This window comes from Carassius auratus, chromosome 31 (assembly GCF_003368295.1).
Source record: "Carassius auratus strain Wakin chromosome 31, ASM336829v1, whole genome shotgun sequence".
Taxonomy (NCBI): Eukaryota; Metazoa; Chordata; class Actinopteri; order Cypriniformes; family Cyprinidae; genus Carassius; species Carassius auratus.
Window position 1 is genome coordinate 20211378 of NC_039273.1, and position 121896 is coordinate 20333273.

At 37.9% G+C, this 121896-nt stretch overlaps 2 protein-coding genes and 2 long non-coding RNA genes across 19 annotated transcripts; 3 read left to right on the top strand and 1 right to left on the bottom strand.

The window, feature by feature from the left end:
- Positions 1-8981: 8981 nt before the first annotated feature.
- Positions 8982-50440, bottom strand: LOC113050767 (uncharacterized). Its single transcript, XR_003276817.1, has 4 exons — positions 50398-50440; positions 47121-47249; positions 10148-10276; positions 8982-10000 (listed from the first exon to the last, which is right to left on the bottom strand). It is a non-coding gene; the product is annotated as an uncharacterized LOC113050767 (long non-coding RNA).
- Positions 25902-29561, top strand: LOC113050766 (uncharacterized). Of its 3 annotated transcripts, none has more exons than XR_003276815.1 (6): positions 25902-26283; positions 26459-26529; positions 26600-27166; positions 27240-27302; positions 27385-27537; positions 29435-29561. It is a non-coding gene; the product is annotated as an uncharacterized LOC113050766 (long non-coding RNA). The 3 variants fall into 3 exon arrangements; XR_003276816.1 differs by lacking the exon at positions 25902-26283 and having other exon boundaries at positions 26381-26529; positions 26600-26779; positions 26954-27166; XR_003276814.1 differs by lacking the exon at positions 25902-26283 and having other exon boundaries at positions 26381-26529.
- Positions 50441-50449: 9 nt separating the features above from the next.
- Positions 50450-94704, top strand: LOC113050763 (type I inositol 3,4-bisphosphate 4-phosphatase-like). Of its 11 annotated transcripts, none has more exons than XM_026214046.1 (24): positions 50450-50592; positions 67989-68174; positions 68272-68316; positions 68757-68875; positions 70807-70923; positions 71020-71099; positions 71237-71348; positions 71457-71547; positions 74383-74530; positions 74639-74769; positions 76076-76180; positions 77075-77183; positions 77744-77761; positions 79167-79356; positions 79479-79694; positions 81931-82231; positions 83238-83273; positions 84097-84269; positions 84925-85048; positions 85247-85514; positions 85679-85776; positions 85892-86004; positions 87117-87271; positions 93301-94704. In XM_026214046.1, the coding sequence occupies exons 2-24, from the start codon at positions 68090-68092 to the stop codon at positions 93431-93433; spliced, it is 2967 nt and encodes a 988-aa protein (XP_026069831.1). In that variant the 5' UTR covers positions 50450-50592; positions 67989-68089; the 3' UTR covers positions 93434-94704. The 11 variants fall into 11 exon arrangements, with proteins under 11 accessions (XP_026069831.1, XP_026069836.1, XP_026069824.1 ...); XM_026214051.1 differs by having other exon boundaries at positions 79170-79356; XM_026214039.1 differs by lacking the exon at positions 93301-94704 and adding an exon at positions 89258-89947.
- A 2279-nt stretch (positions 94705-96983) lies between these two features.
- On the top strand, positions 96984-121266 carry LOC113050765 (voltage-dependent L-type calcium channel subunit beta-4). Of its 4 annotated transcripts, XM_026214052.1 has the most exons (14): positions 96984-97258; positions 101518-101601; positions 108715-108846; positions 109389-109511; positions 109659-109786; positions 112635-112684; positions 112947-112966; positions 113150-113230; positions 116042-116100; positions 116465-116574; positions 117499-117650; positions 117755-117850; positions 117986-118174; positions 119256-121266. In XM_026214052.1, the coding sequence occupies exons 1-14, from the start codon at positions 97196-97198 to the stop codon at positions 119538-119540; spliced, it is 1572 nt and encodes a 523-aa protein (XP_026069837.1). In that variant the 5' UTR covers positions 96984-97195; the 3' UTR covers positions 119541-121266. The 4 variants fall into 4 exon arrangements, with proteins under 4 accessions (XP_026069837.1, XP_026069838.1, XP_026069839.1 ...); XM_026214053.1 differs by lacking the exon at positions 112635-112684 and having other exon boundaries at positions 96986-97258; positions 112948-112966; XM_026214054.1 differs by lacking the exons at positions 96984-97258; positions 101518-101601 and adding an exon at positions 104625-105152.
- The last annotated feature ends 630 nt before the right edge of the window (positions 121267-121896 follow it).

Here is a 121896-nt window from a genome sequence, read left to right on the forward strand (position 1 = left end):
TAACAACAACATGCAACACAACTTGCACTAATGACCACCAGTTGTTTACAATGAGTGTATGATAAAATAACTTTTAAAACACTGCAAAAACACCAAGACTATGCACTTTGTAAAATACACTTTGACTTTGATTCATAAACACAATCTAATCAGATGGACTTTCAGATGTGCCTTTTGTGCTAAACAATACAGTGGGTTTATAGGTGAGTTAATATTGTAATATATTACATACTTAATAACCACACAATTTTTCCATTGCACTACGCTTTTAAACATTTAAAGTATTTTATAGAATATACTTTAAATTAACATGTTAACACTGATTGAGATTATGTATATCTAAAAGCCAAAAACACCATACATGCAAACATTGACACTTTGATCTCTCCAAACGATATCTCCAGCATATTTGAGTCACCCAGGGCACCTACATAGAGGAGACTCTAATAGATGTGTAGATGAGTGACAGCAGACAGTCACTGCATGCTAGACCAGACTGTAGTGTCAAAAGCACCTGTCAAAAATCACTCAACTGCCTTCATCAAACAAACACCTCACCACATCGTATCACTAGCAAAGTGCCAAAGATGCCCAGAGTGCAACAACACAGGATTTTCCTCTGTCTCCAAACTCTTCCTGACAGTCTCCATGCCAGGCTGCAAATTTTTACATAGAAAAGGTCACAAATAGCCTTTTTTTTTTTAAAGAAAGAGAAAATGACAATGACAAAAAAAGAGAAAATAAGCAGTTATATAAGACTACATTTCATATGCAGCTGATGAAGAACTATGGTTTTCTATGGAGGGAGAACGTGTCGTTCTTCAGAGGGGGTGGTAAGGCGCTGAACAGAATGGCAGGGTTTGGGCGAGTGTGTGACGTTAACACAAGGCCAAGTCAGCCTGTGAAACATCCCCAGATTTTACAGATTTTTTCTGTTGTTTTTGAGGGTGGGTGGGGGGTTCATTTCACAGCGTCTGTTCAACAGCGCCTTCTGCGATGCTCAAGCATCTCTGAAGGGTCTTTTGATGCACTCTTAGCTCTCACAGGAAGATGCTGACCGTGCAATCTGATCTGGCTTAGTCAGATAAGCGAATCAACCTTTATAATTCAATGTGAAAAGCTGACAAGAAAAATGATTGTAAAATGTTATACTTTTAGGAATTTTTGTGTCAGGTTGCCGTCTGTGCACTTGTCTACAGCCGAGGGCTTCTTTGTGCCTAGTTCAAGCACACTTCGTTTCCAGGCCTTCAAACAGATAGCCCTTCGTCCTTGCTGATTAATTTTGGATGCTCCCCTTAATTAGCAACCGAAAGAAAGAGTGTGTTTCTTTACCCGTGTTCCATGGAAAAAAAGTTAGTCTTAGGAAGAATGACCCCGAGGAGACAGACGTGCTGCTGTCCGAAATTACCTTACAGGAGCCACTTCTCACCTTCGCTCGCTCTCGCTCTCTCCAAGGACATGTAGACCTGGATCAAGGCAATGCCCGAGGAACTCCTAGGCCTTTTAATCAGCCTCCTATTAGTCTAATTTCATTCTTGTTCCCGCTGACAAAGACCAAGCCACACAAGATGCCACCCGATGCCTGAAACATGCTGCGCTTGTGCCAGATCTATTGCCGTTGGGTAGTAATTGGTGGCACTTTAACTTCCAGGGATATTGGAAGATGAAGGATGTGGGTGGAGTAAAAATGTGATTTGTTTTAGAAATCAGATCGAATTTTGCTAATTGGGTTTGTAAAGCCACCATCACTTCCTCTGACAGCCAACTCAACTACACACTGGGCTCCAGGCAAGGTCTTCAGCCTCATGCCAACTTTAAAGACAATGACCGTTAAAAAAAAAGAAAAAAAGATAGATAGAGACGGAACGAAATCAAAAGAACTGACCGACCAACCGCTGCACCTATTGAACTAAGACTGACATAGTCAATGTTGCTCAGGCGCTGCACTCACATTGACTTCACAGAAACACTAGTGAGTGTAGAGACTCATCAACAAGATACTATTTTTATGTTGATACTTTCATTTAATTTACTTTAATAGCTTCTTAAACACATTAACTTCCAAGTAAAACAACAAATAAAATACAGTCCGGTGATCATGCTAAGTTGGCAGTCTGTTTGAATCTCATAACACATATGCAACCAACGTAACAATGTTGTTCATATGAGTTTAAATGGGACCCAAGATAGAGGTGTAAGGAGGCAGCTGTAAAAATGAAAGTTTACATAACTCCGGGCCTATTACAGGACCCTACTGGGGGCCATTGAAAGCTTTGGGCAATTATCCACACATGCGTTCTGCAGACTTCCTGTAAAACAGAGACAGGTACAATCAGCCCCTTTGTGGTACAGAAGAGAAAGTAAGATAAATCCTGTTACAAAAGGACATGAGGTGCTGGTGTAATTGGGATATTTGGGAGCATCCTGTTTCAGGGCAAAGGTAAGCGCTCCTGAAATGAAGCCGGTAAGCTCGCCTGGGTTGCTCGCCCTGGTCGTGCACCCCACCAAGCAACCCATCACTTTGTCATCACAGTGACATGGCGGGACCATCCGTGACGGGGCCGCGGTGATAACGGTCTGATCAGGAGGTATAAGTAACAAATGAGATCAATTAAAGACTCTGAGAGGGGCACCTGCCTAAAGCTCCGGTTGCATTAAAACGATCCCACCATCTTTGTTTCCTCCAGTAGGATTCATTTGCAGTCTCATCACTTCCACGGTTAACAATGCCGGTGATTGTTCCCTAATGGAGAGGGAGCTACAGAAGGATAGCCTCTTCTCCAGACCTCAGGGTATCGCTAGCATCGGGGCCCCTGGTCAGGGATGAGGGGCAAGCTCAGCTACACTCATCCAAACTACTTTTCAGGATCTCAACAAGCTTAATTTGTAACAAATTTGTAACTTCAACTCTCTTTAACTGAGTCAAAGAGGCCCAAACAAGGGACTGATTGAGATGGATAATGGTGCCACAGGGGATAAAAGAGAAGCGCAGGAAAAAGATCCTGGCCAACTGTCTGACCTGTCCCTCTCTTAACAACAACACCCAGACATCCTTTACGCCACGGATGCATGGTACAAAAGAAAGGCTCGAATCTGCTTTCGGCTTTAACTCCTAACCTTAAATCCTGGGTCCTGGATGGTTTGGAAAGATTTGACTCAAAAGTAGAGAGAGGAAAGTATTTCTTGAGCAATAATAATTGTCATAAAAATAATATTAAGAGGGTTGTGTCTGTCGCGCAACATTCGGTCCAATGAAGGGTCAAGATAAACAGCACAGTTGTGTTACTCTAGAATTACACTGCTCGTAATGTCAGACAGAGAAACACAATGTGCGGGGGCCCCACAAAATCACTGAAGTTGAGAACACAATTATGAGGGATCACCGTAACCTCACAGCACTGAGTGCGGCTGTCTGAACCGCCGGGTGATTGTGATGGCCTGTCTGTTCTTCTCCTCAATTCATCCAGTGCCGTCTGACTGCTCTGTTTACCATAACCTTCCAATCAGCCCACCTGACAGTCTACCATTACCCATAGTAACAAGCCTGGGGTAATTTTAGGCACAAAGTAGGCCTCGCCGGAGACCGAGCTGATGGCGTATTGATGGTGCACGGCTCTGTTATCTTTCCCCTTAATTTGTTTTCAAGAACTGTGATTTACATTTCAGTTGGATTAAACCTTTTAATGTATCGCCAGCGTGAAGAGGGCTTCTCTGAACATCGCCTCTCCCCCTCCATCTTCCGTACAGATTTCAAACGGCACATTTCCAGCCCTCAAGTGGAGAGGATTACAATTACAATTAAAAATCAAAAGCCCGAGTGTCCACCTAACGACTGCCCATCACCCTTTGTGCAGCTCTAAACAGCGTGCGGCGGGAGAAGAGAGGCAGGCAGATGTACCTCCACACTGAAGAATCAGTAGGTATTTCTGACACAGTTCATCTTGTTATTACGCAATGAGTGTTATTTTAGATGAAAGTAGGGGCGGTCAATGACATGCAAATGTAAGTCATTTGGCAGAACATTCAGACAGGCCTTTTAAAACAATAGTGTGCAGTTTAATACAGAGTTCAATTATCTGCCTTGATGTTCTTCTGTGTTCTGTATATCCTGCCTGTCGTCAACATTTGGAGATAAATTCAGCATGTGTTACCTAAGTCTTCAACTTTTTCTTGGGATTTTATAATTCATTATTTATAGTAATAAAAAAATAATGTCTGTGGTGTTAAAATTGTGATTATTGCTTACTGTCACCCACATTGGCTTTTAAAACAGCTAAAAGGTGTGTGATTTCTGATTTCTTTCTGTATTTATATTTATTTTGTAATGTGGATTAAGAAAGTATAATATCCAAATACATGACTGAAATATTTCTATTAAAATCAATTCTAGTGTTACTGAATTTAGTTCATTGAAATTCACCCTTTTTTAGGGTAATCTCACATAAAACTGCCATATGATGTGATAACCCAAAATGTAAATTATGATATTTAGGCATTTCTTATCTTTTTGGTTATTCATTAACATTTTGCATTTTTTATTAAGATTTTTGAAAAACAAAATGTCAGTGGAAGATAACGGGCAATATCATTTGCACATAATATTATTCAGATAAATTCATCGTCTCTAAGGCAAATGATATCAATGTATTTTTCTTTCTGTGACACTTATTGTTCATTTCTCCAATTATTTATGCTCAGATGTTGATAGATATTGTTGTATTATTAAACCTATTGCTGTTCTTTTCATTAATTATGATTTTGGAATTTTACAATGCATAATCACACACTGTGTGCCTTATTAACTGCAGCCTAAAATTAGACTGGCATATTTAATATCTTTGTAGCATTGCAGTGCGTTACATTTTTTTATTTTTTTATGATGATTCTGTCCCTATAAAATAGCCTATATTATTCATATTGTTTAAATAGGTTAAACTTCTTTTTTTATTATTATTATTATTATTTTTACTGCAATTAATATCCTTTAGTCAACGATGAAAGTGGTCTTTTGTTTCTCATTTAATAAAAACAAGAAAAATTATAATTTAGGCTATACTTTGAAAAAATGTTTCATATGTTAGAAATTGGTTGTTACTGATATGAGAATACACGTGCAACAACAGAAGAAATAGCAGATTAATTAACATACGGTCGTGTAGGCCTAAGCAGAACCTGATTTTACCAAGTGAGACATGTTCCTGGGACAACATCGTTGTTGACCCTGGAACAACATTGTGATTAACCAATCAGATTTGAAGAACCAGTTTATAGATTTTGTGAAGTTTATGCTTAAAATCAGTGTTTGGTGCTTTTACATCAGTGTCATTCATCTATATTTTCTGGTTTGTTAGATGTCCGTCTGTCGCAGACTCCTAACGCAGAATGCTGAGAGGATTTCTGTACTTTCAGTTCACCAGGGGGCGCCGTGTTGATTTTGCAGACCTGGCCGTGCCCAATATTTTCCTGATCCCCAATTTCTTAACGACTTCGCTGTTTCCTGGCCTGAAGGCGATTAACTGCTCAAAAACTTTTATTACTGGTCAGATTAGTTGTTTAAATGTTCTTATAGCTGAATATGTATTCTTCTGTGTTTAGTTCTGCCCGAACAGAAGTCTTACAGAGATCAGATAATTCAGTGTTTGCCTGCAGATTTCCAGAAGGTAAACACCAACCAACTCAGTTCAGTTATTAAATGCTTTAGCGACATCTAGTGGACAAGGGTGAAACTGCAGTTCTTTGCATCATTATATTACACTCAAACGAAAATTAAACTAATTGAATGTAACAGATGTTTCTGCATCATCAAAGTGCACTTATACAGTTTATTTCCGTTTGTTTTAAACCTCTGTGTGGCAAAATAATGTAATTTACTTCGGTGCGTGAATAACTTTTTAATCTCGATCGAGGGACACCTGAAATCTTCTGGTCCATCGCGGCCGTTAATTTATTTAATTTTTAGTAGCCACAAACAATAACGAGATGGGGACAGTTCCGCATGGTTTGGTGTTTATTCATCGAGCCTTTGTTACAAGGCTGCCTAGGCGTACTAGATGAGGTTCAAAGACATCGTTTCATTAGGAGGAGCAGCGCTTTTGATGTCCTCCACTTGAGCAGCACCTGTAGCTTTGATAGTGAAGCTCTGGACCACACTGAAGAGACCACACTGACGTATAAGGGGCATTTTAGAGTAGTTTAGCGCAAGCTCAAATTCTACATTCTTCATCCACGCATGGGGACCTCCTCGTGTTAGTGACCCGCAGAAGATGACACTAATGCAATGTGCAGTTTTGTTTACATCTGTTAAAACGCATCTGACGATTAATTAACGGCCCACATTTTTCAGAACTAAGAAGAAACAGGAAACAAAACTGAAGGAGGGTGGAGTTTATGTAGCTAGCCTATCAACTGAATGTCTTGGATTTTTTTTTTCAACGTACTTCAACTCTTTCCTCAATATGGTCAGTCAGCTATGTAAGATACAAAAATAAGCGGTCACAAACTTAAAGGGTTAGTTCACCCAATAATCAAAATTACGTAATTAATAACTCACCCTCATGTCCTTCCAAACCCGTAAAGACCTCCGTTTATCTTCGGAGCACACATATTTTAGATTTAGTCAGAGAGCTCTCAGTCCCTCCATTGAAACTGAAATTTAAATTTAAATTGTGTGTGGTCTACTGTCCATGTCCAGAAAGGTAAGAAAAACATCTTCAAAGTAGTCCATGTGACATCAGAGGGTCAGTTAGAATTTTTTGAAGCATCGAAAATACATTTTGGTCCAAAAATTGCAAAAACTATGACTTTATTCAGCATTGTCTTCTCTTCCGTGTCTGTTGTGAGATGTCAAAACACAACAGTTTAGTGAAATCCGGTTCACGAATGAATCACTCGATGTAACCGGATCTTCTTGAACCAGTTCACCAAATCGAACTGAATCGTTTAAAACGGTTCGCATCTCCAATACGCATTAATCCACAAATGACTTAAGCTGTTAACTTTTTTAATGTGGCGGAAACTCCCTCTGAGTTAAAACAAACAAATATCCCGGAGTATGTACTCAAACAGTACACTGACTGAACTGCTGTGAAGAGAGAACTGAAGATGAACACCGAGCCGAGCCAGATAATATGTGTTTAAAAATCAAATCATGTTTATTGAAAAAAAAAAATGTATATATATATTTTATATATATTTTTTCATATAAATTGATACAAATTATAAAGACATTTATAATGTTACAAAAGATATCTATTTCAGATAAAGAGTATTCTTATGAACTCATAAGATGAATTCTTATTCATCAAAGAAACCTGAATAAAATCTACTCTGCTGTTTTCAACATATTGATTAATGATCAATTAGAATGATTTTTGAAGGATCATGTGACTGGAGTAATGATGCTAAAAGTACGGCTTTGAAATCACAGGAATAAATCAGAATTAAAATGTAAAGAATTTAAAATATTTTCAAAAAGAAATCAGTTATTTTAAACAGTAAAAATACTTCAAAGTGTTACTGTTTTTGCTGTATTTTGGATCATATAAATGCAGGCTTGGTGAGCAGAAGAGAAATCTTTAAAAACATGAAAAATCTTACTGTTCAAAAACATTTGACTGGTTCTGTATGTTTGCTTATAGTTGAAGTTAAAGATATTACTATTAATTAGGTGAATCTGATATGATTATTTGACAATAATTTCACATTTCTTGTTTGTAAGAAGGCTAAATTCAAATAAAAGGTGAACATTAATTTTGTTTTGTTTTTTCTAAATATTATAAGCTAATTTTTATATTTCTTTCATAAGTCTGTATGCACATACATCTGGGAGTTGTGGGAGTTCTTGGTAGTTTTTATGAGGCTTTTTTTAAATAGTGTTCATATCGATATTGGAATTATATTGTATCAACCGAAATTAAGAAATATACCGTGATATAAAATTTGGCCATATAGTCCAGCCCTAGGTTTAGGTATTTTTAGTAGAAAGAAAAGAAAAAAAAACAGCTACAAGTTGTTGTGTGACTTTAATATTTTCAAATAAAGCCAAAGCAGCAGTTTATCCACCAACAAGCTTAAAGGAACAAGTAATTCAGTGACGAGATGCCTGTGGAATCACATTTAAATGCGCACATCTGCAGCAGACCTTATTTTGTTGATTTAATTACAGGTAAAATAAATATAACTTAATTTAGTCTGATGGAATTGTTTTCCCTCACACCAGAATGTTGAAGATTACATCTGTATGATTTTAAAGACAATGTAATATCAATATAGAACATATTGATCACTATAATGATCACCGTCAGTGAACTATTTCCACAGGTAAACTATAATATAATGATTTTTATTACATAAAAGATTAGAGAATAATATACACACAATATGAAATTTGAAATAGAGTTAAACATTCTGCTGCATGTCTGGGAAAACTAATTAATATTATATAGTAATAAACTTATTTATTATTTATTCATTCGTTGCTGGGCACATTACCTATTGAAACTCTCAGCTGCTATTTACTACAGCGACGGATACTTTTATTTATAAATAATAGATTTAGTGAGAGGGGCTAGTTGTAATGCTCATATTGTAATGATGAGACAGAGAGGTTCGGATCCATGTGCAGAAATTTTAATGAGAATGGTCAGACAGGCAATGATCAGCAACGGCGTCAGGTATATAGGGATAACCAGAATCGAAAACAGGAACAAGCAGATGTCGGGGGCAGGCAGCAGAGAATCAGAGTCGGTATAAACAATCCAAAGGTCAGGTACAGAGAGATCAAACACAAGGGAAACGCTCGGAAATGACAGACACAGCAAATCAAGACTTTGCAGAGAGTGAGAGTGAGTGTGCTGATTATATGTGTGTGTAAATGAGGTGCAGGTGTGGCAAGGAGATTGATTGAGGAATGATGTGCAGGTGTGGCAGGGTGATTGTGATGCAGAGACTCATGGGAAATGTAGTTAGGGTGTGGTGCAACAGATGAGAGGTGCTAGAGTCCGGGTGACATCTGGTGGTTAATGTGGAATTGTCCTGATTGGAAAGCCCTCTACAAAAGTTCATGGGCGCTCCATGTAATGATCGTGACACATATTTAGGGTGGGTTTAGGGGTTGTTATTATTTCTCATCAACTTTCTCGACCCTAACCAGTCACAGCGCTTTCTGCGGAATTCAAAAACATGTTCTTAAAAGTTAGTTTGGTAAGAAAATTGACACATAAAAGTAGTCTGAATAATCATTCATTAATAATTTAACAGGCGAAAGAATGTGGGACTGGATGTGATGAATAAAATAATGACGAATAAAAAATTTAAAGCTATTTTGGCTGACTAGCAAACAAAACATAAATAACTGCTTTTCAAACAACCTTTTATTTAATTAAGTTTAAATGATTAAGACTTAATAATTTAAGACTTAAATTGTTTAATTTTATAATACTGAAGTGTAGTGGATCTTTAGTTTTGCTTTGTTAAGGATCTCGACCCACAGAGAGTCGCTGCTGAACCAAAGACTTGATAATAGTCAGCATTAAATAATTTGTGTCAAAACTCATAGGCAAATAAAGAAATTCTTCAGAAGTCAAAATCCTTTACTTCCCATTGAAATGACTGGATTTTACCAAAAAAATGTTACCGGGCAACAGTAAATATGACCACATTGCAGTTCAAAAGTTGTGATTCCTAATGCCTGAGTTTTACTTTTTGCATGTGCGTGTAGACAATGATTGCATTACGTTGCCGTTATGCTCCAGCATGTGATATTGCAAGAGGAAAGGTGTTTGGTATAATTAGGAATATATCAGCGATATCGCCTTTCTCTCCTTTTTCTGCGATGATGAGCCATACTGCCGGGTCTGTTGTTGTCTAATTCCTGCTAACAGCAGCCGGTGTAATCACACACCCCAATTAGCCACCCCTGTGCCCCACTTCCCCCAACCACTTCCTCTGCATGCCTCTCCTCACCACGCTGCGTAATGAGCTTTCATCTATCGCTGCAGTCCTTATAGGAAAAGAGCACAAAAGAGCACAGTATAATCAGAGATCAGAGATTGCTATAATGTTGTAATATATTACTATAATGTGTTGAATTACTGTCTCTCTAAATCTTGGATTCCTAGGTTTATTTTGAAAGAAGTCTTGTTTTTACATGTATGGTAACGATGTGCTCATATTGGAGTGTAAAATGAGCGAAGGAGAGTGAACCCAAGAGTGTTGAGATCTGTATTCCAGCACCTCCTCTCTTTTCACTGTAAGGTGGCCGATAGAGCTCAACGCTCTGCAAAAAAAAAAAAAAAATAATAAAAACACATTAAATTAGACAAAAACACTTTCACCTGCAAATGCTCACAACACAAACAAATAAAGAAACACGCTGAAAAAAAAAACAGAAACATGCTGCAAATACTCACAAACAAATAAAAGAAACGTGCTGCAAATGCTCACAACATAAACAAATAAAAAGTTGGACAACATGTGCTGCAGTACTCACAACACACAAAAAAAAGAAATGCACTGCAAAAACAGAAACGTGCTGCAAATATACACAATGCAAACAAATAAAGAAAAGCGCTGCAGAAACAGAATCATGCTGCAAATACATCTCAAACAAATAAAGAAACAAGCTACAAATAGAGGCACAGACTACATCGGAAATATTTTAATGGACTATCGGATGCAAAATTCACTTTTGATGTTGTTTGAACATACATGTGTGTTGGAAGTGTGTGTAAACATCCATCCTGTGTTTTTTCACTATTTTAAAATCTTTCTCAAATCAGGTTCTGAGATTCTGGTCAGAATGACGTAGATCTGTAGAGGCCCCTCCCACAATAGTTGATTGACCGCAGGGGGAGACCCGAACATCTCCGATTAAGCAATTGAGTTGTTTTGTTGTTGGATGTAATAATGAACATAGCAGTCGTCATTTACTCCTGATTAACGGTACTTTCATTTTGAAGGGAATGCGTCGATCCATGATCTGCCTAAATGTGTCTATGTTCATGCAAATCATTCGTGATCAAGCTTCATGTACAGGAGAATTGAGTGTAAGGGTTTTTTATGAATCTTTGCAAATCGCCTTTCATTAATATGTGCTAGTAAGCAAGTTTCGTGTCAACTCATGGAAGAGGGGCTGGGTTCATCAGAGCTCATTAGCATTTAAAGCAACATAGACTAGAATGACTTGCTAAAAACAGAACTAATTTTGACAGGGAAAAAAGTATGTTATAGACTTTTCATTAAGACCCTAAAAAATCATAGCAACTTATATTAAATGAGCATCTGATGACCCCTTTAAGGGATCTATAAAGTGAAGAACATGGCTGGGACATATTTATCAACGTTTGCACTGAAAAGATTTTTGTTTATTTTAACATTCTGATCTTAGGTTTGTTTTTTTGTTTTTTTTTATGGATAAGCCTTAATAAGCTGACCAAATACACTATTACTATTACTGTTACTATTACTGTGAAAGCTTGCTAACTTACTTTAACAACTTTGCTTACAAAAACTAACCATTAGCCTATGGTTTTACTTTTGAAATTTATTCATAAATTTATTATATAAAAAATTAAAACAAAAACTGGTTACTGAAATCATGTGCAAATTAACCATGGATTTACTACTCTAACCATAGTTTAACCATGGTAGGCCTATTTGTACAACTGCCGTTATACAAATGGTAATCATTATGCAAAAAAACTTCAAAAACCTATGCAAAACCTTGGTTAATTTTCGTTTTGTTGGGGTAATTTTGTTGTGATCTGTGCTACGTGTGCGTTTCTGTATTTGTTTGTGTTGTGAGCATTTGCAGCATATTTTTGTATTTGGTTGTGTTGCAACATGTGCTGTCAAACTGAGGAAGATGTTTTTACATTTTCTGGTGCTTTTTCTTTTTCTTTTTTTTTTTTTTTTTTTCGTTGAGCTCTCTCGGCCGCCATGATTTGTCCTCAACAAATCAATGAGCCAGTCATTAGTACTGGTTGGTCTACAGAGCCTGCCTATTTAGCACAGAGAAATGTCCCATGTTAGTACAAGCCCCAAAAAATCTTTATGATTGTATGCTGTGTTTTCGGCTGATGGATGGTGGGAAGGCATAACAGACAGTATCTGAATTCATTCAGAAACACCTCTCTGATCTTTATCTTTTGGTGTATAAACATCTGCCCACTAACAGTATTATTTTCTAAATAAAAAATAAAAAAAATGCAATACATATACAGTGGGAATCTATACAGTGAAAACCTACAAGTCTGCATTAATTATTTTTCTGTTTTATATTTCATTTCTAATGTGTAATTCCTATGTATGTCTGCACTATCATGTATATGTTTGCACTATGCTGTACTTTCCCCTGAATTGGAAGCTTTTGTCACCAAGACAAATTCTTTTTCTGTACAGCTCCCACTATATGTATTTGTTCATGTTGGCATAAGTGTTGCCACATCTAGCATCTTTTTCACTTTTTATCGCCAGTCCTGTGCTGTAAAATGGGATATTTGATGTGACTGTGTCTTCACACTTTATGAAACATGAGCTACTGGCAGGTCATGAAACTCCACAGAACAAAAACGCACTAGTTCTTTTGAACAGTGATAAACTGAATTTGATCTGATACATGGCACCGCCGCTGTGGTATTCTGCTCAAACGGAGATGGAGGTCTTCACACATAACATCTTAAAGTCTTGAGGCGCAACAAATGGTCATATTTAAATGATATGCAAATATTAGATGCTGAGGGTTGGGTTTTGTCATTTGTGTGAAGATTGAGTGAAATGATGCAGGAACAATTTTTCTTTGATTTGTTGCATGAATATGTATTTTCTGAAAACATTATTAATGACTCCTTGTTTACATATTCACGCTCATATAAATGCCATTTCACTAATAATGTGTGAAAAAAGTTTGTCTGTTAAGTTTGAGACCATGTTGTCCATCAGGGGTAATGACGGTTAACGGAAATGGATGAAGAAAAACAGCATTAATCTTTGAGAACATTCATGGCTATTTCCACAGACACTGCAGTGCTTCTAAAAAAATTGGTTGTTTGAACTAAACATCTCTTTTTTTCTTCTTATTCTTCTTCTTTTTCTTAATCTTCTTTTTGAATAAATTCACAAAAAGTGAGAAAATAACACCACCATGTGCTTGCCTCAATAAAATCTGAACAAAAAGTTGGCTTTCATTGTGTGCTATCGTGTGCAAATCACTCCAGCTATGAAATTCTGGTCACATGTTTAGACCACTTCCTGTTTGTTTTTCTTCCTTGTTTACTTTCTGTGTGCGCACTGAACACAGGGCGTAAGTAGCCTACTCAGCCGAGCTTTCCCGTGTCTTGTGTTGGAATGCTTAAAACTCTTTTGAATGTTTAAATTGGCAAGGTTTAAAATCATGTGAAAATTATAAGCTTTTGTGACGAAAGCTTATCCGGCAACAGTGGCCCATCAACTGTCCTGAGCAGGGCCACTGCTGGCCAAATAGGTGCCCTAAGCAGGATTGTATTGTTGTGCCCCCCTTCCTCAAATATGATGATGGAAAAAAAAGAGAAAAGAGCGTGAAAAGAGAACTTTAATCGAATAAAAAATTAAATTAATAAATTGTATTGTTTACAAATTACAATTGTCATGTCAAGTCAAGTCAACTTTATTTATATAGCACTTTAAACAAAATACATTGCGTCAAAGCAACTGAACAACATTCATTAGGAAAACAAGTGTGTCAATAATGCAAAATGAGTTAAAGTCAGTTCATCATTGAATTCAGTTATGTCATCATCTCAGTTCAGTTGAAATAGTGTCTGTGCATTTATTTGCAATCAAGTCAATGATAACGCTGTAGATGAAGTGACCCCAAGCAAGCCAGAGGCGATGGCGGCAAGGAACCGAAACTCCATCGATGACTGAATGGAGAAAAAAACCTTGGGAGAAAAAAAAAAAACCCTCAACCATGGTCCCCTATAATCTTCACCACATTTTACCCCACTAATGAAGGCCCTGGGCTTAAGACTACGACCAAACCATTTTTTCTGCGGTGCGACTATTGTTTTGTGAGCGGTCGCACTGGTGTGACCACCGCATTGTCCAACTCATAAGGCCATTTCTGTTGCATTTGAGACACATCAAACAACAAACGAAACGAAAGCTAAACTAAATTGCTACGTTTCAGCTGTGCAACTCGGGCCGCGACACAAACAAACTTGTCCAAGCTCAGAACAGCTTTACTCTGGAGTTGATTTTGCAACACTGTTACTGCACATGATGCAACAGTGCTGCCAGATCCATTGAGACACATTTGAATTCGCTGCACAATTATAAGGTTACCGCGAGATCTAGTGAGAAGAATCATTCAAATTCTGCACCGAAATCTCTGTTATAAACAGTGCTGACATACGTCAGGAAACCAGAAGTGGTAACGCTATCTGTAACCATGGTGTTTGTCGTAGAAATAGTTGAATGCATTATATCATTCATTTCAGGGTCTGTACAACCTTTTGAGTGAGAAATGTAAGCACTTTTCAAAGACTTTCAAGCATTTCACACAACTTTTTCCAGCACTTTAAAGCTCTGAAAGACGATACAGTTTGAATGTTGTTTTTTTAAAACACTTATGTAAAAATTCAAAAATACAGAAAATCACAATTATAACGAGTAGAGAGCAGCAGAGGAGCACATTTCTACTTTTTCTCTATATTTTGAAATTGTGAAATCAAATCACTATTATAAAATATCAAATCAAGAAATCAGATTTTGTCAGAATTTTAAACTTTTTTGTGTATGAAGTAAGAAAAGTCACCAATGTATCTTAAATTTGCTACTAAATCACACATAACCACTAAAGTTGGTCGGTTCCAAGGTCCAGGAAAGTATGAAAAGCATCATCAGAATAGGCCATCTGCCATCAGTGATTCAACCGTAACGTTATGAAGTGATACTTTTTGTACATGAAGAAAACTAAAATAACGACTTTATTCAACCATTCCTTTCCTCTGTCTCTCCAAATCAGCGTAGCACCATTTTGGAGAATAAGAGCTGCATACAGATGGCGTACGCTCTTCTGTATCAGCCAATAGGATACAAGGATACATTATTTACGTGTATCAATGCTTTGGTTTGAAACAAGAATTGAACATGAAATATTATTAGTAACTGCACTTATAAGTGCAAAACAATAGCAATTTTATGATTTAGATTATCTTTACTTTGAATACCCCCACACACCATCCCCAGGGCTACCAAATCTGCTCCTGGTGCCAGATCTGTAGAACTTAGTGGCGCTGGTGCCTCTGATCTAAAATGTTAGTCCGGAGCCCTGTAATGGTACTTTTACTTGAGTAGAATAATTTTGTACTCTTTCCACCTCTGTCTGCCATATTGTTCTAGTATATTCACCTTTAAGACTAAATCTTCCCAACTTTTTACAACACACAACTTTTATTTTGCACTTTGTTGCAGGTTACACAAGCCCCCATCCACCAACAACGCAGTACCTAGACCATGCACACACACAGGCTCACACACACACAATGCACCCTCATCTCCCAGCCCTCTGCTGAGCTGTTTGTTTAGGAATCTTGGCCTTAAAATTGTATTCCATCGACCATGCTCGCTATCAACACACAATTATCTGGGTTAATCATGTGGAACAGTGGCAAATTCACCTGGGGCTTAGAAACTAATGACATTCGCGTCTGGCCTGCTTTAGTGAAATAGCCCCACACCTGCAGCAGGAGAGACGAGATTGGCAAAGAAAATTTGGCTTCATTTTGCCCCCTCCCATCCACCACTGCACCCTCACCCCCCTTTTTTACAACACTCTTTCCCTGCTCTCTTTTTAAATTTCCATTTTTTTTTTGTGCTTACTCTCCCATTTCTTCACCGGTTTCCATTCATACCTTCTCTTTCCTTCTGTACATTTATCTGTTTTCATTTTTTTTTTTTTTTGCATTTTCTTGTCATTCTTTCAATCTCCTTCTCCTACATACCTATTGCTTTCCTTCAGGTGTCACCTTCTTTGTATCCATTTTTAAACAGTGAGTCTGTCAGAATACATCAGCAAAGGCATCAGAGTTGTCATTGTCAATAGGGCGAAGAATAGCACTCTGATCAACGTATCAGGACTCATGAGATGGGAAATATATAAAACACCAGAGCATCATTTGAAAGCCGAGATGCTCAAATGCACGCTGGACAGCGAGATGTGCTCACACTGCATAATCATGGTGTGATTGTGAGCCAGCAGAAAGACACTGTCACAACATCAACTCTCCCACATTCCCCTGGCTTTATGAAGTCATTTTAGCCAACTTCCAATACAGGAAGAGAGTCTCATCGCTCATAATTATTTATCAATACTGTGACATACTTTTCTCATCACAGACCGCATCCATGTGTGAAATAACAGCATGCAACTGGGAGATTATTACCTGTGTGATTGTGATAGGCTCCCTGTGTGCTTGGGATAATCAGCAAGGCACTGCCACAGACAAGGCTGCCAATCAATGCAACAATGAATCAACTCAACTCCTTCACCCAATCACATGGGTGTTGCATCTAGATCCGAGTAAGCTGGCATACCGTCTTACATGCAAACTGCATTGCCAGCACTCATTGCTTTCACAATAGAAGATGTGCATTTACGTTAATTACTATGTCAGCAAACAAGTAAGAATGTAAAGCTATTGCATGGCTATTCAGTTCTAGAATGCAGAGCCCAGACACCATCGAGCACTCTTGTACATGCTGTCTATATGCACACAAAAGCACCTCTAACATAAAGACCTTTGCAAGTCAACTCCTCCACACTGGGCCAAGATGCTCTAAGTTAATTGAAAACTAAAATAAATAATCAAATTTAAGGCTTAAAGGTGCATTTTAGCACATGCAAAGGAATCGTGCACATAGAACCGTGGTGGTGTTATCCTCCAAAGTCCATGACATGGTTTAACAGCCTCATAGAATTTATAAAACGCCCCTGAAGGCCCACATAATCTTTCCTTTTTTCCGCTTAACGGGAGATAATACAGGAGCATACCCTGATGAATCAACACGCAACAGCAGCTTTAGTTTGATAATTAATACCGACATTGGAAATAGATTTGTGATTTGGCAGGGAAGGTCTCTTAGTCTGATACGGCACAAGCCAAGCCTCCTGTTCCAGCCGGATCTGCATCAATTCAACTAATCTCATTTTTTCAATAGTGTTAATTCTTTGACTAAAGCCTGTTATCTCATTAAGAGCCCTGCCATGGGATCCGATGGCACCCTGACATCTGTATTCATTTGCCTCAAAATTAGTCCTGACACAAATTTAATGAAAAAAATTTCTCCAAACACAGGAGATTAGAAGACGGGCCAGGAATAACAGAAAAAAAAAAAATTCTATAGAAAGCGTTGTTTTTCTATTTTTTTTTTTTTCTTCAGAGGTGGTTTAATAACATTTCCATGCTGCCTCTGTATTCGGATGTTTCATTAAAACCTTGTGTGAATTAAGGTCAAACGTAAATCCCTCCTTCTAAGATCCTTAAATCTTGAAGCTGAACTGGTCTTTTCTACTGCGAGGTCGGGATTCTTCATGTCAGTCTCCGATTTGGTGATCAATGACATATTTGATTATACTGTTGCATCACTTTCTTTATTAATCTCGAGACCAAAACAATTCCAAACAAAAATGGCAGATGCTAAGTAAAATCTCTCTTGATCAGGCACCTTACTTCCTCATTCTTCACACCTCCGTCTCCCATCAGTCCTTGTTGCACGAGCACCAGCACTGATAATTCTCTGCTTGAAAAAAGTCATGAAAGCACTCATGGATGAAAGAAACTTGGATTTAATCTTTCTCTCTCTAACACTTCCAGTACACTGTGTTGATCATTTTTCTCAGGAAGAGTGTGGAGGGGCTGGGATGCGAAAGGGGGAGGACAGAAGAAAAGAGGGAATGGGTGCAAAATCATTCTGATCATTTGTGGGAAGGAAAACGTTTTCTATCCCTAATGTGTATGGTGACAAATAAGAGTGTCTATGATAATGAAAGGAAAAACTTATTGAAAGGGGTCATGAACTGAGAAATCAAAATTCCCTTGATCTTTTTACTTCCAAATCTACAAGGCCCAGTGCCAAAGATGGACAAGGTTTGTTCAACACCTCAGCGTGTGTGACATGTCTAACAGCGGCATGCTGATCTCTCTGATCCTCATTAACCTGCCGCAGAGCAGAGAGGGGAAGCACGGGGCACAGGGGCGCACAGCAATCACAGAACTCATTATGGACCCTAAAAGAGTTGGTCAGAGCGAGTGCGCAAAAGAGAGAGAGAAACAGAGAATAGCCAAAGGAATGAGAGTGCTGGCTGGCATCTTTGGAAAATTAAAGAACATCCTTTTGCTGAAGAGTTCTCTGTAAAAGTGGGAATCACACAATGCAGAAGACATTCACAGCACTGCCGAATGTGGCCCCTAAATTTGATTCAAATCAACTGCCTGTTTTCCTCCCATATATTATAAAAGCAGTCATCCAATGCCCTCTCCAGGGACAACATGCCAGGCCCTGGGCCCTTTAAGCAAAAGCCCAGAAAACGCATCATCTCAGAATATGACCTCCAGAGGGCCCACTCATAAACAGACAGTGCTCAAAGGAAGAAGGGAGCATAATTGTGGAGGGGACAGTGGTCCAACACCAGGTCCCCTGGTTGAGAGGTCTTGAATCCAGAAACAGTCATTTTCTCCTCATGGCATGAGTAGGAGCTAATTGTGCCCCCCGGGTGTGTCCTCTAGATGAATAGCATGATCCAAAAAATGAGAGCCATGTATATAAGCAGTCTTTTGACTTTGGCTTGCATTAAATAAAATTATATAATAATAATAATAATAATATATTTATTTTGTATAGCGCCTTTAAAAGTAGCTTTCTCAAAGCACTTTACATACAAGCATAACTCCAAATGAATAAACACAATGTAAGTACAAGAAAATAAACGCATAAAATCAAGTTCATGTAAAAGCAATCCTAAAATAAAATGTTTTAAGAAGAGATTTAAAAGTCACTAATGAATGTGCTTCCCTGATGTCGGCCGGGAGAGAATTCCAGAGCTTAGGAGCATAGACAGAGAATGCTCGGTCACCCCACGTATGAAGCCGTGTCTTCGGAACAACCAATAGACCACTCTGAGAGGAGCGCAGATTGCGACGTGGTGTGTAGGGGATTAATAAGTCAGTCAAATACTCAGGTGCCAGATTGTGCAGAGATTTATAGGCCAGCATAAGGATTTTAAAATCAATACGGTACCTAACAGGTAGCCAGTGCAGGGACTCCAAGACTGGAGTTATATGGTCCCTGGTCTTGACCCCAGATAGTACTCTAGCAGCTGAATTTTGAAGATATTGCAATTTATCCAGTGATGATTTAGATACCCCAGCTAGAAGACCATTGCAGTAGTCAATGCGCGAAAAGACAAAAGAGTTAATCAACTTCTCAGCTACCGAAAAGGATAACATAGGACGTAGCCGGGCTATATTTCTGAGGTGATAAAACGATGTCTTAACTGTATTCTGGACAAAAGGCTCAAATGACAGTGTGGCGTCAAATATGACACCCAAATTCTTTAATTTGGACTTAAACTCCAGTGCAACGCCATCAACAGACAGAGTAGGAGACCCAACCTTTCGCAGTTGATGTGGAGATCCAAGGAGCATGACTTCTGTTTTTGAGCCGTTTAGAGACAGAAAATTATTGGACATCCAAATCTTTATCTCAGCAATACAGTTAGAAAGATGCCCAACGTTCACTTGCTGACCCGGTCTAGTATGGATATAAATCTGTGTATCATCAGCATAAAAGTGATAGTTAAGGTTTAGAGATTGTAGTAATTGACCAAGTGGAAAGATGTACATACTAAAGAGTAGAGGACCCAAGACTGAACCTTGTGGAACACCCGTATGAACAGAACCAACCTTGGACCTATAACCACCCATAAAAACAAATTGGCTACGGTCAGTGAAATAGGACTTGAACCAGTCAAGAACAGTCTCTGACAAGCCAAATACATGTTCGAGGCGATTAAGTAGTAGGGCATGGTCAATAGTGTCGAAGGCTGAACTGGAGAGCAATAGTGTCGAAGGCTATATGGAGAGCAGTCTAAAGTTAAAGGGTTAGTTCACCCAAAAATGAAAATTAGCCTGTATTTTACTCACCCTCGAAGAATCCTATGTGCATATGACTTTCTTCTTTCAGACAAATCCAGTCAGAGTTATATAAAACATTGTCCTTGCACTTCTAAGCTCTATCATTGCAGTCAGCGGCCGTTTCTATTCAACTGTCCACAAGTTGTCAAATAAAATGTACACATCCATAATAAAACATGCCTCACAGGCCTTCATGTAGCGAATCCATGCATTTTAGTAAAAAACGAATCCATATTTCAACGTTTGTTTTATGGATGCACTTGCTTTATTTGACATCTTGTGGGCTGTTCAACAGAAACACCCACTTTACTGCAATGACAGAGCTTTGAGGTGCAAGGACAATTTTTTATACAACTCCAACTGGATTCGTCTGAAAGAAGAAAGTCATATACACATATGCCTCGAGGGTGAGTAAAACATTTTTGGGTGAAATAACCATTTTTATTGTCACAATAAAATAGAATAACATAATGACACATTTTCTTACACCTTGAATACATGTGAATGTATTTTTACAAATATTTTGAATTATTAATACATTACAAAAAAACAAAAAAAAACCTTTAAGATATTTATTGACCTTGATAGACAGTCTTCAGGAGCCCTTTCTACAATACAATTTACTTCTTCCTTTTTTTCTTTTTTTTTAGGTTGCATTAAATAAAATTGTATGGAATTCAGTTTCAAGTAGATTGTCACAATAAAAGGTCACAATCTTTGTTGCAATTTTTTATAATTTTTTAATTTTTTAAATATTCTATTTTATATATATTTTTGTAAAACAAATGTAGCTGATTTTAATTTGACATTTTAGTTGAACATTAAACATTTCTGATAGACATGTTCTGTATTCACAAAAATGAGACTGATGCCAACCTTTTTTTTTTTTTTTTTTTTTTTTGCTGGCTTTTTAAACTTTGGCATATAGGCTTGTTTTATGTATTTTATTTGTGTATGTATTTATTTATTTATCTAGTTATCTATCTATATGTGTGCGATTTTACATTGTCATGTATTTGCGTCTCGTCGCCTCTTTTAACCATATCTCCAAGAGAAAGTGAGAAGTGATTAAACTGCTTCAACGCTTGTCGTTAAAGCTCCTGAGGTAATTGTTTTGGACAGTTCTATCACACTGGGACAAAGACCCTAGGTGATGAGGAGGACGAACAACTGCGCGAGCCGCGGGAAAATATTGTGCGGGGGGGGAGGGTATGGGCACCGGTAATGAATCTGCCAACAGACGCCGTGGAAGAAAAAAAAATGATTCTGAGGTGATAAGACCGAATCCGACTCCCCCTTACTCATTAAAACGTACCTTAAAACATCAATTCATCGCGGAGGTTTGACGAGGGTCGGGACTGACAGAGATGTTTAAATTGGTTACGGCGGCGGAAGTGGATATGACAGGTTCAGGTGTAAATACGGCTAGCTCGCGATTCAGATTAACAGTGCGGCGCGTTGCGTCAAACATTAAAGACAGGTCCGCGCTGATGAGGCGCTTCACTTCATCGAAGTCAAACTTAACCATCTCTCTGAGCATCTCAGGGGTCTGTTTGCCTGTTCCAATTATAAAGGTGTGACAATAGACCGAACGAATGCATTGTAATTCTTTCATGCAAAAATGACTGCAGAGGAAAACGGAGAACACCGAGGTTTGATCAAAATGTGCCAATTTGATTCAAGTCATGTTTATTTCAAATGTACAGATATTATCTGAGCTCCCGTGTCTTTTTCATAAAACAGTGATTTATTTTTCAATCTCAGCAATGTTGTTTCAGCTATCTGGGATAAGCTTTTGGATAAGACCCACAGTTCCCTGTGGTGAGCGCTTCTTTCACAGTGTGACCGCTTTCAAGAACTGAAGCAACACTGCTCTCTGGCGGTAGCTTTTAAAATGTATGCATTAACCCAATTACCGTAAATACATAACCCTCTTGTAAATATATGTTTACCTTTTGCACAAATGTAGCCTATATTTAATTACAACATTCTTATTCTCTGAACAATATATATATAACCAAGTATGGTGACCCAAACTCAGAATTCGATCTCTGCATTTAACCCATCCGAAGTGCACACACAAACACACAGAGCAGTGAACAAACACACTGTGAACACACACCCAGGGCAGTGGGTAGCCATTTATGCAGCGGCGTCCGGGGAGCAGTTGGGGGTTCGATGCCTTGCTCAAGAGCACCTAAGTCGTGGTATTGAAGGTGTCTTCACATCTATATCTATATCTATCTATCTCTCTCTCTCTCTCTCTCTCTCTATATATATATATATATATATATATATATATATATATAGATATAGATAGATATATCCCAAATTCAATATATTATGCTGAACATGTTACAATTAGTTGGGGGGGGGGGGGGATCTGTGAACCCTCTAGCACCACCTTGTGGCCCCCGTGTACATTTAATTAGAGTTTTGTTCAACTTTTGATTATACTTTCTTATGTCAAATATGTAAAATACCCTCAATAATCTCCTTTTGTGGTATATGGAGGGCAGAAAACTATATACATGCAGAATAAGGGGGAGCAAATGATGAGAGAAAACAGAAAACATAGAATCATTGTCATGTAAACATAACTCTACACACATTCCTCTCGCAGTGAGAATGGCTGATTTTCTGTGTCCCTGGCTAATGCTCTGCTGACCAGAGATGTATAAAGTACTAGAGACCCATCCTTGAGTAAAAATACAAGTGCTCTATCAAAAAAGTGACTTGAGTAGAAGTTGAAGTGCTCTTTAAGCACCACACTTAAGTAGAAGTATTAAAGTATTCAACATTTTTTGTACTTAAGTATTGCAAGTAGTCTATTTTAAAATTTACTACTCAAGTACTGAAAGTAAAAGTACAAGTATTGTGTTATGTAGTTATTAAAGAAAGTAGTCAAAAGTTTAAACATATTGTTTTTACTATTTCAAATTATTAACCTAAAGGACAATCACAATTCCTATGACTAACTTTTTGTAAAAAAAAAAAAAAAAAAAAAAAACAGATTAAAGGGTTATTTCGCCCAATTAGCTAAATTATGTCATTAATAACTTACCCTCATGTTGTTTCAAACATGTAAGACCTCCATTTATCTTTGGAACACAGTTTAAGATATTTTAGATTTAGTCTGAGAGCTCTCAGTCCCTCCATTGAAGGTGTGTGTATGGTATACTGTCCATGTCCAGAAAGGTAAGAAAAACATCTTCAAAGTAGTCCATGTGAGATCAGAGGGTCAGTTAAATATAAAAAATAACAAAAACTATGACTTTATTCAGCATTGTCTTCTCTTCCGTGTCTGTTGTTAGACAGTTCAAAACAAAGCAGTTCGTGATATCCGTTTCATGAACGAATCATTAGATGTAACCGGATCGTTTTGAAACAGTTCACCAAATCGAACTGAATCGTTTTAAACAGTTCGCGTCTCCAATACACATTAATCCACAAATGACTTAAGCTGTTAACTTTTTTAATGTGGCTGACACTCCCTCTGAGTTAAAACAAGCCAATATCCCGGAGTAATTCATTTACTCAAACAGTAGACTGACTGAACTGATATGAAGAGAGAACTGAAGATGAACACCGAGCCAAGCCAGATAATGAACAAAAGACTGACTCGTTCACGAGTCAAAAACCGTTTACGAATTCGTGTCCGATTCGAGAACCGAGGAGCTGATGATGCTGCGCATGTGTGATTCAGCGTGAAGCAAACCGACACACAGCGCTGGACCGAGCGGATTCTTTTGGTGATTGATTCTGAACTGATTATGTGCTAATGTTATGAGCGGGGGTAAACCGAAGGCTTGCAATCATCGCCAATGACGTCATTACGTCAAGCGCAAAAGAACCGGTGAACTGTTTTCTTCAACCGGTTTATTGAATCGAACTGTCAGAAAGAACTACTGATGATCCGGAAACCGATGCAACCGGTTCTTGACTCGTGAACGAGTCATTATCTGGCTCGGCTCTGTGTTCATCTCTCTCTTCACAGCAGTTCAGTCAGCACACGCAGTCTTCTTAATCGCTTGATTCGCTCAATGATGTGCCAGCTTCAACAAACCTGCCATCTACAGTTCTGGCTGTGGTAATGTGGGTAACGAGTAACGATGCAGCACATAACAAAAATAACGGAGTAAAAGTATTAGACTCATCGAAAATATGTACTGAAGTAAAAGTGGAAGTAGGGGAAAAAAATAATACTCTAGTAAAGTACAGATACCGCCTTTTAGTACTTAATAACAGTAGTGAAGTAGTTCTACTTCGTTACTATACATCTCTGCTGCTGACTGATGGAATGAGCAGGAGGAGCAGGCCAGTGAGCAGGCAGAGGAAGACACCAGTGGCAGCCAGTATAAAAGACAGACCATAGTGCACACTGAGCTGCAGACTGGGGCACATTAAGCATCTGCACTTGAGGCCGTATCGCTCTAAAGAGTCTAAGACCTGCACCCACACAGCAAACAACAGCACTACAGACATGAGTAAGATACCTGTGTGGAAAAGCCAATGGTCCGTGGGTGTAACGTCTGAGGCTGAGACTAGGAAGTAGCTAGTGTAACGGGTACTTATGCCCATTTTAATAGGGGTTAATAATCCTGTGGCTCTGGATGAATGGTGACAAAAGGATCTTTGTCCTTGCTCCCAAATTCAATACGCTCGGTACTATTCTGATCAATATCAAGGCTAAAGTGAGGAGGGCTCCAGGCTTTATATCCTGTCACGGGCCTAACCTGGAATTTACAGCACATATGAAGCCCTAAATCATCAAATATCTCCCCTGAAAGGAATGCCCCTGAACCAACAATGACCTAAAGTCAAATTACCAACAGTAACAAGCAGATGAGTATTCACAAAGTAAAATTGACTGGTTCAGAATTAACAATTTAATTTCTGGAAATCACAAAATAAAAGAAAGTTATCTTAACCTGAAATATAGAAAATTAGTCAGAGAAAATAAACTCTGAATAAATCAACAAAAACTGGGAAAATAATGACAGGTATATCAAAGATACAACCTTTGGCCCCTTTTTAAGTCAACACAATTCAAGCATATACACAATTGGGGCTAATTTAGCTTTTCACAGTTTGAAAAAACTCATGAAAACTCAAAACTCAACCTTTTAGAAAACATTCAAACAACGAAAACAAACCTAATCTCTATAACACAATTATATGGTGAATTTCACCCTTTTCAAATTAACATTCCTGTCTTTCCAAAAGTAAAAACTTAACAACCTCCCAGGCTGTATTTTTAATTCTCTTAAGTCCTATGGAGTCCAATTGTAGAACAGTTTAAATGCGTAACAAGTGTGGGACCCGCCCCTTTTCTTTGGTTACAATCCCTCAATAAACCCTGCCATACTGACATTGCAAAAACAAAAACAAATGATAGTTAAACATAATTTGTAGTCAAATAAATACATAAATCAATTAACACCGAATTTTTCTTAGTCAGGATATAATCATTGTTAAAACCTCAGAGGCAGTCTACCCTTTGTCTCTCTTGTGGAACGTCTAGGCTCCATATCTGACCCTGCAGTATAAATACCAAGCCCACCATTTTCAGGCAACACATTATCTCTGTGTCTGTCAAGCCTGACACTTTTACGATTAGGGTGTCTCACCATGGTTTCATAGGTAGAGGGTTTCGTTTGGTTTCTGTGTTCAACATTGGTATCCCCACAACGTTCAGACCTAAATGTATACACAGGGCCACCGGGGGGGTATTCCAGAAAGCTTGGTTAACTTACCATTTGATAAACTATAACCTCTGGGTTGATTTACCCCAAACAGGCATACCATGAGTATGTCGGTTCCAAAACACCTGAGAAGAGTTAGCTTAATCAACCTCTGACTGGTTACCCAGAGTTAATGCGCGTGCACGGTGCATGTATAAAGACATTTTCAATGGATCGCCGATTTCACGAGTCACCATGGAAACTCAAAGCGAAAAAAAGAGAGCCGCGTATTTCACAGAGGCGGAGTTGGAAGTTTTAATGCATGCTTATGAGGAGTTTAAGCCAATAATATTAAAAAGAAGCAATACAGCTGCATCGGCTAAAGCAAGAGAGTTGGCTTGGCAAAAAATAACGGACAGAGTAAATGCGTGAGTGTATTAAATTACAAATTTGTTATTGGCTCCCGTTTTATTGAAATGCAAAATAATGAAGTATGACTTATACATACTTTTGAATATGTTAAATCACTATGAAAGCATTTACTTTTCCTGCCATTTTATTTCTTTAGCTTGAAATAATAATGTATATTTCTTATTTAATAAGGTGTAATCCTTCTGGAGCCACAAGAACTTTAAGCCAAGTCAAAATGAAACACAAAAACATTCTGCAAAAAGGTAATATTTGATTACACAATTACTGAACTATTATTATAACAGGATTTAGTATATTCATTCTGTCATGCAGCTAACAGAAAAAAGACTGAAGCCCGTCTAACTGGCGGGGGGCCACCACCACCTCCCCTCACCCCATCTGAGGACCTGGCTCTGTCCCTTAATAAAGGGCGACCAGTGGTTGCTGGCATTCCAGGGGGCAGTTCATCACACATACTATGCACCACAAGTGATGGTGAAAAAAGGGTGAAATGTAAGTTTACCTCTATGATTTGTTTTCATTTTTTATCCTGATAAATTACTATCTCTGTCACTTAAAGGCTTTTTGAACAAGATTAATTTATGTAGGCTTATTTTATTTAACTGCATATGATGTATTATTTTCTTTGATAATATTGAGAATTTAACGGGTTGTGTGTTCTTATAGATACTGATGGACGGATTGTATTATTGGACTCTCCAGAAAGAACACAGTCTGTCACAGTTGTAAGTGATTTGTTGTCAGGTACTTTTAGGTTTTTTTTTTTTTTGCCAAATAATGTATACTTGAATATTTGTCTTGTAGGGTGAAGATGATGATGACGATGAAGAGACCACATCTGCTGTGACAGAAGTGGACAATGCTGGTAGATCCACTGAGGTATGATGCATACCATTATGATGTATGGCCCCTTTTTGCATTAGAGTAACAAACTGTCATTGTCCTTTCATAGTACATACCTAGGGATTTGCCCACAGATGAGGGTCCTTCAGCCTCAGCACACAATCTAAGCAGGGTAAGAATTTGTGTCCATGTGTCCATATTTTAATTTTATTGTCTGACCAAACAATCTCATTTATTACATTTTTCCACCTTAGTTGCCAGCAAAGGAGCTGTATAAGGTCCATCTTCAAAAACAAATAAGAAAAAGTGACATGGAGATGGACCTTATACAGCTTCAAATGGAAGAGAAAAGGCTCCTCATTAAAAAAGCAGCACTTGAAATAGAATTACTTGAGAATCGCCTTAAGGTGAGAACTTGTCTGAATATTAATCTGTTGCATGTTAAAAGTGGTCTGTCTGTCTCTATCTATCTATCTATCTATTGTGACGAGTCAGCTGCCTCCTCCCTGATTGTCACCGGCACCCCGTCCTAAATCGCCGCCCTTCACCAGGCTCCCGACTGGAGTGGGTGTGTGAGAGGAGGGGCGCTGGACGAGTCAGGGCTGGCGGCGTGTGATGGGGCACACCTGAAGGAAGTGGAGCCTCATTACCGCCGCTGTTTAAAAGCCCAACGCGCCTCTCCTCAGGAGACCGGTCTCTTCCCCGTGCATGCACACTGGTGTCCTCGTGGGTCCAGGAAGGGTGCGTTGAGGGACTCCCGCGCCACAAGAGACGTGAGCAGCCGGACCCGCGATCCGGAGGAGAACCGCACCCGTTTACACGGCCGACGGGCCAGGATGCCGGGCCGTCCATCCCCTACCAGCGCTGCGGCTGACGAGAGAGATGCGGCCGCTAGAGGAAGCCGCCGCCCCTCGCGCCCCGGACCAAGGAGGGGAGCGCGTGCGGCCGCCGGACTCCGCCCCTTACCTGGACCCTTCCTCCATGAACACTGCCTGACCCACACGAACCCCGCAGCACGACGAGGACACCAGATTCCCTGTTATTTTGGACACTTTTCCCCTTTTGCCACTTTTATTCCCTGTTTGTTTTATGATTTCTGTTAATAAAAGCCTCTCCGAGGCCTGACGCCACGCCCACTGTGTCTGTCTTGTGCTCCTCCCGTGACACTGGTGGAGAATGCGGGCAGGCGGAGCCTAGACAGCGCAGTGGGGAAACGTCTGGTGACGTCACTCCCTCTCGCTTGCAAACGTTCGTGAGAACCCAGACTGGGACGGAGGAAAACTGGGGACAGCCTCCCAGCCACACAAGGGGTAAGTGACTTTTCCATTGTCATTTTACCCTGTGGTTGGTTGAGGCTGTCACTAAAACCCGGTTTCTCTGTCCCTGTTCTGGTGCGCTGCGAGAGGGAGGACCGCCCGGAGAGGAAGCCCCGCCCACTCCGACCGTTTGGAGCCTGGTTGAGGATGGTAGCACTCCCGTGTGGGTGGCGCCCTGGGGACGGGGATGTCGCTTGGGAGGGGGAATGTGACGAGTCAGCTGCCTCCTCCCTGATTGTCACCGGCACCCCGTCCTAAATCGCCGCCCTTCACCAGGCTCCCGACTGGAGTGGGTGTGTGAGAGGAGGGGCGCTGGACGAGTCAGGGCTGGCGGCGTGTGATGGGGCACACCTGAAGGAAGTGGAGCCTCATTACCGCCGCTGTTTAAAAGCCCAACGCGCCTCTCCTCAGGAGACCGGTCTCTTCCCCGTGCATGCACACTGGTGTCCTCGTGGGTCCAGGAAGGGTGCGTTGAGGGACTCCCGCGCCACAAGAGACGTGAGCAGCCGGACCCGCGATCCGGAGGAGAACCGCACCCGTTTACACGGCCGACGGGCCAGGATGCCGGGCCGTCCATCCCCTACCAGCGCTGCGGCTGACGAGAGAGATGCGGCCGCTAGAGGAAGCCGCCGCCCCTCGCGCCCCGGACCAAGGAGGGGAGCGCGTGCGGCCGCCGGACTCCGCCCCTTACCTGGACCCTTCCTCCATGAACACTGCCTGACCCACACGAACCCCGCAGCACGACGAGGACACCAGATTCCCTGTTATTTTGGACACTTTTCCCCTTTTGCCACTTTTATTCCCTGTTTGTTTTATGATTTCTGTTAATAAAAGCCTCTCCGAGGCCTGACGCCACGCCCACTGTGTCTGTCTTGTGCTCCTCCCGTGACACTATCTATCTAGCTATCTATCTATCTGTATGTATGTATGTGTAAAGCAATATAAAAAAAAAAACATTTTAATGAATTTTACTTTTATTGTTTTTCAGGAAATGAAGAAATAAACTGCCTGGCAGACCAGTGCAAAAAAAACTAATAAAAGTAATTTTGACAAATCCTGTCTCTCAAAAGTCTTCCGTCTCTGTTGGCCTCTAAAATCTGTCGGTGTTCCTCTGGGCCATCTTCCTCAATACAAGGAGGGTGGCTCTCTCCTCTTATAGTGGCAATATTGTGAAGCACAACACAAGCCACAATAATGTCGCATGCCCTCTCTGGACTAACCCGGAGCCCACGCAGACACTGAAACCGAGATTTGAGGATCCCTATAGTCATCTCCACCTTGGCCCGTGTTCGGCTGTGAGCCAGGTTAAACCGTGTCTGTGGTCCAGGCTCAGGTTCAGGGTAGGGTGTCATTAAATAGGGCAGACAAGGGTATCCTCTGTCCCCCAGCAAGTAACCATTGTACTGTCCTGTAATGATTGAAGTGTACAACACAAATATAGTAAAAACGAAAAAACAAAAATTGTATAAAGCAAATCATACCCTGCTGAAATGTCTGGCATAATGATGACTCGTGGAAAATTCTGGCATCATGCACAGATCCTGGCCATTTTGCCTCGACATTGGTGATGATTTGGGTTGCCTCACATATTACCTATAGTTAGTGGAAAAAGTAATGACTTTGATGATTTTAAGAAGGGGAAAAAATTAAGTTGTTACCTGCACATTGATACTATGAATAGATTTCCTATTAACATAGTCTCCCTCATTTATTGATGGAGCTTTAATAGGAATGTGAGTGCCATCAATGCACCCAATTACATTTGGAAACCCTGAAACAGAAAGTTTTGGAAGTATGAAGTGTGTGCATAAGGAATACATGTATAGATATTAATAATATGACTAAATATTAAATATGCGTCATATATTTTACTACAAAGGACAAACCTGCCACTCTGTGGAATTCGTCTTTAATAACAAGCAGAGGTTTATGGCCAGGGAACTGTACAAACGTGGGTAACAACTGTTTAAGTGCCAGACACACTGTACGAACGGCTCTACACACAGTTGCCTTTCCCACATGCTCTGAATCGCCCACACTGTACAAAAAATGGCCAGACGCAAAAAACCTAAGTGCTATGCACAGAATGTTTTCTGTGCTAAGCGCAGAGCCGCGGTTTGTCACATTTGCGATATGCGGTTTTAAAAGACGTGTTAAATAAACTAATGAATCTTTTGAAAAACGATAAAGCTCTTTTAAATATTCATTAGGGTAAGCAAACACATCAATACGCGGTCTTATAACCCTCTCCCGATGAAAAAAACCTCGTATAATTTGTGCTTCAACGTCCACAGGATCCTCGTCAAAAGGGCACGCCATGCTCACCAACCTTCTGAAACGAAGTTACACTGAAACATAACCTGCTCTCGAGCAGGTTATCTTCAGAGAGTCAGTTGCTATGGTTACATACATACCCAGAAAGTTACCTCTGTTTTTGGAACCGAACGTTGAGGTTATCCACGAACTTACCCTTATACATACCCAGGTATGTCACATAACCTGCTTTTTGGAATACCCCCCTGCACTATTTCTTTTAATCACAAAATATGGGCGATCCTCCCACTTGTCCTGAATTTTGTTCCGACCGCGATGCCTATGACTGTTAAGTTCATTTAGGAATTGAGTGAGATGTATTCCTCATTAAGTAAGGAAGAGTCCATCTGATTAAATTAACCTTGATTAAAAGCAGTAGATCTATTGGTTGTGAACCCGCAGTATAACCTGGAGGAGTTCCGGAAGCTGATTGGCCATCAAAACTTCACATGTTAAATAGAACCAGGTGTGCTTTGGTGATTAGTAGTGAGCAGAGGGATCTCTGTAGGCAAGGTTAATGTGCTTCTCCTACCCAAGTTGGTGGTGCTACTGATACTGGAGAAAGATTGCTAAAGCATGTTTGGAGTAAACCAAATGCTGAGACGGCGGTGAAAAGCCACAATGTGTTCATCAACTTTATAGAAGCTACTGGTAGGATAAAGACTCTTTTATTGACTGTTAAAGAGATCAATTGTGAATGTCTTGCAAGTTGTTTATTAATGCTAGCAGGTTTAGCATTTAACATGCTATCTGGACATGTGCAGTAAATGCATTTGATTTAGTGTTGTTAAACCAGTTTGCACTGTATTTCTGATTTGTGCGTATTCTAGTAACATTGGTTGTAATTTAAATAAGTTAAAACCTCTTTAAATGACTGTATTACTGTGTGTAGTGACTCATATCTATATATTCTCTGTATAGGTTATTAAGCTAAGCATCTGAATTGAACTCTGAAAATAAGCAGAAGAAGACCAAGTTGCTGTTAAAAGATTTTAATAAAGTGCTTCAATGAAGAATCCGAATCAGATGTTTTGAGTTATTCCATGCATCCTATGAAGTTAACTGGAGCCTTGTTCAAGTTGGGGCAGACATTGAGGCTGAGAATCTCTAGATAACTTGACAATGACTGCGTAGCAAGACCCTATCTCCAGGTCGAATCAATGCACCTGAAGCAGTTCTATCATAGATTCTCTTTCTGAGTCTAGCTGATTGTACCGACACAGCTTGAGCATATCTTTAGCTGTACTCAATCGTTCATGATGCGCTCGCACCTAATCATCCAGGTTGTCTGCCAAGTCTTCGCTAGGGTTCTCTCCAGCCAGAATATCATAAGGTAGACGTGCATCACTTCCGAACTTAAGGTAAAATGCAGAATAAACCATGGAAGAATGAGTCTGATTATTGTACACCATAACCAATTCTGAAAGATTATCTTTCCATTTGCGTTTCTTCTCCACAGGCAACGCTCATAACATCTCGTGCATAGTGCGATTAAATTGCTCGCACTGTCCATTGCCCTGTGGATGATATGGGCTAGTATGACTTTTAGTCATGCCATAGAGCTCACATAGCTCTTTAATGACATTAGCCTCAAATCAACAACCTTGGTCAGAATGCAACCTGGCAGGACAGCCATAGTACTTGATCCAATGGTTCAACAACACCTGTGCTTTTGAGTGAGCTTTCTTGTTCCTTATTGGAACAGTGATGGTAAATCTTGTAAACATATCTGTCAATACAAGGACATTTTCAAACCCATCACATGATTTTTCCAGCACAGTGTAGCCCATAGCTACTTCTTCCCGTGGAGCTGCATCGTCAGTGCATGTCATGGGGGCCCTCTGTGTTGGAAAGACATCCCTAGCCATCCCTGTTTACATTGCTTTATCCATCCCTGAACATCCTTGGCCATCCCTGGACAATGGTAGCATTTCTGCATTGAATTAATGGTACTTTTGCCATTAAAGTGCTCCCTATGATCATGCTTGGCTTCATAATCTTGTCTGCACAATGACTCTGGCACCACTAGCTGCCATACCTCCTCACTATCCCAGGGGTCTCTAATCTTTCTAAAGAGTACCCCTTGGTATATCGTAAGGCGATCACACTGACAGGCTAACTTTTTGGCCGTGGAATTCATAGCCCCCAATTGGGTTCAGTTCGGCCTTACACCCATTTGGATAGCTGTGTGTACTACCCCAACAGTAATGTCCTTTTTCTGATATTTTTGCACCTCTTCCCAGTCATTACCAGCAACCTCCCCCCAACATCACGTACTGACTGACCATTACTTCATCACACTTCTTGTTACTCTTTGACTGGGACCCAAGACTAATTCTAACTTGCTCTTCATTTATCAACAAAAAGTCTATGTTTGTTCAGGCTCTCTCTTATCTGGAATCCTGGACAAAACATCTGCATTGACCTTTTTTCTGCTCCCGATGAGCTGGATGGCACCTTGAATGGCTGACACCGCAGTCGGTGTATGAATGAGTGTGTGAATGGGTGAATGTGAAGCAACTTGTAAAGCGCTATGGATGGCCATGTGGTCTGTTGACAGCACTATATAAATGCAGTCCATTTACCATTTACCATTCTGCCCGGTTTATACAGGATATCAAAATGAAACTCAGCCAACTGAGCAACCCAGCGCTGCTCTACTGCCCCGAGATTCGCAGAGCTGAGGTATCTCAGGGGATTGTGATCAGTGACAACTGTAAACTTGCTAAACCGCAAGTATTCACAGAATTTCTCTGTGATTGCCCATTTAAGTGCTAAGAGCTCCAATTTAAAAGCACTATAGTTCCGCTCATTATTTTCAGAGCCTCTGAGCCCACGGCTTGCATATGCTATGAAATGTTTTACACAATCTCGTTTCTGAGTCAAGATGGCTCCGAGCCCTCGAAGACTACCGTCGGTTGTCAAGGTAAAGGGAATGCTAAAGTCTGGAAATACCAAGACTGGAGGAGACAGTAAAGCTTTCCGTAAGGTGTCGAAAGCCTCCTGGCACTGCTTTCAAAGACCATTCAAAGGACAGAGCTCTGGATGACTCTAGAGCTTTGTGGGATTTACCTATCAACTCATGCAAGGGCCTTGCAATTTGAGCAAATTGGGCTATAACAGCTCATGAACCCCAATACCTGCCGTACATCTCTAGGGCACTTTGGGACAGGCCATGTCTCCAACATCTGTACTTTTTCCTGGTCTACCTGAATGCCTTCATTAGATATAACATGACCCAAGAACTTGACTCTTTCCTTGAAAAGGAAGCATTTACTGGGCTTCAATTTCAAATTCTTTACTCCTCAAACGAGTGAAGACTAGATCCAGTTTCTCAATGTGCTCATCAAAGTCTTTTGAGAAGACTATAATGTGATCCAAATATACTAAAAGAGTGTCAAATGTCAAATCTCCAAGGACTACACCCATTAGGCATTGAAATGTTGCCGGGGCATTGCATAACCCAAAGGGCATGCGAGTCCACTCGAAAAACCTGAAAGGTGTAGTCACCGCTGTCTTTATTTGGTCTTGACTGTCCATGGCAACCTGGAAGTAGCCAGATGTCAGATCAAGGGTTGAAAAATACGGGCATTTCCTAGAGTATCAATTGACTCCTCCACTCGAGGAAGTGGGTACGCATCTCTACAGGTTAATTGATTTAGTCTCCTGTAATCAGAGCAAAACCAAATTCCCCCATCCTTCTTAACAACAATTGCAGCGGGGGAAGCCCATGGACTGCAACTTTCCTTTAGGATGCCCTGAGACACAAGCTCTTATACATGTCGTTTGGCCCCTTGAAAGACTTGTGGTGGGATGCGTATGTGACGTTGCTTGATGGGCTGAGCATCCCCTGTAGGGATGCAGTGTGTAACTGCAGTGGTGTGACCATAGTCACTGTCAGACTTAGAAAACACATCTGTTCAGCTTGCAAAGGTTCCATATTAACCTCTATTGAGATTGGCAATGGGTCCAATAATTGACCATGACAAGTAACCTCCTCACTTTTAACCCATACACAGAGCACATCTTTTTGCTCCTCAAAAAGCGTTTTTTTTTTTTTTTTTTTTTTGCCTGTGTGGTGTTGTCTCTGTGTACTGGAAGCTTATGTCACTAAAATAAATTCTTTGTATGCGCAATCATACTTGGCAATAAAGCACTTTCTGATTCTGAAAATAATTGGGTCTTTCAGGTAGATCTTTGCCGGTTTATGAACCTCAGCAAGAATAGCTCTAGGTGGCAGCCTTACTAGCTTGCTAGTAATATTTAATATCCAAACTGGCACCTTTACTTCTTTTGCCTGGGTCAAGACATTAGCCACAAGAACCCCACTGGTCAGACTTACACCTGTTGTACCCTCCACTAAGACTTGTCATTGGCTCTTTACCGGGGTTCGGCAATGCCCTTGTACAATTACCTCAGAGTATGACCCATACACCCATCCTCACTTTTAACCCATACACAGAGCACATCTTGGTGCCCTTCAAAAAGCGTTTTTTTTTTTTTTTTTTTGTCTTGTCTGTGTGTTGTTGTCTCTGTGTACTGGAAGCTTATGTCACTAAAATAAATTTCTTGTATGCACAAGCATACTTGGCAATAAAGCACTTTCTGATTCTGATTCTGAAAATAATTGGGTCTTTCAGGTAGATCTTTGCCGGTTTATAAACCTCAGTAAGCCTAGCTCTAGGTGGCAGCCTCACTAGCTTGCTAGTGCTATTTAATATCCAAACTGGCACCTTTACTTCTCTTGCCTGGGTCAAGACATTAGCCACAAGAACCCAACTTGCCAGACTTACACCTGTTGTAGCAATGCCCTTGTACAATTACCTCAGTGTATGGCGGAATGGTAACTTTCTTTCTGCCTGCTACCTTGACGTAACCTATTCTACCTGATGGGGCAATGTAGTTTGTTTCCTTCTCAATTGTTGCCAGTACTCTCTTGACACAGGCATTCTCTCTCAACCCCCTCTCAACCCCCTGTGGCGGTCTAGCTTGGTCACCTCTTGGTGTGTCCCAATCAGTCCCTTAAGTTCCCCCAATATATTCATGCCAACAATGCCAGGAACCTCCACCTCTTCTGACTGTTCAGGATCCTTTAATACAAACACACACTTGTTACATAAGGTCTGTTCCATGCACTCCACATCAGTCTCCAGACACCCAACTACTGGGATCTCCAATCCATTCGGCGCCGTGAGGCGCACCCATCTGGCACTTGATAGCTCTGATCCCACAAAATGTTTTTTAAAATAAGACTCTGTAATGGTTGTAACCTCCGAGCCTGTGTCCAAAAAACGGGGTTATAACCCCAGCTATTTTTACCTCAATAACCAGACAATTACTAGATGCCTGACTACTAACATGGTAGCCTTGGACCTCGGATGAGGCAGACTGAACACAAATTGAAGCTGACAAATCTACACCCGTACTATCACCATGCTGACTGGACACAGTAGTAGTCCTGTCCACTGGCAGCCCTGGTTGTTTTTCACGATTTTGATGACAATAACGACTCGTGTGTCCAGGCTGGTTACAGGAATAGCAAATGTATCTACCATCACTATCCTTCAGCGGGGCCCGGGAGCTGCATTTGTAACTTTCCCTTGGCTCTACCCTCATATTTTTAACAAGGCAAACCTCTTTAAACAGCTCTTCTTGACAGGCCGCGAGTTTCTGAATAGCCCCATGCAGGATTTCTAGGCTAAGTGAAGGTGATTCTGTCACAGCAGTAGTAGCACTCACAGTGGCTCTGGACTTGCCACTACTTAAAGCTGCGGCTGACACATTAACAGGTGATCGCAGCTTCTATAACATCCTTGAAAGACATACCCCTCTGTTCCTTAACTGTCCTTTTAATTTCCTGGCGAAGACCGGCATCAAACAAACCCAGAACAAAAATCCTTCAGAACAACTTCTGGTAGGGGTACACGATCACGGCCTTTTTAAGACCTTCTCCAACTTTTTCTGAAGAGCATAAGCAAATATGCTCCTAGCCGTCTCTCCTTGTATCTAAGTGTTTTTTTGTAAAATTCCCTCAGAAAGAGTCCCAACTGGTGTTCTGTCACCATAAGTGTCAATGAGCACCTCAAATATCTTTTCTGGATCGTTTTCAGTTTCACCCAGCATCAACTTTACAGTCAACTTAGCTTCACCTTTAAGGTGATGTTTAAAAAGTTCAACTTGACCATCCTCAGGTATGCGGGACAATCGGAAGATGGATCTCACTTGATCAATCCATTCCTCCATGTCTTGTTCCACAGACATTCCACTGAAATCAGAACGTTTTCTTTCCCGAGGGATATAAATGGCTGGAGTTACACTCTGTTTTTCGGTGTCAGCTTTTGCTAATGCCAAGGCCTCACATTGACCTTCTCTGGCCAGTAGCAAAGCTTAACCTTGTTTACGCGATTTTCTGTTCAGTAAATCCATTTCTTTCTGTAAATCTTCCATTTCTCAACGTATGCTACTGTTTCCCACTTCTATAACAGGCAAATAAACGAATACCCGATAATCCTTTAGATTTCAGAAGGAAACATCCTGCTTGAGTCAAATCCCGCTATGTCATTAGATGGCAGGGTATGATTTCCCCCGGAATGTGCTGATGAAGAGAGTTTTCCCGGTAAACAATCCAGCCTGATGACGTAGCACACTCACAATCTCCAAGCAGCCTCTTTTCCTTTCCCCACGACTCACTCCGAATCCCGACAAAAATCATGCAAGTTGTTCTAACTCCAGTCTTCACATTTGCTCAACAGCACCATTCAGTAGCTCGTTAATATCACTGTTACGGTTAACAGCTGTTCAGTCATCCCCAACTAACATCTGTCTCTGCTTCTTCTGTCCTTTTTTTCCTCTGGACCCACCAAAATGCTGGAACCCGCCCCTTTGCTTTGGTTAGCAAAACTACTAAAGTAACCATAGACAGTAAAAGAAATGGAGACAGCGACCTCATTGGATTCAATGGAGACAAGTGAAGTAAATAAGAAGCACACACTTCCTGGGGGTTGAGCGTACTGTGCAAACTCAAACTGAACTTGATGACATCGAGGTCAGGTGAGCAACCTGTATGACAATTGTAAGTCTTCTAATCGCTGTGCCAAGAGAAATCTGAATCACCCACCGAATCTTGCAGACGTTGTTGAACAATTTTGTCCCGTTGCTTTTATGGACTCTCTATGGGCTTCTCCCTTGACTTTATGCCTCCACGTCCCCCCGATTGCCTCATAGACATTAAAAAATTGGACTCCTCCTGTCCATACGGTAATTTCTCTACTGTGCAACAGAGAGTTATGATGCAATCGTTAGCCTATTTTTTACAAAAATTGCTTCTACGGGGCCATAACGTAAGGTGCATGGTAATGGGGCCTTTTATACATTTTTGTGTTTCTTTAGAAATAATTAATAGACAAATGGAGTCTTTAAACACCCAAGATGTAAAGTTATTCGCTGTCAAAGTGATGCCAAAATGAATGGGAGTCAATGGAATGCTAAAAGCAAGTGGAGGTCCGCTAACCAATGGCACCCAGAGATGCCACAATAAATATGAAACCCTGCCCCCTGAAAGTAACTACATTTGTCAGTAGCTTGACAGTAGCTCAGCTACTTTTAAAATAATGTAGCATTTCCAGTAGCTAACTACTGTGACTAGCGTACCGTAGCTTCATCAGCGTCACCCTGGAAACAAGCGAGGAACACCTGCCCATCCTCATTACAGGCTGATCGTGACAGCTGCACATCATCAGGTGGCGGATACATAAGCTACACAAGCCCTGCCACCAGAGAGAAACTTCTCCATGAGACTGAGAATTAATTTTCCCACTCATTTATCCCACAGACAGCAGCGTGTGACCAACCAGCCCCACAGGAGCGCAGCACGGACTAGAGCTGTAATCGGGCCTTAAAAGTTAGGCCCGACAGGACCCGAGCCCGACAAGTACATTTTGACTGACAGCTTTTTTAAAGCCCGAACTCGTTTACAGCCCGACATTATTCAAATGTGCGCACACACACAGCTCTTTTGCCTTTTGCCAACAATGAGCAATTTATTCTTGTTTTAACATAATTTACTCATAACTAACGTAGACTAGACCACTCGGAAGTTGGAATAAAGAAATAAAATAAGTCCTCTGTGACATCGTAACATCTCAGCATTCTAGACGGCTCATTTAACCTATAAATAGACCAACGCACGAGTCATTTAACAAAAATTTAATTAAGATAAATTTTAAATTAAGAAGGGTATTTGGCAATAACGAAATTAAGATAAAGGCTCCGCCGGATTTGCTTTATTTAATCAAAGAATAATGCCAACATTAGCGTAAATACTCTGTCAACATTATGCATTTAAGACTCAATGAATATTTAGTTATCATTTGAAAAACCTTTACTCACAGAGATAAGGCTAGGTCTACATGTTTTTGTGGAGGAAAATGATTGAATCCACTGTAGATGTCTTCACCGCGTTCCTGCGCTCACTGATGGTGCGTCATTATTCACTCATTATTCTCATTATAAACATGGTCAAAACTTTTCCACACCTCGCTCACAGTTTGCTAATCACCAGAGGCAAGCCTCCGTTACACCTGCTCAGCATTCATTTTCGCATCTTTCTCGCGCTAATCGAAACACATCACATGACCGCTCGTTTACCTCGCAAACCGGAGCGCAAGCCCGAGCCCGGCCCGAGCCCGCGTAAGATGATAGAAATTAAGCCCGAACCCGACCGAACCCGGGCAAAGATCTTCAGCTCTAGCACGGACCCAATGCACTGGGATGAAGGAAGAGCACTCATGACACCGGATCATCCACCTGGATCATTCTCTTTCACCCTCCCTCTTGTAAATAAATTCAATCTCCAGGGCATTTATTAATCAATCCTTGTCGTGTGATTCTTTACCCCTTGACACTACTTTTATGCAAACAGCAGTGTCTTAAACGATCACATTCTAAAGTAGTGCTTTACCACCATCCATGGTACTGTTTTTATATGCGGGTGCATTTAAGACTTACAAGTAAACGTCATCTGCTATGATTGGCTCACAGTTTCACTTATTAAAAGAACAGCTGGATGCTGCTGTGACATACTCTGAAAATAACGTGAGTCGTTTGGGTTAAAAAAAACTTATAAATAATCATTATCAACTGGTCTGTAACAGACAATGCAATAGTAGTAAAAAAGTGTATACTGGCATTTCGGTACTTTTTAATCAATCTGCCAAGTATCACAAATCTGGATGTTGATTTGTCATGAAGGGGTATGAAGGGTGGGGTTGGGGTATACTTTTCTGAATGCACTCTACTGTATATACTGTATAAGGGAAAATATATACTGAGAAAACAAAACTGAGTATAGTGGGATTCAGAAAATAATTAAAAGAAATATTTAAGAATATAACAGTCTGTTTTTTTGTTGTTGTTGTTGTTGTTGTTGTTGTTTTTGTTTTTTCTCAAATTAAAGCAATATCAACAATAGTGCTACTAAGTTGCAAGATGCATGCCTCAAAGTCTTTTGAGAAGACTATAATGTGATCCAAATATACTAAAAGAGTGTCAAATGTCAAATCTCCAAGGACTACACCCATTAGGCATTGAAATGTTGCCGGGGCATTGCATAACCCAAAGGGCATGCGAGTCCACTCGAAAAACCTGAAAGGTGTAGTCACCGCTGTCTTTATTTGGTCTTGACTGTCCATGGCAACCTGGAAGTAGCCAGATGTCAGATCAAGGGTTGAAAAATACGGGCATTTCCTAGAGTATCAATTGACTCCTCCACTCGAGGAAGTGGGTACGCATCTCTACAGGTTAATTGATTTAGTCTCCTGTAATCAGAGCAAAACCAAATTCCCCCATCCTTCTTAACAACAATTGCAGCGGGGGAAGCCCATGGACTGCAACTTTCCTTTAGGATGCCCTGAGACACAAGCTCTTATACATGTCGTTTGGCCCCTTGAAAGACTTGTGGTGGGATGCGTATGTGACGTTGCTTGATGGGCTGAGCATCCCCTGTAGGGATGCAGTGTGTAACTGCAGTGGTGTGACCATAGTCACTGTCAGACTTAGAAAACACATCTGTTCAGCTTGCAAAGGTTCCATATTAACCTCTATTGAGATTGGCAATGGGTCCAATAATTGACCATGACAAGTAACCTCCTCACTTTTAACCCATACACAGAGCACATCTTTTTGCTCCTCAAAAAGCGTTTTTTTTTTTTTTTTTTTTTTTGCCTGTGTGGTGTTGTCTCTGTGTACTGGAAGCTTATGTCACTAAAATAAATTCTTTGTATGCGCAATCATACTTGGCAATAAAGCACTTTCTGATTCTGAAAATAATTGGGTCTTTCAGGTAGATCTTTGCCGGTTTATGAACCTCAGCAAGAATAGCTCTAGGTGGCAGCCTTACTAGCTTGCTAGTAATATTTAATATCCAAACTGGCACCTTTACTTCTTTTGCCTGGGTCAAGACATTAGCCACAAGAACCCCACTGGTCAGACTTACACCTGTTGTACCCTCCACTAAGACTTGTCATTGGCTCTTTACCGGGGTTCGGCAATGCCCTTGTACAATTACCTCAGAGTATGACCCATACACCCATCCTCACTTTTAACCCATACACAGAGCACATCTTGGTGCCCTTCAAAAAGCGTTTTTTTTTTTTTTTTTTTTGTCTTGTCTGTGTGTTGTTGTCTCTGTGTACTGGAAGCTTATGTCACTAAAATAAATTTCTTGTATGCACAAGCATACTTGGCAATAAAGCACTTTCTGATTCTGATTCTGAAAATAATTGGGTCTTTCAGGTAGATCTTTGCCGGTTTATAAACCTCAGTAAGCCTAGCTCTAGGTGGCAGCCTCACTAGCTTGCTAGTGCTATTTAATATCCAAACTGGCACCTTTACTTCTCTTGCCTGGGTCAAGACATTAGCCACAAGAACCCAACTTGCCAGACTTACACCTGTTGTAGCAATGCCCTTGTACAATTACCTCAGTGTATGGCGGAATGGTAACTTTCTTTCTGCCTGCTACCTTGACGTAACCTATTCTACCTGATGGGGCAATGTAGTTTGTTTCCTTCTCAATTGTTGCCAGTACTCTCTTGACACAGGCATTCTCTCTCAACCCCCTCTCAACCCCCTGTGGCGGTCTAGCTTGGTCACCTCTTGGTGTGTCCCAATCAGTCCCTTAAGTTCCCCCAATATATTCATGCCAACAATGCCAGGAACCTCCACCTCTTCTGACTGTTCAGGATCCTTTAATACAAACACACACTTGTTACATAAGGTCTGTTCCATGCACTCCACATCAGTCTCCAGACACCCAACTACTGGGATCTCCAATCCATTCGGCGCCGTGAGGCGCACCCATCTGGCACTTGATAGCTCTGATCCCACAAAATGTTTTTTAAAATAAGACTCTGTAATGGTTGTAACCTCCGAGCCTGTGTCCAAAAAACGGGGTTATAACCCCAGCTATTTTTACCTCAATAACCAGACAATTACTAGATGCCTGACTACTAACATGGTAGCCTTGGACCTCGGATGAGGCAGACTGAACACAAATTGAAGCTGACAAATCTACACCCGTACTATCACCATGCTGACTGGACACAGTAGTAGTCCTGTCCACTGGCAGCCCTGGTTGTTTTTCACGATTTTGATGACAATAACGACTCGTGTGTCCAGGCTGGTTACAGGAATAGCAAATGTATCTACCATCACTATCCTTCAGCGGGGCCCGGGAGCTGCATTTGTAACTTTCCCTTGGCTCTACCCTCATATTTTTAACAAGGCAAACCTCTTTAAACAGCTCTTCTTGACAGGCCGCGAGTTTCTGAATAGCCCCATGCAGGATTTCTAGGCTAAGTGAAGGTGATTCTGTCACAGCAGTAGTAGCACTCACAGTGGCTCTGGACTTGCCACTACTTAAAGCTGCGGCTGACACATTAACAGGTGATCGCAGCTTCTATAACATCCTTGAAAGACATACCCCTCTGTTCCTTAACTGTCCTTTTAATTTCCTGGCGAAGACCGGCATCAAACAAACCCAGAACAAAAATCCTTCAGAACAACTTCTGGTAGGGGTACACGATCACGGCCTTTTTAAGACCTTCTCCAACTTTTTCTGAAGAGCATAAGCAAATATGCTCCTAGCCGTCTCTCCTTGTATCTAAGTGTTTTTTTGTAAAATTCCCTCAGAAAGAGTCCCAACTGGTGTTCTGTCACCATAAGTGTCAATGAGCACCTCAAATATCTTTTCTGGATCGTTTTCAGTTTCACCCAGCATCAACTTTACAGTCAACTTAGCTTCACCTTTAAGGTGATGTTTAAAAAGTTCAACTTGACCATCCTCAGGTATGCGGGACAATCGGAAGATGGATCTCACTTGATCAATCCATTCCTCCATGTCTTGTTCCACAGACATTCCACTGAAATCAGAACGTTTTCTTTCCCGAGGGATATAAATGGCTGGAGTTACACTCTGTTTTTCGGTGTCAGCTTTTGCTAATGCCAAGGCCTCACATTGACCTTCTCTGGCCAGTAGCAAAGCTTAACCTTGTTTACGCGATTTTCTGTTCAGTAAATCCATTTCTTTCTGTAAATCTTCCATTTCTCAACGTATGCTACTGTTTCCCACTTCTATAACAGGCAAATAAACGAATACCCGATAATCCTTTAGATTTCAGAAGGAAACATCCTGCTTGAGTCAAATCCCGCTATGTCATTAGATGGCAGGGTATGATTTCCCCCGGAATGTGCTGATGAAGAGAGTTTTCCCGGTAAACAATCCAGCCTGATGACGTAGCACACTCACAATCTCCAAGCAGCCTCTTTTCCTTTCCCCACGACTCACTCCGAATCCCGACAAAAATCATGCAAGTTGTTCTAACTCCAGTCTTCACATTTGCTCAACAGCACCATTCAGTAGCTCGTTAATATCACTGTTACGGTTAACAGCTGTTCAGTCATCCCCAACTAACATCTGTCTCTGCTTCTTCTGTCCTTTTTTTCCTCTGGACCCACCAAAATGCTGGAACCCGCCCCTTTGCTTTGGTTAGCAAAACTACTAAAGTAACCATAGACAGTAAAAGAAATGGAGACAGCGACCTCATTGGATTCAATGGAGACAAGTGAAGTAAATAAGAAGCACACACTTCCTGGGGGTTGAGCGTACTGTGCAAACTCAAACTGAACTTGATGACATCGAGGTCAGGTGAGCAACCTGTATGACAATTGTAAGTCTTCTAATCGCTGTGCCAAGAGAAATCTGAATCACCCACCGAATCTTGCAGACGTTGTTGAACAATTTTGTCCCGTTGCTTTTATGGACTCTCTATGGGCTTCTCCCTTGACTTTATGCCTCCACGTCCCCCCGATTGCCTCATAGACATTAAAAAATTGGACTCCTCCTGTCCATACGGTAATTTCTCTACTGTGCAACAGAGAGTTATGATGCAATCGTTAGCCTATTTTTTACAAAAATTGCTTCTACGGGGCCATAACGTAAGGTGCATGGTAATGGGGCCTTTTATACATTTTTGTGTTTCTTTAGAAATAATTAATAGACAAATGGAGTCTTTAAACACCCAAGATGTAAAGTTATTCGCTGTCAAAGTGATGCCAAAATGAATGGGAGTCAATGGAATGCTAAAAGCAAGTGGAGGTCCGCTAACCAATGGCACCCAGAGATGCCACAATAAATATGAAACCCTGCCCCCTGAAAGTAACTACATTTGTCAGTAGCTTGACAGTAGCTCAGCTACTTTTAAAATAATGTAGCATTTCCAGTAGCTAACTACTGTGACTAGCGTACCGTAGCTTCATCAGCGTCACCCTGGAAACAAGCGAGGAACACCTGCCCATCCTCATTACAGGCTGATCGTGACAGCTGCACATCATCAGGTGGCGGATACATAAGCTACACAAGCCCTGCCACCAGAGAGAAACTTCTCCATGAGACTGAGAATTAATTTTCCCACTCATTTATCCCACAGACAGCAGCGTGTGACCAACCAGCCCCACAGGAGCGCAGCACGGACTAGAGCTGTAATCGGGCCTTAAAAGTTAGGCCCGACAGGACCCGAGCCCGACAAGTACATTTTGACTGACAGCTTTTTTAAAGCCCGAACTCGTTTACAGCCCGACATTATTCAAATGTGCGCACACACACAGCTCTTTTGCCTTTTGCCAACAATGAGCAATTTATTCTTGTTTTAACATAATTTACTCATAACTAACGTAGACTAGACCACTCGGAAGTTGGAATAAAGAAATAAAATAAGTCCTCTGTGACATCGTAACATCTCAGCATTCTAGACGGCTCATTTAACCTATAAATAGACCAACGCACGAGTCATTTAACAAAAATTTAATTAAGATAAATTTTAAATTAAGAAGGGTATTTGGCAATAACGAAATTAAGATAAAGGCTCCGCCGGATTTGCTTTATTTAATCAAAGAATAATGCCAACATTAGCGTAAATACTCTGTCAACATTATGCATTTAAGACTCAATGAATATTTAGTTATCATTTGAAAAACCTTTACTCACAGAGATAAGGCTAGGTCTACATGTTTTTGTGGAGGAAAATGATTGAATCCACTGTAGATGTCTTCACCGCGTTCCTGCGCTCACTGATGGTGCGTCATTATTCACTCATTATTCTCATTATAAACATGGTCAAAACTTTTCCACACCTCGCTCACAGTTTGCTAATCACCAGAGGCAAGCCTCCGTTACACCTGCTCAGCATTCATTTTCGCATCTTTCTCGCGCTAATCGAAACACATCACATGACCGCTCGTTTACCTCGCAAACCGGAGCGCAAGCCCGAGCCCGGCCCGAGCCCGCGTAAGATGATAGAAATTAAGCCCGAACCCGACCGAACCCGGGCAAAGATCTTCAGCTCTAGCACGGACCCAATGCACTGGGATGAAGGAAGAGCACTCATGACACCGGATCATCCACCTGGATCATTCTCTTTCACCCTCCCTCTTGTAAATAAATTCAATCTCCAGGGCATTTATTAATCAATCCTTGTCGTGTGATTCTTTACCCCTTGACACTACTTTTATGCAAACAGCAGTGTCTTAAACGATCACATTCTAAAGTAGTGCTTTACCACCATCCATGGTACTGTTTTTATATGCGGGTGCATTTAAGACTTACAAGTAAACGTCATCTGCTATGATTGGCTCACAGTTTCACTTATTAAAAGAACAGCTGGATGCTGCTGTGACATACTCTGAAAATAACGTGAGTCGTTTGGGTTAAAAAAAACTTATAAATAATCATTATCAACTGGTCTGTAACAGACAATGCAATAGTAGTAAAAAAGTGTATACTGGCATTTCGGTACTTTTTAATCAATCTGCCAAGTATCACAAATCTGGATGTTGATTTGTCATGAAGGGGTATGAAGGGTGGGGTTGGGGTATACTTTTCTGAATGCACTCTACTGTATATACTGTATAAGGGAAAATATATACTGAGAAAACAAAACTGAGTATAGTGGGATTCAGAAAATAATTAAAAGAAATATTTAAGAATATAACAGTCTGTTTTTTTGTTGTTGTTGTTGTTGTTGTTGTTGTTTTTGTTTTTTCTCAAATTAAAGCAATATCAACAATAGTGCTACTAAGTTGCAAGATGCATGCCAAGTACAAAAGACTGAATTGACCTACTGATCAAAAAAGCCTGTATGTTGTACTGCTCTCCATCTGAACCCCAATGGTAGGAACATCTCCAAAAAAGACCCTCGTGGAAGAACAGAAGAGTGTTTTCAGCCTGATTACTACTGCCTGGTTGTGCTTAAGAGTTATCCCAATGAAACAATAAGAATAAATGTTTCTTCTCTATTGATATTATTCCAAATATATTATATCCCCTTTCAGTTCAGTTAGCTGCTGGTTATTAGTCATGTATGCTGCCTGTCTTTTGTATGAATCTTTATCATATTGGATTACTATTAAATGTTATTTGGATTACCTACGTCTTTGTGCACCTCCCTTCGGAATGTACTTTAGTCAAAGAAAAAAATATTTAAGAGCTTTTTACAAAAAAAAGTTATTTGGGGAACCCAACATGTTTCTTCCATAGCATCGCTGCTAAAACATTTTCTTAGAACCTTTATTTTTAAGAGTGTAGAGTCTACACTGTAGACTGTTATTTTATTCAGAGAAGTCAAACATGTTATTGTATTATACAATGCTGGATTATGATTTTGGTCTCAGATAGATTAATTAATTATTTGTCTGAAATGTCAGATATATCTATTGGTGAATTCTCTCATAAAGCAATTAATGCATGTTTTAAGTCTAATCAAACACATGGATAAACATTTTTAAAACATAGCAAAAATGTCCAATCCTACCTTGGTGACTCTATATAGTTTGAAAAGAGCATCATCTCCACAATATTCAGATGCCAGAAGCCAGTAATCAGACCCAAGAGATCCCAGGAGGAATACTGAGCTTAGAGCTCAAATAAATCCAGCCAGGAACTGTAACCAGACGCATAGCTGCTGAACAACAATTTTCTCTCGATCAATTTTAAAAGCTCACATTACAAGTTGGTTTGAGTAAACAAAAAATTGTACAGCTGGTTTCTTAACCAGTTTACATTATTTATTGTCCTTCAAGCTAAATGTAGTGTGACCACTGTGCAATGACCAATGACATAAAAAGGACCAGACACCATTATTTTTAGAGTATAGCTGTAGGGAGTTGTTTAAACATAGAAGTCTGATCCAGTTCAACAAAATAAAATAACATCTAATAAAAATAATCTTTCTATGTGACTCAAGAGACAGACTGGATGTAACCAATCAATGATTGTAGCATTACTGATATCAAGTTGCACTGTGCAATCGGAGCAAATTAGATTTTCTATAACGAATCTATACTGGTTAGGTAATGGTAGCATAATGCGCAGCTAGAGTCAGTATTTAGTTACCTTCTTTACAGTTTTTCTCAGTCACTCAGCCCATTTCTCAAATCAGAAATGAAATTCTCAAAACTACTTGTATAACCTCCACATCATCTAGTCATTTATACACATCATAAAACCAGTTTCTCATTCTTCTGAACAAGTTGCGATTCATTTTGGACATTCATGCAATTGATTACGCACATTTATCTGCGGTTTCCTACATTATCAGTTGCTAATGTCATGTTGCTCAAAATGTATTACATAGTTTCCTGTGCAATAGTCTTACCCCTCAAAACATCTAGTCTTTAGCTTATCGTATATGTTATTAAGTGCAAAATGGTTAATCTAGTTGTCAAACTGCCAAGCACACTTTTTATTTTTATTTTTACACATTATTATTAGAATTTTTGTAAATTTTGCATGAATTGTGCAAGTGAATATTTACTAATGAAGAGAATGTAGATGATAAACCATTTCTCTAAAATAGCTCAAAGGTCCATCTCATGAATCTTCAGTTGGAAAGATTATACTGTATAGCCAAAAGAGTTACAAATTCTGAAAATTGAATTATTTTCATCTTTGTGCCCATATTTCTTTTTCAATTTCTTAATCACAATGACATTGTAAAGTTTTTTTTTATTATTTTTGGGGAGGGGTCAGACCACTAGTAAAAGTGTAACTGGGAATTCTATCCAGTCTCTTTCAATCAATATCCCGCACACGGTAATGTGTAAATGTGTACTTTTGAAATGGATATATGGATATATACTGTAAGCATATGGCATACTGTTCAATACAGTAACTGTCATCTAAAATGTTGCCATAGTTTACATCAGAACTTCCCTCCAGAGTACACTGTTATATTGACAACATGACTAAGTGATTTGACTGTCTTATCCATAAACTATGACACAAGGACTTGTCATTCTGATGGCACTGACATGTTCATTGACACAGATATTTATTTTTGAGAGATGAACTAAGGATTTTGAGCAGGAGACTGGCTTTTGCAGGTAATCCATTATGTTTTGCTATTTGTACGAGTTGTTTCGAGAAATGCACTTACAGTTTTGCAAATGTCAAGGATGATTCGAGAAATGTACCAAAGCGACTGAGAAAAACTGTAATAAAAATAGCTGTGCGACAGTGAAAAGTTGATTTTACTGTGAAATAGATCGACACATCTCAAGACACCAATGTTTTAAATGCATTAATGTTCTTGTGAAATAGCTATACTGAAACATGAACTAATATTGGTGTAATGTTTTAAATTCTGAAAAAAACTCATAAGTGCACTTGTAGCACTTTTTCTCCTGTCATCTCAGAGCAGAGACTTTCACTGTAAATATTGATAAAACTGATTTTTTGAGTGCACTTTAGAGGAAAATACTTTCTCAGTCTTCATACTTTTATGTTTAATTCAGTGTGTTACTTGCTGTCATTGTACTTATTACTTTAAAAAAAAGAAAGACTAGAAATTTCTGAGTGACAAATGTTTTTTCAGTGCTGATCTTTGCCAAAGAAAGAAAATATTTTCTGGACAGATATAATTCTGAGTTGACAACCCGTGACATTTTCACTTGGATATGTTCACTTCACACCCTTGAACTTGGAACTATCACACTATCAATGCCTAAACACAGCACCTAATAAATATGAGGTGGTCATGGTACAAGTTGTAGCTCTCACAAATTATAATTACGAGGTCTATTTTTACAAGTTCGTATCACGTAATGACAGTAACAATATGGCGTGAACAAACCTTTATTATAGATGCATCTGTTATCTAAAGTGAGATCATTAATCAACTTTTTTGGTTGTCTGATGTCCAAAATGCATCAGCTTTATTAGATTTCTTTATAGATTTAACAATTCATATGTCATGTATATATTTGTAGTCAGATTTAGTATAAATAATTTGGTGGCCAAAACAACATATCTATTTTGGTTACCTTAACATTTTTGTTTTTTCCATAGTTTCACGCTTTACATTTTTGCTAAATGTCATATGGTTTCTTTTTTGGCTATTTACCTTGTATATTACCACTAATGAATCTGTAAATTGTATTATTCTAAACTATAATGGTCAAAAATAAACTTCATTTCAGAAATATTTACTTTGGTAAAAAAGTGTGACAACTAGCCCTAGTCTCTCTTATTTGTTTCACTCATATTGTCTTATTATTGTCATAAAAAAGAGATTTTGATTTTAAAAAATTTATTTTATAATGAAGAATATGATCACACAATGCCATACAACGCAAAACAAACACACCAAACAGAAAGTGAAATAAAATGGAATGAAAAATTTGTTTTACAACAATCCACAAGATGGCAATATAGGCCTTGGTACCATGATCTCACATATTTTGTTAGAAATAGATTTTTGATTGCATTACAAAACACCAAGGATCAAATCGTACTGGTATAAGGTACATGTATTTATAATCGTATGTAGACATACCAGAAGGTTATTTTTTCCTAGCTCAAATACACCCATGAATTAAATTACCGTCCAACTCAAATAAATGCCTCGCACATTTTCGGTGAAGAATGTTATCGTTTAGCTTCATACGCAGATAAACAAATAACACAATTAAAAGTATTATACCTCTGTCACATTCACAATTACATTGATTGCAAGCAAACCAGTATATTAAACTATTACATTGTTTCAATCTTTTTTCAGTGTGTCGCATTTAAACATTTTGTGTTTGTACCTGCACGTGTAGTTTGCGGTGAGAGCGCGTGGGAAAGGCGGTGCCGAGAAGGGTGGCGTCACGCATCAAGGCGGGGCCACACTATGCAGCAGCTCAAAGAAGAGCAAGAGGCACCGGGCTGGAATTTGGCAACAGATATTCGCATGCATCACAACTCCTCCGATTGCAATATGGATTGACAGCGCCCACTGAGATGTGAGTACATCTGATTTGTCAAACATTCGGAGCAGTCAGTCTCGAGGCTCTTTTTTGGTTTCACAACCAGAGAAATGACCATACAGTAATCTGTACTGTTTGTATGCTGTTTAGTGTTAAGGGAGGGGGCGAACTGGAGATAAGTTACATTTGGAAGCTGTGTGTATGAATTTGGTATGATGCCATTTTATTATCGCGTTCTTAATTTTGTGAAATAAACGCCTGACACTGCCTGCAAAGTCGAAAGCTACTAATGTTTCTTTGGGGAAACAACTGAAACATCTTTCATAGGCAGAGGAGGGTGAAAGTAAGTATGCATGCATGCAAGCAAGCGGTGTGACCTGAAAGGCCAGTGTTCGCTTAAATTACTCTAACAGTGAAACTGTTTAATGTCTTAACCGTTTAACTTTAATGATTTTTTATGAAGATATGAAAAATGACAATGTATTGTATTTACACTCTTAATGCATTCTTAAAAGTGGTGGTGTGTGGTTAAATGAGTTATGATATTATTATAGTTATTTTCCATGGGGTTTTAGTTAGTTCTAATTATATTTTTAATATTTATTTCACTGGTACATCATCCAAACAAAGAAATATTTCTGTAAGCAGTGAGTGATTACTTGGCCAAACATGTCCTTGAATTGCTCTTTGCAGGGTTTCGAACCTACAACATTTTGGTGACCAACTCAGTTTTTTCACAGTGTTGCAATTACCCACAACAAAAAAATGTATGACAATAACGCCAAAGAAAAATGTTTATGCAGTGTCTGATATCTGTTTGATATCAAATTGCTTTTTTCTGTTTGGTAGCATGTTCTGCATATTTGCAAGTATGAAAGTGAGACTTGTTTTTAAAAAGCGAGACTTATATTTAAAGTTCACCTAATAATAGGCTCTTTAGAATAAGCGGGTCAGTTTTGCCTGATAACCAAACATTCCTTCCATTAAAAAAGTCCTAATAGGGTTGGACTGGTTTGCTCCTGGTTGGAGTTTGATATTTCATGAAGCTGGCAGGCTGTTGCATAAGTACGGTTCAAAGGCAGTGCGCTTGATCACACTTCGTTTGGGGATTTGTTGTAGTTTCACTCAGCTGAGAGGAAAACATAGGCCATGTGTTGGCACCACTCAGCAGTGTCAAGTGGTGTTCATTACTGCATTAACACATAATGACTGTACAGGGCAGGCTAGGCCCTTTAAAAGCAAGAACAAGATGCATTTTTTGGTTTTACGGTTATATAATACATGCATTGTTTTTCAGCAAAAATTCCCCTTCAATAAATGAGACAAAGAAAGATGTTTTTGTCTAGGGTTTGGTTGTGTTTTAGGGCATGATCATTACACTTGGCAGGCTTGCGGTTCAACTGAAATATGAACGTAGCATGGACCTAAGACATCTAAATGAACTAAAAACAGGATGTGATGTCACAGGATGCGACCATAAAAAGGCTCTTCTCATCTTGGAAGCTATTTTGGCCATTACAGTATAGTTCAGTGCAGGCATCAGAACAGCTGTTTTCTTACAGTAGATTTCCATATGTGCAACTCAGTTATTCTTTATAAGCACTTTGAGTTATCAGCGGGTAAAAATACGACCATTTATACACTTATACAATCAAGTTATGACTATATCCTTATGCTTTTTTGTTCTGTATTTGTATATTCTGTGACCTTTTGAATGCTAAGCAAACCCAAACCAAGAGAACCAAACTACTTTTGTAAACACACACTTAGATGGCTTCATCAGCATTGCCTCAACCCAGGTCACGTGTTTCAGGCTCATCACAGTCTGTTACGATCAGATCAGTCATGTCTGTGAGTCAGATATAACACTTTCCTCTGGCAGTGTGAGCTGTAATTTTTTTTTATTCCCCTTGACTACCTGAAAAGGCACCTTCAAGAGATTTACGGCCTGAGAATTTCAATCACAGAGACGTTGTTATCTTAAAGGCTGGCAGTGTTCTCAAGAGATTTTGCACCCCTGTGCAAGATTGTCATGGTATACTTTTTTTCCTATGGCTCCTAGAAACCTTTAGGCCTATACTGGGAAGCACATTGCCACACAAAAAAAAAATCATAAAAGTCAGTTACATTCATAATTTGTTTTTTGTTTTTTTTCTTCACATTTTTATTTTGAGGAGAGTTTTCTTTTTGTTTATCTTTAAACTATAACATTTTATTCTAATTGTTGCATGGTGACAACACGAAGGAGCTCATGCCGAGCTGAGATGCATGATGGGATACATGCTGTGGTTCACATGGAATGGGATCTGTCTCAATGTTTTATCTATAATGACTCAGCTTCTTCAACACTGCCTGCTGGCTGGGAGCAGATCAGAACCGATCTGTGGAGCATTTGTTGTTGAACTTATGCCGTGGTGCTTCTCAAGACTTGCCTACTAGTTATGCAACACAGGCCTGAATTATTGATATTTCTTTGGATATAGGATATTGTGGAACTAAAAGGTCTGTCTGCTTCTATTTCTGCCCTGGAAAAGCACTTATATGGTTGTAAACGTGACGTGTGTAAAGGTCCTCAACCGTATGCTATGGCTAGGTTAGGATGTTACATAATTTCTGTCCTGATGCAGACCATTTCCGCAATATGTTCCTTCTTCAGTCATGTGAATGATTGAGTCTTGAGAGCAATCTGGCATGAATAATAAATGTGCAACTCTTACCAGAAACAGCTGCTCTGTTTTTCTGTGACCACTAGTGTTCTGTTTTAGGAGACATATAATGATTTTGGACTGAATGTTGGTCTGAATTCTGTTTATGTATCTAAAGGAGGCCATATTCATCAGCAGCTCATGCACCTTTTATAGCGCTGTAAAAATGTCATTCTGGGATGCCTTACTACCTGAAATGGGATGTACAAAACAACATTTTCAAGATCAACTAGTTGGTGCGTTACTTTAATTACTAGTTGGTTATTTTGTCTGAAAGAAACCCTGTATAATTAGGGTGGTCAGACCGCTTTCTTAGGGTTGCATTTACTTAATACCTGATTAAAAACAGAGGGAGCATAGTAGAATGGAAAATAATGCAGTAAAATTGGAAAAACTTCACAAGTAGTAAAAATTTGAATGCTAATTAAATCACTGGCACAAATATGATCAAAACGAAAAGACAAAAGAGAAATGCATAATGTAAATGTTTTATTTTATGTAGTATGCGATCTGTATAAAATCTAAACTTTTATTTTAAAGATGTTAAGAGAAATATTACTTTAATTCACAATGTGACATAACAATATAGACATGGATTTATAAATGTATTTTTTTTGTGTATTTGTAATCAGTAAAGACTGAATATATGTGCATGCATTACTTATATCTGTGAGAATGACCAAAAATGCAAGTGGTTCCTGATTAACTATTTCTTTTTTGGAATATGAAAATTATGGCCTTAAGTGATTCCATAGTGTTTTACTTTAGGTTTAGACCGTTTTAGGACAAGTTACCCTTTCTTTTTTTTCTCTAGATGTTCTGTTGGTGGTGGTGTTGTTTTAATATATAACAAATGTCACAGATTATGTTAATTTACTCTGAATATCCCACAGAACATGAATGGCTAAATAGAGTTTTTCCTCACAGTGAACTGATACCAGAATAGAGATAGCTAGCAATCTCTGCATTTCTCTCCCCCATTTAGATGCGCTTCTGTGAAATAGGAGCTCAATACCTGACAAGCACCTATTCATCAGTAGAGAGCTATATAAGTCATTTCCTTCTGACCTTCAGGGTTATCCTCCTTGTTGGTCATAGTAAAGCATGCTGAACAAGTGTTCTAGATTTCTAGATTCAGGGATTGCTAACCCCATTCAAGTCATATATATATATATATATATATATATATATATATATATATATATATATATATATATATATATATATATATATATATATATATATATATATATATATATATTTTTTTTTTTTTTTTATCATTATATAGTATGTCATAAGTCAGGGTCTAGTTAAAGAGTTATAGTCTCACGAGATCATTTTGTCAATTTGGATAGTCCTTGAATCATAGCCCAGAATAGAGAATGTGAATCATCCAAGTTGAGTACCTTGATTCAGTTTTATCTACTTCCTCATAGTGGTGTTTCTGTTGCATGTGATAAACCACTTCCCTTAAGACCTCTTACAAACTGCAAAACATCCTGGTTCAGCTGCAATTACTTGCACATGCATTTCCACTGCCCACTTTGTGTTAACCAGTTTCTTGGTAAACATCTGTTCTGAAGAATTCTATAGTTGCAATCTTTTGTGCAAGCTATTTCTTTCATGTTTTCTTTAAGATGAAATAATTGAACTTTACCACTGGATTTACATAAAATCTCAAGCTTTTTGAAGTGAAAGGGTTTCACAGAGAGATTGTGACAGTAGCTTATCCATCTGGTAATTTGCTAGTAGTTAGAATTTGTTGTTTGTTTTTATACTTATATTAATGAGATCATTAGACAACAACAGCAGCAAAATGTCAATGTTGTTAAAGAGTATAGAAATTCCCTTTGCATTCCCTTTACATTCTGCTAAGATTGACATCGAAATGATTCAGAGCCCAAAATGTGTGGATTTGGATTCTTTTCTTTTCTTTTCTTTTCTTGTATTTTATTTAAAAGAAATCTAAACTCCATTAACACATTAACTATGGCACAATATTATTTTATTATTATTTATATACTTTATAGTATTTATTAATATTTTACTATATTATAGCTTTTATTTTCATGTTTCATTACCATTTAAGTGTAAGTTTTAGTAATTTTGTTGTATGCTTTTGTAATTGTATTTGTTTTATTTTTTATATATCTCTGATTTGCTTAAACGTATACTTCATTTTCAGTTTTAATAATTTTTGTACTAAATTTTCGTTTTTTCCCTTAAATAGGTAAAGGCAAAATATATACAGTATTTTAGCTACATTGTTACATTTCTGTAAAGGTTAAAAATTAGCATCAAAGTCTAAATTGTTAAATTCAATTGCTATTTATTTTTGTACATAATAATCAACACTCAAACTGAGAAATATACAAACATTTGAATTGCACTTAAGGCAGTTTTTATATTTAATGACATAATTATATTTCTACTCCAGCTTGTTGTTGAAATAATATAAACAATTAAACAGTTCCTGTCATAAAAAATGTTTTCAAAGTGTTTGCTCTCCGTTCTGCCACTGTATACAAGCAAATATAGTATTTTTTTACACCACATTAGAGCATAAAACTGACATTAATTATTTAAATTATGTGATAGAATTGACAGAATTGAAAAAGTGACATTTTCACACCATAGTAACAAAGCACAAAGCTTATTGTGATAATTAGATAGGAGATTTGCTATAAATAATGTTATCTGAACAGAAAACAGCATTGACTGAATGATTAAGAATTACTTGTTTCAGAGAAGTCTGTATCAGTTCATCAAAATGGAGATAAATTAAAATCTAAATTGTCAACCGAACCCTTTGAGGCCCTTTGATGAAGTTTTTTGTCAAATATTTATATTTGACTTTATTTAAACTTTAATTTAACAAAAAATATTAACAGTTTACATTTTTGTTAACTATAATAACACTGCTAAGGAAAAAAAACAACAACTATGCACTATATGCCGTGATTTACACGAAATGATTGAATCTGCTGACAAGCATAGTGTCAGTTCATCAGAGGGTATTCCAGAAAGCAGGTTATGTGACATACCTGGGAATGTTTAAGGCTAAGTAGGCGCATAAAATCAGCTTTCGGTTCCAAAAACAGAGGCAGCTCTTAGGGTATGTAGGTAGCCATAGCAACTTACTTCCTGAACATAACCTGCTCCTTAGTAGGTTAAGTTTCAGGGTTAGCTATCGGCGTATGCATGACCTTATAATATTATAAATGATTGCAATATAGTAGCGTTGCCACGGTACCAAAATTTCAGTATTCAGCAATACCAGTGAAAATCCACGGTTCTCCGTACCAATCCGGTACCAAAGCAAAACACAAAAATATGCGAATTAAAAAATACAAATAAAAAACACTTTTTATCACTAAAAATAAAAAAACAATGTTATTCTTTATACTTATTTACAATTGTGTTCTAAGTTTTTCTACAAGTAATATAATTATGAAAAACAGTAAACAAGTTTCACCCAAATTTAATTTGTCTTTTCAATAATGAAATTTAAACACATTTTATTTTTTGGTAAATAAAGGGGATTTTTATGGTGGCCGAGATAGCTCAACGCGCTGCAGACTGCAAAACACATGCAAATTGAAAAAAACATCAGCAAATAAAAAAAAATAAAAAACATCTTCATCAGTTTGACAACACAAGTGCTGCAATGTATGTATTTATTTATTTATTTATTTATTTTTGACAGATATTGCAATTTGATTTGCAATTTTAAATGTACAAAGTCAAGCTTCAGGTGTTTGTGTGTGTGTGTGTGTGTGTGTGTGTGTGTGTATTTTCTATAATGTATTTAAATAAAAAAAATACATATAGGATATTTTTTATATGTAATTAGCATCAAACAATCAATTTAATTACAATTATCAGTGATTTAAATGAAGAAGAAAAAAAATTATTTCACAACCATCAATTAGGTGGCGATATGCAGTATGTATGTAAATGACCATTAAACAATAGAAGAAGAAAAAAAGCAGCATGGTGCGCTTTTTCTTGGCGTCGGTTTCCATAGTGACTCGTTGATTTGTCACTCTGTTGAGAATGTCTTGTGTGTTAACCGTGCATATTACTCTAATTTACTGAACTTACTCCCGGACGCACTTTAAAAACAGAATACATCAAGTAAACCAGGTTTGGGTTAATCAACTTAGAGTTCAGGGTATATGTGAAGTAGAGCCCGACCGATATGGATTTTTGGGGGCCGATGCCGATATTAACTTGAAAAGAGCCGATTTATAAGCCGATATTTTGATTTTGAAAATAAACTGGATATTAGACCCATTTCCTATAAGCTGCACTTACATAACATTCAATGGCAAAATATCTGCCTGTTCTATGTATGTGGGCTGTATAAACCATTTTCCAGAAGGGATTTATGTAAAAAAAAAAGCCTTAGATTACGGTCTCAATCACTAAACAATTGCACATCAAAAGTATATATTTTTTAACGATCAAAAAACAGTCTGATTTTAAACATTTAACACTTTTACTTTCTTCCAGTTGAAGCTGATTTTAACAGTCTGTGTGTGTACTGTAAATAAATTATAATACTAAAGTTAAAGTTAAAGTATTTGCAGAAGTAGTCCCACACTTTTGCTGCTACATCATTCACCTTTTTCAGCCATCTGTAGGGCAGAAAGAGAGACATAGAAAGAATAAGCATGTGTATTAATAATATCACCATGTATCATTACTCATGTCATCATTAGAATTATAATAATAATAAACAGGGATCTCCTACATAGGCAAAAATGAGAAATATATATATTTTTTTTTATTTGTCAAGCAATAGGTATTAACCTCCTTATATTTAACAATATTATTTCAACATTTTCCTGTTATGTCTGTAAAGCTGCTTTGAAACAATATGTAAGAAAAAAAAAGAAAAGAAAAAAGCGCTTGTTCAGCTCACATTTATTTACATGTCCCCTCTGATTTAATCATTTCTGACGCACCTACTGTAGTTACTGTAACTACACTATATTTGCTCTCACAGACACATTCACAACGGACCCGTATATCTTCTCCTCTTCTCTTTGTGCAGTCTGAATCAAAATGGTTAACGTTAGTGCCATGAACACACCGCTGTCAATTTTGAGAAGAACCACCTTCAAACAAGTTAATAGCAAGCATTTAAGGGGCCTGCTAAAAAGGAAGCTATATTAGCGTTAGAGTAACGTAACCAGCCTGAATTCACCAAATTGTTCCCTGGGCCTGAGGGTAGCCTCTTCTTCCTTGCTTCTCTCTTAATTCTCATCAGCAGGACTAGCGCTATCGCTCGCTTCTTACAACGGGACAGATACATGTTTGCTGCTGACCGAAAAGAGGAACAACAGACTATGAAAGAGCTCCCGCTAAAAGTTTTTAAAACTCCGCCTACGCCATAGCGCAGAGCAGGGCAAATCGCGTTGTATCTGAAGGGCAACGCTAAACCCAGCGGCCAAGCGCTGTGCATACCGCGTCCTGTGTGAAAGGCCCATTACGCGGTCATTATGTGGGAAACACACCGCAATAGAATAAGCACTAAACGCTAACTTTATAGTTCGACCTCTTATTAACGTTCGCGCTCTTCCACTGATAAACATGGTATTAGCTTTGTGGCTAATCTAATATAGCAATGCATTAGCGGCTGTAAGTGATGTTACAGAATATTTAGAAGTGATAATGATAGGACCGTTAACTAGAACTACCACACCGTTTTTATATACAGTGTATGAACTAAATCTACAATCATTTCACATGACGAACGACAGACTCACCTGGGTGGCTTGGCTGATCGCTTTCTTCTTTGTGGATTTCTGGCGCTGTTGCAACTCTGGAGCTGCAGACCGCCCTCTGGTGGGCAAACTATGCAACACTCATAACATGAGTGAAGAATATGAGACTGTTTCTCATGTTTCATCGGCCGTTATAAACGCCGATGCCGATTTAAATGCAATTAGCTCATATCGGCCGATAATATCGGCCAGCCGATATATCGGTCGGGCTCTAAATGTGAAGGTATGTTAACCTTGCTTTCTGGAATACACCCCAGTTGTCTGAGGTTATTTATTTATTTTCTTGAGGCTGGTAATGTAAGGAAACCAAAACCCTAATAAAACCAATAAAATGGTTAAAAATATATATTATGCATGCTTACATGTTAAATACCTACATACATACATGCTTAATATAATAAATAATTATGTAAAAGTGTAAACAAGAATAATTCTTTGTATGTGTGTTTATGTGCTTGTGCTGGGGGAAAGATGGCTGTTGCTCATTTTCATCTCAAAGGGTAACATCTGTGGTTGTTTTCTAAAGAAATTATGCAAGCTTCAATTGGATGAACAGACCACCTAAAAGGAGGGGTAGTTGTTTTTGTTCCTAAGCACAAAAACGCATGCACGCTCGCACAAGGGGTCTCTATATCCCTCTCTTTTTCTTCCTATTTTATCTCTCAATCACTCACAATTCTCAGTGCAGCGTGCTACTTAACTCATAGATCAATTTCTTCCTAATGCTAGTGAGGCCATCTGGAGATTTTACATACTGGATGTTTCTCAGGACGACACTCTGACACAAAACATTAGGAGGACTATTATTACCCCATAAACCTAGTGTTCACAAGGTCCCCTGACTCTCAGACATGCCCACTACCCCAGATACTTTAACACACAGTTTGAGGATGTAATTATTTTAATAACTTTAAGGAAGCTATTGGTCTGGATAATAACAAATGTAACATGCTTTCTTCATGTCTTCATGTCACATTCGTATCTTGTAACACAAGTGACAATGAAGAGGAGTCCAAAAGATCAAGCAAGTGATTTGATTGAAAAGGGGAAGTCTGCTGGACTCTGAGCTAGTAAACAGTGCACGATTATGAGCATAGCTTAGCATTGTGTCCTACTGAAGAATTTTCACACCAAAAAACGAGGAAATCACAAGATCTTTTTGCCCAGGTTCTGAATATAATACGCTCTTTTGTGGCACAATGTGAAGAGATTGAGAAAACTCCTGTGTCACAGCTAAAAATATGTATGTCTGTTTACAGATATTGTATGTTGACATCTTTAAATAGATTTTTAAGAATACAGCAATCTTTCAGCTATAGGCCACCAATAATTAAGCCAATAATTATTTTCATATTAAGGCCGATAATAATTGTCAAAATTATAAATGTTGTTACGTCAAATCACAGTAAATTTATAATGTTAAATTAGACCACATTAAAATGTTTATTACTATGTACAGAAAGGTAATGTCTTTTGAAATATGTATTATAAGAGCATATACTTTTTGAAATAACTTATTGTTAAACTTATAACAAAAGGAGGGCCCTTTGTTTAGAAAATTAATTTAACAAATTTTTATGCACAAATGCACACAGCTGTTGTTCCATTTCAACATGTTCTTAAAGGGAAAGAGGTCTCTTTAAAAAGATTATACTCTCAAAAGGTTATGTTTATGACACAATACGTCATATTAAGTTAATGCTAAATTATGCAGATAGTAGGCTAATCTAAATCCTAAAATAGCGGAAGGCCACAATTAATGATTCAATAACCAATAATAATAATTACAAATAATTATCCAATAGTCAATCACCTATGTGTGTGTAACCCTGAAGACTATTAACTGTATAGGAATTTGCTTAAGCTGAATAAGATTGGGTTGTTTTGGGGTTTAAAACATTAAACTGGTGTATATTTGTTGAACTGGTCCATTGTTGAACATTTTAAACTGAAGGATGATTTAGAGTTGACAGCGCTTGAGAGGAGGTAAAAATGACAGTTTAAAATGGATAAAGTTTTACCTGAGTGTGCCTGTGGGACGAAGTGATGCAGCCGTAAACGAGAGGTGTGTGGGAAGAGGAAAGAAGACACTGATGTGTTATAGAGATGATAAGTTCTGGAACATGTGGAGCTCCGTTTAACTATCTCTCTATCTGTGTGGGAAGTTTAACTAGAGATACAGAAGAACATCTGAGGGGGTTTCAGGCCACTCACCTGCTTAACTCTTTAATGTCATTATACTGCATGTATGTGTGGATGAGAGAGAGAGAGAGAGAGAGGTCTAGTGAGTGTAAGAGGAGAAGGACTATGGGTTGGATGTTTGGCAGTAAGACAGAAAGTGAAAACTGGGAGACTAGGTTTGCCCTTTTACGGTCTCCAGTCTCTGCTGTCCTCCTGACTCAGTGGCTGTGGAAAAAGAGTCATCTAAAACAAACACACTAAATTTTCTTCACTCTTTCTCTGTTTCTTTCTCGGTCTCTCTCATTGATATTTGAAAACAATATCACTGAATTTTAAGCAGCAGTCTTAAAATGTAAGGTGCCTTTGGTGAAGTATTTAACACACATGTGTGTGGATGTAAAGCATAGAATATAAAATATAATATAAAATACATATAAGTATATTCTAATGTATGGAGTTATTATTTTCATTGTGATATTCCTCTTCAGTATACATTTTTATACATATACATTTTTACTGAGCCCCAAAGACATGGAGAAATTACGGATGCCAGTTTTAGAAAAGGGTTATATCCACCCAACAAAGAAAATTGTCGCTTTTATCTTCAGAATCATCCATTTAAAAGTCCATGGAACAAGAATTTCATAAGTTCATAAAACAATGTAAAACAAGTAGGGGTGTGCCGGTTTCAGAATTGGTGATGACGGTTATGACGTGAGTCAAATGTGACGGTTCATAACATAACCGTCGGGGGGGCGGATAGCGTGTTTCATTTTGTTTCATATTGTCTCGCCACCATGCTAGTGGATCTGCCGTAGAGTCAATTGGTTGATCTTGGAGACAGCGGGTTAACTCCGTTTCAGCGCGCGCTCTGATCGGTAAAGGGGCAGAGATTTCAGACCTCCGTTTATTAAGGAGATCTGTCACAAAACTCATCATCCGCGTCAAAGTTTTTTGAGCAAATTTCAAAGCCGCACCCGCCCGCCATCCGCTGATTGTTTTGCGGTCTATGCTTTGCTGATGCGAGCCGCAAAAAAAAAAAAAAAAAAAAAAGCCATTGTCTGTTCTGGAAAGGATGCAGCAAAAATATTTAATGCTAGAGTATGAGGCATAGGCCTACGCTGAGTTTCATTTACAATGAGATGCGCTCTAGTTCACAGTGCAGTGCAAGTGAACGCGGCGCGCTGGTGCTTCCATGTCACGGTTATCATTGTCTGCTATATTTGCTTTTTATTTATTAAAATACATGCAATTGGTTGATGAAACGTCTATTAAAATTAAGATAAAATTTGTTCAAAACGAAATTCGTTTTTAAGAAAGGTTTTCTACAAAGCAAAATTTAATGAAGTGGTAAATATCATGTCTGACGATTTACAAAACTTCATTAAGTGGTAAAAACCATGTCTCCCGATATATTGCGCATCTGATGATCCTATCTAAAAAATGAAAATAATTTTTGATAAAAAATGTTTGTAAAAAATATTTTAGTGACACGGTTTTGGCGGTTATAGAGTTCTAATGACGGTGTTCAACTATAACCGCCGGTCTCACGGTTATATACTAACCGTCACACCCCTAAAAACATGATAAATTTAATGATGAATGGACCTATGGACCTTTTGAGCATCCTTTTTTAAAATATTTGATATGCTTCCTGTTTGAGTGTTGATCAATGTTTATATGCGAATTAAAGTGTAAATTAAGTCAAATCGTGGTTCAGCATACGAAGGGACCATGTCTGTTTTACAATCTCTTGGTAAACCTTTTGAGACATTGTAGTTAGTTGCACTATAATCTTCCAGATTTCTTTTAAAATGTCTTCATTTGTGTGTCAAAGAGAAACCAAAGTGTTATGAATATGAATTTAGAGCAGCATGAGAGTGTGTAAATGATGACAGATTTTTTTTTTTTTTTTTTTTTTTTTTGAGCGAACTGTTCCTTTAATTAAAGCCTACTGGTGTCACCCCAGGTGGATCAAAGAAAAAAGGAAATATCTCGAGCCATTTAAGGCGATTTAGGGCAACCAGCTGTGTCTTATATTAAGTTCCTCTCTGTTACACATGAAAAATGCTGTAACAAGCAAGAGAGAAGTGAAAAACATTTTCACTTACATTTATCTTGCCCTCTACAGGAAACCAACACACTAAAAGGAGACAACTACTAGTGCTTGTTCAAGCATTTCTTGCTTTGAAATAACATTGGACTCCTACAGTATATTCATACTAACTTGAAAGAGTCTGTTAGAATTTGTGTGCAATTTTCAGCAGGACACATAAAGAAAAAAGTGTGTCAGGTAGTCTGTAGGGATTATCAGAAAAAGCTCTCCATGTCTTCCTGTTCCAGTTCATGTGACTCATTAATCTTGTGGGGTCTCCAGGACCTATATATGGCACTCAGTATTGGTGTTAATGTCTCTTTCTGATCCACCGAGATAGGGAACAAGGGTTTCTAGGGCCCTATGAAATCAGTTAATTTTTTTCCTAAATTACATTTAATTTTTTTTCCCAAATTCAGTTTTTTTTCCATTTACATTTTTCTGGATCCAGTGTTCTTTTCCATAAAAAATGTATCCACTCCATTTTAAAGGTTAAATTAAATTATATTAATAAAATATGTGTAATTTAATTAAATCACGAAAGCTATACATTTCAACATTAAAAGTTTAACAAAAATTACATGTTTAGGGTACTATGAAATGTTTTATTTATTAACTAAAAGAGATATAGTAATTTGTTTAATATACAGCAGAAGAATATTTTCCAAAAGAGTGTAAGTGTTGTGGTTGTTGGGCACTGTCAATACTTTGCTGTTTGTTTGTCTATCCCATTTAAACAGAAACCGCAACACTGGCTCAACCAATTGCAAAAACTTAGGATAAACAACCCTCTATGGACACCTTGGCAAGTGAATCGCCATTGGCTAGTTTTTTTTTTTTTTTTTTTCTCGCTGGACTGACATAGTCGAATCAGAATTTTCGAATCTTGCTGATAGTCGAATCATATGTTTGGGGGCGGGGCAAAATACATTACCAAGAGTCAAGTCAGACATTCGACTAACATAATTACTGATGTTAACACATGGAAAATGTGTAACGAACACCTTGCAGATATAAACGGAGTAAATAATGTTTTGATGAACCGATAGCTAAACACTTAACGTCGGCGAAACTAACAATTAACAATTGTTATTTATACAACATAATGTTAATATTAAGACTTATATGCTATTTGGATAAAGGGCCGGAATGCACATGAACATATCTGCGGGGCTCTGAATGCGAACTCCTTTTGTGGACACGTTCTTCAAGAAACAATGTGCAGAAACACGGCAGCTAAACTCAAAAAATTAATAGTGTTTTAGTATACTGGTCTTCTCATTATAATAGTATGTATATAACAGTCCCAGTCATAGTTATTAATATTCTGCATTGTAGTTTGACCTGCTCGCACTGTGCGCTGAAAAGATATTACCATAGTACTACAATGAAGCGCTTCACTCAAAACCAAATGCATCTTATATCAGGTAAATAATATATCCACAATATACATACACCGGCTGAAATGTTTCTAAATCACTTGTACCCTACCTGTTCGAAAAAATCCAGTCTCAGCCTGTGTCAGTTTGAGTCTTGGTAAAGTTTTAAATCCCTGCCAGCAAGATGCTCCTCTGTCGGTCACTGATTATGTAAAGTGAAAGATAAATCTATATGGGTGGTTGGATTTATTCATGCACCTTAAAATATTAATTTGAAGCTTCTTTCTTTTCATATTCTTACAGCTTAATCCTAATAGGCTGTATATTAACTTATTGGGAGAAAACCAGTAATTATATGTGAAATCAGACATTTGAGCTCCCCCATATAGTCAAAATGGCATAATCAATAACACCCCACGAATATTCGACTGTTAGATTGGTAGTCGAATCGGGCTCCTCGAATCAAAGCATCGTTTTTTTTTTTTTTTTTATTAACACTTAAGTTCATAATAATAATACAAATTCTACTAATAAGAACTATAAAAACGCACTAAGGACTAATGATCAGCTGGATTCGTGAATATTAATCAAGTTTTGTGCATTAGTTCAAACTGATTTGCTAAAATCAAAACAGTGATTACTTTTTATGGCAGCAGTAGTTCTAGGACAATAAGGTCATGATACCATCAAAAAATCTCATACCGGCCCTTGCCTAGCACACAAGGGCTATGTTATATGGTTACCAAGCTGACTTGCTTAAAGACCTAGATGAGGGCAAAGGTTGTCACCTGAGGCAGTTGAGGAACTGTGCCACACCACAGACTTGGCTCATCGCACCACTAAACAGACTAGTTTTGCACGGTGCACCAATACTTCAAAAGTATCGCGATTCTCGGAAATTAAATAGTTTAAATAAGATGTTCAGATGATTGTTCTTGCATAATAAACATTTTAATTGTTTGGTCAGACAGTTCATATATAATATTCACATTAATTGGGGATTAAACGTGGAGTTAAGTTCTGTATGCTAAATATGAAAACGAGCGTATCTGCACAGCACCTATAACTGCGCTTTGTATCTGCTGATTGCTGATCGAGATTTACATGCTTGGCTCACTGACCCTGTATACTTATTAATTTCGTTCACAAACGAGATGTATCAGTTCATTCAACTCGTTCACGAATGAGAAGATATCTCGTTCAATGAAGGGCGTATGGGTTCACTACATTCAACAAATCACAGGCTCCGTCACATCTTGAGTAGGGAGGAACTTCAGTGAACGATAAATATGAGTCGATTCGTTCACCAAAAAAGATTCGTTCACGGACGAACCATCACTAGTGCAATTTCATATAGCCTATATTAAATATTTAGAATATATATATTTTCATATTTTATTATTAGGTTCTTTGATAAGGTTACAATACGAAGGTCTAAGTTGTAACGTATCTTCCGTCATGTCCCCGATGCACGGGTCGGGGTGAGTAAAGAAATGTTACTTTATTTGCGGGCTGGGGCGGGCCAAATAATTACATAAAAACGGGACCCGCGGGTTGGAAAAAAAACCCGACCCACGCATGAAAGGTGTATGTACAGATGTAAGCAAAACACCCAATTATCTTTTATTGTAAAACCTGACAACATCGTGAAATCAAAAATGAAAGCATCAGAAGCCGGGCTTATAACACTTTTGTTTCCATATAACTATAAACTATGATCAAAGTTCATCAGCATGCATTGTTTAATAGCATGATGTAACAAAAAAAAAGATCAATGTTCAAATCAATTTTTTTATTAATTTTACGTTTTTTTAGGATTTAGTTTTTAAGGATTTTTAGTGAAGGATTTTCAGTTTTGACGTGCACTACTTTCATAAATTGTTTTTCTCATGGCTTTTGCAGAAGCAGCAGAAATGGGTCATTGAGGTTGTGTCAATAGCAAGTGAAAGTTTGCAGCCCACTTGCTTTAGTAATCTCCCACAGCAGCTCTTGTTTTTGTTTTTTTAGTAGTAATGAAAGAACGAACCTACAGAGAGTGGCAGTACCACAAAACATAATCTCCATGGAGACAACCAGATGAGCAGGATTCAGGACATTTTCTGTCATAATTCTAACAGTTGTCTAAATAACATTCTTGATGTTTAACAAAAGGCCATTAAATATTATTCTGAAAGATTTATACTTATTACCTTTTTCTGCCAGAAAGTATATTAACTGAAGAGGGGAAATCGCTCTCCTCGTTGTTCTTATGTGTAAAAGGCACAGACATGTGCTTGCAGCTCAGCATGCAGTGAACAAGCCGCAACACACTGCATCCAAACGCAGACACACACTCAACATTCATATACTCTCCTTTTATCACTAGGTATGTAATGATTTACTCAACTCACGATTTGATAAAAAAATAAAAATTCTCACAATTTGTTTTAACAAAATGAGATTGAAGACATTGGGTTACCACTGTAAACAGCAGCCTGTGTACATACTGTGGGGTCTAGAAGTTTGTCTTAAAGGGCAACTATTATGTCCCTTTTTACAAAATCTTATATTATACAATATAAGTCTTAGGTGTCCCCAGAATGTGTCTGTGAAGTTTCAGCTCAAAATACTCCACTGATCAGTTATTATATCATTTTGAAAATGCCTTTTTTTGAGTGTAAGCAGAAACACGCCGTTTTCCTGTCTGTATCTTTAAATGCAAATGAGCTTCAGAATTTCTTAATTTTATATTGGGCATTTTTCCCCCTTTGCTTTATACTAAAACTTTGTTTATTTCCATGTCTACAGTAAATAAAATAAATCCCAGATATAAAATGTAGTCTTAGACCTTTGGACCACATTATGTAAATCTCTAAATGGGGCATTTGTTGACTTTTGATGCATATGTGAGTGTTGGATTTAACATCAGCTTGTTCATGTTTGACTCGTAGAGTGATGTGGGCAGGCAAAGTTCTGTTCATCCGCCATGTCTATTAACATTATGAAGTTATCTATATGCCTACTAAAGGCACAAATGATTCACAGGGGCCTTTCAAATGCTTGACAAATCTAGACTGATAAACAGATGTACAGTAGAGGGACTCTCTTTATCACATATAGGCATATTGTCTTACAGTATATCGTCTCATAGCTCATGTACACTTGTAGCTGTTCTCAGAGATCTAGTCTTTGATTAAATATTTCATTTGTTTTCAGTCATTTCTTTCTAACGTAGTAGATTTAAAGGTATTTAAATTTAGCATATCTGATTTCTTTCTCTCTCTCACTCTCTCTCTCTCAGATAGCAGAGGAGGAAACGGCCACACAAGAGTGTGTCTGGCTGTGTGTGGGTTTCCACCACTCCTGTTACTTAAACTTCAACATAACACACATCCTGCCACAATGTCACGGAGGGAACGGCCGTGGTCAGTGTACAGGTCGAACACTTTAGAGCTTTCCTCAGAGATGCTTGGACTAGCATTAGAAGGTATACAGTAGTACCAATAAACTTGGGTTTTAATATTCTCTTGTATTACATTTTACTTTTGTATTATATCAGTTCTTTCTCTTTCTCTTCTTTTTAGGGAACAGTCAAGATCCAGATGAGCCAGTATTGGAGTTCAGTCTTGGTCAGTTTTGTTACAACCATCACATACTCAACATTTTCTAAAGCAGCAGAAATGGCACCAGAAATGAACTGTTCTCTATAAGCAGCCAAGACTGCTGGGCTTAAACTGTTTAGCTAGCTATCAGGTCAGATCTTTAGATTGTATATGACACTGAACGGTAGTATAAATATTTCTGTGAGAGGTCTGTGTCCTACTGTATGCTTATGTGAAGTTAACCACTAAAGCAGCTGCGTTTAGATTAAGTGACTGCCTCTGTCTCTCATAAGTTGTAAATAAGTGGTTTAACTGTGGAGGTCTGATTATATCTCTGAGAACCAGTAGGTCTTAGCAAATAACACTTTAAGTACACTGTAGCTCATTCATATATACACTGCTTCTTCTGGGAAATCTTCACACTGTCATGACCCTGAATGTGAATGTGCTTGTGTGTGATTGTGTAGTCTGCAGCGAGCTAACCACACCGTCTCTGGACCGAAAACCCAACAGTTTTGTTGCTGTGAGCTGTACCACACCTCCTCAGGCTTTCTGGACCAAATATGCACAGACAGAAATCATTGAGGTGAGCGTGGACGATACTATTTTTAACAAAACTGTTATTGATTCACTGGGGCATATTTCTGTTATGTCACACTTTGCTAATGCTATAAATTACTCTGGGAACCATTTAATAAGTTCATGAACGCTTCAGTTATATGAATGTATTATTTGTTTAAAAACAAATTCGTAATAACTATTTTCTAATAACTGGGGCCCGTTCTTCGTACGTCGCTTATTACATCTGAGATCAAATGAGACATCCAAGATGATATCATCGTGCTAATCATGATCTGGCTAATTGGGTTCTTCGAACACACCTGTTGTGTATGATTAGTATCACTGGATTGAGTTATCTGAGATAACTGCGTGTTCATGTGTTGGCTTAAAAGGGGATATCCGAAACCATGCGAAACCATGCGAAACCATGATCAGCAGTGCAGCGATTGGCTGGTGGCAAGACGGCAATGTAATGACGTCATATAATTTAAAACGACACCTGACGAAAAACTTGACAAATTTCTGGACTTTTATAAGGAAACAGCCAAGCAAACAAAACTACATAAATGTTATAATAGACACATGAAACAGATAAGAAATACATGTTTTTATTTTATTAGAATTTTTTTCATGATTCCCAATTATTTAGATTCGCAATTTATAATAGTGGTGCAGTCTTTACATTTTTATTTCAATGTAGAAATTATCTATTCATTTCATTTTATATTTGGAAAGATTGGTTACGTGACAGCATTAATGAAAGTTTCTCAAGGGTCAATATCATGTTATCTGCATCTCCTGCGCTTCATCAAACCACTCTAATAATAGCAGTCATCACTCAAAATATTGCACGACTCTATTATCTGTATAGCATGTGTGTAAGACTCTAAAACAATTATGAAGTAATAATTTTATGACAAATAAATATTTCAGTGAGTAAAACTGGCTGTCTCTATAGTAGGCTGTTATGGACTACACAGCATTTTTATATTATTTTTAAATAATTTTTTTAATGATTATTATTTTAAATTACTGTCCCTGGATCAGTACGATACTCTTGTAATAAAGTAGCGGTGGTAGCAGACATATTTTGAGTATCAGTTCTGGTTGAAAAGAAGCGATCTAATCCTGTTTACATGAAATAAGCTGCTCCCGAGCAGGTTTAAGCTTACGGACCTGTTGCTATGACAGCAGCTCCGGGATGAGCTTCGAAGAACCAAACGATCCAAGATCACGCCAAATCGTCAACAATCAAATCCAGCTAACTGAATTAGCGACCTACGAAGAACGGGCCCCTGGCCAGTGGTCAACCGATGCTGATTATACTTTTTTGTATGCATTTGCTTTCTTTGTTTAACAGTACTGTCTAATACTTTTGGTCACACTTTATATTAAAGGTCCAATTCTTGCTTATAACAAACCATTAAATTTGACTTTTGCCTCAATAAACTCCTGATTTTCTGCTTAATAATAGTAGTAAGGTAGTTGTTACGTTTAGTAATTGTATAGTATTAGAGATGTAGAATATGTGCTTTATAAGAATTGATTAACAGCCAATATGTTAATAATAGGCATGCAAATGAGGAACTAGTTAATAGTGAGAACTGGTCCTCATTCCAAAGTGTTACCATAATTTCTAAGACAGAACTATTAAACATAGGCTGTAAACCATAGAAGACTGTGAGTATGGGAGCTCTGTGCACTCAAACACTAACACTATCAAAAGTGCTAGTCTTCAGTGTCGCAGGATTTTAAAAGAACAGGTTGTGGGATTTTAAGAATCATCATCAAGATCACTCAATTAATCATTAAAATCTATCATTTTATCCAGCTTTAGTGTGTAGCGTTAAACATTTGTGATCACCCAAGATGGATGTTGTTTTTCTGTCATTTATGGAACAATGTGGACTGATTTGGATGACTAGTCGAAACCAATGGTTTGACCTCTGTTTGCAGGGTACAAATAATCCCATGTTCCTCAGCAGTGTGGCTTTCTTCCAAGACTCCCACATTAACCAGCACACACAGGTCAAGCTCTCTGTGTATGATGTTAAAGATCGCTCGCAAGGAACGGTGAGATAAAAACCACGCACAAAAAATGAGAACTGCTCTGAATCTGCTACTTTCTTTATCTTTTGGTCCTTTTATATTATTTTTCTCACTTTCTAGATGTACCTTCTTGGCTCAGCGATGTTTCCAGTGAAGAGTCTTCTGCTAGAAAAAAACCACAGACTAAACTTACCTCTCAGGTGATCCAACCATCTTTCAAGACAGTTTGAGCAGTGTCAGCTAGAAGGGCATCTAGAAGTGGTTCATTGCTGAAAAGGACGCATGCATATATGCATGTATGAAGGCAGTTTGAACATATGTTATCCCTTTTCCTCAGGTCAGCAGAAAACAAGGATGTGGGTAGTATCACAGTCATTGCCTGGCAGCTAGAGGAGAAGAGAGATCAGCATACCCCAATCAAACAACTACATGATACCATCAATGGCAGGGTAAGCCTGACTATGCCTCAGTGACCCAACTAAAAGCAAGTTTGTTTTTTTTTAACTAGTTTTACACATTGTGACATGTTTTCGTTCTTTGGTGTTCCGTTGCTGAAGACTGTCCTCTCTGTGGATGAGAGTCTGACAGAATCCGTGGGAGTCCGAGTAAAATACGCCTCACTGTGGAAAGACTCCTTTCTACGATCTGGTAAGAATATCAGCCACTAGAAGAAAGGTCCGAAATTTTTGGTATAGAGAGGAAGGAGAGTTCTCCCTCCTTACTAAGTAGCAGAGGGATTTTCATGGGCGATTTAAAGGGGGGGTGAAATGCTCGTTTTCACTCAATATCCTGTTAATCTTGAGTACCTATAGAGTAGTACTGCATCCTTCATAAATCCAAAAAGTCTTTAGTTTTATTATATTCATAAGAGAAAGATAGTCTGTACCGATTTTTTCCGGAAAAACACGAGCGTCTGTAGGCGTGACGTGTGGGCGGAGCTAAAGAATCACGAGAGCCAGTAGGCTTTTGCACTGATAGCGTTTGGAAGCTGTGACATTACCTTAGGACAAAACCAACCAAAACAAACCATTGCTAACAGTCAGATTCAGCGTATATTTATGATCCAGAGGCTGAAATTTAACAAGAGCAGCAGCAACAACAGCGGCTCTATGTGGTATGTACTGAAACTGTATATATATTTGCTTAGCGGTTTTGGAAAATGATTAAGTTCCACTTTGTCGTTTTTTTTTTTTTTTTTTTTTTAAACTGTACATGTGGAAAGTGCAGTTTGATGACAACATCGCATGTTGTTTACTTGATGTGCTTATGCGCCGATAGCTAAGTTAACAACAGAGATATTTGAAGCAGTTTTACTCATGCAGTTTGATGACAACATCGCATGTTGTTTACTTGATGTGCTTACACGCCGACAGCTAAGTTAACAACACAGAGATATTTGAAGCCGTTTCACTCACCGCATGCGGTTCCAACACACGATTGTGACCCTTTTTCGTTGGGACTGCATTATCCTTAAGAAATAAACGATGTGCAAATCCGTCGTCAAACTGGGCCTTGTTTGTAAAACAAGCATCTTCGAAATGCAGGGGAACAAACACTTACACAACTCCGTTGATGCTCTGTAAAAATAAACTCCATCCACTGGTCCCTTAATGCTGTTTTTTCTTTGGTAATCTGTGCAGGGTTGTCTTGCCCTGGCAACCAAAAACACACTCCTTTTGTGACATTTCGCGACGCTCTCGCTCTGAGCCTCTGATCAGTGAAGTCTGTTGTGCTCTCAGTGCTGTGCTATACGGGAGCGCGCGCTCTTCCGGCAGACGTGCCCTCAGGACCCATATAAGGAAATTCCGCTCCATCTAACGTCACACAGAGCCATACTCGAAAAAAACTTTCCGAAACTTGTGACAAACCGGAAGTAGTATTTTTGGAACAGAAATACTCCTTCAATCATACAACTTAATTTTTGAAACTTTCTCCATGTTTAGCATGGGAATCCAACTCTTTAACAGTGTAAAAAACTCAGTATGCATGAAATAGCATTTCACCCCCCCTTTAAAGTTTATTTCAACCCGATCCCAATTTTTTTATGACGGACGAAAATTTCGGAAGCAGTTGTGTAAATATGATTTTCGTAACATGAGGTAGTAGTTTTTAATGTGTGAAAACTTTGGATTTGGTGTGAAATGACCTTTTAGACTCATTTATTGTAACCTGCTGAATAATTTTGGAGATACATGCATACCTTTCTTTAATTGTGTGGGGCATATAACTGTTTCATTGGTTTCAATAGAACAAATATAAATGTTCATTGGAAAAGATGCTCTAAAAACATAATTTTGTCTTCATTTAGGACCACACGTTTTACATATTTTTATCCTGCTTGAAAACTTCTCTATATGATGATTGGATGAGCTCTCAAATGCAACCAGTCGCTAATAATTGAAACTTTAGGAACAACATAACACTACAATTAAAATTGTATAAATGTTATTTGCAGTACATACAAAATATTACAAGTAGGCATTTTCCCCAAAAATATGCAGAACACACATTTTATTCATAACACTCGGCAAAATGAAATTTTGTTGTTTGTGAAATATTATTAACATTTAAAGTTAAAATTTTTCTTTTTTTTTAATATATTTTAAATTGTAATATATTTCTATGATAATAAATCTGTATGTCCAGCAGCTGTTTCTCCAGTCTTAAGGGTCACATGATCCTTCAGAAATCATTCTAATGTGCTGATTTGGTGCTCAGGAAACATGTTGTAACCTGCTTAATAATTTTGGAGATACATACATACATACCTTTCTTTAATTTTCAGAATTCTGTACCGGTATTAAACTCTTTACTGTCACTTTTGACCAATTTATTGTATCCTTGTTGAATAAAAGTATTAATTTCTTTCCAAAACTTGTGAATGGTTGTGAACATTGTGAGTAATTAAAAAGCAACTGAACACGAAGTTCTCGGAGATAAACATACCATTAAAGAAGTCAGTTTTGACTCGTAGACCATTGATGTTCAAAACCTTTTTTCTTTTTTTGCCTTTTGCCGTTTATGAAGATTTCAAGAACTTTATTGTAATTTGTACAAGGTACAATGAAATTGTGTTTATCTCCTCACAATAAAGACAGGGGTAGGTTATTATTTAAAAAAAAAAATACATTTACATTTACAGTTATTTTACAGCTTTTATGTAGTAGTTTGAGAAGCTGTTTTTGTAGCAACTTTGCAGAAAATGTTCATATCTTGCCTTAACAAGTGATGAGAGACATCTGTGCTTCCTCAGTCTTGAAAAGTACTGGCCACTGCTTGATACATGTTTCTTAATGTCTCTATGGAAAATATTAACAGAAACTGTACTTTTCCCAAGCTCCGTGGCACTTAGTTCCAATTGTATTGACAGAAGTGAAATCTAGGACCTGCTCATAATATCATAGATTCATGCAAGTACAGTTTTAATGCTACATACTGGCACAGTTGATTTCTATTTAAGGTTTAATTCTGTTTCTATCTCAGTGTTTGGTGGGACCATGTCGCGAATGTACCGTTTTCCGACCACTGATGGGATTCATTTACGGATCCTGGAACAGATGGCTGAGAGTGTCCTGTCACTTAACATCCCACGACAGTTTGTCAAACTCTTACTAGAAGAGGATTCCTCCAGGTGTGCGTTGTGATCTTAGACAATCACACAGTTGCATCCACACAATGACCATTTTGATAGGAAAATATGCAAAGAGCAATTATTGACATGATCGTGTTTTTGATATAGGGTTTCTGAGCTGGAAGAGTTGGGGGAGTTATCACCGTGTTGGGAGAACCTCAGAAGGCAAATCGTGACACAGTACCAGAGCATCCTTCAGACCTATCAGGATACACTCACAGACCTGCAGGACTACAAAGGTCAGTCTGCATTTGGAAGTTGCAAGAGGTGTTCCTATTGTGTTACACGCACTCTTCATTTCAGAACTTTCAGATCAAGTCCAAATATGAGAGACTGATAGCGTTGGATTCAAAATATAATTAAAAATGTGAAAATAAACTAGCATTTGAACTTTTTTTTTTTTTTTTTTATTACAGAAAAGGAAGAACAACTTTCTAGGCCACTAACCAAATCATTTTTAAATCATAACATGAAATTGAAAAACCAGACTTACACTTGAGTCCATGCCAGCTAAAATATGCAAAAATATGCAGTTTGGTGTGGTTGCTGACATTTATATGGCCAAAAAGTAAGATGAAATTGTGATATCTTGTAATGTAAATCAATATAGTATACTATCAGTATAGCAGGTTACTTGCGTCAAATGCATATAAATAGTATTTGTCACTCAATACATCCTAATAATGTGTCTTAGTAAAATTATACTTAAATATTTTGCTTTATGAAGCGCTGTAGTATTCAGTGGTGGGCGGAGGGGGGGTTCTAGTTGTGGGGAAGTCATGGGCTAGTGGTTAGAGAGTTTGACTCCTAACTCTAGGGTTGTGGGTTCGAGTCTCGGGTCGGCAATACCACGACTGAGGTGCCCTTGAGCAAGGCACCGAACCCTCAACTGCTCCCTGGGTGCCGCAGCATCAATGGCTGCCCACTGCTCCAGGTGTGTGTTCACAGTGTGTGTATGTGTGTGCGTGCGTGCGTGCGTGTGCACTTTGGATGGGTTAAACGCAGAGAATGAATTCTGAGTATGGATCACCATACTTGGCTGTATGTCACATTCACTATTCACTAGTACAATGCAATACATTAATAGAAACCTGATGTATCATATTTCATGACATTTGAAGAGTATATTTCTAAAATATATACATGGATAATCAAGTTGCTTCAGTCTAGTAAGTGAAATATTACTAACAATATAAAAGTTATTCTTATGTTTTATGATAAAAAAGACACGTGTACCACAACCTGAAGATTAGACATATTTTTTTAATGATACTAATAGCACTATTACTTCCTAAAATGCACAGGCTTTAAACAGGCTGATAATTTAAGTTATTTTTTTTTTTTTCTAGAGTTTTTCATTTGTATTTCATATATAATTTATTTATATAGAGTTAAACTGAAAAAAAAAAAAACACTTCCCGATGATCCAGAATTTTAAATATAAGATTCTCCAGTGACTTGAAGGACTAAGGAATAGTAAACATGTCTACATTGTTTGAATGATAAAGAGGCATCAAGTTCTTTCTATCTCTCTGTTTCTTGCAGGTCCATCATTTAAAGCCAGTAATCTGAAAGCCGAGAGAAAATTGGAATTTATGCCTACCAACCTCCATGTGCAGAGAATGAGGGTTCAGGATGAGTCTGGCTGTGGTTAGATCACTTTCATTCATTCTGTGTGCTTATTTTATTAGTCATCCTGTTTCCCCCTTTTAATATTTTTTTTTAAGAGGTCTTTACTGAGTCAGTCCCAGCAGGCAGTAGGAGGTGTTATTCCAAGCACTTAGCACATGTTAATAGTCTCTCATTCAGAAGTTTTCATACACTCAACACAAAGACACATTGAGATGATCACTGATGTTCTTTTGGTTTTGACTCCCAAGTCTTGCATTTACATGTCCCAAGCTATAGTGCTACATGAAAGTGACATTTTTTTTTATTTAGAAAGAGAACTGTAGCATTACATCTGTTCTGAATAACCGAGTAAAGCTGAAAAAATAATATTAATCGACATTAGTCATTAATAGAGGTAGGTGAGTTTGAGGTAATGAGGAATGTGAAGTAGCGTATGGAACCCTACGACTTTATTTTTTTTATTTCTCACACTTGTGACTCACAGTCTGACTTCTCGCAACTTTATGCCTCCTAATTATGACTTTATCACAATGTGGTTTCTCATGATTTTTTCACACAAGTTGTGACTTTTTTATCTTGCAGTACAATTGTACCTTACACTTGTTACTTAAAAAAGGTCATGAGACAATGCATTGTAAAATATTATGTATTTTCATCTTTTTATCTATTAATTTAACTCTACTGTACAGTTCACAATGCAACCATTTCTCACGTTTTCAAATGTATATCTCGTACTGTGACTTTATGCCTCCCAGTTATGTCTTTTTATCTTGTAATGTGACTTCATTACTTACAATGTGCCTTCTCTTAACTTTATTTTCCCAGTGTAATTGCAACTTATCTCAGAATGCAACTTTATCAAGAGCTAAGTTGCTCATCTCATGACATGGGTGTGTGTTTTTGTATATCTAGATCACACCTATGATGTGGTCACGATCGGGGCCCCTGCAGCTCACTGCCAGGGCTTCAAAAACGGTGGTTTGCGCAAACTATTACAGAAATTTGAGGAGGCAAAAAAAGTGTAAGTTATGTTTGTCTCTCTAGTTTTGAAAATATGCAAGATATGAACTGAGTGTACTGTATGTGTGTGTTGCATGTGAAGGAAGAGCTATCATGTGATTTAAGTTTGCGGTAATGACCCAAGTCACAGGTGGCATTTTAGTTTTGTTCATTTTTTTATCGCCTGTCTTGTACTTTCACTTGTAGTTTCAAGTTAATTTTATCTTTTTTCTCGTTGCTGAGCTATGTTTATAATAAATAAATTTGTGCAAGTTCATTCAAGGATAAAACTATTGAAAAAACCTTAAGGAACATTTAAAATCACAGTTTGGCTAGCTTTATCATTTCATATTGAACAAGCTATTATATTTATAGCTGTACTGTATTTTTTTTCCTGTTTATATTGTAGGATGTGTATATATATCTCAAAATCTTTGCTCTCATTAGTGTTTATCACCTTCTCTTTGGCTTCCTTTGGTTGTGTGTTGGTTTGCTAGTGTTACATTAGTAGCAGTTTTTCTTTAAGAGGCACTCTTATTTTATTTTTCATACGTTTTAATTGCATTTTTGCTTTCTAATCAGCATTTATGAGGAGGAATGGTGAGTTAGTTTAAACTTATGTTTTTTGTTTGTTTGTTTTTTGTGGCATTAAGTGCATGACATCTCTGATTTAAAACTTGGTGAGCTGCAGCATTATATCCAGATCTTATGCAGTGTGGTATTGCCTTCAATGTTACCTTAAAATTTGGAGGCAACTAAATTAGATTGCCTATGTTTTGAAACAGCCTTTGTTTCAGATGAGCACATAAAGTGCATATGTCTATGCTGCCTCACTATGTTTTGGAACAGAAGAGTATTCGTTATTTTGTGATTCCATTATCCCTTCTCTGTGGTCAAAAAGAGTAATGTTTGTGTGTGTGTGTGTGTCTGTGTGTGTTTGAATAAAAAGTCTATAATTTGTCTTTTGCTGAGCACGCACATATATACCTGTGCCTCCAATTGATTTTTTTTTATTTTTTATTTTTTTATTTTTATTATTTTTTTTTTTTTTACATCTCAGGTTGATTGTTACTTTAACTGAATAAATAATTGAATCTCACGTATAAAATATTGTGTTGTATTAAGTCCCCAAAACAAAAGAATGTATATTATTTTATATTATTTTTACGATCATTGAGATTTTTTTTTGTTTGTTTGTTTTTTTGTTTTGTTTTTTGTTTGTTTTTTTTGCATTATCCCCCCCCAACGGATAATAATAATCAATAATTAAAACAACATTTTTCATCACAATTATTTTTAAGTAATTTTGTTAAGACATGGCAAAACATGGCACATAAATGAATGGTTCTTGTGGGTCCTTAAAGTCCTAAGTTCTTACATTTACTTGTATTCAATTTAGGGCCATACAGTAAGTCTTAAACTGTACTAGAAATTCTCAATTATGATATCAGGAGGTCTTAAATTTGGGGATGGAAAGAACAGAATAGTAATATGGTTTAACGTGACGATTATACTTCAAATTAACTTCAAATAAACATGAGCGCTACACGTTTCAAAGTCTGGCGCTGTGCTGATTTTTGTACTGCCGTTACCGGGGAAACCGTTAAATAGACACTTTTCTTCATGCAAAATGCAGTGTCCTGCATATTACATTTCAAACAGAGGTGAAATATGACCTGGTTCTTTACAGGTTCACTCTTTCCTGAAATGATGCTGTCTGTTCATTCAAGATGTACAAACACACTCCACTGTTGCTGTACGTTTGTATTGTACAGAAGCACTTAGTGAAACAGATCTGTCATCCCTGAGCACCTTGTTCTCTTTGCTCCGAAAAAAACAAGATTGAGGATCTGAAGTGTTTGCTGCTTTTCATAGTGTCCGGAGCATCACTGTCTGAATGAAATGCCCAATCATTATCTGTCTGTTGTTGTGCACTAATGTAGTGGTATGTGCGTATTTATTGCTTGTATGGTGTGTTTAATTAACTAAGCTCTCTCTGGTCCAGCAGCAGTGCTCTGTCCAGCTCCCAGTCCATCGTCTACATCCCTCAGGATATTGTCCATGCCAAAGAGATCATCTCTCATATCAACACGCTCAAGACTCAGGTCAGCTACTACGCTGAGCGCCTGTCTCGTGCCGCTAAAGAGCGCTCCGCTAACGGCATGGAGAGAACCCTCGCCATCCTAGCAGATAAGGTGCGTGTTATAGTACTTTATATCCATTTGACGATACAAAATGACACTTTCATTTATTCTAACTTGGACCCAGTGTGGTCTGAGGTGGACACTATAACCCCTTTTTCCTCTTTCACTTTCAGACACGACAGCTGGTGATGGTGTGTGACTGTAAACTGCTGGCGTCTGCAGTGCAGGCCTTGAACGCAGCCAGACCCGAGTACATCGCCTCTAAAAACTCACCCTCCGCTGATTTGGAGCAGGTGGTGCTGAGGAATGATCAGGACACACTACTGGCCAAATTTAGTGGAAGGAGCAGTCGTTCATCCCTCCAAGTTGATTGGCATGAGGAAGAGTGGGTAAGAAAACTTTAGAGGCCTGTTAACGGCAAATGCATTGGAACATATCCATTAAAATAAGCTATAAAAAACAATTAAAGGTTTATAATATTTACAGACAGTATTTACACAAGATTTTCACTATTCCCCAACAGTGTTGTGGATGATATATGAATCAAAATCTTTGTAATCTGATGTAAATGTGTTCAGATCTATCATTTATCTCGACTATCTATACTACCGTACAAAAGTTTGGAGTAAGTAAGTTTTTTGAAAGAAGTCTCATGCTTACTAAGCATTTATTTACTCAAAAATGCAGTAAATGTAGTCATATTGTGAAATATAATTACCATTTTCTATTTTAGTATATTTTTCTAATGTAATTTATTCCTGTGATGGCAAAGCTGAATTTTCAGCATCATTACTCCAGTCTTCAGTTTCTCATGATCCTTCAGAAAACATTCTAATATGCAGATTTATCATTTAAAACAGTTGAAAACTGTTGTTATGTTTAATATTCGTGCATATCATGTTACTTTTTTATTATTATTCTTTAATGGATAAAAGGGCTGGGTGATAAAACGCGAACTATAATTATTGTAATATAATTTTCCTAGATAAAATGATAACGAGATTAATAACTGTTCGATATAATGTTATGCGCCAAATTAAACAAAATAGCACTGCTCATTTCTGCTCAAAGTTCAAACTGTTTAATTACTGTTTTTGATAATGAACAGAAATTGACATCTGTATCCTAACTCAAGCTACTACTGTAAATCGTATTACAGCCTGTACTGCAAATTGTGCTGAATATACATGTCTTCAAAGTCAGCCAACACAAACCTGGTTCATGATTTGAAACATTATCACTCATTAGAACAAGCGGTTCCCAATCTCAGGCCTTGTCCACACTAATACGTTTACGTTTGAAAACACATCTTTTTCTCTCGTTTTTGGCCTTACGTCCACACTGAGACATTTTTATCAAGGAATACATATCTCTTTGAAAACGCTCCCCAAAGTGGATACATTTGAAAACGCTGTTTTCGCATTGTAGTGTGGACTGAAAACGGAGGATTTTGAAAATGATGATGCAATTTTAGACATGTGACGCATATTATACTAATAGATATCCATGTTTATACTGGTATTGTGCACATTATGTGCTATGCACTTTCACACTATTGCTACAGATGTGTTACTTTTCACATCACAGTTCTGCAAAGGTGAAAGCAAATTTACTCACAATTGCTATTTGCAGCAAAACATGAGAGCAGTTGCGTTTTAAATCAGACATACAATCGTGAGTGTGCGAGACCTGGACACGGCAGTGAATGGTGGGTTCTTTTCATAAATAAAATAATCCTGTCAGAAGAACTGCATAAAGTATCATGTCTGTATCATCTGCATTGAGCTTTTTTGAGGCTTTGCACATGCACAGTAAGCAAATGTCAAGTTTTTGGATGTTTCAGTGTGGATGAGACAAAATTAGCAAAAAACGCTAGTGTGGACAGAGAGCATTTTAAAACAAAAATGTAGATTATTAATGTAAACCTCAAGAATTTCAGATTTATCGTGATAATTATCGATATTTGAAAAATTTTATTATGATAATGTTTTGGGCCATATCGCCCAGCCCTAAATAAAAAGATAAAAAGAACAGCATCTAAAACTGAAGTGTGTGTGTGTGTGTGTGTGTGTGTGTGTGTGTGTGTGTGTGTGTGTGTGTGTGTGTGTGTGTGTGTTCTGTCTGTGTGTTCTGTCTGTCTTTAAAAGTTTGACTATCAGATTTGATCAGTTTATCAATTTAATCAGGTTTTGGTTTAGGTTAATCTGGTTTACTTAATATAAATTTTATTGAAAACCAGATGAAGAAACTTAAAACCCAGATAAAGAAAATACTCCCCAACAAATGTTAAATAATAAACATTATTATTATTATTATTATTATTATTATTATTATTATAAAAATGCATGCTTTCACTGTCTTACTCATAAAACATAGCAAATACACAACTTTTCACATTTATCAGTTTAAATAAAAGCCCAATATGTTCAACATATAAAGTGATTGTGTCTTAAAGAAATACATTGTATTCCGATGGATTACTTTTACTGTGTTGTCATGAATTTTTTTTAAGTGTTAAAGTTATGTGGGACAGAAATCTGAGTGCATCGTTCGGTTTAAAAATGTTTAAATGCTTGTTTTTGTGCCCAAAATTTGTACTTTATACAAACAGTTTCTTTGTTACAGGAAAAGGTGTGGGGTAATGTTGACAAAAGTCTAGAGTGTATCATCCAGCGAGTGGATAAACTGCTGCAGAGAGAGCGTCTGCACAGCAGCAGCAGTGAGGACATGTTCCAGACTGACCTGCAAAGTGGCACCAGTAAGAAAGGTAATGGGAAAACAAAAGCCTTCTGGATCAACCCTGTCTGCATGGAGGAGCCTTCCTCGATCCCTGAACCGCAACAGCAGTCGCCTTCACTATCGTCACCTTCATCTTCACCACCCGATCTGAACCCTGCATGTCCTGTTAATGCAGAAACACATGCATGTAGGTGCCTTTCACTGTCTTGTTCACTCCTTCTCTCTCTCTCTCTCTCTCTCTCTCTCTCTCTCTCTCTCTCTCTCTCTCTGGTATATTTTTGAGTACAGCATGGAGTCTAGTAGGCAGTCTTATATTTGTATTATTTCTTTTTGCTTTTCTGCTGTCTACTTGCTTGTCCCTTATATTTGCATAGTGGAATACACACTAACATGAACATACTCATTTCTTCTTTCTATTTCTAGTTATTACACTTTCAGTCAAACCCTGTCACCTGTTCATCTTCAAACAGGTTTGCATGCTGCTATAGCAACAAGCATTAATATTATGTTAACTTGGCTGTGGCTTGAAATTCTTCTCTCATTATTTCTAATACTACACCTCATCATCTTTATTTATTTTTTTATTTTTTTACGTAGGTATCAATGGTACATCGTTGTGTATGTGTCTGATTTTAAACAGTCTAATAATGTGTGTGTATATTTGTTTACTTTTTGCCAAAACAAAGGAATATGAATGTATTGATAAAACTGACATCCAAGTGCATTCCACCGTTTATGTTAATAAGTGTGTGTTGACACTGTGTGACTCTCTGTTGATGGAACATTCTGTTGTTTGACCCAGCATATTTGCCTACTGTGAACACGTGACCGGGTCTCGTTTGATTGGCTGGCTGTTCAACAGGCTCACAGGCTGTCTCTCTGTTGCAGGCTGTCTGTGCCAGTTAGACACTTGGCAGTGCCAGCATGCTGTGATTTACAGTTGTCTTTTACATTGTGTAATGACTATAAAATCATTAGCTTGCCAGGCAACTGTGAATATTACTTACTTGCATATTATTTCTAGACAATCCTTTGCAACATTCCACTTTGAATTTGAGTGGAAAAGTAGTTGTTAAATCTGTTGTTTAAAGTAGCGGTTTTCTTATGTTGCGTGCTTTGTCTGTGAGCTGCGTGTGCTATGTTAGTCGCACTCGCTAAGTTAACTGTTGCATGTTGCACCTCCATCCCTCTAGATGGCAGCAGCAGCAATGGAGAGGAGAGTTACCCAGGTAAGAGCCCCTCCCCCTCCCTTAGGCTTATGCGCTTGCACTGAATAAGTGTTCACTTTTATGTCACATTTGTTGTCGTTCATCCTTTTTAATGGTGTTTCTTGTAAACTTGTCATTGCTAGAGTTTTCTGAACTCTGTGTCCTTGGTTAGGCTACCTTTTAAATTCAGTCATGTCGTTCCAATCCCACAAGACTTTCATTGATCTACAAAACATAAATAAACATATTTTAATGAAAATGAGAGATTTTTGTCTCCCCAAAACCTTAAGGTCGTTAAAAAAATTACAAAATGTAAATCGAATGAATCAAGCTTTTTAATTAAGCCTTCTAAAGAGACGCAGTCACTTTAATGTAGGCTTTTATTCACATATAAACATTGATTATATACATAGAGCACATCAAAGGGTAAACAGAAGGTCAAACCTCATTGGTTCTTCAAACTTGACTTCACTGGTTCTCACACATTGCGCAAGCTTCAGTTTTCCATTTATTTGTTGAGCTTAATCTGATCCGATTCATATGGATTACTTTGACTAGGTCAACTTTGATGGAATGGAATTTCAATGGAGGGACAAAAATCTTTCAGGTTTCCTTGCCGTATCCTCGTTTTTTTCTAGATAAATGAAAGTCTAATGGTTTTGGAACGACAGCAGGGTGAGTAAATGATTACAGAATTATTTGTGTTGGATGAATACACAGACTAAAAGCAACAAAACTTTACATTTTGATTTCATGGGGCCTTTGAAGTCAAACATGAGATTTTAAAGAACATGAACATGTCATGTTTAATAAACATAATAGCAGCAGGTTCTCTGTGTGTCAGGTGAGTGGAGCGAGGCTCTGTATCCCCTCTTGACGACCCTAACTGAGTGTGTGGCCATGATGAGTGACAAAGCCAAGAAGTCGATGGTTTTCTTGCTCATGCAAGACAGCGCACCCACCATCGCAATGGACCTCAACCTGCAGTTCCGCAGAGACGTGGTCTTCTGCCAGACAGTTAGTTCTAAAACACACACATTAGTGAACGCTTAAAAATCATTTACTCGATCTTGGTCTCTCCAAGCCTAGAAGACTTTGGTTCATCTTTAAAACACAAATGAAGGTATTTTTAATAAAACCTCTGAGATGTCTGTCACTGAATTGAAAGTCAGTTCACTCAAAACTTTGATTCAAAAAGTTTATAAAGAGCGTGTAAAAGAAATTCAAATGAATTGAGCAGTTAACTCAAGTCTCCGGAAGAGAAACTTTTGTTTATATGATAAATGGATTTCATTTAGGCTTTTTTTTTTTTTTTTACATTTAATTGTTTTAATGAATGTACAGATATTTACATGTGTCAGATTTATGTAGACATAGAGTTTTATGTACAATAGAGATTACTTTGATCAAATTGCTTGATTGAAATGGATTTATTTTACAATGCGTTTATGAACTTTTCATAATGTCAAAGTTTTGGATGAAAGGACTTGTGTGTGAAGGGACCGAAAAATATTACAAATATCTTCATTTGTGTTGAAGATTCACAGAAGTTGTACAGCTTTGGAAGAACATGAGGAGTAACTGGGTTTGAAATGTCTTAATGGCATTTTTGGGTGAACTGTTCCTCTACGCGTGGTTTTCTGTAATTCTATGTCTTTTTGCCTCTCTTTAGCTCACAGCACTAATTTGTGGCTTCATCATCAAACTGAGAAACTGTCTCCGTGATGATGGTTTCCTAAGACAGCTGTACACTATCGGTCTGCTTGCTCAGTTCGAGTGCCTATTAAGTACTTACGGTAAACAGACACTTACACACATTATAGTATGCCCATACTTTGCACCTGGATACACAGTGACCACTGAATCAAAGCACTTGTTATATAAACTCATTTAGGGCACAGTTCTTCTTCATTGTTCCTATGTGAGTGAAGCACTCTGTTTTAAAACATACAATGGATCCAGTGATTTTGCTTTGTTGTGTGTATGTTTCCCAGGAGAGGAGTTAGCCATGTTAGAGGACATGAACATAGGAATAATGGACCTTCGGAATGTGACATTCAAGGTGACACAGGCCATCTCTACCTCTTCCCCCGACATGCTGCCTGTGATCACCGGAAACCGAGACGGGTTCAATGTTCGCATCCCGCTCCCGGGAAGCATGTTTGATGCATTGCCAAGGGAGATCCAGAACGGCATGCTGCTGCGGGTACAGCCGGTGCTGTTCAACGTGGGCATCAACGAGCAGCAAACGCTCGCCGAGAAGTGAGGCCTGGTTATGTAAAACACCTCTCAAGAGTGCTTGCATAACATCAACAAATAACATGATATCATAATTGTTTGTTTTATATTATCTCTTTTTCAGTTTGGCATACACTTGTGTTCATATTGAAGAAATCTTAAGGGAATTCAAAATGTTTGTGTCGTAGGTTTGGAGACACGTCGCTTCAGGAGCTCATCAACGTGGAGAGCCTGGCACGTCTTAGTTCTTACTACCAGCAGTTCAAAGAGGTTTTACCTGACGACTGTAAGTCATCACGCACTCTCGTTTTTTTTTACCCTCTCTACATAATAAAAAATAAATTATTGCAAGATTTGGATTATGCAAGTCACTCTGGTTTTAATTTTCTGTCTCTTCATAGGTCTTCCTCGATCACGTAGTCAGACGTGTCTCCCAGAGCTGTTGCGGTTCCTTGGTCAAAATGTTCATGCTAGGAAAAATAAAAATGTAGACATCTTGTGGCAGGCTGCAGAGGTAACAGTTCTTCTACTTAATTTGACACAATAAAGGGTGAAACAACTAAATTATAATCAAAGAATTGATCAAACCCATTTAGTATTGATTTCATTTAAGTCTATTCTCATTATTAAAAAAAAAAAAAAAACATTAGTTAACATCGTTGTGATGTCCGAAATACAGTAGAATCCATGTTTAATTGCAAAAACATCTCATTTGGCTCATTCCATTTGTACTGACACCTCTGAAAATAGAAATATTAAATGTGGTTTTGTTGTGAGGTGAAATCACAGCAATTATCTTTATCACTTCATTATTGTACAGTAAGACAGAGAAAAGGCTAAATAAAACCCTGAAAAAAAGTCAAATAACACTTCAATAGAAGTCGTCGTTTTACAAAATCTAATTTGGATTAATGCATTTTGCTACAGCTTCATGCACATAGGTGTAATGCTTGTACAAATATTAAAATATTAAAAACAAAAGGATTTAAAGTGTAAAAGAATATTATTGTGTAGGCTACATAAACATAAAAATATAACGATGGATAGTCATTGCATGTATTCAGCCTATTACTACTTATAATGATGAATGAAATTCTACTTCATCCCACGCTGCCTTCACCTCGGGAAGCTTTGGTGGATTCCTGCTTGTCCCGTAGATGATCTGCTCGCACGCTTTAACTTCGTGCACGAGCAGATCGGTTTCTTCGCTTGAGAAGCATTCAGCTTTTCCGCCAACAAATTCCACCATGTAAATAGCGATCCGCCATGGCGCGAGTGCATCTCGCTCTTAAAGGGAATGGGAGATGACACTCTGATTTGTTTATTGAACATTACGCCCATTACTTATTAAGAGCCAATATTGGACACTTTCAGAAATTTTGCTGGATCATGAGGGACCTTGAAGTCAAAAGGATCGAGAACCACTGAGTTAACTGGTGCACCCTTAATAGCAAATGAACATATGAATCAAACTAAAATATTTTCAGCACAGTACCAACAGAGTTTGCATTTAATATGTTTTAAGTGGTTCTATTTCCATTTTAAAAAGACACTTGAATGCCCAACTTGAATAAGTGTGAATATGTAGTTGGCTGTAACACAATATTTGTGCCCCTTCACACTCAGATTTGTCGGCGCCTGAATGGAGTGCGTTTTACCAGCTGTAAAAGCGCCAAAGACCGCACTGCCATGTCAGTGACTTTGGAGCAGTGTCTGATCCTGCAGCACGAGCACGGCATGGCCCCGCAGGTCTTCACCCAGGCCCTCGACTGCATGCGCAGGTAAGACACCTGAACAACTACCTGCACTTCAATTCATAAGCATCACACGCTTGGGGATGCGCCTCCCTCTTTTTCTCTTTTCTTCCTTTCTCTTTCTGTGTGAAGGATCCCCTCCAGTGCATCATCCCTCATTGCTTGCAGCTTCTTGGTATTTGCAGTTCGTTTCTCTGTGGTTTATGTGGCCTAATATGTTAATTACTTTCATATTTACTCACTTGTTTGGAGTGTTTGTTCCTTTCCACTTCACACTTCCATCTTTTGTCCCTTCTCTCCATGCTGTACAAGAGGCATGAACACAACTAAATTGCTCCTGTATAGTGTGAGGAAATGCTGAAACTGTGAATTTGCTGATTTCTTTGGCTGTCTGCTTGCCAGATGTTCAGTGCTTATAAATAAGAGTATGAATTTGCGGCTTTGTCCCATAATTCTCTCCTCTTGTCTCCTGTGCAGTCTAAAGGCCAGATCTAGATGAGTACAGAAAGGTTGTGTTGCTGTTTTATACAGTCTCATTAAACACCAGTGATGCGCGGGTCAATGTTTAAACAACCCGCACCTGACCGACGTTTTCAACTAACAACTCGGACCGCAAAAAAAGAAAATATTGTACCCGACCCGCTTCCTGACCGCATTTTTTTTAAAGTAGTAAATGCGTCGCCCCTTTATATTTAATTACTTAAACAGGCTATAGCCTACAGGTTAATACGTGTTATGACCGCACACATAATATATATAAAGCTATTTTAAATAAAAAAAAAAGGTTCACAACATTATTTTTACTGTATGTTTTCTCAAATAAAATCAGCCTTGGTGAGAATAAGAGACTTCAAAAGACAAAAAATTATTATAATGTTATTGACTTTTGTACGGTGTAAACTAATATAAATTATGATTTGTATTAATTAACATTACTTGGTTTATTGTGATCCAACAATATTAAAAAGTAATTGAACAAAATCAAAGTATTTAAAAGTAAAGAATATTAAATTTACAAATGAACATTAACCTAAATTAGTTTTCCTTGAACAAACTCCTCATTTTCTGCTTATTAATAGTTAATAAGGTAGTTAAGTTTAGGTATGAAGTGGATTAAGGGATCTAAAATACAGTCATGGAGAATAAGGCATTGATATGTGCTTTATAAACAGCGAATATGATGGTAATATGCATGCTAATAAGCAACTAATTAATAGCGAGAATTGGTTCTTTTAAAATAGTGTTACCGAATAAATTCTGTAAAAACAGTTCTTCATTGTTAATTCATAATATCTAATTCATCAACCAAGGTTAATAAATTAGATGTTAAGGTGAAGTATTGCCCACAATGCACTGTGCATGATCTGCCACTGCGCTGTGCTGCTGTCCCGTGTGTGTGTTTGTGTGTGTGTGTGTGAGATTGAATGACTGCAAAAAAATGATCTCAATGAAAGCCAGCAGTCTATCAAAAAGGCACCTTTCTTTAAGCCTGGATACAAAACAAATGGATCTCCTACTAGACAAAGAGATGCTGTACGCAAGATTGTATTTATGTTTGCAGTTGGTTTGTTATGATGGCTCTGTTGGCCTGTTGCATGCTGGGAGGATGCAGCACGCTTAATTTGCACGGCCCAGTGCTGACAGCAGCAGCTGCCCTACATACGCCCCCTGCTGTCCAACACACAGAAGGCATCTCTCTAACTTTCTTTACTTTAAATGGCAAAGATGCAGAACATCACTCTTGATTTTCTCTTTCTTTATTCTCTCTCCTTCCCTTCTCTGTGTCTGTATTTCTTTTCCTAATTCACATTGTCTGTTTTCTGTCTTGGATTTACATCCATTTCTGACGGATTGATTCCACTCAACATCTTTTCATCATTTTTCATTTCATTTTTACTGTAATGTTGGAACCACCACAACGGTCACGTCACCACATCCTGTGCGTGTTGCCCCATTCTGTTTGTCCTGTCTGGCCCCTGCCACCACTCCCTCCGTCCCTGCCCCTCTCTGCAGCATTGGGACCAGGGAGGGGGTAACTCAGAAGAACCTGAGCGGCTTATTGCCCATACGTGACTTCAGGCTGGACCCCAGTCTCCTCTACTCTCTGCCCCTTCTGGCCCTGAGCCCAAACCTGCTCATCGTCTGGGTGTTCCTCAGCATAGCCTACCTGCTGGCCAAACTCCGCTGCAGCTGAGCCCTGAGACCCCCTTTATCCATTTTGCTTTCTATCTCTCCCTCGCTTTGGCTGTCTCAGCACTTCCTTTCTCTGTTTTTCTGTTTCTTCCTCCTCTGGGTGAGGAGCTGTGTGCAGACAATGCTGAGTTCTTTCTGGTTGATTCAGCTCTTCTAACAGCCATTCTAAAGGTCTTGGTATTCATTTCTGCCTTACCTCTCTCTCTCTCTCTCTCTCTCTCTCCTTAAGTAATCATGGATGAGAAAAGTTTGTACAATAATTTGTGACATATTATAAATATTTTGATTATTTTAAAGGGTATGGTGAAAATAGATAGCGTATATATTTAAGATATTGGTTTATTTATTCAATGCTAATTATTCTTATAATATTGAACTGTTTTATTTGTGTTATTATAACAAACTATTTTTAGGCACATTCACATAGTGTGCTAGTGGTCGATTCAATATGTATATAATAGAGTGCATTAGTGCCTGCACCCTTTTTCAGCTGTGTTTGTTCTGGAAGTTTTTTTTTTTCCACTCCATTTTTTTTCCATAGGGATTTTTATTATTCTTATCATTATTATTATTATTTTGTAAATTTTTGTTAAAATGTTATAAGCCATGTACCAAATGAAACAGCTAAAAGGTGAATCACAACACCATAAACATAAAATTAGAAAAATATGTATTCTGAAATTGGAAAAAAATATGAAGGTTCAAAACTGTATGCTTAACAGATTTAGTTTGGGAAAGAACTACAATCCCATTAAGCATTGCAAATGACTGTCACTATAAAAACTAAATTGCTTGCCGCCAATTTTTGTACAGAATCATGGGCATTATAGTTTTCCCAATGAATTCAGCTGTTGCGGTCTTTTTTTTTTTTTTTCTTCATATGAACAGATGGCTTCTGCAAAAGTATATATCATTCGATCTTGAAACTCACAGTATTTCTGTCTTTAAAGGTTTATAAGTCATCATTAAAAATAAATTTCCCTATGGAGAAAATGAAACCATTTTTACTTCCAGAACCTGCACTCTATAATGAGATATTGTTATTTTGTAACAGTACCATGGAATTTTCTAGTGATTTTTGGGGTCGATTTTGTTGCGTCTTCCATGTGTCTAAATGCAAAGCTAAGGCCTTGCCAAAGCTAATCTCAACTATCATTGCACTTGCTTTAAAAATATAATGCACTTTAGGGTGTTAAGTGTGTTCATGTCTTCCCATGTTTAGCTGGAAGAACACATGTTGCTCTTTTACCAAGATTGGTCTGCACTAACCTGTTTGCATCCTTTCCAATGACACAATTCAAATTGGCCAAATAAGATTGTATTTTTAGTCAGGGATATCGAAATATGCATTTGATAATTACTCTTCATTGAGATTTTGTTTCATGTCTATAAAGAGGTTTCCACTGTCAGCTGACAAGGAAGTACTTGGCAATAGGTTTAATGGGTATTTTGTGTAAAGAAATGTTCCAGGTTCAACACAAGATCACATCACATCTAAAGCATCCAAACGATTACAAAATCATTTCGATTTGTCTCTCAATTTTTTAAATCAAACAACCTTATTTACATTAATGCACTAACAGTGAAAGTCTATGGAGTAAAATGTAAAAATGTGAAAGTACAACCATGTACAGCTTTCATTCTAAGTGCATCACTGCAGATTTCTCTGTTTAACGATCTGCTAGATTGCATTGGTTGAATTCTTGCTTTCTCAAATCTGGAACAGTCTTTTAAGGTGTATCTGTTTAGATACCAAGAGTATCCACATGTTGCTTTAAGTAAAGGCACTTATGCAGTAATGATGAACAGAATGTATGTTCTTTTACCAAAACGAATCACTTTATTTCCTAACCATTGCATACAGGCTGCAAATCATCAGACTTCTTTCCTTTCTTTATATGTAAAAATATATTTAATAAGTAAATGTTTGCCATAATGATGGGAAATTAGATCATTTGACCGGACTCGGTTTAATTGTGCTTCCGTTTGTGCCAAATTAGAAATGGCCTCTCTGTGCTTTGTAAAAATGTCTGGCCACATTCCACGGCCAGTACATCTGCTGTTTACAAGTTATCACTGCTTGATCTTACATGCTCTAAAATGCTGCCCAATACAAGAACTTTATGTATTAAAAAAATAACCCTCACCAGGCTACAGAAAAGTGTGCATTTCAACTGACCCACTAAAGAAAACGACTGTCTCAAAATATCTCCATTCATTTATTTATAATGATGTTGCAATTCTGAGAGTCTGTTTTTGCTAAGTTTGCTTTAAAATGTCAGAGATGTGCCTAGACTTTTCCCTGTATGTTTTAAATCATGATGGATAATGTTTCTAGCTGATTTCTGAGATTACATCTTATACAGCAAGTTTGAGAAATGTTTTGGTGACCTAGGTTAGATAGAGACAGTCTCAGTTTAGCTGGATGTCATTGCTCGGTTTAAATGAATAGAATTTAAAGATTGATCTCAGTTTAAGTATTATTGTTTTACATTTTGAGGAAAATTCAAATATTATTATGAGTATTTCCCATGATATTGTTATCTCAGTTATGAATTTCACTTGATAAAATGTATTTTAAAACAGAAATACTGGTTATTACAGAATAAATGTGACTGATTCACACAACATACATGTTTGTGATTGGTTACAATGTTCAATCGAAAAAAAAAAAAAACTTTCTAAAACAATGTTGTACTAGATGCTTTTCTTGATTTATTTGTGAATAAAGGTTTTTAGGTTAATTATGCAGCCCTAGTTTTAGAGAGAAGTTTCTTAGTTTTAATTGATGGACTATGTTGGTGAATGTTTTGAGAAATAAATAATTATCTTGAAATAGGGAATAGTTTTGCGGATGGTTAGGTTTGGTCTTTTGTTTTTATTCAACTTTAATTCTCAGAAAAATAGAATCCTATTTTAGAAAGTTTATATACAATATGGAGTGTTGTTTTTATGCTTCTTACAGCATTTATAAATGCAAAAATGAGAATTATGTGATCATTTATGCACCTTAGTGTGTTTCTTTATGCAGTGGAATTTAAAAGATCATTTTAGCAGAGTCTCCAAGCTACTATTTTCCATACAGTTTTTTCATATGACTTTTCAGCATGAACATTCTTTAGAATTTCGCCTTTTGTGTTTCATGAAAGAAAGTCAGTCGTATGGGTTTAGAACGACATGAGAAGGACAGATTGCACGCTTTCATTTCTAATTGATCAGTTTGGTAAACAAAAGCCTACTCCTGTAAATCTTTCCAGAACATGCAAACTGACATCATTTACATTTACATTATTACAGCTGTATTACTAAATATGTTTAATTGAATTACTTGATTGTTGTTATTTGGATATTACGAAGATATTTAGGTGAAATCACATTTTTGAAAGTATATCTTTTATATGTAAAAAAAAAGGATTATTTACCATAGACCGTTGTTTACCATACCATAATAAACAACCAATGTAGCCTTCTTATCTTAATGATTTATGTAAATTTCCGTCAGATTTTATCAGAGCATTAACTGCCTGTGTGCTACCATTTTGGTTACTTTAGTGAACTTTTAGTGACCCACTTCTCTTATGCCCAGAGGGATGTTACATTAGCATTTTCAACTCATGTTAACTGTATTGTAACTTGGTTTGTTTGTTTATTCAGCCTTTTTTTATGTTGATGACTTGCTTTTTTTGCACCCTCATTCTGTGTTCACCCAAAATACTCATGCTCATAACACTGTTGAAATGTCTGCTGCCGTTTTTTTTGTGGCTGTGCTAATTTTTGCTCGTAATTTTTCTAAACATGGCTTCATGTTCTGTTTGTTTTCTGCTTGTTTCCACACATTCAATCCCGCCCCTTTCTCCTGCCAGTGAGGGCTGCCGCCGCGAGAATACCATGAAGAACGTTGGATGTCGCAAGTATGCCTTTAACTGTCTGCAGCTGAAGGCCTTTCCTAAACATTACAGACCTCCCGATGGCACTTTCGGAAAAGTGGATACTTGATGACTCTTGGTTAGCTATAAGATAGTTGGATCATTAATTATGATGTTACACAAGTCCTGCACATTCTTCTCTTTTTCAAACTAAGCTACAGTAAATCCGCTTAACGCATAGGATATTTCAATTTCCACCGATAGTTACTGCACATTTGCATCTCAAGCGTGAGTTAGAATTGAAAAGGTTGACTGCATTGATTTGTATTAGTAGTTGCAGACTGACCAGTTCTTTCATAAGCCCAATATCACCACACATATACACACATGCAATGCTGTATTTTATCTTCTTGGCTCTATATAATGCGCAATGAAGGGTTTAGTCATTTTGGCTAGATATTTCGGAATCTTGGACTTTTATGCATAGTGGGGAGTTTAGACATTTATGCTGTATTTCATATTGTATACTTGACCATCAATAGCAAACTGTAGTTTAAGCAACACTTACTGCAGCATTACAGTATTCAGTGTCATGGCTTAGAGTTGTCACCTGACTCTTCTTGCCTTGTTTATCCCTCTCCTGTGGTGTTTGTACACTGATGCTCCACCATTTTCAAGTTTCATTTTCCATCCTCCCATAGACCCGCAGGAGAACGGTTGAAAAATAAACCAGCCATTTTTTTAGGTTAGCGTTGTGTTTTATTCATTTTTTTTTTTTTTACTTCATACATCCAGACTGATCATGCATGTCCATCCTCTCAGTTGCTTTAACTTTGAGAGTGTCCTTTATGAATACAAAGCCCTCTTCAAGTAAGAAGAATAAACTTCTGGCACGTTTCTTCTGTGGAGCGTAGAAAATGTTAAAGGCGGTGTGAGATCAGTGTATCACTGTGTTCAGATTCCAGCAACGACTCATAGGTGATGCTGTTTTTTTGTGCTGTACTTGCTTTAACAAGAGGTACATTCATACATGGAATATAGGTACATTGAGAGAGTACAGAATAGTACTAGGCACTTGTGAAATTGACTGTGCAAATGTGAATCTGTTACAGTTGTGCAAATGTTTTGTTAAAAGTTATTTTGCCATACATATCACGGTTATAATTTCTCCTTTTTTATAGCGATGTTGTTTCAGTTACTGTATGTTTATACAATGTTATTTAGGAGAGATATGTTCACGGATTTTTGGGTTGATCTTGATTTGTATTTATTTCTTTTTTATGGTAATAATCTTATATCTTTTATGATGCCTTCTTAGAAATGTCTGTCTAAAACAGAATTCTGCTGTATTAAAATGCTGTCATCAATAACTGATGCCATTAAAGAGAAAATATAATACTATTGACATCTCTTGTGTACTTTTTTTTTTTATCAGGAAACAGCATATCTGTCTCTGTGCATGTTGGTTAAATATCTAATAAATATATGCTAATACAATGCAAAATGCAAAATACTTCCTTAAAGGGGGGGTGAAATGCTCGTTTTCACTCAATATCCTGTTAATCTTGAGTACCTATAGAGTAGTACTGCATCCTTCATAACTCCAAAAAGTCTTTATTTTTATTATATTTATAAGAGAAAGATAGTCTGTACCGATTTTTCCCGGAAAAACACGAGCGCCTAGAGGCGTGACGTGTGGGCGGAGCTAAAGAATCACGAGCGCCAGTAGGATTTTGAGTTGAGAGCATGTGGAAGCTGTGACACAGATCCAGAGGCTGAAATTTAACAAGAGCAGCATCAGCAAAGGCGGTATGCTATGTGGTATGTACTGAAACTGTATATATTTGGTTAGCGGTTTTGGAAAATGACTAAGTTCCACTTTGTCGTCTTTTTTTTTTTTTTTTTTTTTTTTTAAGCTGTACATGTGGAAAGTGCAGTTTGATGACAACATCGCACGTTTTTTACTTGATGTGCTTACGCTGATAGCTAAGTTAACAACACTGAGATATTTGAAGAAGTTTTACTCACCGCATATGGTTCCAACACAGAATCGTGACCCTTTTCCGTTGGGATTGCATCATCCTTAAGAAATAAACGATGTGCAATCCGAAATGCAGGGAACAAACAAAAACACTTGCACAACTCCGTTGATGCTCTGTAAAAATAAACTCCATCCACTGGTCCCTTAATGCTGTTTTTTTTTTGGTAATCTGTGCAGGGTTGTCTTGCCCTGGCAACCAAAAACACACTTCTTTTGTGACTTTTCGCAACGCTCTCGCTCTGATCAGGCTGTGCTCAGCCTCTCAGTGCTCTGCTATACGGGAGCGCGTGCTCTTCCGGCAATTCCGCTCCATCTAACGTCACACAGAGCCATACTCGAAAAAAACTTTCCGAAACTTGTGACAAACCGGAAGAGGTTTTTTTGAAACAAAAATACTCCTTCAGACGTACAACTTAATTTTTGAAACTTTGTCCATGTTTAGCATGGGAATCCAACTCTTTAACAGTGTAAAAAACTCAGTATGCATGAAATAGCATTTCACCCCCCCTTTAAAGTGACCTTTGTTAAGTGCCTTCAAAAAATATGCAGCATTGCTCCTGTGACGTAATTTGATATCTCTAAAAAATAGCCTCATTCAAAACTTTATTTTTGTAAACCAATATTTACTATGGATAGAGCCCTTGTGACCTCATCAGGTGACAAACTTGCATTTCAGAATTTCCCTGTTCACTATTCATTGCAGTGTATGGAACATAATTCAATTTTTATGTCTGAAAAATAAGGAATATTATAATAGGTGTGGAATATTATGTATGGTTCATAATAGTCAATCTATTCCACATGCATAACATTTTAGAAATTTGTATTTTATGTAATTGTAATTAGTTGTTATCGAAATCTTATACACTGCTGTTCACCAAAAATGAATTGCTTTACAGTAACAAATTGCTTTTCAAACATCCGATTGTTTTGGGATCTTGTGTTACATTATCCTGGCATTGAAAAAAAGCAATGTTTCAGATTCATCTGAAGTTACATGCCATACTATCTGCCGCATTGCCCTTTTTGAGTATTGCCCCTTTGAGTATTTTGGGTGACCTTCATAACCCATAATAGGTCTACTGTTTACCATCAAATAAATGTTCATTTGCCAGATTTTATCCTTCTCATTCAAAATGGCATCTCGGTGTTTTCACTGGTGCAGATAATGCTTGTTTAGTTTGTACTATTTATTGAACCTTTAAACCTGATACCTTACCTATTTTTTATTTATTTATTGCGTTTTGCCTGTACACTTCTCTCTATGTGTTTCTAGAAAACTGATCTGATTTGTGATCGTATGTTAGGCCTACTATGAATCATACATGATAGGATTTCCTAGCTTGCTCAAGCAATGGCGCCACCGTGTGGAGAAAGGTGCTATGTGCTGCTATAGTAGCCTACTGTTCCATAAGCTCATCATGTATTTCTTTGTTTTTATTATCAAAGTTACAAAACAGAGTAGACTGTTTGCCTTCTGCTCTCTCAGTTTGTTTTTCAGTTTGATAGTGTTATTCATATGATGAATTGGGAATTTTTACGCGATTTTTGTAAAAAATTTTTTACATCAATCTTCATTTAATCGCAACCAAAGAAATAAAGCGGCGCTCATTGCCACCACACGAGCGCGCAGTGCTGTGGTGCGCGCGCACCTGACACCTGTCACACTGTGACGAGTTTAGGCTCTTCTGATGCATTGCACGGGAGCAGAGCGGATCTTTACGAGCGCGGGGAAACACAAACGCACACAGATCACCGAAGCTGGATCAAGCCGTCCGAAACCCTCCAAACTTCCACTGGGCCGGGCCAGCAGGCCAGCAACCGCCAATCTGGACCGATGTGCTGGCCGAGATGTCTCGACACATTTATATCAGGAATAAGATCGGCGAGGGAATCCAAGCGCCCATATTTCAGGTGACAATGTTAAGACTTGAGATAAGAAATGTTTGTTACTTTTTAATTATGTTGGATAACTTCATAGTATAACTAAACAAACACCGCTATAATTGTGTTTGATATAGCAATTTTATCGTTATAGTTGGTGTTCACTTGTTATACTAAGTAGAACTGTTTTGAGTGATGCTAAACTGAAGTACACTTTGTTTTCAGAGGTTTCTGCAATTTTGTTTGAATGGGGTGTCAAGGGCACTTGAATGAAATAAAGTGCAGAGACTTTACGATTCACTTTATCAAATCACATGAAATATTTCAAGCAGAAGTAAAACATTTTGCAAGTTACTTTTAATATTTGCATTATTACTTGAGTATAGAGAATTGTTTTGGTTTGACATGAACGGTGAAGGAAGCTCATCTGACTATATAAAGAACATCCCTAATGCAGTGAAATGAGCACTCTGACCCACTTTTTGGTGGCCCTATTAAAACACTTTAAAAAGAACAAGCTCTCTTTCTATCCTCAACAGTATAGCCCTAGAGAACCCTAGAAATAGAAACCAATCAGACCTGGCTAATTGATGTGTCCCTGTAGTCCCATTTTTTTTTTCAGTCCACCCCTATCTCTCTATTTCCCTCACTCTCCTTCACTTTCTTTTTTCTTTTTCTTTTTTAACTTGTGTTTATGTACAGCTGTTTTTTTTTTTTTTTTTTTTTTTTTTTTAATCTTATATCTTTATGTAACCTCAAGCTGAATGGCCGGTCTGTAGGCCTGCTGTTATATCAGTCCATTAATAATAATTTACATTGATGCTATTGGCTCTCATTACTGAATGAACTTCCTTCATTAATGGTCACTAATGCATTGCACACTGCACAGTTTTATCTGCTGGCACCCTCCTCCCTCCCATCACCCACATTTGGATAACTTCCATGTTTCTACACTGTGTCCAGTCTAGTCATATTTTACCCATTTCTAATTGATGTCTATGCAACATTCAGTCTATATTTCTGTCTGATATTATTATTTATGTTTTGAAAGTGTTTTATAACCTTTTTAGGATCTCAGCAGGTACATTAAATTATATTTACATTTACATTTATTCATTTAGCAGATGCTTTTATCCTAAGCGACTTACAGATGAAGACAGTGGAAGCAATCAAAAACAACAAAAAGAGCAATGATATATAAGTGCTATAACAAGTCTCAGTTAGGTTAACACAGTACACGTAGCATGGGATTTTAACTAATATAATAAATAAAAAGAAAACGGATAGAATAAAAAAATAAAAGAATAGAGCAAGCTAGTTAGAGGTCTTTACACATACACACACACACATACATATACAATTGCATAATAAATGAAAAGAAAATAGAATACAAAAAGATTAGAAAGGTAGTTAGATTTTTTAAAGAATAGAATTAGAATAGTGAGTGTTAAAGTTAGAGGGTCAAATAAAGATTGAAGAGATGTGTTTTAAGTCGATTCATTGAAGATGGCTAAGGACTCAACTGCTCGGATTCAGTTGGGGAGTTCATTCCACCAGAAGGGAACATTTAATTTAAAAGTCCGTAAAAGTGACTTTGTGCTTCTTTGGGATGGAACAATCAAGCAACGTTCACTTGCAGAATGCAAGCTTCTAGAGGGCACATAAGTCTGAAGTAACAAATTTAGGTAAATGGGTGCAGAGCCAGTGGTAGTTTTGTAGGCAAACATCAATGCCTTGAATTTTATGCGAGCAGCTATTGGAAGCCAGTGCAAATTGATAAACAGAGGTTTGACATGAATTATTTTTGGCTCATTAAAAATAAATCTTGCTGCCGCGTTCTGAATTAATTGTAAAGGTTTGATAGAATTAGCTGGAAGACCTGCCAAGAGGGCATTGCAATAGTCCAGCCTGGACAGAACAAGAGCTTGAACAAGGAGTTGTGCAGCATGTTCCAAAAGAAAGGGCTTGATCTTCTAGATGTTGAATAAAGCAAATCTGCAGGATCGGACAGTTTTAGCAATGAGGTCTGAGAAAGTCAGCTGATCATCAATCATAACTCCAAGGCTTCTAGCTGTTTTTGAAGGAGTTATAGTTGATGTGCCTAACTTGATGGTGAAATTGTGATGGAATGATGGGTTTGCTGGAATCACAAGCAGTTCTGTCTTGGCAAGGTTGAGTTGAAGGTGATGGTCCATCATCCAGGAAGAAATGTCAGTTAGACAAGCTGAGATGCGAATAGCTACCGTCCGATCATCAGGATGGAATGAGAGGTAGAGTTGAGTGTCATCAGCATAGCAGTGGTATGAAAAGCCATGTTTTTGAATGACAGAACCTAATGATGCCATGTAGACAGAGAAGAGAAGTGGTCCAAGAACTGAGCCCTGAGGCACCCCAGTAGTTAGATGTTGAGACTTGGACACCTCACCTCTCCAAGATACTTTGAAGGACCTATCTGATAGGTAAGACTCAAACCATTGAAGTGTTGTTCCTGAGATGCCTTTCGCCAGTAGGGTTGATAGGAGGATCTGGTGGTTAACCGTGTCAAAAGCAGCGGACAGATCAAGCAGGATAAGTACTGAAGATTTGGATTCTGCTCTTGCCAGTCTTAGAGCTTCAACAACTGAGAGCAAGGCCGTCTCAGTTGAATGTCCACTTCTGAAGCCAGATTGGTTGCTGTCAAGGAGATTGTTGTGTGTGAGAAATGTAGAGACTTGTTTGAACACAGCTCGTTCAAGTGTTTTTGCAATAAAAGGAAGAAGGGAAACTGGTCTGTAGTTCTCTAAAAGAGAAGTAGTGCAGTTGTACGTGCCTGTCTAAATGATGAGGGAAAAACACCAGTGTGGAGGGAAGTGTTGATGATGTGGGTGAGTGCAGGTACAACTTCAGGAGAAATGGCTTGAAGGAGATGAGATGGAATTGGATCAAGCGGGCAAGTTGTAGGGTGAATAGAAAGGATGAGTTTTGACACTTCTGCCTCAGAGAGTGAAGAGAAGGATGTAAATGAGTGTAAGTTTGCTGGTGATATCAGCTTGAGTGATTGTGGTGTGGAAAATTGTGCACTAATGTGTTTAATTTTATTAATGAAAAACGTTGCAAAGTCGTCAGCTATTAGAGATGAAGCAGGAGGAGGAGGAGGAGGACAAAGAAGTGAGGAGAATTTTTTAAAAAGCATGCAAGAGTTAGATGAATTGTTAATTTTGTTATGGTAGTATATCCTTTTAGCAGAGGAGACATTAGCAGAGAAAGAAGATAGGAGTGACTGATACACAATAAGATCAGTAGTATTTTTGGACTTGCGCCACACCCTTTCAGAAGCTCTAAGCTTAGAAGGGTGTTCGCGTAGAACATCAGATAACCAAGGGGCAGAAGGGGTGTTACGGGCTGGCCTGGAAGATAAGGGGCAAACAGTGTCTAAACAAGATGTAAGAGTGGAGCAGAAAGTATCAGTAGCACTGTTAGCATCCAAAGATGCAAACAGTTTAGGGGAAGGAAGTGAAGATGAAACCATTGCAGATAGCCGGGAGGGTGAAAGTGTACGTAGGTTACGTCGAAAGATGATATGTGGAGGGGTAAGTGATGTGTCAGGGATCATGTTGAGGTTAAGAGTGAGGAGGAAGTGATCCGACGTGTGCAGTGGAGTAACCAGAACATGATCAGTAGAGCAGTTTCGTGTATAAATAAGGTCCAGTTGGTTGCCTGATTTGTGAGTAGCAGTAGTTGACACTCAGTTGAGATCAAAAGAGGCAAGCAGAGTGTGGAAATCGGCAAACAGAGGTTTATCTAGATGAATGTTGAAATCTCCAAGCATAACTAGGGGAGTACCATCCTCAGAAAAGGTTGAGAGCAACACATCTAATTCATCCAAAAAGTTACCCAGTGGCCCTAGGGGTCGATAGACAACTAAAAAATTTATTTTAAAAGGGTAGGTAACAGTAACTGAATGAGATTCAAAGGAGCTGTTGATACCCAAAGATGGTAAAGGATTAAATTTCCAATCATTAGAGATGAGCAGACCAGTACCTCCACCTCTTCCAGTCAAACGGGGAGAGTGGGAAAATGAGAAATTATTGGAGAGTGCTGCAGGTGTAGCAGTGTTATAAAGTTATACAGTGTTATATTTGTGTAATAAATTCAAAACTTATCATGCTGCTTATTCTGATTCTGATCTATTAATATCAAATATAAAAATAATATGAGACTAATGCTAATTTTATATTCTCAGAGGTAAATGGTGGAGAAATTATTTCTGAAGCAATTCATTCATGTTTTCGTTATTGCTCCCTCTACAGGTCAACAGAGGAACATATTCAAGGCGTAGTCGACTGAAGAGGTCTGATGGCAGCACCACCTCCACCAGTTTTATCCTGAGACAGGTAAAGAAATTGCCTATTTCTGAAAATGACCAACCCTGTTTCCCAGAGCCAGTCTGGATAAATTAAAAAATAGATTGACTCCTTTATTGGCTTGATTAAATGATTACCTCAAGATCAGTCACTTAAACATATGGATAATAATCAGACACATTTAAAGGTCAGTGTAGCAAACACATTCTATGTCTTTATCCATTGCTTTGTTCAGATACAGGTGCATCTCAATAAATTAGAATGTTGTGGAAAATGTAATTTATTTCAGTAATTCAACGCAAATTGCGAAACTCGTGTATTAAACAAATTCAGTGCGCCCTGAAGCAGTTTAAGTCTTTGGTTCTTTTAATTGTGTTGATTTTGAATAAAGTTACTTGAAAATAAATGTAGTAATAAAGCACATTTTTTGATTAATTACATTTTTTTGTCATCCCTGTATATATCCATTGTTAAATTTGAGAGCCAGTGTTTATTATTTTTAGTGATTTCATAAAAGTTAAAATAAAAGCATTTTTAAAAATCCAAAAGCAGAAACGATGTCAACTATTTTCTTTTAATAAGTAGTTTGGCCATTACAATATACAGTAGTTTTATTCACAATCTCTTTTAAATTCAAATGGTTTGGCCAAAACATCATAGTGTTTCATTCAACATTTCTTTCAGATTAGTTTACAAAAAAGCTAAGAAATACAAGTAGTTTTAGCACTGTAACAGTTCAAATGAAAACACCACAGTTTAAAAAAAAATGGAACCATTACATTGTGCTCTGCTAATATATTAAAGAACTTTAGTTTAGAAACAATAAAAACAGTAGCAGAAAGAGAGAGAGGAAGACATTCAACAAAGAAAGAAGGCAGACCTCAGCTAAAACCGCTGGATTCTCCTGTTTCGGCGGTGACTGGCAAACCGTCTAACAAAATCATCTAAGTCAAGACATTTGGCTCTCCTCACCTCAATGCTTAAGACTCCAAGATTACTGAGTCTGTCATCAGTCATGGTAGTGTGTAAATGTGTTTTTATGAGTTTAAGTGCAGAGAAGCTGCGCTCACATCTTGCACTGTTGACTGGTAAGACCACAGCTATGCAGCACAAATGAAAAAGCTGATAAAACACTTATTTGAATGGCTCAAGGGAGATGGTAAACTCTAGGAGACTAGAAAATTCAATTCCAGTCTGGAATTTCCTTTCTAACACCCTCCTCACTTGATGTAGTTCATGTTTTATGTCATCAGTATCACATTCATAAATCCTAGCAAAGCTAAAAATAGTCATCGTCACAAAATAAACTGATACAAAATATGCAAATCACCATGACAGTGTTAATTGAATGTTCAATCGAATTTGGCCACCATGTATACCCGCCCCTGCCCGTATACCAAGAAATTTTGGAGCACTTCATGCTTCTTTCTGCTGACCAGCTTATTTCCAGCAGGATTTAGCACCTGCCCACACTGCCAAAAGCACCAAGAGTTGGTTAAATGACCATGGTGTTGGTGTGCTTAACTGGCCAGCAATCTCACCAGTCCTGAACCCCATAGAGAATCAATAGGGTGTTGTCAAGAGGAAAATGAGAAACAAGAGACCAAAAGATGCAGATGAGCTGAAGGCCAGTGTCAAAAAAACCTGGGCTTCCATACCACCTCAGCATTGCCTCAAACTGCCTCTCCTCCATGCCTCGCCGGATTGAGGCAGTAATTAAAGCAAAAGGAGCCCCTACCAAGTATTGAGTACATGTACAGTAAATGAACATACTTTCCAGAAGGCCAACAATTTACTAAAAATGTTTTTTATTTTTTTGGTCTTATAAAGTACTCTTATTTGTTGAGATCATGAATTGGTGGGTTTTTTGTTAAATGTGAGCCAAAATCATCACAATTAAAAGAACCAAAGAATAAATTACTTCAGTCTGTGTGCATTTAATTAATTTAATAAACAAGTTTCACAATTTGAGTTGAATTACTGAAATAAATGAACTTTTATAATTAACTTTTATTATTTATAATTTATTGAGATGCACCTGTAGGCTTGATCTGGAATGATGCTTGAATTATCAACTAAAACCTTTTTCTTCCACTCTAATCATCACTACTCAAAGTTTAAACATATTAATTAATGGACCTGTGATGACATAAACTAACAATTAACAGGTGCTTACATTTACAGATTAATAAATAACGTGACAAATCTATTGCTCTGTTTTAGTTAATGGTAGATTATGAATTAACTAACATTAACTAATGGAACCTTTTTGTTAAGTGTTAGCATAACATTTTAATTATCTATGTTAACCCTTTAATTATTACACACACACACACAATCATATCTGTATGTGGGGTTTAGATTAAAAAAATAATTAGAAAGCGTTAATACAAGTGGAAATGAAACTAAAAATATATTTGTTATATATAATTATACAGAATTAATTTATTGTATATATTTATACTTATTGTTTATGTATTTATACTATTTACAAAAACTTCTTAAAATGTTTGTTTTAATTTAATCATTTTATGTTAAACTTTCGAGATTTAAAAATAGAATGTATTTTAATAAAAGTGGAAATAAAAATGTTTTATATTATATATTAATTATATACTTGTACATGATAAAAATTGTATTTTATATATATATATATATATATATATATATATATATATATATATATATATATATATATATATATATATACTTATTATTTATATTTTTACAAATTATTTTATATCATTTGTTAATGTTATGTTAAAATTTGGTCAGATTTTGTAAGTTTGTAAAAAATAAATAAACATTTAATTAGTGGAGAAAATTGCATCACTGCAAATAAAAGGGAGTATTCTGGAGAAAAAAAAATGATTGTACATTCAAATAAAATGACAGACGGAAAGAAAGAATGAAAGAGGCAGAGGGAGGCTCTCTCTCATCAGCGCTCACAGTCAAGGAGAACACACGTCAGCAGCAGCTCTGACTAGAAAGCTGCTCGGCCAATCAGCACACAGCTGGTCAACTGTGTCATCAGCCTGAGATTGAGGAAGGGTTTTCTCTCTCTCTTTCTCTCTTACCCTCTGTCTCTCTCTCTCTCTCTCTCTGATGCGGGGAGCAGCACTGTGCCGTGTGTATGTGTGTGTGAGTGTGTTGCTGAGAGATGATGAAACGTCCGCGTCAGTGAGCCGTTGGGAAGCTTCTCCCTGCCTGAGGATGTGAGAGAATTGGAGGCTGAACGAGGGATCCACTCCATCCAGCAGGCCGAGCCGTCTGCACAGGCCTTCTCTCCCTCTTTCTCTCTCTCTCTCTCCATCCTTTCTTACTCGTGAGGCTTGTCTCACCCTTTTTTTCCCTCCTTGTTCTTCCTCTGTGGAGCCAGGGGATCGTCATCCCCCCCATCGATTCTTTTCCGTGGTGGTGGCTCCCCCCTTCTCTTCCTCTTCCTCCTCCCCCTCTCTCTCCATCTCCACCTCCTCCTCCTCTCTCTTTTTTTTTCTCTATTCTTCAAGAGGACCTCTTTGGAATAGCAAACCTCCATGTATGACAATTTGTACCTGCATGGATTTGAAGACTCGGAGGCGGTGAGTTATTTTTCTCGCGATCAGAATTGGCTACTGCTATATATAGTTTTTTCCCACTGGCTATATGTGTGTGTGCGTGCGTGAGTGCGCTCTTGTGAGTGTGTGTGTGTGTGTGCTGAACACTGGCTCAGCTGAGCTGCACACTCAGGGCCTGTGAGACTCAGTGTACCATGATTTTCTAAGATGCAGCCCACCGATCTTCGTGGGTGTACTTTTGTGAGATGCTCTTCAGAGGCTTGTGTCTTTCAGTATGTGTTGTTAATGGCACACATTCCCATTCCCATTGAACATACACTCCTATTCCATATGGCACGTTTAAAAAAAAAAAAAAAAAAAAAAAAGATTAATAATAATATAAAAAAGCACTTTTCTCATTTATTTTTTAGTTTGACTTTTTTTTGTATTACAATATGTGTCTTTCGATTCATTGTAGGACCTGACTGATCTCTTTAAGATACTGTCTGGCTGTTTAGGGGACAGAGCCTTTTCTTGCTGATGTGAAGAATGTAATGAGTCACATGGCTTAGGTGCCCCACTTGAACGCCTTAAAATGAAATCAAGCCAGAAGTCTGGAAAAGCTGTCAGGGATTGTGTGTGAGTCTAAGTTGGAGGCCCTTAAAACCCACTGTAATTCTATTCCGATGTGTTTATTTCAAAGTTCTAAATGTATAGAGACCATTTATTTAAGATACATATCATAATCCATAATCCGGTTCCTGTGGAAGAACATATGGTATATCATGTTGTCTGCATATTTAATCAGTATTAACATATAACTTTTAACTAGCACACATAAAATCATTTTAAAATATGAATCAGCATGTATAATGTTCAAGAAACTGTTTGTTTAAAATGAATAATAAAATGCACACTATGTATATATGTATATAGTCTATTCAAACACAAAATATATTATAATTTCAGAATTGATTACAAAAAAAATGCAAGTAGTACATTGAGTTGAAAGCAAAATTTTGAAGTATAAAGACTGATTCTTACAATTCTTACAGTGTATGTGTATGACTGGTTTTAGGAGTTTTTATATTTGTTTACCAATAAAATCCAGATTAATTTGAATCAACTTCGTTGCGCTTTGCGTTGCAAATCCAGTGAAATGGTGGATATATAGCTAAATTTAGTTCAAAAAAATATCTGTTTAACGCCATTGTCGCTGTTTATGACATTACATATGAATCTTTAAAGGCCCTCTAATGTCACTCTATAGCAAAAAGAATGTCATCTCGTCAAAATCGAGGATGAAAGCCATTCATTATGATTTTGGTTGTGGTTTTTTTCTTTCTTTTGCTCACAATCATCACTTCTGCTGTGAAGGATAAGCAGACTTGTGCATTTTTTGTTTCCCGAATCAGGCGTTTTGTGATTGGACTCACCGGCCTCAATTGGGTCCCTGCTGAAGTTAGCTTGTGCGGAGCGGCTGCCTTCAGGGAAAAAGTGTTTCGCCATAGGCAGCTTGCTGAAATTTTTTTTAGCCGACTGTGAGGCTTTTTAGCTCTCTCTCTGCCTCTCTCTCTAATGTGATATTGACCCAATCATTCTTTTCACCGACTTAAGCTTATGTTGTTTCCAAATTGGATTAACAGAATACAGCTTCCTAGCTTCACTTCACTTTAAGCAGTATCTCATTAATTAGAGGACTATGTACATGCTGGTTGGATCTTCTTTATTATCATAAAAGGGGAAAGTGTGAATACCTTACAGTATATGTTTTTATCGAGCTGATAATATTATGGAGCCATCTGAGGACTTTATTTCGGCTGAAAATGTTCAGATTGTGTATTGTGAAGTTTTTCATGGTCCTGAGAAACCAGCAGTGAAGGTATGTATGCTCAAAGGAAGCATGTTGTTGAATGAGAATGCAGAGAGGATATCCTAGAGTCTGTTGAGATTTTCAGAGCTTCTTTTGAGAATTATTTGAACTCTAAATGTAGACTTCTTACTATTTGGAGTAGTTTATGAACTTTGCTGACAATTGATGGATGATAGAATCCGACAAGGAAACACATTGTTGAAATGAATGCATGTCAGAAAAGGGTGCTGGAAGCTCATAATTGCACATATTTATAGTTTTTGTTTTGAAGATCATTGGTTTCTTTCCAGCTGCAGTTATTTTAAGATAAGTTTCATAGTCTGTTACTCAATTTAGAATTCATTGTTTTTATATTTGTCTTAGTGACAGATGCCTCAAATCCAAATCAATGATTTCTGCATATGAAAATATTTGATGACTGATATTTATCCATAATTAATAATTCACATTATCGTATCCATGTTACACACTGCACATTTTTGTGACAATATTTTTAATTAAAAATGACATATGATATAAATGTATCTGTTATGTTCTCTGTTAGACTATGTCATTTAGACTGTGAACAAGAGGTGTTTACCTGAAGTCACCTTCAGCTCGCAGGTGTATTTTTCTGCTTGCTTAAGGAGCATGTATCTAAACAGAGGCCCAGGTGCGTTGTTGCTGACCTAGGTTTGCAGAGATCTGAATAGCAAAATGAGAATCACAGACATAATGAAAATCCAGCAGACCAGACCAATGTGAATAAGGACCAAGGATGATGGTCCAAGTGCATTGTAAAAAAAAAAATAATAATAATAACAATAAATTAGTGAAATGTACAGATTGACCTTAAATTAAGAGAAAAATAATAATGTTACTACACATAAAAAGTTAAATACTGAGGTAAATAGGAATATACAGAAGGTACACGGTGTCGTACAAACACAAAACAGCATCATGGTAACACGTGACACTAAAATAATTGCAATAAACATTAATTTAACAGCATAAGATGTAAACCCTAATGTACATAACTGATAAGTCAAAACTAAATGCCGTAATTTCACACAGAAGTCTGGAAATTTCATTTTATGTTTGTTTGTTTTTTTTCACTGTAAATTACAAGACGACTTGTTCTTTTTGCCTTCAAAAACAGTATATTTGACATGAAATGTCCAGTTAGATCTATTACAGTTTTTCACCATGCAGAGTAAGGAAACTTACCGTTAATAGATTAACAGGTTTTTACTGTAGCATATTTGCAGTCTTTTACCATTCAAATTTTGATCATATTTTACAGTGTGGATGGTCTGATCTTTTTTTATGCACAAATGTTGTCAAATGTCAAAATAGTTTCAGGTTTCCACTTTTGTACCATTTTGTACCACTTCAAGGTTGTGCAAGGGTTCTTGACCACAAAATGTTCATTATTCAATTTAGCATGAGAATTTTTTTTTTACCCTAATTCTGACCTGTGAGATTAAACCGTTTTTGATACTCCATCTTAAAGATTTCTATATGTAAATGTAATCAATTATGATTCATTTTACATAGTGGGATATCACAGTCTGCCATTCATCATGGCATGCCAAGTATCTGAATACTGAATAAATATTGACTGCTGAAAATTCGGAACATTTGGAAGTTTCAGTAATTGGTTAATCAGTGAAATCAGCCATTTGTATGACCTCCCTCCTTTACCGCCATGACTGTATACATGCAAGTAATGTAGTATGTGCTCTCTGTTCGCAGGGTTCAGCTGATTCCTACACTAGCAGGCCGTCTGATTCAGATGTGTCGTTGGAGGAGGAGAGGCCGGAGGGGGTTAGTCAGGGCCAGCAGGAGCGAGAACAACAGGCTGCGCTGCAGCTGGAGAGGGCAAAGGTCACGACATACACAAATCACAGTTAATATGTATTAATACTATAGGAATTCCATTATAATAGGATGGACACATCTATAACAGTGTGGACAATGCCTATTATGATAACACTTATAAAATAAGTAGAATTTATAATATGAGTACAATTAAATAAAACAAATTATTATGTCTACCCTATTTGTTGATTGAGTCAATGAGGTGGACATGAACAGGTTGTACATTTAGTGTTTAAAAATAGACATTAACACATTTAAATTGCATAGTATATCTACATTCACAAATGTCTAACATCACAAAATAAAGGAAAACATTAATATAGCTGACATCAATCTTAAGCTAAAAGTCGCAGTAACAGAATGGGCATACATTCAAGTGTTACATTTTCACATATTAAGCATGTCTTTATTTATATATATATATATATATATATATATATATATATATATATATATATATATATATATATATATATATATATATATATATATATATATATATATAATTTATTTATCTATCTATTTTATTCAAAAATATCAACTTACAGGCCAAAGCGGTGGCCTTTGCCGTGAAAACAAATGTCAGTTACTGTGGTGCGCTGGATGAAGATGTGCCTGCGCCAGGAACTGCCATCTCATTTGATGCAAAAGATTTCCTGCACATCAAAGAGGTACTGTGGCATGCTGGCCCATTAGTGAACAGGTCACTGCTGATTCAGATTCACTGATGACTTTGAATATAGAAAATGCTCGGAGGGGATAAAGTTTTTTTTCCTAGCTTTTATTTCTTTTTGTTCTTTTCTGTGCTCCATATGCAGAAGTTTAATAATGACTGGTGGATTGGGAGGCTGGTGAAAGAAGGCTGCGAGATTGGTTTTATCCCCAGTCCTCTGAAGCTGGAGAATATCAGAGCACAACTGGAACAGAAGAAAAGCCGTGTCCAAGGGTAAGCAGACAGAGAACATACATTACCTAGGGCAATGGAGCATTTGATTTTCCACAACCTCTTAGTCTTTAATATTCTTTCTGTTTATCAACCTGGCAATAAAAAATTCATATGTCCACCCTATTTGTTGTATATCCACTCCACTGAGTCAATGAGGTGGACAAGAACAGGCTGCAAATTTAGTGTAAAAATAGATATTAGCAAACACATTTAAATTGCATATTATATCTACATTCACAAATATCTAAAGATGTGCACCATTACATTTTATAGGCTCATTTGTACGTGTTATGCAATCTTTGATCCATTAATAAAAAGTTTTTAATTCCATTTGCACGTGTAGAAAACCAAATGCTCTATAGTTGCTATTCTATAGGTACAGCAGATACTACAACTTGTTGATACAGCAACAAAATATTAAGTCTTATTATAGGATACAATAGACATTATGAAAAATGATTTGGAATTATTCTTAAAATATTCCATTCCAAAATTGGTGGGTTTCAAGAACAGAGATGGCATTATAAAGAAAATTGACTTGCATTCGCTCAGTTAATCTGGGAGCATGGCATTGCTTTAAATTAGAAATTAGATAAACACCCAGATTAAACCCAGAAGGTATGGTGGGTTTTCATTTCAGTTTCACACCAGATCTGAATTTTCACCCATTTGGTGTTTTTTTTTCTCCAGTTGCCTGTTACTTTATGTAATCAGGACTGTTATATTGGCCAAAAACATCATGACTTGAATTTGAACCCGATAGTTGTGTGTGCATTTATCACATTTATCACATTTTACTGTACTTTCACTGTTGCTCATATTTACCATGTTTTACTTACTGAAATCCAATACCAGAGCCAGACTTTTGAGTATCGACATAAAGTCTACGGTGCAGTTTGTTCTCAAAGAACATCCACTTAATCTGTCTGTCAGCATTCATTGCGTTTCTGTTTCTCTTTTGTTTTTTTTTTATGTTTTGTTTTGTTTTGTTTTTTGTTTTTTGTTTTTTGTTTTTTGTTTTTTGTTTTTTGGTTTGGTTTGGTTTGTTTTTGTTTTGTCTTGTTGTGTCTTGTTGTGTCATGTGTGACATTTAAAGACTGGAAAAATATAAAATGATGTGTTGTGTTTTTTGCTTTTCTTTGCTTTGTTTTGTGTCTTGTGTTTTGTTTTTTGTTTTGTGTGACATTTAAAGACTGGAAATATATAAAATGATGAAATCAAGAGAGTAACAAAATACTGGTTAAATATTGGTGCCACAGTTTCTGCAAGGAGTTGTAGAACTGGCACTGAAGGAATACATTTGATGTTAAGAATTAGTAGTAAGTATAGATAGTTTTTCATGGAAATAACATGAAATAAATATAATATACAGTTGTGCACATAGGATATAGTGACTCAGCTGAATATATTTTAAAGGTGCCATAGAATGCGTTGATACAATATTTTAAATCATTCTTTGATGCCCCCAAAGTGTGTATGTGAAGTTTTATCTTAAAATACCCCACATATAATTTTTTTATAACTTGTTGAAATTGCCACTTTTAGGGTATGAGCCAAAAACGCTCATTTTTTTGTGTTTGTCCCATTCGAATGAAATTGAACTGGTGCTCCCGCCTCCCTTTTCAGAAGAGTACGGAGCTTCAAGAGCTGAAAAACTCGCAGGCATACCACCGGTGTTACAGTTTAACTGGTGGTGACCATGTTACTGACCTCACATTGTTTCCAAATATAATTTTTAACTGCCACATTCCTATTTACGGTCATTCTGGTAGCATGTGAAGGCGATATTAGTGAAAACAGACAGAGACAATGGCAGCTTTAGCAACATTAGCCTTACAGAGAGCCATGAAGCTCTTTTAGTGGGACAAATCGTGTGATACTTACTTTGTCTAGATTCTGGACGTTTGCGCAAAAAGCATTGGTATCGATACCTCTTTCAGAAGCAATCTTTGCACAGCTCCAGCACTGAACAAAACATAGTTTGTGAGGCAGTCCGGTGTAAAATGTTAGTACAAATGTGTAGGACTTTTCTGTTTTATCCGGGACATTTCCTTGATAAATGAAATTTACCCACCATATCCTCAGCGGTCTAAGGAAACACCTATGTTCATTGGTGCATCCCAACACATGACACTTTTAATGGCTATTTGATGCTGACATTGTACCTCCAGCTGCTACAGCAAGAAAACAGTAATGGCGGACCGCTGCTTCTCACTCAGGGCTGTAGATATTTTAATAGGGCAGAGAGCATCAAAAATGGGTGGGACTTTCCCAGAGTATAACATCATAGTAGTGAGAAATCTGGAACTGCTAGCGTGGAGAGACTGTTTATGATTTATAGGTATTATAAAACAATGAGTGCAAGAATTTTTACCATTATAGGTTGTTTGTTTTCACACATTGCAGCCACACAACTGTGTTCAAACACCTTATAAAAGTGATTTTTGCATTCTGTGGCACCTTTAAAGATTTTGTGCTATCAACCTCGCATGCATTGTTCATTGTTCCAGCCTGGTACCACAGTATATAAACAAACAATCTATCTCTCTCTCTAGACTTATACAAATGATTGCACCCTGGAAATTACTAGGAAACCAATTAGATTTAAGCTTACCATTTTGGAGAGCTCTTGCGATTTTAGAAATATCCATCAGATGGTCTATGAGTCTGACGCTATTACTACATAGATAAAAGACCCAGTATCAAATTATGAGACAATTAATTTAAAACTTGAAATGATCCAAAAGTACAGGAATATATAGAGATTTAGAGTAGTCCACTTGTGTGTTCAGACACAATGACTAAAAATGTTCAATCTCTGTCTCTGTTTGTCTGCTCATTTCTTTAGTAAGTCCAGTGGAAGCTCCTCCTCTAGTTTGGGGGATGTGATGTCATCAGGTGAGCCAATGAGCTGTTGGGGGTGGGGCTTTATGAGATGGGGGTGGGGTTACAGGAATCTCCCCGAAAAAACGGAATCGTAGGCAATTCATCAGTGGATGATTTTACTTCAACACTGTCTTGCGTAAGGCTAAAGATCAAACGTGCAGACTCTTGTGAGCATGGGACAGTGGGCCATGAATGACTTGAATGGCTTTCTCACATTTGTAGAACTTGCTAATACTTTATTCTGACTTCCCTTCTTTTTCCTTTCTTTTTACAGGCAAGCAGAAACAGAAAGTGGTAAGTGTGTCCACACGATGGAAGAATCACCACCTTGCCTTCCTGTCCAGTCATTAAAGAGATGTATTTCTGCCACCACTGTCCTCAACTCAAATTCCTTTCTATACTCTTTCCTCAAAACAACTCTTATTGTGACACATTTTGACCATGCTGTGCTTTATTTACCTATGATATAATCTACAGACTGAACATGTGGCTCCCTATGATGTTGTGCCTTCCATGAGGCCTGTGGTGCTCGTTGGGCCATCGCTGAAAGGATATGAGGTGGGTTGTCCTAAATGATGTGGTTCAGGTATATCGTCATCAAACCATAGAGTTGATCCATAGAGTTTTTTCAGGTGAATCAGTGAATTCATCATAAAATAACAATGAATAGAAAATTCCTCCTTCAAGGCCATAGAGCTAGCGTTCTTTTATGACTGGCTGTGTGTCTGTGTGTGCGCATGTCGGGTTATTGATACCAGCAAAATATAATATCTATTCCAGTCTCTCCATCTCTTCACAAAGAGAAAACAAAAACATACTCCTCCTCTCCGACGTCCAGTTACCACGGCAACAACCTTCCGGGGTCCAAGAGACGTCAGTGCTAGAAAGTAGAGCACGGTTTGAAATTAGAAAGAGACAGAAAAGGGAGAGAATAACACGAACAGTGATGGAGGGAGGGAATCGTTGAGAAGAATGAAGGCGTGCAATAGACAATGACAAGGCGAGACAGTGGAGCAGAGAAAGTAAATAAAGAAAACAAGCTCCTTTGCAATTTATAGGGAGTAACTGGATGCAGATTTGTTTTTGTTTTTTTTGTAAGGATTTCATTTATATACGCAGCTGCTTGGTGTATAAATTACAGGAAGGCTTGTTTTATTAAGACCAAGTACGTTTTTGAGTTGATGAGGCGGGAGTTTTGTTCCTTAAAATTGAACAGTATGGAACCTTATTAAGTGACCAATTTGGAAATGCTCAACATATGCAGCACTTTGCACAGGAGAACTGACCAGCAATTATTATAGTGCAACAATTGGGTTCTTCACCTCTTCCTATAGGGAAATTAATATTAAATGATAGCTCATAGACCTTTAAAGACAGACTTACTGTGAGCTAAGAGGTTGTTAATCGATGGTATATGATTTTGTTCAAGCTATCAGCCCACATTATTTTAATACTTTTTTAAACAACAGAATTACGAGTGAAAAATACATTACCCATTACTCAGAAATCTCGACCAATCGAAGTAAATAGTGCCAGATGAAAATATTTTTTTAATATTACAGAACTCAATTAGGTCCTTTGCAATGCCTCATGGGATTGTACACTTTTCCTTGATTAAAGGTTAAGCTATTTTTTTTTACTTCGTCTTTGATTAGTTTCAAATTAAAATGTGTAATGTTGTGGTTCTCCTTGTAGCTGCTGGGTTTCATAGCGTGTAACTCAAAACAAAAAAAAAGGCTGGCACTGTTGCACTTTATTTCAATGGAGTTTGGTGTTAGCATGCTACTTCACTACAGTAAAATACCCCAATAAGCATAAACATGGCACACACACAATTATTGTTTTAAAACAGATCAGATATTATTTAAATATGAGAGAAGATCCATGAGAATATAGACGTATGAGCTTTAATTCAATCCACAAGGAGATACAAACAAAAGGAACTGATAAAATTATTAACCACGGACAGAGAACACCATTTAAAGACCGACACTGATGGGACATGGCTGGAATCAAATTAACTAAACGAGGAACACCTGGAATTAGTGAAATTGAGGACAGGAAACATTACCAAATAAGGAAAACTGAAACTAAGACCATGGTAAAAACAAGGAAACTCAAGTCCACAACACTGACATGACGCCCCCTCCAGAAGGCATGACCTCACCCCACAACAACCAAAGGGGGGGGGGGGGGGGGGGGGTAAACTGGAATTTCTCCAGGATGGACACAGGACAGTGGACCTTCAGAGAAGCAACAACTCGGGAGGCCATGACTGCTCTGGAGACCATGATGGAGCTGGAGACCTGGGAGGCTATGCTGGCTCTGCCTCTATGGCTGGACCCTCCTCCCAAAAAAAGATACTTGGGGGAACTTACGGGGCTGAACTCGGGGCCTGGGGCCCTCCCTGATCTTAACGGGGGATCGGGAGCACGCCCTGGGGCAAGCTCTGGGGCTAAGATGAGGGCTGAGTACAGTCTTTTCTCTCATCCTCCTTGCTTGGGTTGGGGGTGAGTTTAGGAGTGGCTGGCGAGCTCTTGAAAGTGATGTTGCCCGCATATATGGGCTGAGGACAGAGTCAGTGCTGGGAGGAGATGGGTGGTTGGACCATTTGGCTGGGTATGTGGAGGTTCCTGGGGAGGAGTGAGCTGGGGAAACTCAGTGGTTTTCAGGAGGGACTGGATGAAGATCGCTCAAAGCTTTTTCGCCTTCGGAATTAAAACCATTTAAATAAAATAGGACATGATTTACCAGCTTGATCAAGGGAAAACTACATGTGGAAAGCTAACAGCTGATGACGTCTTCATCCAGCCCCAGCTGAAAACAGTCAAACGGAGTGCAGAGTCGAACCAGCTCACCTGGTTGGAGAGCTCTAGGAACTCCTCCACATACACATCCAAATTGCGACTGCCCTGCTGTTGACATCACAGTCTGTCATCAGCCGTAGTCATAATGTTCGGTCCGCTGTTCTGTCACACTTGACTTGGAGAGAAGGAACGAAAAGATCCAGGAGAATAGAGATGTATGAACTGTAATTCAATCCACAAGGAGTCACAAACAAAGGAACCAATAAATGACATTTAACAGCAGACAGAGACCTAAGACCTGAGAACACTATTTAAAGACAGACACTGATGGGACATGGCTGGAACCAAATTAACTAAACAGGGAACACCTGGAACTAATGGAACTGAGGACAGGAACAGGTAACATGACCAAACAAGGAAAACAGAACCTAAGACCGGGCAAAACAAGGAAACTAAAGTCAACAACACTGACATTTATCATGTAAAGTGATATAAATACACTTTTAACTACATTCTTGTAATTCTCGATCACACTGAAATACTCTTTATATCTTTTTTACAGGTCACTGATATGATGCAGAAAGCTCTTTTTGACTTCTTGAAACACCGGTTTGATGGCAGGTAAGTAACAAAAGTGGTTTATAGATTTCATTATGCTCCTGAACATCACTTAGAAATTGAAAATATGAAATAATTTGTTGTAAAGAAGATAGGGTGGTTTATATGTTATAATAGGGCCTTTTGCATTGCGGGAACCTTTTCATAGTACCAGAACTAATTGTGGAACTATCCACTTTTGGGCATTTTCCTAGTACACACTATCAATGCGAATGCAACCGTTTAAATGGTACTGGGAAATAGTTTGCGCAAAATCGTCCCAGTACTTTAGTACTGTACATTTAGTTCTGGAACTAAAGCGGTGCGAAAGGCCCTAATGACAGGTTTTCACTGCAGCTAACCACAGATAATGTATTTATCGTCCTAGGATAACTATCACACGTGTGACAGCAGATATCTCACTGGCAAAGAGATCAGTGCTTAACAATCCCAGCAAGAGAGCCATTATTGAGCGCTCAAATACCAGATCCAGCCTTGGTAAGACACAGAAAGAGCTGAAACATACCTCACAGAAGGTTATTAAAACTAAATATCCCAGGTTAAATTCAAGTTCTTGTCACCAGTATCTGAGACATGTAATCCGTTACCATAGAAAATAATTTTGACTTAGTTTCTAAATACAAGGAAAGCTATATATACAGTAATGCATTTACTGTTCAAGTCTATGGTTCTAAGTGTACTGTAAAGGCCCGTTCACATCAAGGACGATAACTATAAAGATAACGATCAAGATAAGTTCTAAAAATTGTTCCCATCCACACAACAACTATAATGATAAACACAAAGTGGAACAATATATATGGAATCACTTTTGAAATTATTTTTCTCCAGCTAATGAACGATAAAAAATTTACAGCCAATCAGAATCCATCCTGCTGTAATGAGCTCCAGAATTTAAAGCAGCAGACGAGTGTGTGCTTAGAAGAAAACAGATGATATAATTATCTGCTGTGGACACTGATATCGTTATCTTTATAGTTATTGTTCTTGGTTTAAATGGGGCTTAAGTCTAAGGGTGCTTTCACACTAGAACTTTTGGTGCGCACCCGGGTTCGATTGACATCAGATTTCGGGTCGTTTGGATGATGTGATGGCTGTCTTCCAAACTTGGATGCGCACCCAGGGTTCGCATCAGGCAAGCGAACCAAGTGTGAAAGCACTTGAAAGTTTGAAAGTGTACTTGAAGAACTATTTTCTTGCCAAATTGTTCACCACAAAAATAGCAGTTTGCGCTAACAAAGTAAATACAGTCAATTTTGAGTTCATGTGTACTTTAACCTAGAATATTCCTTTACGACATACTGCCATCAAATACAGTATCAAAATGAGTCACTTCTCTTTTTTTGTTTATTTGTGTGTGAACTGTAGACTGATAACTCTTTGTGTGATATACATGTACAGCTGAGGTACAGAGCGAGATTGAGCGCATATTTGAACTCGCTCGCTCGCTCCAGCTGGTTGTGTTGGACGCAGACACCATCAACCATCCTGCTCAGCTGCTGAAGACTTCACTAGCACCCATTATCGTCCATGTCAAAGTGTCCTCGCCAAAGGTGTGACATTCAGAGAAACTCATGTCATGGTTTTAGTGTTGCATTAGAGAAAGACCGATCAGACTTCAGAATCTGATGGAGTTATTAACTCTTCTGTCCTGTAGGTCCTCCAGCGGCTCGTCAAATCTAGAGGAAAGTCACAGAGTAAACACCTCAATGTACAGCTCGTAGCCGCAGATAAACTAGCACAGTGTCCTCCGGTGCGTCTTCTCTTACGTAGAAACATACACACATATGGACGAAAAATACAGAAATTACTCCAGTTTTACACAGTTTTGACATAGTCATGTGTGTGTGTGTGTGTGTGTGTCTGTGTGTGTGTTCCTCTTTAACAGGAGATGTTTGACATCATCTTGGATGAGAATCAGTTAGAAGATGCATGTGAGCACCTGGCTGAGTATCTTGAGGCGTACTGGAAGGCAACCCACACCTCCAGCAGTACCCCACTCAACCCTCTGCTGGGCAGAAACCTTGGCCCTGCTGCCCTGGCCCCTTACACTACATCTGCCATATCTGGCCTGCAGGTACGCAATCCCAAACACACTCTTCACATAATAGATATTTTTAGGGCGTTTATAGATTTATAATTTATACCAAGATATTTGGTCAAACATCTTATGAATTTACAAAGCTAAATCACCTATTTGTTTTGATTGGTTAAACATTGGTTCATTTTAAATAGTCCTGTGGTGTGTTTTAAAAGTCTTATACAAATATTCAATTAAAACTTTCGATTTAATATAATGTCATAGAATTGCATATAATTATAGAAAAATGATGTTGCATAAAATAAATTGTATTTATTCAAAATATAAATTTTTTGTAACGATTTTTATTAAAGTTTTACTATCTTTTTTTATTAAAAAAAAAAAAGAAAAAAAAAAGAAAAACATACTGACTCCGAACCTTTGAAAGGTAGTATATATAATTACAAAGAAATCCAGTTAATGCTTTTTTTTTGTTCATCAAAGAATATGAAGTCAATATATATAATAATAAATCATAAATTAAAATGATTTCTGATGGATAACGTGACATTGAAGACTAATGAAAATTCAGCTTTGCCACCACAGGAATAAATTACATTTTAAAACCGTTATTTTAAATTGTAATAATATATCACAATATTAGTTTTTAATTTATTTTGATCAAATGCATGCAGCCTTGATGAGCATAAGACACAAAAACATAAAAAAACTGTATTGATCCCAAACTTTCAAACAGTAGTCTTTAATACATACTGTAAATGCTACCCTTCAAAAGTCTGTTCAGAATTTTTTTATGTTTTTGAAAGAAGTCTCTTCTGCTTACCTGGGCTTCATTTGTTTGATCAAAAATATGGTTCAGACATTAATATTGTCAAATGGCTGTTTTCAATTTTAAGTTTATTCCTGTGATGGCAAAGCTGATTTCTCAGCAAAAAAATATTCAGGGTTATTTAATGACTAGAAAGTTCAAAAGACCAGCATTTATTTAAAATAGAAAATTTTGTTAACATTATGCGTTTTTTAATTTTTTTATGTTGAAAATGGTAGTTCTAATATTTAAAAGATAAAAACGGAAAGCTAGTGCAGGCTCTCACTTTATTTGGTACTTGTACATCAGAATCAACAGGGGCAAAAAACACGGCATGCCAACCACACTGGGGACCACTCCACCCCCAACGAACGCCGCAACCTGATGACCTCAGACGAGAACTACCACAACGAACGAGCGCACAAGGGACGGAACCGTGGCTCCTCTGGCTCGCAGCACGGCAGCAGCGGTCGAGACCACCACTACGTGGAAGAGCAGCAGGGCTACCAGGACCCCTACCAGGACACCTACAAGCCCCACCGCAACCGCAGTTCCCCAGGCAGCTACAGCCAGGACTCGCGACACCGGCTCTGAGCCACCCTGCCCCGTTTCGTCCTCCAAGCCTGAGCCACAGAGCCACCAAGCCAAGATGGCTTCTGTCCAGAATTGTATACATCTTCCATTACATTTTCATTTTGTTAAGGTCTCTTGAGCTACAAAGCAGAAACTGTTTAACCCCTTCTGAACCTTAACCATCTGACCAAAGCCTGCATTTACGTCTGCTTATACAAGGCTCAACGTGTCTGCCTGGGAAAAGGGAAACTTTCAACATGGAGCAGAAATGTTACATTTGTTATGCTTTCATGTTAATATGCTTGTTGATTTTTTTTTTCTGTTGCAAAAGGGCAGGTTTTACTTCTTCTACCAAGCAACCATTTAACTTAAAAATGAAATGATTTGTTGGTCCTTAAAAGCAAATATTCTGTGAAGCTAGCAATAGCCGAGAATCAGAGAGTTGTAAAGGCTGTATACAGGATCCTTGACAACTGAACAAGGAGCTCAGTTAGTCTTTGTCATGTCATATTACCAGCATGTTACCTGACCGCATGCTTCCACTTTCATTAGTGCATAACTTGAGAGGACATAGGATTTTGCTCTGATCATTGCCCATACGCAGGCCCCCAGGAAAGTGGCTGACAAACTGGAAAATTTCAGTAATGTAACACAAACCTACTGCCGGCTGTCTTTTCTTACAGAAATGGAATCTTTAAAACCATGACCTGGAGTTTTCCTCAGCCTCGAAATCCTAGGCGGTGGAATTTCCACATCAATTCTGCCATAAATAGCAGGAATCTTAGATTTGGCCCCAGCCAGCCAGTCATCTCTGCAGGTTAGCTTGGTGCACTGCATTCTAGCCCATGGACTCATTTCTTACCAGGCATTATTTTCTAGTTGGGAAGACAGCTTAAAGAGAGCCTTAACATAGGAATGCTGAACAAAAGTGTTGCTGTGATCTAGTCCTCAGTAAAGTTAGCAAGAATTGACATCTTATGATTAGTTTTCATCATTTAAAAGCTGAAATTATGGCACTTTGGTACACTGTAATTTAAATAGATCTTAAGGGTGCTTGGTGTCTATAAAAAAAATAATAACATTTTCCTCAGCATACATGTAACTCTAGGATGAACAGGTCAGTTTAGTTCTTTAGGAGTGACTGGCACCCTGTGCTCCACCCTGCCAACTGGAGCTGCCACCATCCGGTCCACTTCAGCAGATATGCAGTGAGCTCCTCGACCGCTCCGGGGTGGCTCGCCACATCTCAAATGCTACAGACTAAACCCGACCCCGTCGTTGTTCCACTTATACATTTTCAATGTGAAAGGGACTGGCAGAGGACAAGTAGATCCTCAACATATGGAACCATGGATTTCCTCGCCTGCATATTCTCGCCTTACTGATTAATGCTAGTTTGTGCATTTTCAAGAGAACACATTTTAAAGAAAAAATCTCGGAAAAACTAAGGACCACAACGAGTACATTCTGTATTGCATTTGTCTATGAGCATGCTTCTCTGTTAATTATGAGGATGAATGAACAAGAGGAATTTGGCAGTCGATGACCATTTGTCTAAACAAAAAAAAAAAATAACTCTGAATTCGCTGCCTGAGACAATCAGATGGAATTTTCTGTAAAACAGGAATGTTGTTCATACCTTTCCATCAACCTTTCCTCTCCTGTTTCACAGCAGCTTCATTTGAGCTCCAGATAAAAAATAAAAATGTCTATCTTTTTTTTTTTTTTTTTTTTTTTTTTTTTTTTTTGCAAATTAAAGATGGAAATGCAAAAATGCATGCATATCATTTTAATTTATAACAAATTTGAAATAAAATGTTTTATGGAATACAATTATGTAAAAGGCAAATCTAGCAGTATTTAAGTTCTTTTACAAAAAAGAAAATAAGAAAAAATAAATGGTCATTTTGAAACCGTGTCATATTTATTTATTTTAGACTTTTTGCTGCCATTGGTTCATTAGCATTTCAAAAGCCATGTCCATACCAGGGTAAGAATAAAGTAAAATTAATGACTAAACCACTGCATTTTAAAAAGTTTACAAAGAATATTTCTGTGTGATTTAAGCATCAAAAAATAATACATTGTAACATCTCAAGATACCATTATATATTGTGCTATGTAAAGGTTTACAGGGCTCAAAATCAAACCTGTTTGTTAGTATTTAACGCTGATGTTTTTACAAACAGACATATTTCCATCAACATTTCCTTGACCTTACAGAGCTCATCTCTTTTCAGGAAGCCACATTTGAAAATACAGAAGACTAATAAAAAGGCATAGAATGTTACCATGTAACATTTGTTAGTGTGGCCACAATGTAACAAAATAAAAATAGAGCAGAACAGGTTGTAATAGAACAAAGCTGTCATCAACT

What these genes read in the sequence shown, in the direction of transcription:
- LOC113050763 (XM_026214039.1), top strand. Translation starts at nt 68,090, where the DNA reads ATGTCACGGAGGGAACGGCCGTGGTCAGTGTACAGGTCGAACACTTTA. An exon ending in GTGCCTATTAAGTACTTACG is followed by an intron (nt 85,049 to 85,246) that starts GTAAACAGACAC and finishes TATGTTTCCCAG; the next exon opens with GAGAGGAGTTAGCCATGTTA. An exon ending in TCTTGTGGCAGGCTGCAGAG is followed by an intron (nt 86,005 to 87,116) that starts GTAACAGTTCTT and finishes CTTCACACTCAG; the next exon opens with ATTTGTCGGCGCCTGAATGG.
- LOC113050765 (XM_026214052.1), top strand. Translation starts at nt 97,196, where the DNA reads ATGTCTCGACACATTTATATCAGGAATAAGATCGGCGAGGGAATCCAA. An exon ending in AAGAAAAGCCGTGTCCAAGG is followed by an intron (nt 109,787 to 112,634) that starts GTAAGCAGACAG and finishes TCATTTCTTTAG; the next exon opens with TAAGTCCAGTGGAAGCTCCT. An exon ending in GCAAGCAGAAACAGAAAGTG is followed by an intron (nt 112,967 to 113,149) that starts GTAAGTGTGTCC and finishes TATAATCTACAG; the next exon opens with ACTGAACATGTGGCTCCCTA.